General features: G+C 41.0%; 2 protein-coding genes, 3 non-coding genes and 1 pseudogene across 13 annotated transcripts; 5 read left to right on the top strand and 1 right to left on the bottom strand.

The window, feature by feature from the left end:
• Nucleotides 1-7,486: 7,486 nt before the first annotated feature.
• On the top strand, nt 7,487-37,637 carry LOC114898406 (dimethylaniline monooxygenase [N-oxide-forming] 5). Of its 8 annotated transcripts, XR_003794355.1 has the most exons (10): nt 7,487-8,586; nt 8,741-8,918; nt 18,926-19,114; nt 21,057-21,219; nt 22,778-22,920; nt 25,682-25,881; nt 29,046-29,398; nt 29,927-34,400; nt 35,198-35,270; nt 36,848-36,871. XR_003794355.1 is itself a non-coding variant. In XM_029227842.1 (9 exons), the coding sequence occupies exons 2-9, from the start codon at nt 8,784-8,786 to the stop codon at nt 37,191-37,193; spliced, it is 1,602 nt and encodes a 533-aa protein (XP_029083675.1). In that variant the 5' UTR covers nt 7,487-8,586; nt 8,741-8,783; the 3' UTR covers nt 37,194-37,637. The 8 variants fall into 8 exon arrangements, 3 of the variants coding, with proteins under 3 accessions (XP_029083675.1, XP_029083676.1, XP_029083677.1); XR_003794356.1 differs by lacking the exon at nt 36,848-36,871 and having other exon boundaries at nt 29,927-32,160; nt 35,198-35,240; XM_029227842.1 differs by lacking the exon at nt 29,927-34,400 and having other exon boundaries at nt 36,848-37,637.
• An 18,769-nt stretch (nt 37,638-56,406) lies between these two features.
• Nucleotides 56,407-73,228, top strand: PRKAB2 (protein kinase AMP-activated non-catalytic subunit beta 2). Of its 2 annotated transcripts, none has more exons than XM_029230639.1 (8): nt 56,407-56,442; nt 56,710-56,892; nt 60,536-60,702; nt 61,496-61,589; nt 61,826-61,946; nt 65,543-65,676; nt 66,346-66,414; nt 68,738-73,228. In XM_029230639.1, exons 2-8 carry the CDS (start codon nt 56,737-56,739, stop codon nt 68,813-68,815), a joined length of 819 nt encoding a protein of 272 aa, XP_029086472.1. In that variant the 5' UTR covers nt 56,407-56,442; nt 56,710-56,736; the 3' UTR covers nt 68,816-73,228. The 2 variants fall into 2 exon arrangements, with proteins under 2 accessions (XP_029086472.1, XP_029086473.1); XM_029230640.1 differs by lacking the exon at nt 56,407-56,442 and adding an exon at nt 56,464-56,483.
• Nucleotides 73,229-80,326: 7,098 nt separating this feature from the next.
• On the top strand, nt 80,327-88,966 carry LOC114897894 (annotated as a pseudogene).
• Nucleotides 88,967-95,100: 6,134 nt separating this feature from the next.
• On the top strand, nt 95,101-95,172 carry TRNAQ-CUG. Its single transcript has one exon. It is a non-coding gene; the product is annotated as a tRNA-Gln (tRNA).
• Nucleotides 95,173-97,257: 2,085 nt separating this feature from the next.
• On the top strand, nt 97,258-97,331 carry TRNAN-GUU. Its single transcript has one exon. It is a non-coding gene; the product is annotated as a tRNA-Asn (tRNA).
• Nucleotides 97,332-99,454: 2,123 nt separating this feature from the next.
• Nucleotides 99,455-99,618, bottom strand: LOC114900113. The gene has a single exon (XR_003794733.1). It is a non-coding gene; the product is annotated as a U1 spliceosomal RNA (small nuclear RNA).
• Between the last annotated feature and the right edge of the window lie 20,004 nt (nt 99,619-119,622).

Consider the following 119,622-nt stretch of genomic DNA (forward strand, 5'->3'; position numbering starts at 1 on the left):
CAAAAACAGAAAGATAGATCAATGGAACAGGATAGAAAGCCCAGAGATAAACCCACGCACACATGGTCACCTTATCTTTGATAAAGGAGGCAGGAATGTACACCGGAGAAAGGACAGCCTATTCAATACTTGGTGCTGGGAAAGCTGGACAGCTACACGTAAAAGTATGAGATTAGATCACTCCCTAACACCATACACAAAAATAAGCTCAAAATGGATTAAAGACCTAAATGTAAGGCCAGAAACTATCAAACTCTTAGAGGAAAACATAGGCAGAACACTCTATGACATAAATCACAGCAAGATCCTTTTTGACCCATCTCCTAGAGAAATGGAAATAAAAATAAATAAAACAAAAATAAACAAATGGGACCTAATGAAACTTCAAAGCTTTTGCACAGCAAAGGAAACCATAAACAACCAAAGACAACCCTCAGAATGGGAGAAAATATTTGCAAATGAAGCAACTGACACAGGATTAATCTCCAAAATGTATAAGCAGGTCATGCAGCTCAATAACAAAAAAACAAACAACCCAATCCCAAAATGGGCAGAAGACCTAAATAGACATTTCTCCAAAGAAGACCTAAATAGACATTTCTCCAAGGAAGATATACAGACTGCCAACAAACACATGAAAGAATGCTCAACATCATTAATCATTAGAGAAATGCAAATCAAAACTACAGTGAGATATCATCTCACACCGTTCAGAATGGCCATGATCAAAAAATCTAGAAACAATAAGTGCTGGAGAGGGTGTGGAGAAAAGGGAACACTCTTGCACTGCTGGTGGGAATGTGAATTGGTACAGCCACTATGGAGAACAGTATGGAGGTTCCTTAAAAACTACAAATAGAGCTACCATATGACCCAGCAATCCCACTACTGGACATATACCCTGAGAAAGCCATAATTCCAAAAGAGTCATGTACCAAAATGTTCATTGTAGCTCTATTTACAATAGCCCGGAGATGGAAACAACCTAAGTGTCCACCATTGGATGAATGGATAAAGATGTGGCACATATATACAATGGAATATTACTCAGCCATAAAAAGAAACAAAATTGAGCTATTTGTAATGAGGTGGATGGAACTAGAGTCTGTCATACAGAGTGAAGTAAGTCAGAAAGAGAAAGACAAATAGTGTATGCTAACACATATATATGGAATTTAAGAAAAAAAAGTGTCATGAAGAACCTAGGGGTAAGACAGGAAAAAAGACACAGACCTACCAGAGAATGGACTTGACGATATGGGGAGGGGGAAGGGTAAGCTGTGACAAAGCAAGAGACAGGCATGGACATACATACACTACCAAACGTAAAATAGATAGCTAGTGGGAAGCAGCCGCATAGCACAGGGAGATCAGCTCGGTGCTTTGTGACCACCTAGAGGGGTGGGATAGGGAGGGTGGGAAGGAGGGAGACGCAAGAGGGAAGAGATATGGGAACATATGTGTATATATAACTGATTCACTTTGTTATAAAGCAGAAATTAACACACCATTGTAAAGCAAATATACTCCAATAAAGATTAAAAAAAAAAAAAAAGAATCCGTCTCCCAGTGCAGGGGACACAGGTTCGATCCCATGTCCGGGAAGAACCCACATGTCACAGAGCAACTTAGCCCGTGCGCCACAACTACAGAGCCTGCGCTCTAGAGCCTGCAAGCCACAAGCACTGAGCCTGCGTGCCACAACAACTTAAGTCCACGCGCCTAGAGCCTGTGCTCCACAGCAAGAGAAGCCACCGCAATGAGAAGCCTGGTGACGGCAACGAAGAGTAACCCCCACTCGCCGCAACTAGAGAAAGCCCCCGCGCAAAGCAGTGAAGACCCAACACAACCAAAAATAAATAAATATTTTGAAATAAATGTATCTGCAAAGAATTTGTAACCAACTTGTACAAAGAACTCTTACAGGGGCTTCCCTGGTGGCGCAGTGGTTGAGAGTCCGCCTACCGATGCAGGTGACACGGGTTCTTGCCCGGCCCGGGAAGATACCACATGCCGCGGAGCGGCTGGGCCCGTGAGCCGCGTCCGGAGACTGCGCGTCCGGAGCCTGCGCGTCCGGAGCCTGTGCTCCACAATGGGAGAGGCCACAACAGTGAGAGGCCCGTGTACAGCAAAAAAAAAAAAAAAAAGAACTCTTACAACTCAATAATAAGACCACTCAGCTTTTAAAAAACAGGCTAAACGTTTTCACAAACACTTTGCAAAGAAGATATACAAATGGCCAAGAAATTAAATGGAAAGACGTTCAACATCATAAGTCATCAGGGAAATTCAAATCAAAAACACCATGAGATAATATCACACACCCACAAGAATGACTAACAGTACCAAGTGCTGAGAGGCTATGAAGCTACTGGAGCTTTTATATATTGCAGGTGAGTGTATAAAATGGCACCTCTTTTGAAAACTTTTTGGCAGTTGCAACTAAAGTTAAACATAAACCTACCCTATGACCAAGCAATTGCACTCTTAGGCACACAAGGAAAATGAGAGCAGACGTCCACAAAAAAAGACTTGTTCAAGAATAAAACACCTTCATTACACCAAAAAGTGGAAATAATCCAAATATTCATCAATAGGAGAATGCATAAACAAATTATAGATTCATACAAATAAAAAGAGCAACCTACTGATACAGGCAACTACCTGGATAAATCTTAAAAACACTACATTGTGTAACGATTCCAAGCACAGAGAGTATATACTATGTAATTCTATTTATATGAAGCTTGAGAACAAATAAAAGCATCAGATGTTAACTAGACTTATTTTGGTTATCATTTCACAATATACAAATATGCAGATGCACAAGTGTTGTACACCTGAAACTAATATGTTACATGTCAATTATACCTCAGTAATAAAAAACAAACAAAAACAAAAGGAAACAATGTTTACCTCTGGAGGTGGATATTGGCTGGGAATGTGCACAAGAAAACTCTCTGTATGACACCTCTGCTCCACATCCATCATTACAGTCATTCTACCTCTGAACCATACCTAGAATCATCTTCTTCTCATGATCTCCACTGTCCCCACCCTAGGACAAGTCTCAACTGTCTCTGATGTGCAGGCCACAAGAAGGACCCTGTGCCTGAAGACTGAATGGGAGGACAAGAGCCCCCAGAGACTCATCAGATATGAGTGCTGTTCTCAATGTGAATGAGCCATTACCACAAAACTTCCATTCCTACTGATCCAGAATTTTAACTGATTTTCTTTTGAGCTTCGTTTGGTTTTTACAATATTTCCAGTGCCTTAACCATAAAAAATGACATTGGTTCTATGGGAAAATGTATTCTGATTTTCAACAATTGTTAAAATTGATTAACTTTTTAGAACCCAGTCATTTCTTCATTGGAGATTTTCCTCTTGTTTTTATGGTATTTTTAAGTATCTCTAAATCTTTTTAATGGGTTTATATTCTGTATTTCCAATCATCTTTGAAAATCACGAGGGGCAGGCTCTTCCATTACTTGTGTTTGTGTGTTAGAGCATGGCATGCAGCACTGGATGCACAGGAAGCACAGCTGAAATGGAGCAGGACCCTATGACCATAGTCCTCCCCCCACCCCCCATGTCCTCTGCCTGCCTTTTGTCTGTAGAAAAACTTTAGTCAAAGTTGAGCCTGTATATACTCACTTGCAAATTTGCAGTTAGCCTAAACAGAGAAAATTTGAGTCAAGGTTTAAAACATTTTACAAGTAATTTAAAAACAACATAAAACATATTTGCCAAGTGTAAAAGTAATTACAAAACACAAAGTAGTAGAGCATTAAAATTACATTTTACAATATTAAGTTTTAAAAGTAATTCTTGTATTGTTCTGAAATTGTAAAACCGATTCAGTAGGGAGAGATTAATATTCAGTTTATAAAAGTATTCATCAGTTTTCCCATAACTAGGCATCTCTAGTACATTCAGAGTTATCCAAGTAAATCATTTATAAGTTAAAATTCCCATATGTAAAATGGTTGCATTAAAACAGTCTTTTCAGAATTTTATTTTTAAAGGTATTATTATAGTATAAGTTCACATTTATAACTGAAAATCTTTTTTCTTAATTTATTTATTTTTGGCTGCATTGGGTCTTTGTTGCTGCACGTGGGCTTTCACTAGGTGCAATGAGTGGGGGCTACACTTCGTTGTGGTGCGCTGGCTTCTCATTACGGTGGCTTCTCTTGTTGTGGAGCACGGGCTCTAGGTGCGTGGGCTTCAGTAGTTGTGGCACGTGGTCTCAGTAGTTGTGGATTGCGGGCTCTAGAACACAGGCTCGGTACTTGTGGCGCACGGACTTAGTTGCTCCGCAGCATGTGGGATCTTCCCGGACCAGGGCTCGAACCTGTGTCCCTTGCACTGGCAGGTGGATTCTTAACCACTGCACCACCAGGGAAGCCCTATAACTGAAAACTTTTATGAAAGATATCAGTCTTTAAAAAGTTACAAGTCCAAAGAATGTTGATACTAATATTAATTAGGGTTGTCTAAACAGCTGTAAAAAGCAAAATTAAAAACTCAATAGCACAAACAAAATAGCAATTTACTTATCTCTCATGTAAGAGTCCAAGATTAATAGAACCAGATTAGAAGGTCCAGGCATTTAGGGCCGCAATCTGATGGTGGACCTACTCCAATACATAGTTCCCAAAGGTCTCTCTGGTTATCATTATTCTAGACTACAGGAAAGAAGAGTGACCAGAAGTCCAGGGAAAACCATTGCCTTTTAAATGGGTTAGACAGAACTTAGTGAGAACTTAGTCATATGGCCACGTGCAGCTGCAACGGAAACTGGGAAATACTGTTGCTATTTGGGCAGCCCCATCCCAGCTACAGTCCTATAATGCTGTAATAGGAGGAAAACAGATTTTAATGAAGAGCTAGCATTGTCTGACACCCCTCTAGCCACTAGAATTCTGTGTTCATCCTTCTCCTGATATGCTCATCCCCACCCCAAGGGAGACAACTCCAAATTCCATCCAGGTGCTGCATCCAGCTCAAATTCTGGGATCTCTGGGTGACTTGCAATCATCTCCCTCAGACTCAGATTTGGCTTTTTGTGGTCCAGCAACTCATTAACTCAAAGGAAGTCACTAACTTCTCCAACACCCAATAAACCATGGTCTAATGGAAACAGGATGATTATATGAGAACTTCTTGTTCTTTAGTATTCGGTGGCCCTTCCACTGCCATAAATCTTGGGGAGGGATAAGACAAGAGATTAATATTTTTGAAATCTGAAGGGAGATGCGTTTAGGCAACTGGAAAAAACAAAACAAAACAAACCCCTGCTATTTCTTTCTAAGAGAAAGCAGCATTAGACAGAAGAAAAGATATTTGGTGACAAATGACATTCTATTTCATGGTATTTGATGGTGAGGACACTAGTTAAATAAGGGATTTCTGGAGCAAAGTGACAAGAGAATCCAGAACAAAAGTAAATAGTAGCTTTTTTTTTTTTTAAAGAAAAATACGAACTTTTTCATTAGCTTGTCTTAAGATGACTATTGAGAGATTAATGACATTTTGATAAGAACCATATCAAAAAGACAGAACCACATCAAAAAAAACCACTTTAATTACTGAGAAATATATATAACTCCATCCTTAAGCTTCTTTCCCTTTATTCTCCCATTAGGGTATGTTGATGTCCTGTATTCCCCACTGTGTGTGCATGTGTGTGTGTGTGTTCATATAATTCAGACCACATTTTGAGCAGGAGTCTTACTGATGGAGCCAAATGATTTCCAAAACCAAAGATCTATTTTTATTTTTATTTTTTTAATTTTTTTTTTTTGCGGTACGCTGGCCTCTCACTGTTGTGGCCTCTCCCGTTGCGGAGCACAGGCTCTGGACGCGCAGGCTCAGCAGCCATGGCTCACGGGCCCAGCCGCTCCGCGGCATCTGAGATCTTCCCGGACCGGGGCACGAACCCATGTCCCCTGCATCGGCAGGCGGACTCTCAACAACTGCGCCACCAGGGAAGCCCCCAAAGATCTATTTTTAAACATATTTTAAAGTAGTTGAAATAAGGAAAGCTATGCTCAGCTAAAAGCAGTTCAGCTACAGTGTAAACTGTAAAGGCAGGAGTTAAGCAAAGGATAAGGATGCAATAGAGAGATGAGAAATGGACAAAGGACTTGTGGATAAATAAGATGTAAATATATCCTCATAAAGGAGAAGTATATATAGTGTTTGAAGCCAAGGCCTGAAGCCAGATTGTCAGGTGTACCTCCCTGCCTTTTCACTTACTTGCAGAAGAAATGTTTGATAGTACTTTCTTCATGGGATTGCTGAGAGGAATTCCTCTGTCCCTTCCTATTCTGCCTTTCGCACCATTAAAAGGTAAACCCTTGAGAAATAACCATTGGTCTGGGAAGGATATTTCTGGGGTGAGGTCAGTAAGTCAAACCCAGGGCTGGGGACTTCCCTGGTGGCACAGTGGTTAAGAATCTGCCTGCCAATGCAGGGGACATGGGTTCAAGCCCTGGTCCAGGAGGATCCCACATGCCGCAGAGCAACTAAGCCCATGCACTACAACTACTGAGCCTGTGCTCTAGAACCCATGAGCCACAACTACTGAGCCCACGTGCCCCAACTACTGAAGCTTGCGTGCCTAGAGCCCATGCTCCGCCACAAAGAGAAGCCACCACAATGAGAAGACCACACCACAACAAAGAGTAGCCCCTGCTCACCACAACTAGAGAAAGCCCTCACACAGCAACAAAGACCCAATGCAGCCAAAAAGAAATTATTTAATTAATTAATTAAAAAAAAAACAACCCAGGGCTGGCATTATTGGCAATAAATCACCTTCAGCAAAGTTGACTCAGGCATTAGTAAAAGTGAAACTGATAGGTGGTGTTTTGGGGGGCTCCAAGGAGCTCCAGTCCTTTACGTCTCAACGCAGAAAGAATTCAGTGAGAGGTAAAGTGATCGATAAGAAGTGATTTATTAGAATAGGATGCTTATAAAGCTTATAAGCGGGCAGGCCAGAGGGGGCCATGCCCTGAGAATTTAGTAGGCTACAGTTTTATAATCAAAGGAAAAGTAGGGAGGGGGAAAAGACCACCTTGCTCCTCATTCTTTAGTAGACATCACGCTTGCATCATCAGCTCCTCCTCCAGGCTGGGCAGGGGAGTTTTCTTGTCCCTATATGGTCAAGCTCTGACTGTCGTGGCACTATGGAAAAATTATTTCAGGTCTCGGTACGATGAGTGTCTTTCATTTTGAAATGTCATCTTTCCATAAATTATTGTTTTTTAAGTGTGCAGAGAGCATGTCCTAGGGGTCATTAACTTACTGAGCTCACTGGGCAGGATGTGGGTCTCATACCACCACTGTTTTATTGTTTTGCGACATGTTTTGTCTTATGCTTCTGCTGCATGGATTTTGTTGCTAAACAGGCCTGCTTGGTTTTGTGGTTAAGCAAACCTGCTTTCTTGAATGATCATTAACTTACAGGGGTCACCCATACTTTTTTCTTTACTTACAATCCCCTAGTGGGGTTAACTATTTAATTAACTAATTTGTCCCTTTACTCTGTCCCTAACATAAGGGGCACAAAGATGCATAGCATCAGGCACAACGCGTACCTCTCCCAGAACTCCTTACACCTGTCAAAACAGATTCCTGGATTGAATGAGCCCTGATTCTGACCCAATGTGTGAAATCTTATATCCATTACATTGGTCTTTCATGCATGATTTTGTATTTGAAGAATTTGTTACATTTTAAAAGTGTAATCACACGGGTAGCTGTGTGTTTGTAATCACACAGGTAGCTTTGTGAGGAAAGCACTTTTTACAGTATTTTTATTTTTTTGAAATTATCTGTTTGTGTTTCAGTCTTCTCTACTAAACTATAAGCTCCTCTAAGTAGGAAACTTAATCCCCTCACTCCCCACTGTACCCCAGCACCCAGCTCAGCGCATGGGTATTTTAAAGTAAATTTCTTCCCATAGCACGGAACCAAAGATCCGATTTGTGGGGTTGGGGGTTGGCTTGGAGAAGTGGACGAGGGGCCGGGATGTGTTCTGACAGATCTCCTGAAAGACAGATGTTCTCCGCTTAAGCTTTTGAGCAAGACTTGCTTCGGGGTCGTTGGTGACAGTTTCCCTTCACCAGTAGGAGTCTGTCACTGTAAGACAACACCAGGAAGTTAAAAGTGAATGGGAAGGGCGGGTGATGGAGATTCCGGCCCCTAGGGTCTCCCCTGAGAGTAGCTGAGAGCGCGGGCAACTGCAGGTGAAAAACAGAGAGGGCGTAGGGTTAATTATTTCTGCCCAGAGCAGGTTTGGCCCACGTTTTCTCCCCTCTGTGGGGTAATGGGTGCTGCGGAGTGGTCGGTGTGTTGGCTGAAAGGAGGTGGAGCTGAACAGCCCCTCCACATTGGCTATTGCTGCTGTTTGTACTTTGTTGCTTTACATTTCTTTGCAAAGAGCTGAAAGTGCAGTGCCCTCCAGATCGCAGCTGAAGGATCTGCCAGTGTTGGGGCAAAGGCAGCGAGGTCGGGCACCGCAGCAGAGCTCTCAGCTCTGGGTCTTCCAGGCACAGGGCTCACCCATCCAAGGTGTAGTAGTTCCCGGTGGTCCACGAGGACACTGGAATCTGGGTTCCCCAAAGGCACCTGCTGCTGCAGAATTTATCTAAATGCCACGTTCAAGCTCTTCTTTGAAAGGTGTTAACTGATGTGTGCTTTCTGTCTTTTGTCATCCTTTCTTTAGGACAGGTTACACTGACTCAGCCCGGTGACGATCTCTGGAGACCATGACCAAGAAAAGAATCGCTGTGATTGGGGGAGGAGTGAGTGGGCTCACGTCTATCAAGTGCTGCCTGGAAGAAGGCTTGGAGCCCGTCTGCTTTGAAGGGACTGATGACATCGGAGGGCTGTGGAGGTTTCAGGTAAATCTGGTTCCTTAATACCTGGAACTCTCGCCGTAACTAGGTGCATAAGATATTTTACCTCGTGTCAGGAAGTATGATGGGCTTCACAGTGATTAGACCTGCCAGACTTCAACCTGCTGACCTCCTCTCAGCAGCCATCACCTCAGGTTCTATGCAGGTCCTCTTTCCCTACGCTGGCAGCAAAATGGGACGCAGGTATCACTCGTTTTTTCCTTCACTGATGTCTGTGAAAATGGCACAGAGATCATTTTCATTTACAGATCTTCCTTGATTTACAATGAGGTTACATCTTGATAAGCCCATCGTAAATTGAAAATATCCTGTTACAAATGTGTTTAATACACCTAATCTACCTAACACCATAGCTGAGCCTAGGCTACCTTAAACGTGCTCAAAACACTTACATTAGCCTACAGTCAGGCAAAATCATCTCACACAAAGCCTATTTTATAATGAAGTGTCGAATAGCTCATGTAATTTATTGAATGCTGTATTGAACATGAAAAACAGAATGGTTGTTTGGGCGCAGAATGGTTGTAAGTCTATCAGTTGTTTACCCTCCTGATCCTTCCAGCTGACTGGAAGCTGCCACTGCCCAGCATCACCAGAGTATGTTACAAAATATCGCTAACCCAAGAAAAGATCAAAATTCAAAATTCGAAGTGTGGTTTCTATGGAATGTGTATTGCTTTTGAACCATTGTAAAGTCAAAAAATCACAAGTTGGGCACTGTCTGTAATGAGTTTTGCCGCTATCCATAAAAGGGTAACAATCTTGGTATGGGGCTGTAGCAGAATGGCAGACATGTAAAGTGGTTGCTCTTGGTCTGCGTTCATCGGTAAGTGATCTAGAATACTGCTAAGAACTCCTTCCAGGAATCCCCCTTTTCAATCTCTTCTAACCTTACTGTTTTTTTTTTCTTTTCTTTCTTACCTTCCTTCCTTCGTTGCTTCCTTCCTTCTTTACTTTAAACAATTCTCTAATGATTCTAGTGCTTGAATAGGATATAAAACCTGGCTGCCTTCCTTGCTTTGCACTTTTCCTTCACTTGAGAAATCAAAGCAGTAGTCCTGTCTTCAGAGAAGGGCAGAGGGCACCTGCAACTGGGTTTTCTTGTCCTTGCACAGACTCAGTTTTAAAGTTGAGCTGCTTTAATATGCACACCGAGCCCTGCAACTTGTTACTAACAGTTAAGGTATCTTCTTACTTAAATGATAGTTAAGCTTATTATATGTCAAAGAATATCACCCTCCTTAACTGATCTCCAAAGCAACATCCATTGGGTTTGCTTCTCAACTCACTTTTTAAGCCAGTGAATGGTATTAAGGTGTCCAGGTTTGTTTCATATGTCGCAAAACGAACACGGTGCTGGCCAGCTACTTAAAAGTGGTTCCATTCGTTCATAGCATTCCTTAGTAGAACAGCAGTACAGTTGTTTTGCATCCGGGCTCCGTCTTGGGGACTAACTCTATTTGACAATCGTCCCTATTCGGATCTAGGGTGGATACTCCTTAGCACACCATGCATGCCTCGGTCATAGTCAGTCTTGGGCATGGCTGAAAAGACTGTTAATAAATATTTTGTAATCAATAGGAAATTTTACTTTTGAAATCCAGCCACAGCATGGTGTAGACGTTAAGAGCACGTCTGGGTTCAAATCCTACTGTGCCCTTGGGGAAAACCATTAACCCTCTCTGTACCTCTGTGTTGTCATCTTTAAGAAGGAGATACTACTGGCACCCACTTCATAGAGTTACTGTGGGGATTAAGTGAATGAATACTTACGTCATCACTAATAACAGTGGCACAATAATTGCTAAACATCAGTTATTATTCAGTAGGCCTAGAGTGTGGCCCACACATTTGGTGTGTGGTAAGCATCCTAGCCAGGTCTGGCAACTACTGACCAGGCATGAAATTAGTGAAGGGTCCACCATCCTACCTGATTATCAGGTTTTATTTCCAAAGTGGTTTAAACCTCCTCTCTGTTAAAGACCCAATTTGGAGTGTTTTCTGATTATACTCTTGGCAAAATTTCAGCACCTTATAAACTGCTTTCTTGAAAATAAATAAGCTATATTTCATCATAATGCTCTGACTGCTGTTAAGACACCACATCTGTGTCTATTACATTATATACAACATACATATATTTTACATATATTATAAATGCACACACAAACACCACTATATTTCTAGAGCCACGGGGGATGCCTGGCATATATTAGGCACCAAATATATTTACATTTTATAAATGAATCCTAGAGAAGCAAAATATCTTGGGTGACTGCTTAGAATGCTTGTGGAAATAGAGACCTTCATTCTCACATATTCCACAGTTACACAGTTGTGGAGCCTGAGGTATTATAAACATCCATTAATTGCAGATTAAACATGTTTTACATGCTGATGCTGGTTTCCTCAAGAATTGCCTCAGATCTGCTTTTCTGTGACCCCCTTGCTTGTTATTTGGAGCCTTCCTCTCCCCCATCTTACGCCCCCTAAATTTTCTGTAATGCATTGGGGGTTTCATATATAGGATCGTCCCCAGCACTTTGGAATTCCACCATTGCTACCGGGTGTCCAGTAAGCCACTGGCAACTCAGGGCTTCCATTTTCTCTTTCTTGTAACAGGTCTCAGGGACTCAATATAAATTTCTTTCTTCTTGATCTCCTCATTAAAGTTAGACCAGACTGATGGTGAAAAGTCAGTAGAAATGTGAGACATATCACTTTAATTTTCATACTACAATATTACTTTATGAACGAAATAGCTTAAAATGATAAATCCCTTATGAAATGCTGAGGTTTTAAGAAGTATGTAATGCTGGAAAATAATTTTTAATATTCTTTAGTCAATCTGAATTTTTAAAATCCTTAAAGCATACCAAAGCAGTGCTTCTCCAACTTTAATGTGCACATGAATCACTGGAGCTTTTGCTGAAGTGTACATTCCGATTCATTAATCTGGGGTGGTGCCAAGATTCTATATTTCAGGTAAAGCCCCAGGTGATGTTGATGCTGCTGATCTGATAACTACAGTTCACGTAGTGAGGTTCTAAAGTGTATATGTGATACAAAGATAGCACATGGATACAATATAATGTAAAATGAGGCATATTTAGTACATTTTAATTTAAAATATAAAATTAAGTAATAAACACCCTTAGATGAACGGGTGTTTTTAATTCTTAAATATATCAAACCGCCCCCCAAAAGACAACTGAATGGATACAAAAATACTTAAAAAGGGTAACTGTAGAGCAGTGGCTGTCAGCTTTGGCTGCAACACTGAACAATCACTTGGGGAACTTTAACAAACTTTAACAAATAATGATATCAGTCCATCCAGATTCTGGTTTTATTGGCCTGGGTGCCAATAAAGGTCTCCACAAGTTATTTCTAAAGCGCAGCCAACATAGAAACCTTTGCCCTTCAGCTTTTACCCCAGGTTTCCCAGGTGATTAATGAGGATGACATTGCATCTTTAAAACAAAATCGATAACAGTTCATTGAACAAACATTTCTGAAGCTCAGACTGTGTTAGACGGTGTGGAGATACAGAGTTATATAACCTCCTGCCACTGCCCTCAGGCATTCTGCAGTTTAGCTAAGGATGTATGGAGAAAGGACTTCTGAGGTGGATGGGATAAACTCTGGTGCCCTGAGCTTTCCGGGGCCACCACACGACCTCTTACCAGCAGATCTCAACCTTGTCTACACATTAGACAAGAAGCAATTAAAACAGGGTCTCTGGGAATAGGGACCAGGCATTAGTATTTTAGAGTTCCCCAGGCAAGTCCAGTGTGAAGACAACGCTGAGAACAGTCCTAAAACAGCTCTGTCCCTCAGGATTCTGAGAGCCTGTCAAAGGAACAGAAGATCCACACTGTTCTCACTCCTCCCACTGAAGGGGAGTCATTTTTCTCCTTTCTTCTGCCCTTACTATTGCCTCCAATCCCTTCAGTTCCAATTACACTACCCTACGTCCCTGGTTCTCTCTTTTCTCATATGAACTTCCTACTCAATGAGAATAATGTGCTTAGGCAGGAAATACAATCAAGGTACATCTCTAGAGGGCAGATTATTCACTGATGGTAGGAAATACTAAAGTGCAGGAGCAGAAGCTTCTTTTAACACTCACTGACCCAGTACTGCTCTGCCCTCACTCTCTTTTATATAGCAGTGAGTTGACAGTGATGAACCCTACGTAGGGTCCAATCAGGTGTTTAGAAGGGCTTGAAGGTTTTTGTTGACACACAATAACACTTTGTTGTCTTAGTTGCTTGAAAAAGAATACAAATATATGATTATTGTCACAGGGGTAAGATCTGTGATTCATTTAGCTCAGTCATCCCAACACACCTGCTGTGGAAAGCATGGCTCTACTCCTTGTACTAAACTTTGAACCCTTGGAAAACAGGGACAGACTTGTATTTTTTAGCATTAATATAGTGTTTTTATTACAGAGAGACTTCAGAAATATCTACTGAATGAATGAATGAAGTCGAATTTAAAAGTTAGGAATGTGTCTACCCTTGCCCCCTCAAACATTTTGGTTCCAAAAGGACCCTACCACTCATTAATTTAATTTTTTTTTAAAAAAAACGTGCTATATACAAACAACATGTTTAAATAAACTTTGAATTTTAGAACTGTGTTAGATTTACAGAATCATTAGGAAGATAGTACAGAGTTCCCATATACCCCATGCCCAGATATTATTAACATCTTACATTAGTATGATACATTTGTCCTAATTAATGAACCAGTACTGATACATTATTATAAATTGAAGTCCATGTTTTATTCAGATTTACTTAGGTTTTTCTCCTAATGGCCTTTTCCTGTTCCAGGTGCTTCCATCCAGAACACCACAATGCATGTAGTTGTCATGTCTCCTTAGGCTCCTCTTGGCTGTGACAATTTCTCAGACTTGTTTTTGATGACCCTGACAGGTTTGAGGATTACTGGTTAGGTATTTTATAGAATGTCCCTCAACTGGGATTTGCCTGATGTTTTCATCATGGTTAGACTGGAGTTATGAATTTTGGGGAGGAAGGCCTTAGAGGTAAAGTGCTATTCTTATCACATCCTATCAATGGTACATACTATCAAACTTATCACAATTGATTGATGTTAACCTTGCCGACCTGGCTTGAGATGCTGTTTATCAGGGTTTGCCACTGTAAAGTTGCTCCTTTTTTTCTCCCTTGTCATACTATACTCTTTGCAAGAAAGTCACTATGCACAGTCCACACTTAAGGTCAAAGTTGGCTATTCTAAGCCTCTTTTCTTTCCACATAAATTTTAGAATCAGTTTGTCAATATCTACAAAATAGCTAGCTGGGATGTTGATTGGGATTGCGTTGAATCTACAAATCAAGTTGGGAAAACTGACATCTTAACAATACTGAGTCTTCCAATCTATGAGCACAGCATATCTTTCCATTTATTTATATCTTTGATTTCCTTCTTCTGTGTTTTATGGTATCTGCATATAAGTCTCATACATATTTTGTTAGATTTTTCCTAAGCACTTAATTTGGGGGGTGTTATTATAAATGGTACTGTATTTCAAAGTCCAATTTTTCATTTCTGGTATATGGGAAAGTAAGTGACTCTTGTATATTAACCTTGTATCCTGCAACACTACTATAATTGCTTATTACTTTCAGGAATATTTTTTTTAATTCTTTTTAATTCTTTGGGATTTTCTACAGTCATATCATCTGTGAATAAAAATCATTTTATTTATTCCTTCCAAGGCTGTATACTTTTATTTCCATTTCTTATCTTATTATATTAGTTAGCAATTCTAGTACAGTGTTGAATAGAAGTGGTAAGAGAGGCTGTCCTTAACTTGTTCTCAATTTTATGGGGAAATTGTCCATTTTCTCGCTATAAAGTACGTTGTTAGCTGCAGGTATTTTGTAGATGTTCTTTATCAAATTGAAGATATTTCCCTCTATTCCTAGTTTGCTGAAGGTTTTTAACATGAAGGTGTAGTATAAACAACATTTCTACAAAAATAAAAGAAAAAATCATACCTCCTTAATAAATCAATTTGTTTTTCCTACTTTCAAGTTTTATTGATTTAAAATAAATAAAATATACTCGTATAACAGGGGAGACATTATACAATGTGTAATTATATAAATATGGGTAGACATAGGTATACAGTTGCCCTAGGCATACATAATATTATATACTCGGTGGTTAGAATGTGACTTGCATTTTGTCATATTACTTTTTCCACTTAAAGTTATATCATAGGCCATTTTCAATGTTTCTACACAGATTTCAAAATCATTGTTTTAAGTATCTCCAAATTCAATCTCTATAATTCACTCATTAATTCATTTCAAAGCATTTATTAAGCATCCACTATATATGAAGTACTGTTTTGATGATAGAGCTACAAAAAATAAGACACAAATCCTACTTTTGGGTACCTCATAGTCATCGAAACAAATGCAGAATATTGTGTGTTCTAAGTTGCCTTGATGGCAATATGAGCGGAGAGCTTTGGCAGCTTGGAGGTTGAATGGGGCATTTAACTCAGTGGAGAGGACAAGGAATATTTCTCCAAAGAAGTGACATTTGATGTAACTCTTGAATGATAGGAATTTTCCAAATGAAGAAGCTGTACTGTAGTGTTACAAAAGTTTAAAGTTGTGAAAGAGTCTGGAATGTTTCAACAACAATTTAATGACTCAGAAGCTTGAAGTTAACTGAGGAGAGCACTAAATGAAGATAAAAAGGTAGATTGGGATAGATTGTGAAATATGCTGAGTTTCAAAATAAGAAATTTGCTTTTCCAAATGGAATCAGTTGAAGCCATTAAGCAGTGGGGTGACAGGATCTGCTTTGAATTTAGCAGGATACTTAAGGAGTGGTGTAGAAGGTAAATTCTGCATCATATTGAGATACCATAATTTACTAAACCCTTTTCCTATTGGGGGAGGGGAGCATTTTAAGTGGTTTCTAATTAATAGATATTTTAAATACTATAAAATGAATATCTCTATGCATTTGGTTTTATATTATTTTGCAATTTTCCTTACCACAAATTTTTGTGAATACGATTAAAATATCTTATTCAACTGTTTTTAAATGAACTTTGATGTATTTCATTAGTTTGTTATGCATTATGTAAATTTACTTCCTTTTTCTATATGTACCTTTCTCAATATAATTCAACATACATCTATTAAGTATCTACTAAGGGCTATTTATAATTTTATATGCTGTGGGGAAGATCATGCATACAAGTCAAGGGGCCTACAATCTAGCTGGGGAGATAAAGAATAGACTCCAAGACATTATGGAGGTCTTTGAATCCTAAGCTGAAAAATATACACTAGAGAAAATGGGGCAGCATCCAAAATTTTAATTAGGGAAGAGATACAACCATACCCTAGAAAGAACACTTTGGTTGAAATAGGTAGGATAGATTGGAAGAGACCTGTGGAAACGTTATTAGCAGCCAAAGGGAATGAGATCTTGAAGTATGGGGCAGAGAAATGGGAATGATCTATTCAGGATTCTGAAATTGAAAAATTCTTCTCTAAAAATGGGAGGAAAATCATCTCTAATGTGGGCAAAGCCAGTGAACACTCTCCTTTGTGGCCATTTAATGTTCAATAATAGCCAGCATCCAAATATCTATTCCTGGAATAAAAAGAGAAGAGGGGGCCCAAATTGGTTAAGGTAATTTTCCATAATCAAAACAATCTTTAAAAAATATAATAGAGTTGAAAAGTCATGGTTTGTGATATCTCAGTGACAGACTAATATAACAATCTGGGTAGATACTGCTTTATTTTATGTGATCACTACAACAACCCCATGAGGTAGTTAGTAGAAGTTTTTGAGGAAGCAAAGAAGTTAACCTTGATGGGGAAAGAACAGTGAACTGGGGTTTGGTATCAGCTAGAGCAATGCTTCTCTGCTTTCAGATGCATCTGAAACACTTGAGGATCTTGTTAAAAGGCAGATTCCGATTCAGTAGGTCTGGGATGGGGCCTAAGATTCTGCATTTCTAACAATCTTCCAAGTAATGCCCCTGCTGCTAGTCCACAGATCCTACTTTAGGTAGCAAGGATCTGGAGCAGTGGTTCTCAAAATTACAGTGAATTTTCTTGGGCATTAAATGGTTCTGAGACCAATTCCAATGTGTGTGTGCGTGTGCGTGGGTGGCGGGTGGTCCCCAGACACCAGCAAACAATTCTCAAACACTAGCAGGATGTCCAAGAATTCAACTCAATTGTGATCCCTATCTACACAGAGACAGCATCAGATTCCACAGATTGAGGGCTCAGTCCTACAAGACTTCACCCTCGTCTCCACTTCAGACACCAGTCATAAGCCCTGGTTATTACCTGGGCTTCTGAACAACCACCTACAGATTGGAGGTTCCAACGACCCCCTCCTGGGATTTGGACTTCAGTTGCCATTCTCAAGTCCAGGTTGTTACCTATACTTCTGACCAACTGAGTATAAATCAGAAATTCCCATGAACCCCTCCCACATTGGGTTTGATTAATTTGCTAGAGCAGCTACAGAATACAGGAAACCCATTTACTCACTAGGCAACTGGTTTGTTATAAAAGAATATAATTTAGGAAAAGGCAAATGAAAGAGACACATAGGGAAAAGGACACTGAGCTTCCATGCCCTCTCCAGGCACACCGCTCTCCCCTAGTCTCTTCGGTTCACCATCCTGGGAGCTCCCTGAACCCCACTCTTTTGGGTTTTTATGGAGACTTTATGACATAGGCATGATTGATTAAATCATTGGGCATTGGCTATTGATTCAACTTCCAGCCCCTGTCGCCTCCCCAGAGGTCAGGGGATAGGCAACTGAAAGTTACAAACCTCTAATCACAGTGTTTGCTCCATTGGTAACCAGCCCACAACCTTAGTTGCTTTCTAAAGGTCACCATATTAACATAACAAAAGACACTTGGTATCACTCTCAACAGTTAGGAAATTAGGAGAGTATTGGGAGCTCTGAGCCAGGAACTGTGGAAAAAGACCATATATGAGAATATATTTTGACCATCAGGATAACCAAATATATATTTCTTATAAATCACAATATTGCAGCATTTAGCTTATTTCATTTTTATGTTATAAATAATGCTGTCATTCACATCCTTTAACATAAATCTTTGTCTACAATGCTGAATCTTTCTTTAAAAGGCTAAGTTGCAAGGGTTTCATATACTTGTCACATTGCTGTCCAGAAAACATTGTACTAAGATCTCATTTCACCTCATTTTTGCTAACACTGAGTGACTGTCTTTTAATTTAGTAAAAACGAGGTAAAATGGGAACACATAGTGGACAGGATGTAAGTTAGTACAGTGTTTCCTGGAGAACAATGTGGCAAGTGTATGAAACTCTTGAAACTTCCCAAGGCTTTGAAATACATATACTTTTTAAAAGACTATTACTCAGATGGGCAGTTCTCACTTGGAGTCTTATGTCATAGCAATAAGGTGACAGCTGGGACTGGACGTGTGCTATGACCTCCCTGCTCACATATTTAGAATGTCAACTGGGATAACTAGACCTTCTGGGGGCTGGCTGCACATCCCTCTATCCCAAACATGCTCTTCATGTGGCTAGCTCGGGCTTCCTCACAGGATGGTGGTCTCAGGGTAGCTGGACTTCTTACGTGGCTGCTGACTTCCACCACAGCAAGCTTTCTAAGAGACCCAGACAGAAGCTGCAAGACTACCTATCACTTAGTCTTGGAAGCCATTCAGTATCATTCCAATTGCATGCTGTTGGTCAAAAGCAAGCCATGAAGACAACTTAGATTCAAGGGGAAGAGACTGCACGAGGGCACAAATACTGGGAGATGTGAAGGGCTGTGGGGAGGGGACTTTTTTAACTGACATTTCTTTCAGAAAACTTTTTCAAATGTTTGTTGGCTGTTTATAAACCATGATGTTAATTCTCAAGTTGCTATGAATGCTTTTTATTTACTGCAGGAAGAACCTGAAGAAGGAAGGGCCAGTATTTACAAGTCAGTGGTCATCAACACTTCTAAGGAGATGATGTGCTTCAGTGACTATCCCGTCCCAGATCACTATCCTAACTTCATGCACAACTCCCAGGTCCTGGAGTATTTCAGGATGTATGCCAATGAATTTGACCTTCTAAAGTACATTCGATTTAAGGTAGGGAATTTCGTGGGTACCTCTGTGTTCTGAGTTTCAAGTAAGTGAATAACTGGTCTTATTTACCAGTGCTTATGTATAGATTGGTTTGATATGCTCATGTATCTATCCTATCCAGACAGATTCTACTCTATGTCTTCTCTATGTCTGAAAATATTCATGGAAAGGTCCCTCTTCTATGTATTTTGACTGCAGATCCAGGAAGCCCCCTTCATTTCATTGCCTTCATTCTATATCATTTGATTACAATAAAACAATGAGGGGAACTGACAGGTATGGGAACTTTAAAACCTTCTGTTTCCACAACTTGCTGCTTAGCCCTTTTATACTTTCTGAAGTACTTTCCAGTGCATTATTTATGTGACCACAACAACCCAGTGAAGTAGGTATTGAAGTTATGAGGAAGCAAATAAGCTAACTCTGGCGTAGAGGGAGGAACACTGAATTGGGAAGCAAAAACTTGAGTTCTAGTCTTTGCTCTACCACTAATCAACTTGTGACTTCAGACAAGTAAGTTCTTCAACGTTGATGTATCTTAAGTTTATTTGTAAAACAAGATTATTTTACTAGATCACTTCACGGGTTCTTTCCTGCTGTAAAGTCTTCTGTGATATTCCTATCATTCTAAACCATGACCATAAAAGAATCAATACTTCTGACAGCTGGCAAAAAGCCCAAATCTTCTACCTTCTGATCATTCTACTAAATCATGCCTTTTTCTGTTTAATGACAAAATTAAAATGGCAATATCCAGTGACGACTTCCAAAGTCAATCATTTACAGCCTAGTGGTCCTTCTCTTCACTTCTTTAAACACTTATTGAACAGGTTTGTTACCATACTAAGCAGTGAAGACAGAAAAAAAAAACAAAAAAACAGTGATTTCATGGTCTAGTTAAGGAGATAGAAAAATGAAGAGAAATTTCATTGTAAACATAATTATAAAAATAAAGAGTTAGAGTGATAAATGCCACTGAAATCTATACATTGCAGCTCAGAGGAGGGACACAGCCCATCAGGGCATGAGGCATCAGACACCAGGGAAGTTTTCTTAGAGGAGATAATACCAAGCTAAATGTTGAAGGGTGAGTTTCTCCAAATGAAGAAAGAGTAAAAGGATTATTCAGGCAGAAGCACCAGCCTGTGTAAAAGTAAGAACATGATAGAGAGGAACTATAAGTAGTATAGGATGTCTCACATATACAAGAGGGGTATCTCTATTAGTCAACCAAGACATTAGGGTCATAAACCCTAGAAGCACAGGAACACATTTTTAATGTTTCCTTAACCTGGGTAGAGTAACCTATATTTATTATTATTTTTTAAAGCTAAAAATTGTGCCACTGACTATCCCACCTCACACCTTCTTTCTTTATAGTTACTTGTAAAATGGGCATTTATGGGAGTCAGAGAGATTCATTTACATAAAATATGAGTCACTGAGATGTTTCTCTACTCTATTAGGAAAGGGAGCCCTCTAGCTCAGTCACAAGTTTAAGGCCAGACAGTGAGAACGGGACTTGAGGTAAGAAGGCATCAGAGGGTCTCAGGATGTCTCGGGGTATGGGGAGGAATAGGCATTTCGTGCATGGAGTGTCTCAGAAGCACAAGAGAAGCCCAAACTTTATTCGAGTATCACATTGCCCTAGGTATGGTCCACGAGAACTAGTAATTTGCACTTTTCTAGAAGCAGAGGAAAGTGCAACATTAGTCTGCCAACTCTGTTTTATTTAGCTTGCCTCATGGAAGTTTTCTCACTCTGACCACAGCCCCAAACAAAAAAGTTCTGATTTGTGGAGTACGAAAGTCAAATACCCCTGCATGAGGCCTGTTATGTGGTAGCAGCCCTTTGTTTACCCTCTGCAAGGAGAGTCCTGTCAAGGAAGGTGTCCACTATTTAGGCTGTGGTTATAGTGCCCTGTGGCTACCCCTTTTCTTTACAGACCACCGTGTGCAGTGTGAAGAAGCAGCCTGATTTCTCCACTTCAGGCCAATGGGAGGTGGTCACGGAATCTGAAGGGAAAAAGGAGGTGAATGTCTTCGATGGAGTTATGGTTTGCACTGGCCATCACACCAATGCTCACTTACCCTTGGAAAGCTTCCCTGGTAAGTAGCCTACAAGGAAGGAAGACACTGGAACTATGCTTGTGACCTGATCCCTAAAGAATGGGAGGATTGTTGTCTGAGTGATTCCTACCTTGGGATGAAATAAGGCTTATCCTGATTCTGCATATTCTCCTGAAAGATGTTGGGGTAACTTGTATTAATGCTATTTAGGACGTAGAGATAACAGTAATTTCGGGGACTAGAGGAAAATTAGAAGGCTCTATATTTAGTTTTACAATAATTTTAGTTTTTTTAAGGATAAAAAGTTGATCTGCATTAGATTGAATGAGGCCTTTTTTCTTTTTAAATTTTTATTGGAGAATAGTTGATTTAAAATGTTGTGTTAGTTTCTGCTGTACAGCAAAGTGAATTAGTTATACATATACATATATCCACTCTTTTTTAGATTCTTTTCTCATATAGGTCATTACAGAGTACTAAGAAGAGTTCCCTGTGCTATACAGTAGGTACTTATCAGTTACCTATTTTATATATAGTAGTGTGTGTATATGTTAATCCCAGTCTACCAGTTTAGGTGTCCCCCCCCACCTTTCCCCCCTGGTAACCATAAGTTTGTTTTCTACCTCTGTGAGTCTATTTCTGTTTTGTAAATAAGTTCATTTGTACCATTTTTTTAGATTCCACATATAAGTGATATCATATATTTGTCTTCCTCTGACTTACTTCACTCAGTATGACAATCTCTAGGTCCATCCATGTTGCTGCAAATGACATTATTTTGTTCTTTTTTATCGCTGAGTAATATTCCATTGTATATATTTACCACATCTTCTTCAACCTGAATGAGGGCTTTTTTAGCAATCGAGGAAACAGAAATATTGAGTTTCTAAGGAAGAAAATAAAGCTTAAAGAAAGAGCTTAATTACAGTCTTTGACCTGGATTTTCATTCTTTGGGGAAAAAAGCACTCTATGTATACTTTAGCGTATACAAGAACATATATACTCCAATTGGAATGGAAGTAGGTATTTACAGATGATAAAAAGAGGGGGTGGGGGATGGGCAAAATAGGTGAAGAGGATTAAGAGATACAAGCTACCAGTTATAAAATAAATCAGTCACCTGGTTGTAATATACAGCACAAGGAATATAGACAAAATACTGTAATATTATAATAACTTTGTATGTTGCATAATCTATATAAATATCAAGTTACTATGTTGTACATCAGAAACTGATATAATATTATGTCAACTATACTTCAATAAAAAAAAATAAACAGGATGAAAAGACAAAAGAGAATGGAGGTTTTCTGAAGCAGTTTGGATTTGTGAGTCCACAGGTCCAAAATACTAACATCCTGAGTTAAGATCCTGAGTTCAGCAGACTACTTATGATAAGGAAATCACAAGGTTCCACTTTTAGGCTATGGGAAAAGGAAACAGGCAAAATATTCAGAAAGGCAACAGTGCACCTGAGTAAAAGCAGAACATATAGAGAATATATGCATAAACTCTACACACTGCAAAAAAGTGAATGATTTAACAAATGGTATCAGATAAACCATCACCCAATAATTATTTTCCCTTCTCTTGTAGGAATTGAGAAGTTCAAAGGACAATACTTTCATAGTCGAGATTATAAGAATTCAGAGAGTTTCACTGGAAAGAGAGTCATTATAATTGGCATTGGAAATTCTGGAGGTGATCTGGCTGTGGAAATTAGCCACACAGCCAAGCAGGTTTGAATTAGTAAATTATTTACTTTGCTTCACCAAGGAAGCTGCAGGTGGACCCAGCAGAATGTATGGATACCTGCACACAGCCCATCAGTGCCAATGGCAAATGCAGGGCTTGGTTTCACTGCCTCAGTTGGCAACATTTTGACTGATGATGTGATGGAGACAAGGTTACAAGTTAGATTCCCATCATTCACTTGGCCTCACACTAAGGAATTTGGTCATGACCACAAACTGTGCTCATAATCTCACTCAGCTGTCTCTTCAGAGTGTGCCTCTGGCTCTGAAGAAGACCAGGTGATTGCTGGGAGAGCTTGTTAGAATGCAGCATTCAGAGTGTGGATCACCTGTTGGCCAGTAGAAGTGATAATGCTCTTATCTGAAGGAAAGTGTACTCAGTCATTGAAAGCTTTTCACTAATAGGATGTTGGAGGAATTTTCCTCTTCACTCTTCATCACTCCCCGAATGGAAAAAAGAAGTCTAATCCTTCTAGAGACAACATGGGTATCAGTATGAAAAGCATCCACATTGTAGCACATGCAAGCAGCTCTCCCCAGCCTTTGCATACCATTAGGTAACACAGAATAACATTCACACTAAAGCAATTTCTATGTCCTTGAGGTTTTTTGGTTTGTTTGTTCTGTTTTTTGTATCATAGCTTTTGAACTGTGAAAAAAGTATCTTAATTATAAATTCCTAGAAAAAGACATCATTGATATATTTTGTTATTCACGTCTTTATTGCATCGTAACTTTGTTGGCAATAAGTAAATGCCTGGTTGTTCTTCAGTAACTTTAATTAAGCTGTGCTTCTCCACAAATTGTTTTAAAATTATTTTTATTTTTTTTTAGGGTTGGCATTTATTTTTATTTATTTTTTAACATCTTTATTGGAGTATAATTGCTTTACAGTGGTGTGTTAGTTTCTGCTGTATAACAAAGTGAATCAGCTATACATATACATATATACCCATAACTCCTCCCTCTTGTGTCTCCCTCCCTCCCACCCTCCCTATCCCACCCCAAATAGAAGTTTAATGCCACAACTTTGTGAAATGAACTTTACCCACAAACTCCATTCAATAACACTTCTTCTCAGGTCTATCCCCATCTATCACCACAAAACTAATTTTATATATTACTCCATGAATTAATTCAACAAGCATTTATTAGGAAATAGGTATATAAACAATAAAGGGTAAAAATGTGTGTGGGTGCTATGATAAAAGCATGTACAAGGTATGTGGTGGGGACCGAAGGCATGAGCTTTCTTTAATACCATTGGCTTGTTAAATGGTCAGTTATAGAAGAGCTGGGCCTTACAAGAACTGAGGAATTGTAAATTGCCAAAGAACAAGGCAGGAAGAGTGGGTGGAGGTAAGGTGGTTGTGTCTGAGAAAGCTTTGTGACCTATGTATTATTGCCACTATTTTATACATAGAGAACTTTTTAAATGAAGCTCTGAGCATTTACATTACTCATAACCTATATTTAAAAAGTTATACACACTGCACACAAAACCATTTGATTTCTAAGACTACACACAGGCTCTTTCAACGGTGACACGTAAAAGTGCTTATTTATGATAGCAGTTAAGGTCACCATGGGTGAGAATATATGTATGAAGTACATGATTATCCCTCTGTAGACAGGTCACCTTTTAACATGAGGGCTCAGACAAGAGACCATAAAACAATGTACTTATATAGCTTACAACCCTGGAAAATATCTCCAGCGAGTTTTATAATATAGAGAAAGTGATGCTTTTGCCAGGTAGTTGAATACCAAACTTTTACTACGTGGACTTTAGCCAGCAGATAACACAGAAAGACAGACCAGTTCCCTGTTGTGCTACTTGCAATCTTCAGTTTTTCCCTTAAATAAATGATGAAACGTTACTTAAGCACAGGCTTCTGCGTCAGTTAGACTTAGGTTGGAAATTCAGCTCTATCATTTAGTAGCTATATGATCTCAGGCAAGTTATTCATCCTCTCCATGCTTCTCATCCATAAAATGGACATAACAATACTTACTACAAGAGGTTGTTGTATTGATCAAATAAAAATATAGATAAAGGACCTAGTACAGTGACTGACAGGTTACAATTCTCAATAAAAGGAAGTGATGCTGATGATAGGCTGGGGACTAAAGGATGTATATGCTCTACCTCCCACCTTGGAGAAAACACATTTGGAAAGATAAAAAATAAGAATATATAATATTAAATATCAATATAAATGGTACATTTTTTCTAATACTGCAAACAATGTCAAAGGCAAAAAAAAGACAGAAGATTTCAGATCAAATGATGTCCAGCTGCTTTCAGCTTTACTGTTCCATGATTTTAAATGAGTTGGACAGGTGACAAGTGCTAGAGAAGTTCAGAAGATGGAGAGAAAATGATCAGCCAGAACGGTCAGTGGTATCTTCATGGAGGAGGGAGACTTGATCTGGATCTTAAAAATGAATAGGCTTTGGAGAATGAAGGGGATAGGGGGCATTTCAGGGAAGCATAATGACATTAAACAGAAATGCACTGGTAGTTCAGAGCAAGACATAGTCTTGGTCAGTGACTACACCAATTTAATTGTAAGCTTAGTGTTTGAGAAGAAAATGGCAGGAAATTTAAAAATATATATATTGCCAGGGAATAAAAAGCCAGACTAATGAGTTTGAAGTTCATCTTGAAGAAACTGGGTTCCCATTCCTTCGGAGAAATAAGTCAGAGAATGGCAAAAACAAACATTTTTTCCCCATGCCTCAGGTTTTCCTCAGCACCAGAAGAGGGGCTTGGATCTTCAATCGTGTCGGAGACTATGGATATCCTGTTGATGTGTTATTCTCTTCTCGATTTAAATATTTTATGAAGAAGATTTGTGGTCAAACATTAGCAAATACATTTTTGGAAAAAAAGATGAACCAAAGGTTTGATCATGAAATGTTTGGCCTGAAGCCTAAACACAGGTATGTTCTCAGGCTGGGAGGTGGGCAGTAACAGCCAAGGCAAAGAATAAGGACTGTTCACATAGTCTAATAGTAGGGTTACCTCTATGTTTACATTAAGCAAGTCCACAGAATCTGAGATTAGATTTCTACCTTTCCCCCACAGAAGTCCGAGATCTACTGGTCTGTAATTTTCAGGCTATAATTCTCCTTGGCATTAACCATTTTATCATTCCCCGAGGTACCAGTTCTTTTTACATGATGCCCAATAGCAACAACAAAATGGTAGTAGCGGGCAATGCATCATTCATTCATTCATCCAACAAACAACTGAGCATCTGTTATGAGCCAAGCATTATACTGGCGTGAGAATACTGAGACTAAAGACCTAATAATAATAGTAATACTAATAATAACGCTGTACCTTTTTGAGGACTTAATATAAGACAAGCACGGTTTTAAATGAATTACACGCATTATCTCATTTAATCCTCACAACAGCCCTATAGGTTGGTACTATTTTGATCTCCATTTTGCAGATATAAAAACTGACACTTAGAGAACCTAATTTGCCCAAGATCACACAAGTAATAAATGACAGACTTGAGAAGTGGATATTTCCTTTAATACTCTAACAAGAAGATAGACAATAGAATATGATAAAGAAATGCATGGAGTACTATGAGAGTATGAAAGATAGGAGTTCTCACACAGCCTAGAAGGTAGACTGTGACAGCATTTCTAGAAGCTGATTTTAAACGCTGTTTTCCCCTCCAGCTTTTAATTTTTTTAACGTTTAGATTTACTTGCTATAAAATAGTAAGTACAATGAGCACCCATATACCCTTCACTTAGATTCACCTATTATTAACGGTTTACTATATTTGCTTTTTCCCTCTCCCTCTCTCTGGAGATAGATAGATACATACATATATAGCTTCCATATATACATACATATATTCATAATTTTTTTCTGAAACATTTGAGAGTAAGCTGCAGTCAATACAACACTTTACCCTACATTCTTTAGCATATATTGCCTAAGAAAAAGGGCATTCTTCTACATAAACATAATTATCACATTTAGTAAATTTAACATTGATAAAATACCATTATCTAATATAATGCATATTCAAATTTTCCAAATTGTTTCAATAATATTTGTAGCTTATTTATTTATTTGTTTGGCCACACTGCATTTCTTAAAGTTTGCAGTCCTAACACTGGAACGCCAGGGAATTTCCTGTAGCTTTTATGGTTTTAAATCCAGGGTCCTGTCAGGTATTACACCATTGTACTTAGTTGTCATACCTCTTTAATCTCTCTTAATCTGAAATAAATCTCCATTTTCTTGACATGGGTTTTTTTTTTTTAAGAATTCAAGCCATTTGTTTTGCAGAAAGTCTCTAAATTTGGACTTTCATACCTGTTCTTCCTTTATTATATTTAGGTTAAACAATTTTGGTGTGAATATCCATAGGTTATGTTGTGCCTTCTTGGAGGATCACATCAGGAGCCATATGATAGCAGTTTATTGCATATTAATGATGTAAAATTTGACAACTTGGATTAGGTGGTCTACCAGGTTTCTCTTTTGTAAAGATTTTTTTCCTTTGAAACTAACCAGTGGGATGATACTTTGAGACAGTGTTCCCCAAACTTTCAGCCATTTATTTCACCCAATTATAGAAACTGTAGCATCCCTAACTTTGGTGATCACAAAATAAATTGAGGCTTTATAGAATAATAAGATATAGTCAAACAAACAGGGTAAGGAAGTAGCATTCTAATTATAAATACAAGGTCTTGGAATAGCAAAAAAAACATTATGCTCTGAGACCTGAACATAGTTTGGTTTGGCTGGACTACAGGCAAAGATGGAAGAGTGACTGAGTACATCTCCTGGTTCACTGGGCAGATATATGAAAATATCTGTATGCTCTGCTAAATAAAAAGTTTAGAATGAAGACAGCCCACAGCCACTGAAAGATTTTAAGCAGGTGAGTGACACAATAATAAATACATTTTGGAACAATCACTCCAAAAATGATGTAGAAGATAGATTGAAAGGGGATGGAGCAGGAAGCCCTAGAGACAGCTGTAATGGCCCAGGTGAAACAGCATAAGTAAAACTATTCTGGGGGTGTTAAGAGGAGAAAGCGTGGCCTTGGTGACCAGATGTAAGACTCACAGTTTTGTGGCTTGGGCAACAATGTGGATGGTGGTACTGTTAGTGAACAGGAGTAAGTCTGGAGAGAAAGATGAAATGATGAGGTTGGAATGAGAACAGAATCTGTACCTAAAGGTTTGCGTCAAAGAATTACTAAATGCAGCAAACCAGTAATACTGTTTAAACATATCTTGTTCCAACAAGAGGCCAGCTCTGTCTGAACATCGTGGGCTGAGGATTCTCAGAGCTGTTAACACAGGATCCAAGGATTCGCACTGCTTTTAGAAAGGTCCAAGATTCTGCACCTTATCCTATGTTATTTCGAGGAAACACTACTTACCATGCCTAGAGTATCTCAAGGGAGTTCATAAAAAAGCATTTGATATAAATCCTAAAATCCTAGGCTGTGTGACCTTGGGCAAGCCACTTAACTTCTTCAGGCCTCAGTTTCCTCGTCTATAAGACCTGGATAATGACAACTGTCCTGCCTCCTTCGGTGAGTTTGCGTGAGACTCAAATACGTTAATGTATGTAAAAACAGTTTATAACTGTAAGTCACTATACACATGCAATTTATTATACCTTTTGGAAAATGATGGTCCAAGCCTGGCTCTTGGGCCTTTGAAGAGGAAAAGAGACTCAACAGAATGCTGATAGTCCAGTTCTGCAGATTTCTTGACATATGGGTAGAAGCTACTAGACTGTGGACTTATCATATCACTGAGAGCTTTATTAGGCCTTGAGAAACCATGCATGTACTCTTCAAATAAAACAATCCTTCCCTCACTTCTCCAACAGCTTCTCTTTCAATGCCATCCAGGGTCCAACTTGTACTCTGAGATCCTTACCTTTGTCAAGCTGGTATACATTAGACCTTTCCCAAATTTCATGAATAAAGGGAGACTATTGGCATATTGATTAACCACCTCAATCAAAACAGAATTTTACTTACATGGTAATGATCTTTCCCTCTCATGATCTCTCTCGATTTCTCCTTCTTTATCATCATTCACAGAGCTCTGAGTCAGCATCCAACGCTAAATGACTTTCTGCCAAATTGTATAATTTCTGGCTTGGTGAAGGTGAAATCAAACGTGAAGGAATTCACAGAGACAGCGGCCATATTTGAGGATGGCTCCAGGGAAGATGACATTGATGCTGTTATCTTTGCTACAGGCTATAGCTTTGCCTTTCCTTTTCTTGAAGATTCTGTCAAAGTAGTCAAAAACAAGATATCTCTGTATAAAAAGGTCTTCCCTCCTAACCTAGAAAAGCCAACTCTTGCAATCATAGGCTTGATCCAGCCCTTGGGTGCCATTATGCCCATTTCAGAGCTCCAAGGACGCTGGGTCACTCAAGTATTTAAAGGTAAGTGACCATACAAGATGACTACCGAATTACTTAGTGGTTTGTTTAATTATGTTTATGTTCTTGCTTATAAATAGCTGAGACAGCATGTATGATTGTAACAGTGCCTGGTACAAAATTAGTGCTCAAAAATTAATTTTTGAGGGAATATAAAGTAGTAACTTATAACCATGGACATATAGCAGAATCTACTAGGAAGTTTTCCAAAAATAGGCATGCTTTGCCTGGTGGTGTTTATTTAATAAGTCTCAAGTGGTGCTTACATAAAATTGTTGAGAAAATGTTCCCCAGGTGATTCACACATGCACTCCAGATTAAAATCCACTCATCTAGATTTCAGACAACTGATACATATTTGTGAAGCAAAAGAATTTAATCTTCTTTCATTATACTTAGAGAAAGTCACATATAGAAGTGCTGTGATTTCATTTTAGACAAAAATTAAGAGCTGGTTAAAGACTAGTCCAGAATGAAGAAGATTCAGCCACTCAAAGTCTTACTTTCCCCCCTTTATGTTCCCTCTTTCAGAAAGTTTTGGCTAGGAAAACGTGAGAAAAAACTTTGGGGTTTGGGATAGCAGGCTCAATATGAATCAGCAGAATGATGTGGCTTCCAAAAGACTTAACTATATCTGGCATCATTAAAAAACTATAATGTCCTGGAATTTACAACTGTTCTTCCCTGAACTGGTGAGACCACACCCACAGACATTTTAAAAGTGAAACTGGAGTACATTGAAAGGAGAGAGACAAGAATGCTTGAGGGATTTGAAAATGTGCCATTTGAAGTACAACCAAAGGAGCTGGAGAGGTTTGGCCTGGAGAGGATAAGATTTAGGGGAGATATGAAAGTTCCCTTCAGATACCTGAATAGATGCCCCATGGCAGAAGGTTTTATATATTTGCTTAGTATCACTTCAAAGGGTTGAACTAGAAACAAGGAGTGAAACTTTGAGGGTTTGTACAATATCAGCTTAACATTAAAAACAAACTTTGGCCAGGCCAATAGGAAGTAGATTCAAGCCTCAGAATAGGGAGAGATCAGATGACTTTTAAGGTTCCTTCTAACAAAGAAGTTCTTTGATTCTATGGTTACTATAATAAAATTTGCTACCATTACTAATGTTTAATTAAAACTGTTCAAAGTTCTTGTTGAGGGACTTCCCTGGTGGTCTAGTGGCTAAGACTCTGCATCCCCAATGCAGGGGGCCTGGGTTTGATCTCTGGTCAGGGAACTAGATCCCACGTGCCTCAACTAAAGATCATGCATGCCACAAAGAGGATCTTGCGTGCCACAACTAAGACCCGGCGCAGCCAAATAAATAAATAAATATTCTTAAAAAACGTTCTTATTGAAATTACAGATTCTTCTTCCCTAGTGAAGGTCCTCATGGTAGCAGAGAAAAAGGCAATGATGTTAGAGTTGATAGATAAAAAACTTTTCCAAATTTCCCCAAAGTTCTTTCATTTCTTTCTTTTTTTTCTTTTTTAATTTTTTGGCTGTGCCGTGTGGCATGTGGGAATCATAGCTCCCCAACCAGGGATCGAACCCATCCCCCCTGCAGTGGAAGCATGGAATCTTAAGCACTGGACTGCCAGGGAACTCCCAAAGTTCGCTTCTTAATTCCTTTTAATTCTATCCAGTAGATCATGTACTCCTTGAGCACTGGACCAGCAATCCAATGCAAGTAACCAGTTAAGTTGGCTTAATTCCAGTCATATAAAGTGGATCTTTTTTTTTTTTTTTTTTTTTTTGCGGTACGCGCTGTGGCCTCTCCCGTTGCGGAGCACAGGCTCCAGACGCGCAGGCCCAGCGGCCGAGGCTCACGGGCCCAGCCGCTCCGCGGCACGAACCCACATCCCCCGCATCGGCAGGCGGACTCCCAACCACTGCGCCACCAGGGAAGCCCGCTAAAGTGGATATTTTAATTGGATCAATAAAGTAAGAGGAAAAGGTTGCTTTAAAATAGGCCACAGCATCTTAGTAAACTGAACAAAAACGAGACTCTTTTCCAGGACCAAGTGAACCATTGAGAGGATTAGGGCAAATGAGTATTTGGAAGATTCTGCATTGTGACTGTGGGATTAGGGGATCTTAGGGGAAGTGCACAAAAAGCTCAGTTTCCTCTGCTAGCAAATCTTAGTTAGTGCTAATCCCTCTAGCTTTCTTCTTAACACTTGGAAGGAAGGAATCATCAGAGAATCCCTATAACTTTATCAAGTTTCCAAAAGGAACCCTGAGTTTTTTGTTCTACTGTCTGCCTACCAAATCCTTGCCTTTCTCAGCCCAGAATTCTACCTTCACTGTGCCAATTTTAAGACCATTCTTTCACACCTGCCCAACTCTGCCTGTCCTCTTCCCTGGCCTGTCCTTTCCTCAACAAGCCCCATTTCCCTACTTCCTTTGTTCTCTAGAATTACTATTCTCTTGTCAAGAAAATATTCCACCCTTTCCTAGAACACTGAACCCACTTGCTTGCCTTGACAGAAATCTAGTATTCTTTTGTCTCATTTGTAGCCCTCTCAAGAGCCCTTGCAAGTGTTCCACTTTCATTTAGTAACTTTCTTCCCTTGAAAACCGTATGAAATGATACCAATTCTCTGGATCACAAGGAAGCATTATGTCATAGCATGGCATTCAAGTTCCTCCACAAATTGGATACAGGCTGCTTTTCAGGCCCATCTTTTGCAGGTCTTTACCATCCATCCTACAATTTTCTAGATGCACTGAATGACTTACCCACTATGCAGCAAACACAGCAGGTACTCTTATACCCTGTGCCTTTGCTTCTGTTGTTCTCTCTGCCTGGTATGCCTCCCTTTAACTCGTTATTTGTGTGGAAAAAGCCTGTTTATTTCCTCCCTCTCTGTAGTATATTGAAAGCTCTTTAAATAAAAGAATCATGTTTATTTGCCTTTGTCTTCCAAGTCTAGACCAGTGCCTAGCACATGGGAGGTAGCTAATACATCTCTATTCAATGACTGCAAGTTTAGTTTTGGAGGTTTTCTAAACTCTACAGTAGAAAGTTCTTATCAGAGGATCTCAGCTTATGAACTATCTTCTCAATTTCCAGTCATGGTAAAAGGCTGGACTGGACTGAAAGAGCATAATGGCAGCCACACCTCCTTCCTCTTGTAACATTACCTTTACATTAAACATGCAGGGACTAGTCAGGACTACATAAATACAATCTGACTTAGGCCTGAGAGCCGACTGAAAGACTTAATTCCACAGAGTTACAATTCAGGCTCACCCCGTTTGAACCTTGTCTTGGAACACTTAGGAAATCTCTGAACTTCAGTTCCACACTGTTCTTCAACAACATTCGTCAGCTAACATTTACTGGCCTCTTAGTGTATGCCAGACCCTCTGCTAGGTGCTGGAGATGCAAATATGACCAAACAGAAAATTCCTATCTTTACGGAACTCAGAGTCAAGCAAGGGAGACAAGTAAACAGACATTTAATGTGTTCATTCATTCAGCAGGTATTTACTATATCCTAAACAAAGGTCCAATAACAATGTAGACGAGCTGGCTATGGGAACAGGAAGGAATAAGTACCCAATTCTCCCTACAACTGCAAATACACTGTAAAAAAGTAAGAGTTTACTAAAAGGACAATGCCATCTTGAACATAACAGAGAACAATTAGTAATATTTATGCAAAGTTAGAGAAAATGACAAAATAAACCAAGTCCTGAGAACTACAAGGAGTTCAGAATTCTGGAGAATAAAGTATTACAGGAATTAAAGAAAATGAAGCTGGAGATATTTATAGAGGCAAAACCAAGAAAATTCCTTAGGTGCCATGCAAGAAGTTTACATTCAGTGTAGGCAATAGAGAACAATTGAAGGATTAACTGGGAGAGGGGGAGTCAAATCAGATTTGCAATTCAGAAGATGTATTAGAGGGAAATGAAATGGGAAATAGGCCAGTTGCGAGCCTGTGACAAATGTCCAAGAAAGACATAATGAAGGCTTTAAACTAAGGTAAAGGAATACGAGAAATATTTGAATGAAATTTCATTGGTGAATTTGAAAGGATTTGGGTGGAATGTAGGTTGGAGATGAAAGAGAGAAAAGAATCTGCTCAGGGGCTATGGCCATTGATGTAAACTGGTAATATAAGAGGAGGTGCAAGATAGGAAGGAGGGAAATACATATGGTAAAAATGACATGTGCCTGAACGAGGAAACAGTGCAAGAACACTATCAATGAATTAAGAACTGCACCACCGGATACAGTACACATCTTTATATACTGCTATCTATCTACCTATCTAACTTATAGTGATTTTTTGTTTGGTTGTGTTTTTGGTTTTTGTTTTTTTTGGGATGAATTGGCTGAATCACAGGCAAGAAATGACCTCCTCCTCCATGTTTCTACTTAAGTAAAAATTACGGTGGTTCTATGAGAAATAATTTGGAAATCAACTCTCAAACTGTGCTTCATGAGCATCTTAAGACCTGTGATTAACTTCAAATGAAGCATTTCAGTGATTCCTCATTGACTTACGAACATACATAATAATTCCCAACGCTAAAATGAAAAGAACACATGGCAAAACACAGAAGGCTATTTCTTGAGTGTTGAATTTGGGTCTCATGTTTTAAGAGAGACACACCAGGATAGTTACTAGAGTGTGCCCAGAGAAAGGCAACCAGTGGGGCAGAGAACGTGAAAGCTGTTATATAGGGAACTGTTAAGGCTTTAAGGCTGATAATGAAAAGACTTAAAGAAGTTATGACAGTTGTTCTCAAATGGTTCAAACGCTGTCATTTGTTAATATTAGACTCCTTGGCCCCAGAAGGCAGAGCTAAGTCCACTGGTGCCAGTTGCATGGAGCCAGGTTCTGGGGTCAATGAAAAGAATAATGTTCCAGCAAGTAGAGCAGCCAAACAATTAAATCATCTCCTCAGGTGATGAGATCCCCAACACCAGAGATATTTAAGGAGGAATGAGATAACCACTTGAGAGTACTTGTAGAGAGGATTGTATCAGGTAAGATATATTCCCATTCTAAAATTACACGTTCCAGAATTTTGTGGAGTAACACTTTAGAGTTGGGTGTGGCTAAAGTTTTCTACATGGCATAGTGATTGTAAATCCGGGCATAAAGCTAATCATTTAAATTGAGAGTTGTCTATGTCAACTTAAATACTATTCTACCTTTGTCTAGCCATGTCCTTGGTGTTAAATTCCTGCTACTGGAACTGTTTGTGCATTAGTGCTTAAATTTACTTGTTAAGATTGGGTATTATGAGTTGCCTTTGACCTTCCCCCTCACTCTTGCCAAATAAAAAATTTAGAAAGTAAGGCTTATCTTCCATGGAACTTTAGGCATAAAATAGGACTGAGAGTTTACTTTTACTTCTTTCACCCTGTGGTATAAAGCCTCTTTGTTATTAAGAGTACAAGTACAGGTGTGTTTCCAATCCTCCCCCCCCTTTTACTTTGTACCTCATTTTCCGTACACATTTAAGGCTATTTATCATTTCCTTATGTCCAGATTTCATTTCCCAATTGAAAGACTATGTTAGGGAGGAGGCAGCTTTTGGTTGGAAAGCAGATTAGGAGAAATATCTTCCAAAGACAGAGCAGAAAAGAGTAAACTACTGAGGTTAATATTATTATATTCTGGTGGTGGTAGGGTAAGGTGATCAAGTGAAGGTGTAACCTCCTTGGTACAGACAACTAGCCTGTATTCCTTTGAATTTTTCATAGCATGGTAATTGTTAATAGGGTTAGTGTTCATACTGAGGTAATTTTACACTTAAAATTTTGATTTTTCTCTTTAGGGATAAAGACATTACCCTTACAAAATGAAATGATAAGAGAAATAGCTAAGGTTCAAGAGGATATGGCCAAAAGGTAAGAGTTCTCCCAGGAAGATAGGTGGTTAATTTTTCCCACTTAGTTCTTTTTCTTCTCTTTTGGCTGCATTGGGTCTTTGTTCCTGTGCATGGGCTTTCTCTAGTTCTGGAGAGCAGGGGGCTACTCTTCTTTGCGGTGCATGGACTTCTCATTGTGGTGGCTTCTCTTGTTGCGGAGCACGGGCTCTAGGCACGCGGGCTTCAGTAGTTGCAGCATGTGGGTCCTAGAGCGTGTGGGCTTCAGTAGTTGTGGTGCACGGGCTCTAGGGTGCGCGGGGTTTAGTAGTTGTGGTACACGGGCTCAGTAGTTGTGGCACACAGGCTTAGTTGCTCCACAGCATGTGGGATCTTTCTGGACCAGGGATCGAACCCATGACCCCTGCATTGGCAGGCGGATTCTTAACCACTGCACGACCAGGAAAGTCCCCCCACTTACTTCTTAATAAGAGCAATGTTGTACTGTATTTATTGTCCTCGTGTTTGTTTAAGAATTTAGATTATATTTTGAAGGAAAAGGAAATCATAGTTTGTGACAATAGAATAGAGAATTACCACCAAGCGGTTTGAATATGGATGGGAAAGGAGAGAAAAGCTTAAGAAAATTCTATGTTTAGGGCCTAAAAGAAAAGTCAAGTAGGAAAAAGCACATGGAGAGAAAACCTGGTACATTATTTTAGCAAGGATTACATGAAGATATTAGAGCTGCCAGAGGAAGGAAGGGCAGCGATGAATTAATGAGAGGTAGATATGGTTAAATTACAAATCTGTAGGTAGATTTACAAATCTGCAGAGGCCACTTTGCTGGCTGTCATGTGACAGCATACTTAGGTCACAGTGGCTCTTAGTATGAGTAATCTATAAGATCTGGGAAGGTGGTACCACCAGCCCGTATTTTAGTGCTTGGGTGGACACATTTAGCAGTCTGAATTTCAGAACTTGAGCTTATTCACTGCTGACTTTTATTTGAACAAAGTTGATGTTAATAAAGCTCCTAGATTTTTGTGGAGAAGTCAGAGGCACAATCATCCCATGCCCAGAGACGTGGTTTTCTTCAACTGATTATACCAGCATAACCCTCCCTTCTGCAAGGAGGAGAAAGACAGTTTTTACTTAACCCTGATGCCCTTTCTAGGTGCTCTCCTATCTTCCTCCTTCCTTTCACTGCCAAACTTCTACAATATATATTCTACATTATATATATTGACTTGTAATACTTCCCTCTTTGTTCTCAGCTTATCTATTTCTTCCACATCCTTCAACGACTTATCATAGTTCGATTTTAACTACCCTATTCTACATTTGTATTTAGCAGTCTAAAACCACATGATTTACCAGAAGTCTTATATTCTTGTCTGTTTCATGTGAAGTCTTACATTCTTCTGTGTTTCATGTGTATCTATCTTATCTAGTTCAGTAGATTATAAGGCCCTTAAGAATAGAGACATGTCTTTTCTTTCTTCTCTATTTTCTACAGCTCCTAGCTCAATATTGAGCCAAGAGCAGATAGAAAGCATTGATTAATTGATGGAGTGACTGAATTGTTAATAGGCATGGCTTTTGTCTTCTCTGATTCAGGTATGTGGACAGCCAACGCCATACCATTCAGGGAGACTATATAGATACCATGGATGAGCTTGCTGATCTGGTGGGCGTCAGGCCCAATCTGCTGTCCCTGGCCTTCACTGACCCCAAATTGGCATTACAGTTATTTTGGGGACCCTGTACTCCAATCCAGTATCGGCTACAGGGCCCTGGAAAGTGGAATGGAGCTCGAAAAGCTATCCTCACCACAGAAGATCGTATCAGGAAGCCGCTAATGACAAGAGTAATTGAAAGCAACAATTCCACAACTTCAACAATAACAATGGCCAGGTTTATGCTGGCTGTGGCTTTCTTTGCTATAATGATTACCTATTTTTAGCTGTTCCATTGTCACTGTCCCAGTTTTCTTTGAAAGCTGGATCTGGAGATGCTTTCAGAACCTGACAAGATTGAACAACTCTCAGTTTCACATTGCTCAGAGAGCTACTTTTATTTCTCTTTCCAAAGCATTAATCCTTTTTCCTCTTTTCCCTATAGTGAAATCCCACCTTTTCATTTGTACTGACTTACCTCCCTTACTCTTATGACCCATCACTTTTTCCTTTCAGTCATTCCTGGACTGTGAGCTCAGGTACTCTGTTAGTCATCTTTGTTTTGTCCTTAGCAGAGTTCCTGAAATGTGGTAGGTGCTTTCTTTTCTTTTTTTTTTACATCTTTATTGGAGTATAAAGGCTTTCCAATATTGTGTTCGTTTCTCCTGTACAACAAAGTGAGTCAGCTATATGTATACATATATCCCCATATCCCCTCCCTCTTGAGCCTCCCTCCCACCCTCCCTATCCCATCCCTCTAGGTCATCACAAAGCTCTGAGCTGACCTCCCTATGCTATGCAGCAGCTTCCCACTAGCCATCCATTTTACATTTGGTAGTGTATATACATCAATGCTACTCTCTCACTTCATGCCAGCTTCCCCTTCCCCACTGTGTCCTCAAGTCAGTTCTCTATGTCTGCATCTTTATTCCTGCTCTGCCACTAGGTTCATCAGTACTGCTTCTTTAAATCCCATATATATGCGTTAGCATATGGTATTTGTTTTCCTCTTTCTAACTTACTTCACGCTGTATGACAGATTCTAGGTCCATGCACCTCAGCACAAATAACTCAATTTCGTTCCTTGTTATGGCTGAGTAATATTCCATTGTATATATGTGCCACATCTTCTTTATCCATTCATCTGTTGATGGACACTTAGGTTGGTTCCATGTCCTGGCTATTGTAAACAGTGCTAAAATGAACATTGTGCTACGTGACTCTATTTGAATTACAGTTTTCTCAGGGTATATGCCCAGTAGTGGGATTGCTGGGTCATATGGTAGTTCTATTTTTAGTTTTTAAAGGAACCTCCATACTGTTCTCCATAGTGGCTGTACCAATTCACATTCCCACCAACAGTGCAAGAGTGTTCCCTTTTATCCACACCCTCTCCAGCATTTATTGTTTGTAGATTTTCTGATGATGCCCATTCTAATAGGTGTGAGGTAATACCTCATTGTAGTTTTGATTTGCATGTCTCTAATAATTAGTGATGTTGAGCATCTCTTCATGTGCCTCTTGGCCATCTGTATGTCTTCTTTGGAGAAATATTTAGGTCTTCTCCCCATTTTGGGATTGGGTTGTTTGTTTTTGTGTTACTGAGCTGCATAAGCTGATTGTATATTTTGGAGATTAATCCTTTGTCAGTTGTTGTTTGCAAATATTTTCTCCCATTCTGAGGTTGTCTTTTCGTCTTGTTTACGGTTTCCTTCGCTGTGCAAAAGCTTTTACATTCCATTACGTCTCAGTTGTTTATTCCTGTTTTTAATTCCCTTATTCCAGGAGGTGGGTCAAAAAGGATCTTGCTGTGATTTATGTCATAGAGTGCTCTGCCTATGTTTTCCTCTAAGAGTTTTATAGTGTCTGGCCTTACATTTAGGTCTTTAATCCATTGAGGTTATTTTTGTGTCTGTAGTTAGTGTGTGTTCTAATTTCATTCTTTCACATGTAGCTGTCCGGTTTTCCCAGCATCACTTATTGAAGAGGCTGTCTTTTCTCCACTGTATATTCTTGCCTCCTTTGTCAAAGATAAGGTGACCCTATGTGCATGGGTTTATCTCTGGGCTTTCTATCCTGTTCCATTGATCTATATTTCTGTTTTTGTGCCAGTATCATACTGTCTTGATTACTGTAGCCTTGGAGTATAGTCTGCAGTCAGGGAAACTGATTCCTCCAGCACCATTTTTTGTTCTCAAGATTGCTTTGGCTATTTGGGGTCTTTTGTGTTTCCATACAAATTGTAAGATTTCTTGTTCCAGTTCTGTGAAAAATGCCACTGGTAATTTGATAGGGATTGCATTGAATCTGTAGATTGCTTTGGGTAATATAGTCATTTTCACAGTATTGATTCTTCCAATCCAGGACCAAGGTATACCTGCCCAACTGTTTATGTTATCTTTGATTTCTTTCATCAGTGTTTTATAGTTTTCTGAGTACAGGTCTTTTGCCTCTTTAGGTAGGTTTACTCCTAGGTATTTTTTATTGTTATTGTTGTGATGGTAAATGGGATTGTTTCCTTAATTTCTCTTTCTGATCTTTCGTTGTTACTGTATAGGAATGCAAGAGATTTCTGCGCATTAATTTTGTATCCTGCAACCTTACCAAATTCACTGACTAGTTCTGGTAGTTTTCTGGTGGCATCTTTAGGATTTTCTATGTATAGTACCATATCATTGGGAAAGTCAGTTTTAGGTCTTTTCCAAGTTGTATCACTTTTATTTCTTTTTCTTCTCTGATTGCTGCACCTAAGACTTCCAATACTGTGTTGATTAATAGTGGCAAGAGTGGACAGCCTTCTCTTGTTCCTGATCTTAGAGGAAATGTTTTCAGTTTTTCACCATTGAGAATGATGTTGGCAGTGGGTTTGTCATATATGGCTTTTATTATGTTGAGGTAGGTTTCCTCTATGCCCACTTTCTGTAATTTTTATCATAAATGGGTGTTGAATTCTGCCAAAAGCTTTTTCTGCATCTATTGAGATGATCATACGATTTTTATTCTTTAATTTGTTAATATGGTGTATCACATTGATTGTTTTATGTATATTGAAGAATCCTTGCATCCCTGGGATAAATCCCATTTGATCATGGTGTATTATTCTTTTAGGGTGTTGTTGGATTCTGTTTGCTAGTATTTTCTTGAGGATTTTTGTGTCTATGTTCTTCAGTGATACTGGTCTATAATTTTCTTTTTTTGTAATATCTTTGTTTGGTTTTGGTAACAGGGTGATGGTGGCCCTCGCAGAACAAGTTTGGGAGTGTTCCTCCCTCCACAACTTTTTGGAAGAGTTTGAGAAAGATAGGTGTTAACTCTTCTCTAAATGTTTGATAGAATTTGCCTGTGAAGCCATCTGGTCCTAGACTTTTGTATGTTGGAAGATTTTAAATTACAGTTTCAATTTCATTACCTGTGATTGGTCTGTTTATATTTCCTAATTCTTCCTGGTTCAATCTTGTAAAGTTGTACTTTTCTAGGAGTTTGTCCATTTCTTCCAGGTTGCCCATTTTATTGGTATAGAGTTGCTTGTAGTAGTCTATTATAATCTTTTGAATTTCTGCAGTGTCACTTGTAATCTCTTCTTTTCATTTCTAATTTTATTGATTTCAGTCCTCTCCCTTCTTTTCTTGGTGAGTCTGGCTAAAGGTTTATCAATTCTGTTTATCTTCTCAAGGAACCAGCTTTTAGTTTTATTGATCTTTGCCATTTGTTTCTATTTCATTTATTTCTTCTCTGATTATGATTTCTTTCCTTCTACTACCTTTGGGCTTTCTTTGTCCTTTTTCTAGTTGCTTTAGGTGTAAGGTTATATTGTTTATTTGAGATTTTTCTTGTTTCTTGAGGTGAGCTTGAATTGCCATGAACTTCCCTCTTACAGCTGCTTTAGCTGCATCCCATAGGTTTTGGATCATTGTGTTTTTGTTGTCATTTGTTCCTAGGTATTTTTTGATTTCTTCTTTGATTTCTTCAGTGATCTCTTGGTTATTTAGCAGTGCACTGTCTAGCCTCCATGTGTTTGTGTCTTTTACTGTTTTTTTTCCTGTAATTGATTTCTAATCTCATAGCGTTGTGGTTGGAAAAGATGCTTGATACGATTTCAGTTTTCTTAAATTTTCCAAGGCTTGATTTGTGACCCAGGATGTGATCTATTCTGGAGAGTGTTCCATATGCACTTCAGAAGAAAGTGTGTTTTCCCACTTTCAGGTGGAATGTCCTAAATATCAATTAGGTCTATCTGGTCTATTGTGTCTTTTAAAGCTTGTGTTTCCTTATTTATTTACTCTCTGGATGATCTGTCTATTGGTGTAAGTGGGGTGTTAAAGTCCCCCACTACCATTGTGTTACTGTTGATTTCTCCTTTTATGGCTGTTAGCATTTGCCTTATGTATTGAGGTGTTCCTATGTTGGGTGCATAAATATTTATAGTTGTTCCGTTTTCTTCTTGGATTGATCCCTTGATCATTATGTAGTGTCCCTTCTTATCTCTTGTAACAGTCTTTATTTTAAAGACTATTTCATCTGATATGAGTATTGCTAATCCAGCTTTCTTGTGATTTCCACTGGTGTGGAATATCTTCTTCCATCCCCTCACTTGCACTCTATGTGTCCCTAGGTCTGAAGTGGGTTTCTTGTAGACAGCATATATAAGGGTCTTGTTTTTGTATCCATTCAGCCAGTCTGTGTCTTTTGGTTGGAGCATTTAATCCATTTACATTCAAGGTTATTATCAATATGGATGTTCCTATTACCATTTTCTTAATTGATTTGGATATGTTTTTGTGGGTCTTTTTCTTCTCTAGTGTTTCCCGCTTAGAGAAGTTCCTTTAGCATTTTGTTGTAAAGCTGGTTTGGTGGTGCTGAATTCCCTTAGCTTTTGTCTGTGAAGTTTTTGATTTCTCCGTCAAATCTGAATGAGATCCTTTCCAGGTAATCTTGGTTGTTGGTGTTCCCCTTTCATCACTCTAAATATGTCCTGCCACTCCCCTGTGGCTTGCAGAGTTTCTGCTGAAAGATCAACTGTTAACCTTATGGGGATTCCCTTGTATGTTATTTGTTGCTTTTCCCTTGCTGCTTTTAAATTTTTTATTTTTATTTAATTTTTGATAGTTTGATTAATGTGTGTTTCAGCATGTTTCTCTTTGGGTTTATCCTGTATGGGACTCTCTGCGCTTCCTGGACTTGATTGACTATTTCCTTTCCCATGTTAAGGACGTTTTCAACTATGATCTCTTCAAATATTTTCTCAGACCCTTTCTTTTTCTCTTCTTCTATAATTTGAATGTTTGAATATAATTTGAATGTTGGTGCGTTTAATGCTGTCCCAGAGGTCTCTGAGACTGTCCTCAATTCTTTTCATTCTTTTTTCTGTATTCTGCTCCCTGGCAGTTATTTCCACTATTTTATCTTCCAGCTCACTTATCCATTCTTCTGCCTCAGTTATTCAGCTACTGATTCCTTCTAGAGGATTTTTAGTTTCAGTTACTGTGTTGTTCATCACTGTTTGTTTGCTGTTTAGTTCTTCTAGATACTTGTTAAATGTTTCTTGTATTTTCTCCATTCTGTTTCCAAGATTCTGGATCATCTTTACTATCATTACTCTGAATTCTTTTTCAGGTAGGTTGCCTATTTCATCACTTATTTGGTCTTGTCAGTTTTCACCTTGCTCCTTCATCTGTAACACATTTTTTTGTCATTTTTTTTTTTTAATTTGATGGGTAGGGCTGTATTCCTGTGTTACTGGTTGTTTGGCCTGAGGCATCCAGCACTGGAGCTTGCAGGCAGGTGGATAGAGCCAGGTCTTGGTGCCGAGATGAGGACTCCCGGGAGGCCTCACTCCAATTAATATTCTCTAGGGTCTGAGGTTCTCTCTTAGTCCAGTGGTTTGGACTCAGAACTCCCACCACAGGAGGTCAGGCCTGACTTCCAGCCTGGGAACCAAGATCCCGCAAGACAGGTGGCGCAGCAAAAAAAAAAAAAAGAAAAAAAAAAGGAGCAGTAAAAAGAACAAAGAATAAAAAACAAAATAAAATTAGAAAGATAAAAAATATATTAGGAAAAAATATATAATTGAAACTGCAACAAGATAAAACAAAACCACAACAGATAAAAGAAAGGGAAAAAAAGGGGGAGAACAAGCCAAAAGGAGCAGAACAATGACAAAGTATAAAGAATAAAATTAAACTAAAAGATTAGAAAAAATAAAAATATACATGAATCAACAAGAATGAATCAAGGTAAAACAGAACCTCAATCTAAAAGAGGAAAAAGAGAAAAGAAAAGAAAAAAGCCTTGGCTATGGGGCACAGAGTTTCAGCGTGGGTGGAAATTAGGCAGTGGTGGGCTTTAGCGTGGGTGCAGGAACCTAGGCAGGAGATGGGTGACTTTTGGGAGTGGGGCATGGCCTAGGCTCAGGACCCATGCAGCCGGAAAAGGCCTTGGGGGCGGGGCCTAGGCAGGCTCCGTTCAAACGTGGGGCAGGGGCTCTGCTTAGGGTCTGCGCAGAAGGGGAGAGGCAGCACATCCAAAGGGGGGCCTCTGGAGTGTGGAGTTCCGGAGTTTGGAGGTAAGGGTGAGGGTGTGTGGGTGGAGTTTAGGCCCAGTGTGGCTGTAGGGGCTCTCAGAGGGGGTCTCCGAGTGTAGAGGTAGAGCCCTGGGTGGGGTGTAGGGGCTGGGCTTGGGCTCTGCATGGCAGGAAGGAAGCTCCAAAGTAAGAGGATTAGGCCTAGGAGCCCAACAGGCTCCCTGGTGCCTAAGTGGAAAGGGAAAGCGCTGGCCACATTCCCTTCCATTCCTCTGCGCCACCCTCTAGGGTGTCCCCGCAACTGCCGTCCCCCCTAACTGTGGGTCGGTCCCACTGGGTGTAGGAACTCGTCGCATCCCCCAGCCACCCCTCAGGGATGCCGGTCCTGTATGTCAGCCTTTACTTTTGCTCCCCCTTACCTCCCTCCCACTCCCTCAGGACCCGCGTGGCTGGAGGGGGCCTCGGTGGGCAGAGGATCAGGCCTGGGATCTCAGCAGGCTCCCAGGGGCCCAAGAGGGCAGGGAAAACCTGGGCATGCTCCCTTTTGATCCTCTGCCCTCCCAATGGTACCCCAATTTCCCCCTTCGTGCATGGGATCCCTTCCCTTCCCACAGCCGCCCCTCAGGGGCACCAGTCCTGTCCCACCTCCACTTCTCCTCCTCCCTCACTCCCCCCAACAAGCCCCACATCCTATCCTGTCACTGGGGGTTCCTCCCATTCCCCTTAGTTGTCTGTGGTCCCCCACCAGTGTATGGTGGGTGCCCTAGTTATGCGGAGACGCAAATTCCGCGTCCTCCTAGTCCATCATCTTGACTCCGCCCTTGTGGTAGGTGCTTAATAAATGTTTGCTGTCATTTATCAAATAATATGGTGGGAAGAATGAGCCAATATCTACATAAGAAATGGGAGATTCCATGTAATTGTGCTTCTGACAGGATTTGGTTTTCTACTAGACTTTTAATCTTTTATTTGTTTTTAATATTGTAACTAAATGTATTTTTCCTCAGAGATAAGAGAAATAATGGTCTTATAACAGTTGTATATACCTAAGATAAGATATATAGATACTTAAACACTTTGTTTCACTAGCTGTTCACTAGTCTGTCTGATACCTGGTCATTTTTCACTCTTTTCCTCTAAGCAACACATCTCTATTTTCTCAATGAAGAAACTACCTCCAACTTTCTAGGCTCATGGATCATTTTAACAATCTAGCAGCTACCAGCAGGTTCAACTTGGCTGGAAAAATTGGGATTTTAAATGAGCTGTCCAGTCTTTTTTGATCTCTTAGTTCCCATATTAGGATACAAGACTTTAACTTAGGAACTATGATAAGTAGCCATCAACTGCTGTGGTGTGGCCTACAAATGTGATTGGATTTATCTCCCCCCAACTCCTACTATCTCCCCTCCACACCCTCTCACACAGGGAGTCTAAGTAGTAAGTATTCGAAGAGGTCAGTTATGTAATAAATTAGGATTAATAACTAAATATAGGGGTATTCTGCTTATAACAGTTCTTATGTCACACATTGTAGTTATGAAAAACAAAGCAAATGAAATGAAACCAGGGCCTCCAGTTTATGTCCAAGTGCTGCTGTTGATTCTGTTTTCTCATCCGTAGAAGTTTTGCTCTGTTCTTGTCTGTCAGAGTAGTTAACTAAGTGTTAGATGTCTGGCACACCTAATTTCATGAAGAAAGGAACTGATGTACCAGCCAAGTGTGTTAATAAATAAGCTGTGGTGTAATACATTTGGGATTGCTACCTATTGCTTAACCAAAAAATAAATTTGAACAACTGGAAGAACAACATTAGAAATCATTATCTTTCCCAATGTACAATAAATAAAAGAACCAGAAACGTGAGACTACAACTTCCTCCTAATCATATAACTATTTGTACAATTCCCTGCTATTTCGTCTAATTTTCCCTGTGGAAAATGCTTTTTGAGAATTGGATGGTCTTTTTTCTTCCAGAATCTTTGTGGTACTGGGGATTTATCCTCTATTAAAATGGACCTAGTATCTTTTAATCTGCACACTATTCTTGTTCAAAATTAAATCGAAAGCCGCTTCTTTTCCATTTCGTTCTTTCAACATATAAATTTGCCTCTTTCAGCATGTAAGTCTGTTGAATTAAAGTCCTTTGATAATGTAATTCCTAGTTATCAGCAATAAGTACCCCAGTTTCCTCTTTAAATAAAAAGCATTTAATTCTAAGCTCACTGACTCTCTCAGTTTCCTTATAATATGAAAGTTTACCCCCCCCAAAAAAATCATTGGTTAAATTATAAACCAAGCTAAAAGTAAGATGTGAATAGGAAAGTGAACTCAAAACAACTCAAGATACAAAGCCCTAGTTACTGATGAATGTGTATTAATCATCAATTTACCATATCTTGCTTTTGTAATTATATTAAAAGGTTGTATCATTTTCCCAATTATATTATACAGAAAAATGCTTTCTTGTAGTGCCAGAAAGTAAGGAAGTGCTCAAAAAGCAAATCGATGGGGGAATGTCACAGGGACACAGGAACCAACTGAAAGTGGTCCCAATGGCCAAAGCTGGAACAATTTGAACAATATAAATAACCTAGTATTGGTTTATAATATAAAGTATAAAAAATACCCATCAGTCCATAATGGTATAAATAAGTGATTGAATAATAAGTGGGGTAGAATAGAGAAAACTCCCATATGGAAGAATTTCAAACAATTTACCTAAATATTCTGCCCTCCAGGAGTTGGAGCATAACTCCCCATTCCTTAAGTGTAGGCTGCATAGAGTGACTTCCTTCCAAAGAGCAGTAAAGGGAGAAAAATAACTTTACAGTGGAGAAATCTGACAAACACTACCTCAGATGGGTGATCAAGATTAACATCAACAGTAAAGTCATGTGGATAGTATGTACTCTTGATATGATGTGATGAGAAGGGTACTTTGCCTCTGTGGTCTTCCTCCCTAAAACCATAACCCAGTCTAACCATGAGGAAAACATCAGACAAACCCAGGTTCAGGAATATCTTACAAAATACCTGACCATCTCAAAACTGAAGCTCATCAAAAAAAAAGGAAGGTCTGAGAAATTGTCATAGTATAGAGGAGCCTAAGACCTGATGTCTAAATGTAATGTACCTTGGATGGGATCTTGGAACATAAAAAGACATTAAGTAAAAATTGAAGAAATATTAATAAAGTATGGATTATGGTTAATAACAAGGTACTGATTGGTTTATTGGTTGTGACAAATGTAGCACTGTAACGTAAGATGTTACCAATAAAATAAATTGTGTGTGGGATACACAGGAACTCTGTACTAACTTCCCAAGTTTTTCTTAAATCTAAAACTATTCTAAAATTTTAAAATTATTTTTTAAAAAAAGAAATGTATTCTTTTGGTTCATGATTTGACCCAGAGGCATAGTCTAGTGGAATTTTCTCAGAGGAGGAAGAATATTGGATAGTACCATTCATTTAAATTGCTATCTTTTCCCTTGATTACTCTACAAATTAAGTTCTTCTAATAAAGCATACTATTACTTACTATGGCAATTTTGTTCCTTTGTTGAATAAGTATAGACTACAGTTGTAGAGAGGAGAAAATGGTAATATGAGGTCAAAAGACACATTTTCTTAAAATACTTAGGTAAGTTCTTATAGCTGAGCACATTAAGCCAATAGTCTCCACTAGCAAAATGTACGGTATATTAATAACAAGTATATTCATGAATGAGATAATTTTACTCAGTACTGGATCTGTGCATGGTTACTTTTGTCAGTAGTAATATAACGTATAATACTATACCAACATCCTCCAAGCTGCCTACTTGGAATTTCCCAAAGTGCTGTGTTTTTCCATGTTTCTATATACATTCTTATGTTTCCCCTTGCCCAACCTATTTCACCTTCAAGATTCACGTAATCTGTTATCTGTTCTAGAAACCTCCAGGATTAAATAGGTGACCTATCTTTATGCTTCACACCACACCTGGTATATTGCTCAATTATATGTGGTGACTATCATTTGTCACACTATATAATGTCAATTGTTTCTGTCACCTAGTTCCTCCTTGAACTAGTAAATTCCTTTGAGAAAGATACTTTGTAATTAATCTGTATGTTCCTAGTGCCTAATATAGTACCTGAAACACAGTAAGACCTCAGTAAATCAATGATTAATTAAATGATTAATTAATTAAGCTCAGTGTGGGAGATAAAAATATGGATGAGTTTTTAAAGGAGTAAATAAAATAGTGAATAATACTTCACTATTTTATTAAAAAGTTATTGAGGAGATTATGGGGTGCTTAACATTTTGAAATGTCTGTGGGGCAAGCATGTTCTTCCAGAAAATATTCTGGGATAGATCATTGTTCTGAGTCAGTATGTCATCTCTAATATTGTTTGGTTTGAAACACAAGTGACATGTCCTATCCATATCTTATTTCCTCAATCAAACACAGGATGTTAAAAGGCAATATCTTAGCGCGGGAACAAAGGTGGGGTGCATGTCTTCCTTGATCCTCCTTGCTGCCTTGGTCCTCACTGCTGTTTCTCCCTGCTTTCTCAAATTCCCCAGCTTCTTTAAATCACCCACTACCTCTCCTGTTTGAAATTACTTATGGACCTCCCATTTACTCCTCTTCATTCAGTGAAGATTTTAGCACCAAGCTTTCCCCCTCTCTCTCTATATAACTACTCCTGTAGTTAATTTTTTCAGCAGTTTTTTTAACCTCAATTTTTTTATTGATATATAATTGACATATAACATTATATTAGTTTCGGGTGTACCATATAGTAATTTTTATATATACAAAATGAAGTGATCACCAAAGTCTAGTTTACATCTATGGCCACAAATAGTTAACAAATTTTTTTCTTATGATGAGAACTTGAAAGATCTACTCTCTTAGCAACTTTCAAATATACAGTACAGTATTGTTAACTGTAGTCACCATGCTGTACATTATATCCCCAGGACTTGTTTATCTTATAACTGGAAGTATTTACCTTTTGACCCATTTTGCCCACCCACCGCCTCTGCCGACCACCAATCTGTTCTGTGCATCTATGAGTTCAGGTACTTTGTTCTGTTTTTTAGATTCCACATAGAAGTGAGATCATACAATACTTCTCTTTCTCTGTCTTATTTACTTCACCTAGCATAATGCCTTCAAGGTCCATCCATGTTGCTGCAAAGGCAGGATTTCCTTCATTTCTTTGCTGAATAATATACCATTTTGTATATACACCACATATTCTTTATTTATTTCTCTACTGACAGACACTTAGGTTGTTTCCATGTTTTGGCTATTGTGAATAATGCTGCCATGAACATGGATGTGCAGCATTATTCTGTAGTTCACATCTGTGTAGGTAATACTTTCACCAATCCAATGTATTAGTTAGGATTAGATTCCACTGCATATAATAGAAAAACCCAAAGTAACAATGGATTAAAAAAGGTTTAAGTTTATTTCCCTCTCATATGAAAAACTCTAGAGGAAGATAGTCCTGAAATGGTGTAACAGCTCCACAGCATCTCTTTCTGCTCCACTATCAGCATACGGCTTCTACCTTATGGTCCAAGATGGCTGCTGGAGCTCCAGCCAATATATGGACATTCTACACAGGAGGAAAAAGAAATATAGAAGAAGGCCACACCCCTTTTAAGGAAAATTACTAGAAGTTCCATATAACATTTCCACTTAGATCTCATTGGAAGTATTTTGTCACATATATCTAGCATATATCCAGGGAGGCTAGGAAATGTGTCTTTATACAGAGAGGCAATGTGTCCAGGTAAAATCAAGGTTCTGTTATTAAGGAGGAGGGAAGAATGAGTATGAGTGTTGAGGTAGACCTTTACCACCTGGCCTCTCACTTCAATGACCTTCTTATTCCAATGATTTTATAATCTTTGTCATTACCACCAAAATCTCGATTTCAAGCAACCCACTCTCCAAAACCATCTCTTATCTTTTCAGCACATTCACTCCAGTACTCTAACTCCACAGTTTTTTGACTCCATTTCATGCCCTCCATCAACCTGCTCTATCTTCACTTCCTAGCCTACCTGGTCTATAAGCCATGGTCCAACATTATAATCATATCCTACCATGCATTCTCAATTCCTTAGCCCTTTCCTCCATATCTGCTTGGCTAAACATTACCTTTAGTTATGTGCCTGCACTAAAACACTTAAATATGGCAAGAGAAAAATATCACTGTGCTCATTTGACATCTTAAATTCATGACCACTAAACCTTGTTTCTTTTTTCTCTAAGAAAATAGAAGCAATCAGAAGACTTTCACATCTTTCCACTCTGTGCCCAAGGTCGGTAATAGGGCTAGTCCACAGGCACCCTCTGCCTGCCCATATCAAAATTCCAGACTCCCAGAAGGAGAGCAGGTGTTCAGTATAAACCACACGGTTACACAGTATAGGCACAGAGAGCCACTCTTATCAGTTGGGGTGGTAAGAACCCTCCCAAAATCCAAATTCCCAGACACCAGCCATCGGCCAAAGATGCAAGGTGGCCTTCCGAGGGATAAGCAATCTCAGGCCTGGAGTTATGCTCCACCTCCTTGAGAAGGCAATATATACATAAATGTGGAATGTTTCTGTATAGGAGATTTGTTCCCCATATTCTGGTTGGTTTTAATTCTTTATTTTTGGAGATATGGGAAGCACTATTATGGTTCCAAGAGTCAGCTACCTCTTTCCCCACACTGCCTTTTATTAGGGATCTCCAGTACTGGTCTCCAGACTGTTGCCTGCCCCAGTGTTTCTCAGAATTTAGTTCTTGATCCAGAAACACCAGCATCATCTGGAACTTGATAGAAATTCTCAGACCCCATCCCAGACTTACTGAATCAGAAGTTCCAGTCACCAGTCATCTGTGTTTTAGTAAGCCCTCCTGATGCATGGTAAAGTTTGAGAACCACCGATTTAGCCAAAAGGCGAGGAAGACCTGTAATTGCTCTTTCTGTCAGGACTTGAACAGATTCTAAGGTCTCTACTATCTACCAGAACCAACAGATGCTGAGTTATGAAAATTGGGTTGGGATGAGAGTGGTGTGGAGCTGGGGTGTATTCAAACTAGTATCTTCCCTTCCTTGAGGATTTTAAATAAACTTATTTTAAAGCTCTCTTCAGAGTATTCTTTTTCTCTATTTCTTTGGGTGAAAATGTCATTTGAAGAGTCTGCTGGGACTTCCCTGGCAGTCCAGAGATTAAGACTCTGCACTTCCAATGCAGGGGCTGCGGGTTTGATCCCTGCTTGGGGAACTAAGATCCCACATGCTGCGCAGCACAGCCAAAAATTAAAAAAAAAAAAAAAGTCTTCTGACTCAAGATCATGTCACTGGGCTTCCTCATGTGTTTTACTATTTGGATTACTTTAGTAATTTTTTAAACTTTTTATTTTGAATTGATTTCATTCTTTCAGAAAAGTTGCAAAAAAAATACAAAGACTTCTTGTATAAGCTTTACCCAGGTTCCCTAAAGATAAGACTTCACATAACATTACAACAATTATCAAAACAAGAAAATTAACATTGATATAAAACTGTTAACTAAATCACTTATTCAATTTTCACCACTTTTCCCTCTAATTTCCCTTTTTGGTTCCAGGATCTTATATTGCATTTAGTTGTTATGTATCATTAATCTCCTCTAATCTTCATCAGTTCTTCAGTGTTTTGTTTCTTTCAGGAACTTGACAATTTGAAAAGAACTAAGTTCCATACTTTATTCTTATTTATTTACTTTATACCTAATGTTTTTTCTATCACAGGCTCCCACTTAGGGTATCACATTACTCCTTATCATTAGGCTGCTTTAGACTGTGACAGTTTCTTACACTTTCCTTGTTTTTGATGATCTTGACAGTTTTGAGGAGTACTAGTTAAGTATTTTGTAGACTATCCCTTAATTTGTGATTGTCTGATATTTTTTCCTCATGATTAGTCTAGGGGTTTGGGCTGTCAGGAGGAAAACTACAGAGGTAAAGTGCTATTCTCATCACCTTATATCAAAGGTACTGCTACTGACTTCCCACTAATGATGTTAAGCTGGCTGAGGTTGTGTTTATTAAGTTTCTCCACTGTAAAGTTATCCTTTTTTCCCCTTTTCTATATTGTATTCTTTGGAAGGAAGTTAATATGCTCCACCCATACTTAAGGGGTAGACAGTTTTGATCCATCTCCTTGAGGGCAGAGTATGGGGAAAGGGCTCAGAGTTTCCATGCCCTCTCCAAGCGAGCCACTCTCCGTGAATCTCCACATGTTCACCCACCTGGAAGCTCTCCAAATTCCTGTCCTTTTTGGGGGTTTGTGGAGGCTTCAGTACACAGGCATGACTGATTAACTCATTGTCCATTGGCAATTGTTTCAACCTCCAGCTCCTCTCCCTTCCCCAGAGGTCAGGGTGTGGGGCTGAAAGTTCCAACCCTCTAATCACGTGTTTGGTTTTCCTGACAACAGCTCCCATCCTTAGGTTCAGTCCAAAAGGCATTTCGTTAACCTAACAAGAAACACCTTTAATGCTCTCATCACTTAGGAAATGCCAAGGGTTTTGGGATTTCATAAAGAGGGACAGACCAAATATATGTTTCCTATTATAAACCACGATATCACAGACCTGAATAGGTATTTCTCCAAAGAAGGTATACAAATGGCCAACAGGTACAGGAAAAGGCACTCAACATTGCTAATCATCAGAGAAATGTAAATCAGAACTACAATGAGATATCATCACCTCATCTGTTCGAATGGTTATTACCAAAAAGACAAGAGATAAGAGTCGGCAAGGACTTGAAGAAAAGGGAAACCTTGCATGCTTTTGTGGGAATGTAAACTGGTATAGCCACTGTGGAAAACAGTATGGAGATTCCTCAAAAATTAAAAAATAGAACTACCATATGATCCAGTAATCCCACTTATGGGTATATATCCAAAGGAAATGAAATCAGGATCTTGAAGATATATCTGCACTCCCATGTTCACTGCAGTATTATTCACAGTAGCCAAGATATGGAGACAACCTAAGTATCTGTTTAAAGATGAATGGATAAAGAAGATGTAGCATATACATACACAATGGAATACTATTTAGCCATAAGAAGAAAATCCTGCCATGTGCAACATCATGGATGGGCCTTGAGGGCATTATGCTAAGTGAAATAAGTCAGAGAAAGCCAAATACTATATTGTATCACTTATACCTAGAATCTAAAAAAGAAGTCGAACTCAGAGAAACAGAGGGTAGAATGATAGTTGCCAGGGGTCAGGAGTTAGGGGAAATGGGAAGATGTTGGTCAAAGGGTATAAACTTTAAGTTATAAGATGAATAAGCACAGCATGGTGACTATAGTTAATAATACTGTGCTATATACCTGAAATTTGCTAAGAGAGTAAATCTTAAGCATTTTCCCACACAAACACACAGAGGTGTGAAGTGATAGATGTGAATTACCTTGATTGTGGGAATCATTTCACAGTGTTCACATACATCAAGTCATCATGCTGCATACTTTAAATATATATAATTTTATCATTATACCTCAATAAAGGTGGAAAAAATTAATATCAATGGTATTTGTTTTTAAAAATAATTACTTTCCACAATGGTTGAGTAGTCTCTTTTGTGTATAAACTTGTATCATTCCTGTTCCTAAAGCTGATATTTTAAATAGTATTAAATTGTTTTTATTTTTTATTGAGGTATAATGTTCATACAATAAAATAACCCTTTTTAGTGTACAGTTCTGTAAATTTTGACAGATGCATAACACCATTACAATCAAGATACAGAAGTATTCTATAACTCCCTCAAATTTCCTAAGGCCCCTTTGTAGTCAACGCCTCTTCCCACCTTCAACTCCTGGAAAGCACTGATCTGTTTTCTGACCCTAAGTCTTGCTTTTTCCAGAATGTCATGTAAATAGACTCTGGCTTCTTTCACTTCCCATAATGCATTTGATATTCATCCATGCTGTGTGTATCAAGAGTTTAATCCTTTTCATTGCTGAGCTATGAACTCTGAGCCATTTATGGCTGTACCACATTTTGTTTATAGATTTACCAGGCAAAAGACACTTGTGTTGTTTACCTTTTGGGGTGAAAATGAGTGAAGCCACATATGTTTTGTACAAATAAATATTTATGTACAGGTTTTTGTGTGAACCTGTCTTTATATCACTTGAATAAATACCTAAGAGTGGGATTACTAAACTGCATGTTAGATGTATGTTTAACTTTATAAAAAAGATCAGATTGTTTTTGAAATGGAAATCACCAAGATGAGACGTCACACTCATCCCTGATCACAAGTGGGGATGCAAACTGGGGAGCAGAGACAGGAAAGTAAAGCTCCAGATGCCGAATCTAACCTGTCATCCAGTTCTGTAAAATCGATATATTCTTCCCCCATTCCCCCATCCTCACCTCTCAGAGGAAGTAGGACACCTTTAGCAGCATGCATAAAAGTATACTGTGTTGTGAAGCCTCCCATGCTCTCCATTATTCTCCTCAGTTTATCAGGCAGAATGGCTTATGAGTGGCAATGGCATCTGAGATACAGTAACATCAAGAGAACCCCCACCAATTATTTTGCCTATTACCTTCTTTTCCTTCCTTCTAGAAGGAAGGATAGGACACTGGGGCAACAGCATTAAGTCTGAAGAGAGAAATTATACTGGTGTTGGTTAAGAGATCATGTTTCTTTACCTAGTCTTTCCTGAGTATAAGGAAAAAACAAACAAACATGGGACTAGGGAGAAGCAATTAATCCTTCCTACAGTGTCACATTACTTTTGTCTTATGTCTAAAATACACAAATATGCAAAGTTGACTTTTATTATTAACTACTGACCGATTTATAAATGTTATTAGAGCAGAACAGTGTCATGAATAATCCCCAAAGCAGATTTGCTTCTCCTATGCTGATTTGACGCTTGTAAGGAAATACATACTAGGAACATATTACTTGGCATATGGAGAAACCACCCTGGGGCTAGAAAGCTGAACAGCACACAAGTTAATGTTTATTGTATTAGTCCTTCAAGGGCCTTGCTTCAGAGTCCTGTGGAAAGATTGAAAGGAACTCGGGGAATAAGCGGGGGTAGGATTATCCAAGAAGGAGGTAACTAGACAGTAATGATTTTGGAGGGGTGAGCAAAAGGTTGCAGTAAAAAAAATGTACCTTTTTTTCTGCAAACTGTCTTTGGTTAAGAGCTACAGAATAACTGAGTTTATTAGGGGCAGAGCAAAAACAAAAGGGGGAGCAGAGGATTTGTTGGACTTAAGTGGATGGGTTTTCAACTTAATATAAAACGAACTTTTCAACAAATAGAGCTGCTCATTCAGAAAAGGTGGCCTTGTGTGACTTGGGGTTCCCCATTACTGGCTGTGTTTAAGACTAAGTGCAATTATCCTGTTATAAATGTAGTAAACAGTATTCATGTACCCTTCATTCTGCAAATGTTTACTCTGTTCAAGGTGCATGCAAGAACATGAAGAATCAAACCTAGATTTGCTCTCTGCCAGTTGTCAATGCAGTGGTTCTTACACTTTAATGTGTATACACATTCCCTTGGGGATCTTGTTAAAATGCAGAATCTGATTCTGTAGGATGGGGCCTCAGACTCACCATTTCTAACAAGCCCCCAGGTGATGCCAATGCTGCTGGTCACTATAACACATGCTGACTGACAAGGGTTTCTAGTAGGTAATGAGACATGCATATAATCATAATACAAAGTAAGAATTAGTAAATACCACATAAGTCCCATTAATTATCAGTAGAAACCTGAATCTGCTCCAACAAGACTGTCGTTGCCCTTTTCTACCTAAGTATTCCTTCTGATGGTTCTGTTGCTCTCTTTCTTGAATTTCATTTCTTCTGGGGTTGCTCACTGCAAGTGCTGTTTCTTAGCCTAGAATAGCTTTCTCCTTCTCCTTACACTAAATTATAACAATTTGTCAAGATTTATCTCCTGGGACTTCTCTGGTGGCGCAGTGGTTAAAAATCTGCCTGCCAATTCAGGGGACATGGGTTCGATCCCTGGTCTGGGAAGATCCCACATGCCGCGGAGCAACTAAGCCCGTGCACCAACAACTACTAAGCCTGCGCTCTAGAGCCGAAGAGCCACAGCTACTGAAGCCCGTGCGCCTACAGCCCGTGCTCCGCAACAAGAGAAGCCACCACAATGAGAAGCCCGAGCACCACAACAGAGTAGCCCCCGCTCGCCGCAACTAGAGAAAGCCCGTGAGCAGCAACGAAGACCCAATGCAGTCAAAAATAAATAAATAAAAATAATTTTTTAAAAAAAGATTTATCTCCTACTTATTCCCTCTTCCCTGGGGACCCAGTCAGGCTGTCTGCTCCCCATAGCACTTAGTTTTAACCTCGAGCAATTACCACTACTCACTACTACTTCCTTAGCTTTCAGTTGCAAGTCCGTTTTCTTATTCCCTATAGGAACTCACCTCTCCGGGATGCCTGTCGAAAAGACGCTACAAAATGAAAACGTTTGGCGAACCTGAGGCCAGGTGAGGGAGCGGGGAAAAAAGCAATGCCGCTCCACCGGGTGCGCACCAGAGCCCGTGAGGGGACCCCGTGTCCTTCGGTGACCGTCCCCACCCGATGGCAATCCCTGAGGCTCAAGCAACCAAAGATCTCGGTGCAGCCTCGCCAGCGAAGCAGCCCTGGCCCCGCACGCGGTGGATTGCGGAACCGGCGCCCCCGCCTGGCGCTGAAGGCTGCGCGCGGCTGCCCACCATCGAGGCGACGGTGGCTAGAGAGGCCGGCGGGCCCCGGGCGCTGCCGCGGCGCGGCCGCAGGGAACGCGCGCGGGGCGACCCCGCGTCTCTGGCCTTGTAGCCATTTTAGGAGGAAACCCGGGTCGCTAGCCCGGGGCGTGGCTTCAATTTCAATAACTTTATTGGTGGCCTTATCCGCAGAACAGCCATCGCACCATTGGTCCCGGGAGGAGGCAGAGCATCGCGGGAGGTGATTGGGGTGGGAGCGCCCCTGGGCAGTGAGCGCGGAGGGTGCGGGGGAGTTTCCGAAAGCGGGTTTCTTGAGCAGCGGACAACTAAGGGGATTGGGGGTTCCGGGGGTTCCTGGCGGCCAGGGAGGGAGGGCGGGCTCCCCTGCGCGCGGCTTTCCTGGGGCGGGGATTCCCTTGCCCGGGTCCCCAGACGCAGGGGCGGGGCCAGGGGCTCCCCAGACGCGACCGCCGGGGTGTCCCTAGCCCCGTGTTGTTCCGCACGGCAGGTGGCCCCCGACTCGAGCTGCACCGCCATGGGAAACACCACCAGCGACCGGGTGGCCGGGGAACGCCACGGCGCCAAGGCTGCGCGCGCCGAGGGCGCCGGCAGCCATGCCCCGGGCAAGGAACATAAGATCATGGTGGGGAGCACCGATGACCCCAGCGTCTTCAGCCTGCCGGATTCCAAGGTGAGTGTCCCCACGCCCCCAGTTGGTGGCGATGCTGCAGTAGTCTGGGTGTCAGGGCACCTCCTCCCTATTTTGATTTTTTCTTATCACACTGACCTGGGTTACGGTTTTTAGAATTAAAGGCGTTTTTCGGGGACGGAGATATTGAGTGGTAGTTCCTTTCGCGGTGCTGTCTCAAAGTAGGATAGAGGCGGAGTTCTTGTTACCCGACTACTCTTTTGGCCACATTTTTAGAATGAGGCCAACAAACCTCCGCCCGGTCGCCCTTGGTTCTCCTAACAGGCACCCTCTTCTAGAGTACTGATGAATTTGTAGGTTGTGAGCCCTGGTGAAAAACTTCAGAGGGTAGGTTTCCCGAGTTGCTGACCATAGGCGGCATTTCCTCACATTTGCCTTGAGGTAGGTAAATGAATTTCTTTTTCCTGATAACTGTTGTGTATCAGTATCATTTTTGCCCTTCTGAGAGCTCATCACTTCAGATCCTCTTCCCCTTTGGCATGGCTGTGAGCAGCAACCACTTGCTAATATGAATACTTTCTTCTAGTCTTGGGGATCAATAAAGGACATTATTTGGTTGACTGCTTAGTTTTCATCTCATACTTTACAGTAGTTTTGGCTGAGCTGCTTCTTTCACGTCCAGCTGCTTCTCAAGTGGGAGAGCAAATAATTCCAGGATTTCTCTAATTTCCGGTAGTACTTCATAATGTTACCGCGGCTGAAAATGGACAACCCACAGTTGCCCTGAAGACCTTGCTCTCAATCAAGGACTTTCAGGAAAGTGGCAACTTGTATTCACCCTACAGAAAGGATAGATGGAGCTGACAGCAATGTAATTACTATTCGAATGTTTCTAATCACTTTCAGAGTTGTAGGCATTAAATACATTAATTCCTCCTGGTAGTCTGACTAGAATGAAGTAGAAAAATGGAGGGGTTGGGGAGATTGGGGTAGGTTTGATGTTATCACTCATCCTGTCCCACCCATCTGGGGTTTTATTTTATCTACTCTTGTAAATAGAGAATAATTTGCCGGGTTGATAACATATGAAATGTGGATTCTACTGTTTATTTTCTTGGATCACAATTGAGAACATAATCACAAAGAGATTATGCTCCTCAGCCGTTTACGTCTTCAGAGCTTTCTCAAGGTGATTGTATTTTTACCAGTTTCCTACATTGGTGACTCAGGATTTAAGTACAGTCTATTTGTCGAACTGTGACTGCAGTAATTGGCGTCCTGAATAAAAGCCAGGTTGCTCTGTCTGAAATGGAGCCTATTTTGGATCATTCTTTCCCTTACCTCAATCTTGACATTTGTGAAATAAGAAAATTGGTTCAAATAATTCCCAAGGTCACTTCCAAATCTAAGATTTTATAGTTCTCAATCTACTCTATTTCTTCCCTCAATGTTTCACTTAAACATTTTTCAATTATAATTCTAATTGTTTTGCCTCTTTTCCTGATGATTTTGCTGACTATTTAACTTGGAGTAAACAATCTTTTTGCTAGTCAGCTGCACTCATGCCTACCACAGAAATGTCATATCATACGTGGAAGGGCTTTCTTCCAAAGCTAGGCATATTAATAGTTTGTAGCTTTCAAATTCTAAACTGAAACTATTAAATCATACAAGTAAGTAATAGAAACAGTGGCAGGCGGGCCTACATTGCTTCAAATGCCAGCCTTCTTTGGTTTACTAGTTCAATGGTTTTCAGTCCTATTTGCACATTAGACTCACCTGAGATTTGTTTGAACACTGCATAGAAAATTTGAAACATTTTCCATGTTTCAAAGTCAGGAGAACAGTGTAATGAACTCCTGTGTTAACTGTCATCCAGTTTAAACAATGATCAAATCATGAATGAATTTATGTCACCTATACCCCAATCCACTCTTCCTCCACCAATTATTTTGAAGCAAATCCCAGACCATCATATCAAATATTACTTTATTTGTAAATATTTTAGGATGTATCTCTAAAGATGAGGTTTCTTTCTTTAGTTTTAATATAATTTCAGTATTATTGTCTGGGAAGCTTTTTAAAAGTAGATTCCCGGACCTTATATCTGAATCAGAATCTGAGGCATATGTAATTGTTAGGCATATGTAAACATTTCTGTAATTCTAATGCAGCCTGTCAAATAAGAGTTCATTGCTTTGAGAAAATGGAGATCAAACTTCTCTTAAGCCACTTATATAATGTGAAAGTTCCTTCAATTCTCTTTCTCTGCTTGCTTTGGATTATGCTGCTACTGGTATAGTGTAGTTTTGAGGAATATTGAGAGAGAGTATGGAAGGTAGTCTGCCTCAGCCATTTTGAAAGTAAAGCCCAAATGAATAAACTAGTCCTTTTTTTTTTTTTAACCCACATTATTTTATTTGGTAATATTTTGGCTTGGTACCATATAGTCTTACTTACCAAAGTTATTTAAGCCAATCTGAAGTGGGGGTGAGCAAACTTTTTCTATAAAGGGCCAGGTAGGTAATATTTTAGACTTTGCGGACCATACAGTCTCTGTCACAACTACTCACTTCTGCCATTGTAGCATGAAAGCAGCTGTAGAAAATGAGTAAGTGAATGAGTGTGGCTATTTTCTGATAAAACCTTATTTGTAAAAGCATCTGGCTCACTGGCCATAGTTTGCCAATTCCTGTTCTGAAGGATGGTAATGAAAAGAAACTAAGTAAGGAGTCAGTTGTTTTTCCGGAATCCTACATACTTCATTTGATATTGGAACCACTTTTTTAAAGGAAACTGTGTTTTTGATCTGATGCTTCTTGGGGCTCCAGAATTTTCATCCCTACTCCTGAAATAACTAGTACAAACCTGGCATAGGTGAGCAAGTAAGATTTCATAACCATTTCTCAAAATTTATGAAACCAATGATCTGATTTATATATATATATATTTTTTTTTTTTTTTTTTTTTTTGCGGTACGCGGGCCTCTCACTGCTGTGGCCTCTCCCACTGCGGAGCACAGGCTCCGGTCGCGCAGGCTCAGCCGCTCCGCGGCATGTGGAATCCTCCCGGACCGGGGCACAAACCCGCGTCCCCTGCATCGGCAGGCGGACTCTCAACCACTGCGCCACCAGGGAAGCCCTGATTTTTATACTTTTAATGTCCTTTTGTAACCTATTAACTAAAGTAGAGATTGTGAATTACTTATGGATTTTAGCATCTCTAATTTCTATTACAACTGATAAATTGGGAGCTGCTCATATTTGCATGTGGTTAACTTAATTATTTTTTGTAGAACCATACTTTATTTTCATATTTTTTCTCTTAAGAGACACTCAGAAGCATATCATAATTGTCTGCCTATGAGTTAATCTGGTAAGAGGAAGTAAGGTTTTTTGTTTGTTTGTTTCTTAAGGGAAATCCTAAGGCTCTGAAAGAATGAGTGATACATGCAGACTCAGAAGTTAGGCTGTGATTTGGGTAGCCTTTGAGCATAAGCCATTTGACCATTTTGGTCCTAGATGAGTTCTTTTTCTATAGTTTGTTTAAAATCTGATTTAGTTGCTAATTTCAAGGCTTATTAACCCTTAGCAGAAACGTAGCACCCCTCTCTGCCCTAGGGAGGAGAGTGACCTTTTCAGAATTCCTGGGTCACAATTTAGGGATGACCTAATCCTTCTTACAGCTCCCTGGGGACAAAGAGTTTGTATCATGGCAGCAGGATTTGGAGGACTCCGTAAAGCCCACACAGCAGGCCCGGCCCACTGTTATCCGCTGGTCTGAAGGAGGCAAGGAGGTCTTCATCTCTGGGTCCTTCAACAATTGGAGCACCAAGATTCCACTGATTAAGAGGTGAAGACAAGTGTCTTGGTTGAGTCTACAGGGTCCAGGAGTAGAGACTTGATTTCCTTTCTTAGGAGAGAGACCTGGCTGGACTACTCCTCTCCACCTGCTAGGGACTCTCTCTAGAATATTTTCTGTGACCAATAAGTATATCTGTGACATTTTTTTCTAACCTCATAGTGAGTCAGAGATGTTTTACCACTTAGAATGTCATTTTCTTTAAGACTGTGTTAACACAAGTCCTTTTCTATGCTTGTGGGAAGTCTTCCATAACTGCCTGAGTCCAGTTGCTCTGACTTCTGCACTAAAACAAAACACACTGTAAAGTTCTAGGTAGTAATGTTTGTTGCTTTCAGAGCAACAGTGAATTATGTAACTGGTTATGGCCCTTTGTATATAGGTAATTTTCTAGAATCTGCTCACCAAAATATGGGAAGGGTACCTTGAGGCACTTCTTATCCTGAACCTACTTGCTATCTTATTTACATTCATGAGGGATCCGTTTTGCTGAAGCAAAATAGTTGTACTAAGGTGGAACATTCGGGAGGATTAACATCTTTATTGTTCTTTTCCAGATATTAGTTAAGAACTAAAGTTACTGGGAGGGGCTAGCAAATACATGCTCAAGGTGATATAAAAAAGGAGAATGGGTTTATAAATTATTTTTTACTACAGGGGTTGCAATCACTTAAGAATGCGGGAGATCATTGGTATGATATTGTGATTGCCTCGTGGTTTTTACATTTATATTCTGTCTTCTAATAGAAATTTGGCCTATTTAACTTTCTGTTTTCTTCTATAGCCATAATGACTTTGTTGCCATCCTGGACCTCCCTGAGGGAGAGCACCAGTACAAATTCTTTGTGGATGGACAATGGGTTCATGATCCATCAGAGGTAAGGCCTTGATCTCCGAGGGTAACCACTGACTTAACAGTCTCCTTTAAACTATCATTCCCCTTGGTGTCAAACATCATTGCAGTCAGGACTGATAGGCTCCTATACTGTTGGATCTCTTTCTTGATAAAAGATGGTGGTGCCAAATATGATCCCTTTTAAAAAGAGGAGAGTTGAATAGAAGAGATGTATTTGAAATGGGGTTTCATGAATTTTTTTTCCATTCATTGTTTCAGCCTGTGGTTACCAGTCAGCTTGGCACAATTAACAATTTGATCCATGTCAAGAAATCTGATTTTGAGGTGTTTGATGCTTTAAAGCTAGATTCAATGGAAAGCTCAGAGACATCTTGTCGAGGTAATTTTGTAGTATTTGCTCTTTCTTGATCTGTTTTTCTTATAATGCGTGTTTCTTCCCAAGAGTGGTTTTTGTTTGTTTTTTCATTTTCTCCTTAGGAATCTTATGAATTGTATGTATATGTTTCTCCTATAAACATTAGGTACCCGTCTTCAAGAAAAAAATCTGCCTAGTGTATTTGATTTCAAACTTTTTAACCAGTAGGTTTACACTGTAACCCAGTACACACTCACACACACACACACACACAAAACAGTAACACAAGTCTTACAGTATAATATTTGCCTTAATTTCATGTAAAGTACTCTATTTTCTATTTTATCCTTCTTTTTATAAACCACTAATAGGCTATGGTCTATAGTTTAAAAAGCTATTTCTAGTAATATTTCAAGTTTTTCATTGACCTTTGAGAGTATCAACTAGCAGGGGCTAGCTGTGTCTCATATGCCTTGTTTAGCTGCCTCAGCTTAATCCTGCCAGTTTGATAGCTCAGTTGGCTGTTCTATAATTTTATAGGGCCCTACATATATGGCAGTTTTTGGGGGGAAGAGGGTTATAAAAACCTCACATTTCCTTTTTTTAAAAAATTTCTTTAAATAATTAATTAATTTTGGCTGTGCTGTGTCCTAGTTGCGGCACACAGCCTCTTTGTTGCGGCATGCAGGATCTTTTAGTTACAGCAGGTGGACTTAGTTGCGGCATGCATGCAGGATCTAGTTCCCAACCAGGGATCAAACCCGGGCCCCCTGCAGTGGGAGCATGGAGTCTTACCCATTGGACCACCAGGGAAGTTCCCAAACCTCACATTTCTTTTGTGTATATGTTAACTGAAGTTTTGTAAGTTTTGGGTTAAAAAAAAAAAAATCCCTTCGTAGAGGAAAAGACTTGTATCCTTTTGTTTCTCCCAGTGCTTTTTCCAAGGCCTTCATCTCTCCTTACTTTAGCTATAAAACCAGAAAAGTGATTTGCTATCCATACTCACAGTTACCAATTTTGTTGTTTTACAATAAAGGCTATGACTGTATAAAGAACTGTATTTCCAGTAAGCACACTTCTCCCTTGTGAGTTCAAAGCCTGCCTCTGCTACTAACTAGCTTTGCATCATGGACAACTCCATCAACCTTTTTGGTTCTTGGTTCCTTATCAGTAAAATCAGAGGCTTAGACTCTCAGCGATTCACAGCTGAGGAGACACAGTACCTGAAGTGAGACATATTAGAATCTCAGGACACAAGAGTGGCTTATACAGTTTCTAAAAGAATAAGCAATAGTATAATAATTGTTTAGGAAAATTACAAAGATATTGTTTTCATTATATAAGCTCAGAAAGTAAGGCTGGACATTGTTCTTAACTGGTGGTGCAGAGATTTAGAAGAGTTTAAAAATACTGAATTGAATGATGAGGCCACTAGTTACTCTAAATTTTTGCATTATATGATTCTAGCAAAGCAACCAATGAATAGTAGACATATAATCATAATTATAGAGAAAGAGGACTAGCATACTTTTGATATTTCTCTCTTCCCACTTTCACCCAATTTCCTGATCCACTGAGGTAGGGTTTAGAATACATTTTATTAGGAATCTTCAGATAATGGGTTTTAATCTGCACTCAGTGACCATCTTTGCCGTGTATGTGACTTTGGGTAAATGACTTAACCATTTTTTTTTCTGATGGAAAGGGAAAAAAAAAAACAAAACTGTTCTATGTACTTGCAAAGAGTGTTTTTGTGGATCTATGATAAAATACCTGAGAGTACTTTGAAAAGTTTCAAGTTCTATACATTTTTAAGATATTGTTTAATATAACAGTATTTTTGCTACTCTTTTCTTTTGTCCCACGGTATATTTAATTGAAATCTGAGTTCTTATGCTGAACTGGTTATTAAAATCCTTTTTACTAGAAACTGTAAAAAACATTAAAAATTTTTAAGCAAAAAATTATAGTTCTCTGCATTTTTGTGTATTTCTATTCTGTCTGCATACACTTTTTCCATTTTTTAAAGATATAATTTCACATGCCATAAAATTCACTCTGTTAAGGTGTGCAATCCAGTAAGTTTTAGTATATTCACAGAGTTGTGCAACCATCATCACTATATAATTCCAGAGTTTTGTTTTGTTTTTTTTGGCTGCGCTGGGTCTTCACTGCTGCATGCAGGCTTTCTCTAGTTGCAGCGAGTGGGGGCTACTCTTCATTGCAGTGTGTGGGCTTCTCATTGAAGTGGCTTCTCTAGTTGCAGAGCACGGGTTCTAGGCACATGGGCTCAGTAGTTGTGGCTTGTGGGCTCTAGAGCGCAGGCTCAGTAGTTGTGGCACATGGGCTTAGTTGCTCTGCAGCATGTGGCATCTTCCCGGACCAGGGATCAAACCCGTGTCCCCTGCATTGGCAGGCGGATTCTTAACCACTAGACCACCAAGGAAGTCCAAATTCCAGAGTATTTTAATCACGCCCAAAAGAAGCCCCATCCCCATTAGCAGTCACTTCCCATTGCCTCCTTCCCTCCGCCTCTGGCAACCACAAATCTACTTTGTGTCTCTATGGATTTGCCTATTTTGGACATTTCATATAAATGGGATCATACACTACGTGGTCTTTTGTGTCTGGCTTCTTTCACCTAGCATAATGTTTTCAGGGTTCATCCATGTTGTAATATATATAATTCATTCCATGGATATACCATTTTATTTATCCATTCATTAGCTGACGGACATTTGGATTGTTTCCACTTTTTGTCTGTTACAAATAATGGTGTTATGAACATTTGTGTTCAAGTTTTTGTGTGGGCATATGTTTTCATTTCTCCTGGGCATGTACCCAGGAGTATAATTGCTGGGTCATATGGTAACTTTGTGCTTAACTTTCGGAGGAACTGCCAAACCGTTCTCCAAAGTGGTGCACCATTTTACATTCCAACCAGCAATGGGAATAATACAAAGGTTCCAACTTCTCCACATCATTGCCAATAATTATTATTGTCTGTCTTTTTTTATTCTAGCCATCTTAATGAGTGTGAAGTGGTATCTCATTGTGGTTTTGATTTGCATTCCCCTAATGACTACTACATTGTTATTAATTTTTCCTTTTTGTTGCAGTCATCGTAGTATCAGTAGTCTTAGAGTTTATAACCTTGCTGCTTGACTGGAAAAAAGAACAAATCTAATATTTTCATATTGTTTGATAGTTTATAAGGCATTGTCACATCTGTTGTCTCATTTGATTCCTATAAAAGCGCTGTGAAATAGGGCAGAGATTGTTATTTTCATTTTATGAATGAGGAAACTGACTATAGAAGAGGGATTTGTCCCAAGTCATACAATTGATAAATGGAGTAGCTCTTCCCTGAACCTACCTTTTACCCCTCATCTCCTCCCCTATCCTTCACGTCATGTTACCATGTTGAGGAACTTCATGGTTTATGTTCAGGTTGACGCAGACTTTTTCTTTGTTTGCGTTACAGTTGTAGACCCAACAAGTCACAAGTTTGATTCTTGACTTCTACCATATTTAATATTAGCTGCCATTTACTGACAGTTTTTTCATGCATCTTTAATAGCTCTCCAACTTTCCCTTATATTTGAATAAATATCTTCCAGACCTTTCCAGCTCACCCCCAGGGCCTTATGGTCAAGAAATGTATGTGTTTCGATCAGAGGAGAGATTCAAATCCCCACCCATCCTGCCTCCTCACCTTCTCCAAGTTATTCTTAACAAGGACACTAATATATCTGTGAGTATCCTAAGAGTATTGCTGGGGCATCTGGGGGTTACTAGACCATTTGAGCTACAGTGTAGTAATCCTAGAGGTTGGGATTATTACAAAGGTGTGTTGAGTATAAATCATATACGTATCAGTAGTTTTACAAGTTCCTTTTTCCAGGGCTGAGTTGCGACTTTTCCAAATACTGTTACCTAAATTCATAGTTGTCTTCTGGTCCTAATATATCAGGCTCAGAGCTATGGATTGCTAGAACCAGTTTCTAAGACTTCTATTCCAACATAAGATAAGGAGTATTTATCATTTGGGGATATCCAAAAGAAGTATATTTTGCATATAATTTACATTTCTAGTCAATTCACTTGATTCCCACTAAGATTATTTTTGCCTCTTACACAAATCTTCTATATGTGTTGTGGGCAAGGTCTGTTAAAGAGGATGAATAGGTAGTGAGGCTAAGGGTTTCTGCCCTGGACTCAGAATTTTCCTAATTTTCTGTAATGAGAATGTATTATTTATATATACTAGGATGAGTGCATTATTTATAGGAAATAATACATTCTAGTTTTGAGTCTCTCAACAGTCCCAAAGATCTCTGAGGAAGAATAAACTGGTTTAGGATTGTGCGTTTAACCGCATTTAGTGGTGTTTTTTGGGTTTGTTTTTCTTTACCCCTCTTAGTGTGATCCAGCCTTGCTCCCCGAGCCCAATCATGTTATGCTGAACCATCTCTATGCATTGTCCATTAAGGTAAGTGGTGGGCCTGGTTCTTCACATAGTTCCCCAAAATGGGAGGGGAAGAGTTGAACACGTGTTCCCTAGTGGCTACTTGCTCTGCCACTTCACTGAAGCTGAAGCTGGCAGTAATGGTCAATTTATAGGAGAAGAAGTTTCTTTCTTTAACTAGTGGGTTTGTTTGTTTTAAATTTTAGTCTCGATATCTGAGTTCTGGCTAGCTGAATTGCGCTGTGATTGAATGGACTTTTTTGCTTCCTGGTTTCTTTCTGGGTAGCTATAACCTTTGCACCACCTACTTAATTAAGTTTGAGTTCATAGTACTAGGATTTCATTTACAGAAAAAGCAAGTTTACCTTCCAGTTCAAAGAATGCTTGAATGTGATATTAAGGCTTCCACTTTTTTAGAGGTGGACGTGAGCTGCTTTCAGCTGCCTGAGTCATATATACTCAAGTGCTTGCATCTTTCCTATCCACTACTTAAAGGAGAAATGTGACCAGACTTGCCCTGTCCCCCCACATCCCAGTTCCAGCTCTTAGAATGCTTCTTGGTTTCTCTGCTGCTTTAGATTCTGGATTGAAAATAGCTGTTCAGTCTTGTCATGTCTTTGTGGTCTGGCTATTGGAATAATATTTTATATAGTTCTGTAGTTACCAAACTAAGCTGAACATCATCAGAATCACTTGGGGGAAGTTTGGGAAAATATAGATTCAGAGGCTCCATCCCCAGGGATTCTGAATAAGTGCATCTAGGATGGGCCTCAGTAATATTTTTAAGCTGCTTATATTTCTTAGATGTGCAGCCAGATTAGGGAAGTCACTGATACAGCTGTCTTTAACAGATTACCTGGTATTTACTAAATGTGTATTATTGAATTTAATTTTTATAATAACCTTGTGGGCTAAGTATTATTTTTTAACCCTGTTTTATAGATAAGGAAACTAAGGCTCATAGAAGGTCATATTGCCAATAAGTACAAGAGAGAGGACTGAGGTCCAGTCCTCCCATCCTTATTCCATGTCCTTTCCTAGAGACCATTGTGCTGCTTCTTCCAAGTAGATCTTTCTCTCACCCACTTCTCATTTCCACCAAACTCTTTCTGGAGTTGAATTTTTTACCTGCCTTGCTTCTATCATTTTTAGGCTGTGATCTGCATACTACGGTGACAGAATGTCAATCTGAGAAGTATTCATTGTAGATGATACAATATAGAGGAAAATAGGAAGAGGCACTGGTTTCTTAATTGGATTTGCTTGGGTTCTTTGTGATCTAACTGAATTTTGCCTCCTGTATCTGCTCTTTGGCTATCAGGTGATGTCCACAGGTCTGCCATCTCTTTCTATGGTACACCCAGGGTCTGTAACACTGCTTGGGAAATGGTACCTCTTACTCTTCACACTGGTTCTGACCCAGGTCAAGGTCTTGATTGTTGTGGTTCAGCTTGGCCATGACCTATCCCTGGTTCTCTCAGATTGTTTAAGCTGTTTGGAATTGATCCATTGGATTGAGTGTCTTTCCAAGGAGGATTTTAGGGTCCACTTTGTTCAAGGATAGAAGATGATTCCTGAGTCCCCTCTTGATCAGAGATGACTTTTTTTAAAGTTCATCCCTGGTATTAAATGGGGCTTGGAAATGGTTTTTCAAAAGGATCACTGCCCTTTTTTCTCATTGCTTTTAGGACTTCCTTCTAGAGATAGATATCAGGATATTTCTTTTTTTCCATCATAGTTGTTTTTTTTGTTTTTGTTTTTTGTTTTTTTTGCGGTGCACGGGCCCCTCACTGTTGTGGCCTCTCCCATTGTGGAGCCCAGGCTCTGGATGCGCAGGCTCAGCGGCCATGGCTCATGGGCCCAGCGGCTCCACGGCATGTGGGATCTTCCCGGACCAGGGCACGAACCCGTGTCCCCTGCATCGGCAGGCGGACGCTTAACCACTGCGCCACCAGGGAAGCCCTTTTCTTCCATCATAGTTTTAAGCCCAATATTTGAATGTGAGGTGGGGAAGGAAGTGAGGTAGGAGACTAATATTTTTTCAGCGCGTACTTTCTCTGTCAGCTATTTTCATGTAATCATCAGAGCCGTATTAATGGTAGGTGTTGTCCTTTGTAATGATGAGAAAAAACTTAGAGACATTAAGTAGATTACTCAAGGTCACAAATAGAGTAACAGTAGGAGTCAGGATCAAAACTTAAATTGATTTGAATCCAAAACCAACCTTTTTTTTATAATATCAAACTAACTCTGTTAAAAGTGAGCGGTTGTGAAGGATTAATAGCTGGGAACAGCTGCCTACGTCCTGAACTAGTGAATTAATTACATATGTTTATTTCCCTTGCAGGACAGTGTGATGGTCCTTAGCGCAACGCATCGCTACAAGAAGAAGTATGTCACTACTCTGCTGTACAAGCCCATCTGAAGGGATTCCTTCCTGCCCCCCAGGATTCAGGAGAAGCATCTCCCTTGCCTTTCTGGACTAGACCAGTCTTACCTGGGCCTGGAAGGCTGATTTGCTTTGAGGCTAATATGTGTGTTTCAGAGCCTCTGAGTAGGATGCTCTGCTTTTGCATTTGATTGCAAATGAGAGCTTTAGGAGTTCATGGAATTTATTTTAAGAAAAAATCATATACACACACACACACACACACACACACACACACACGAGAGGAAAGTTAATGGAAGCCTCCTAGCTAGATGTATTCTCTCTGCCTGTGGGAACTCACCAAGATCTGTTGGGGAGAGCTGCAGGAAGAACCATTACAGGAAGCTTTTTTCCTAAAGTGAATGAAGAGCAAACTCTCAGGATCCTTGTTGGGTGGAGATTCTATCACTGCTACCTTGGCTTTCCAAGGGATGGACTTGTGCCAGAGTGCTGCCCTACTTACAGCTGCCTCCTTGCAGGAGCAGCTTTTCTTGCATGGGTTCTCTGTATTCCCAGAGTATGTGCACAATCTGTGTTTTTTTTATGATACCAGGTACCCCACAAGAACCCTTTTTCCTCTCATTTCACATTCTTGCTTTGTTAACCTCCTTCAGATCCTATATCTGACTCTTGCCTAACACAAAACTCAGTGGGTAAGTGACCCCTTTCAAAGGCTGTGTGAGGGCTTCCCTGGTGGCGCAGTGGCTGAGAGTCCGCCAGCCGATGCAGGGGACATGGGTTCGTGCCCTGGTCCGGGAAGATCCCACATGCCACGGAGCGGCTGGGCCCGTGAGCCATGGCCGCTGAGCCTGCGCGTCCGGAGCCTGTGCTCCACAACGGGAGAGGCCACAACAGTGAGAGGCCCGCATAACCACAAACAAACAAACAAACAAAAGGCTGTGTGAGACCTGACCCACCTTACAGACTAGGGTGGCCAGAAAGTCTCCTTTTTAAGCTCAGCACAGGCCCATGACACTTTGTCACCACTTATTTTAACTTCTACTGAAGAAAATATGTCTCAGCCTTATATGAAAGGCAGAATGCAAGTCTACTTTTTTGTTTTGGTTTGGTGCCACAGTTTAGGCTGTATTGGCACATTCCCATACTTTTTCCCACCTGGTTTGGCCCTGCTTCCATGTTTTCTTTCACAGAGCAGATAGCTTTGAAGGTGGGAGTGAAGCCAGGGAAAACTTTCACGTCTTTCATCCTTGGAAGATTTTTATGTGCCTACATTTTTCTTTTATCAGAAAATGGCTTTTCGGGCTTCCCTGGTGGCGCAGCGGTTGAGAGTCTGCCTGCCGATTCAGGGGACACGGGTTCGTGCCCTGGTCTGGGAAGATCCCACATGCCGCGGAGCGGCTGGGCCCGTGAGCCATGGCCGCTGAGCCTGCGTGTCCGGAGCCTGTGCTCCGCAACGGGAGAGGCCACAGCAGTGAGAGGCCCGCGTACCGCAAAAAAAAAAAATGCCTTTTCATTGGTCTTAAGAGACTGCATTTGGAGAACTTCAGGCTTATGATAAATTGCTCCCAATATTTTCTTCTCTAGTCTGGTCCCCTACAGTCTTAGATTAATAAGGCTGACTCTGTGTACATCATTACAGTAAACATTGCTCTAGATACAGACCCATTCAGGCTCATTTTATGCACCTAAAAGTGTCCCTCAACTTAAGGATTCAAGAGGCAAGAAATTACCCTTGGTGTTCCCAGCCATGAAAAGTATCCCTTTCATGCACTAAATGCTAACAGAGTTATCTTGTTCTTTATCTTCCAGAAAGTGTTTGTTGATGAAGTGGGGTCAGTGATTTCCATTTGTGGAGTAAAAAGTATCTATTCACTCCACTCTTGAGATTCAGAGATAAGATATTTTTCCCCAAGTTTCTGTGGCTCTTCCATTACAGATAAATGCAAGCCAAACATTCAATACTGAAGGAGGCTAAACTTGTTGCTGGAGAGGCTCCTTGACTGCTAAGATGAGCCCAGCCCCACTGAAAGGGCACCCACAGGTAAATTAGCTACCTCCTGTCTTTCCCACGTAAAGCTGATGATACAGTTGTCTTCCAGTATGTAGAACTCTTAGATCCTGTGTGTGAGGCAGTAGGGTATGGGATTGTTGTCTTGCTGGGAATGTAAATTGCTAAGTGCTTTGGTGGTTAATTGCTGAGAGTAAATACTGCTTTAGCCACTCAGGGCCACTATCCGCCTCAAAAGGCTTTTGTGGAGAACGTTTTATGGTTCCAATCACTTTTAGAATGGTGTGCCATTTTAAAAATCCAGGCCAAATTCTGTTACTACCAACCCTCAGGATCTACATTGTCTTCAGTTATACTAGAATTTTGTTTTTTCCATTACCCATTAAACAAGTGGGCCACTTAGGAGGATTTAAAATCTTGGTTGTCACCTAGAGGATTTTGTTGTACTCATATGTCTTGTCAGCAGTATTGACGTGTAATTGTCTCTGTGTTCCTGTATTAAAATCTCTATTCTGCACGGATAATTAGAGTGTGGCAGGAAAAGAGATTCCTTCAGTTTCTCTCAGGCCAGAGGCTTCTGTGAAATGGGTCTGTCTCCAGTGACAGTAGGTTTTGGTGCTGGTGACCTTCAGATCCTTCTAATCTGGAAATGTGTAGAAAGTGTCAGTTTTCAAAATTCTGAGGTAATCTTTCAGCCAGATGTGAAACTGGAGCCTACCAGCTGGTATGGAAAGGGATCAGTAAGAGGAATTGGATGATGACTCATTCAGCCCTGTCCCTTCTCTGTACTGCTGACTAACATACCACGGCCTTGAGAATTCCTATCACACTCTCAGTCTGTCCCCTAGAAACTGTTCTAGAAGGTTGCGAGGGAGGGAGGAAGGTACCCAAGAGTACAGTTCACTCATTCTTTTATATTGGTTAAAGGGATAGTTTATTTTCTGCAGAAGAATTTGACAGATTTTGAAAACGAATAAAGGAAAAAGATTTTTTTAGGGTTTTTAAAATGTGTTTTGCCTATAAGAGTTTCACAGTCAAAGAGTAAGAATGTAATTCTTAGGGAGGGCTGACTCTTGAACTGTATCATGGTTTAGGAGTTATGGGAAAAAGAAAGAGTAACTGAGCTGAGGAGTGGTACTAGGAAAGTTAAGGCTTAAGTAACTCGGAACTAAAAATATCCTTTTTTAAATTAAATCAAACATATACTGGTGTCTTTGGATCTCATTGTACAGAATTTACAGTATAAAAAATCTTTTTCTTGTTTCTATTTTCTACACTTTCTCCTATGTTGTGCTTTAACTTCATGTGTCAGGCAGACTTTACCAGGGTCTAAAGTCAAACATTACCTAAAACAAATATTAGTCATCTTGCTGGTAAGGAGAACTTCTGTGGTATGGTTATTAGCCTGTTTTAAGCTTAAAGTTGAATGAGATTTAATCACTGTAGGCAAAACCCCTGAAGGTCATACCTGGCCTCAACAGTGTTGGCTTTTTTTTAAAACAGTGCTTATATATGGTAAAGAAGCTCTGTAAAAGAAGAATCCAAGAGAGGTTTCTGACAGGATCCTACAAACCCAGGCCCACTCACTTCACCCCAATTATTTCTAGTCTCGTAGACCTAATGGATCTGAGATAAAATCTTTGAAAAGTGTTGGTACTCCACATATGCTGCTAAAATGAAGGTAAATTCAGAAAGAAGTGTTACCTCTAGACTGGTCTTACATTTATCTGGGTATAAATGAAGGAGACACATTAATGATATAGAATCCCCTGCTTTTAATTGGGGAAGTAGAGCTTTTAAATTTTTGACCTCAACTAAAAATGATATGCAGTAGTCTATGTTTGCGTATGTTTGAAATACATTCTATTCTCAGAGATTTCTAAATCCTCACGTTCTAGTGATTTGGGGCCTAGGCTTAAGAGCAGATACACAGTTGGTTCCTGCATTATTGTGACTCCTCCTTAAAGCCAAGTTGTTGCTGTCTTCTAGGAACTGCTGACTCTAGTTACCCATGGGATGGAGGACCTGGGAGGGATAGGAGTTAGGGTCTTTTAAAACTCTGGATCTAGGCATTTGTCTCTCCTTAAGCACCAGTCACAACTGGAGGTTGAAGGGCTGTGATTTCTGAAATGAACTGAAACTTTTGGAGTAAAAAGGCCAAATCTTTAAAAATTATAAGAAAACAGAAAAGGAAAGAATTCCAAGAGTCTGTTACTTACGAAATCCAATTCTTCGCAGTGGAATCCCTCTAGGATTCAAATTTGGGCTTTGTCTTGATTTGCTTTACTCAGTTGTGCTTTTTCTTTCTTTTTTTTTTTTGCGGTACGCGGGCCTCTCACTGTTGTGGCCTCTCCCGCTGCGGAGCACAGGCTCCGGACGCGCAGGCTCAGCGGCCATGGCTCACGGGCCCAGCCGCTCCGCGGCATGTGGGATCTTCCCGGACCGGGGCACAAACCCGTGTCCCCTGCATCGGCAAGCAGACTCTCAATCACTGCGCCACCAGGGAAGCCCCTCAGTTGTGCTTTGAATGAATACGTTTTGTCAAAAATTAAATTTTGTTTTAGTTCCAACATTAGCTGGAGTCGAATTTTGTGTAGCACAGTGCTTTTGCAGTAAGATTGATATGAAAAACTAAATGCTATGTGGATTTTATAGTCAGGTTAAAATGGTCGAGGAGGTACCTACTATAAGTATTACATTATGTGTTCATCATCCTATTTCTTTTCTATTCCCATCTACAGAACACCTACCCAGGTTGTGGTTTTAGAACAGCCAAAGCCCACTAATGTTGATTAGTCCTAATCCCCACACTGGGCCCCATATGTGAAACTTGTTTAAATTTTGGTAAATTGGAGAATGTTGGTTGTTACTACACTGAAGCATTATGAGTGAGTACAGCTCTGTTACAAAGGGGGAATAAGACTATAAAGGGAATTAAACATGTGAGTCCTCCTTTAAATGGTGCTTTTTGTAACCTTTAGTGCTGCGATACAGAGCTGCTTTTCGGTATTTCACAAAGGAGTGGCATACAAGAATGAATTTTAAAGCTTTTCTCCAAATGTAATTTTTCACTGGACTCTGACATGTCTGAAAATTATGTGATATAACACATACAGAAATGTGAGGGGTTTTTTTTCCCGTAAAACTGTTGAATAAAAGTATTATACAGCAATAATATTTGAGTTCTTCATTGATTACTGATTATATTATCAAGACCTATCCACTCAGTTAGCCTCAGGATCTAAAGAATGTAAATTGCCACACAGATACTTTTGAATAAAGAGAAAAGTAATAGGTATAAGGGACACATGGTGTCATCCCTCCATCTGCCACCTTTCCTCTTCTTTTTGTTCCAGGCTATGCCAACATTAACTAGAGGAATGCAAACTCTGATTTGATTTTTAGCACTTTCTGTAAACTGCACACTTAGCCATAATCCTGTGCTGGATTAGCTGAGATCCTAGTCTAATGATTTTCAACCCTGGCTGACATTAATACTACCTATACAGATTCTATAAAAATACTGATGCCCACTCTACTACCTCCACCCCAATTAAATGAAAATCTCTGCTATGGGATCCAGGTATCTATATTTTTTTAAGCTCCCCAGGTGATTCTAACATATATCCAGAGATATATATATCCATTATCCTGGAACTTCCCTACTCCTTCTTTCTCTGTCAGATATGTACTTGAAAGCAGGTTATATACTTCATTCTGACAGCAATCACTTCCCTCAGATGTCTTTGTTCAGGGCCATGATTATAGTATCCTTTTTATTTTCCATCCCTTTATTTCATGGGGTTTTTACATAGCTGGTCTCTGGACTTTTCGTCAGATAACACAACAAGGCTACCCTGTATTTGCTGCTGTAAAGATTCAACTGAGCTAAATTTCCTCAAGGGAGAGAAGGGAATGGTACTGTGGGAGTGACTAGAGGGTGAGAAGAATAGAGGGAGTTGAAGAGAGAAGTGGAGATGTAAAGTAGAAGGACAGGTAATGAAGACATGTGATAGTAGAAATGGACCAAAACAGTTAGCCTCAAAGCTCAACAGCAGGTCAAATCTGCCTGCAGACCAGAGGTAGACAGTGGTAGGTGTAACGTGGACTCAGGCACTAACAGAATGGTCTCCTGAACATCATGTACCCTGGTCACTGAAACAATAAAATGGCACCAGAATTCTGTCAAGACCCACACTTGCACTGACATATGCTTCCCAAAGTGCTTCCTTCTGGCCCAGTTGATCTGGGGTCTTTTGTTGTATCCCTTACAAACTCCTCCCCTGCATCGACAATTACCCATGACACAGGTGGTTGGGAGACGTTGTGAGTCTCTCCGCTGCCCTATTTGGTCCCTATTCATCCAGCAGCACATATGCAGATCTGGAGTACCACCTCCCTTTCCCTAACCCGTTCCCTGGCTCCAGGGTACTTACAGATGAACTTCTCTGTGCTCTTTTACCAGTAAGAATTCTTCAGGCACTCAGTCATATGCTGAAGGAGACTCCTGTCTTGAGAGTATTCTCTTCATTGACTTTCTAGGGAGGAGGGCAAGGTTCTTTGTCAGAAGGCCATATGCTATATGATATTTTAAAACCCGAAGTAGTTTTTCACCAAATTCTCAACTACTCCAAAACTAATTTCCCTTCACTACAACTTCCAAAGCCCTCCTGCTAGTGATAGTTTAGGATCAGAACATCAGGTGAGAAGTCTAAACACCTGAAAGAGCCACAGAGATTACTGCAGACCTGTATACCTGGATCTTAGGGGTAAAAGTCTTAACTCCAGGCCAACTGATCCTCAAAACTATGACGACAGACCTAACTTAGTTCTTGTTTTCAGGGATCTTTGTCATCGATTACAATAGTCTGGGTCACAGTTACAAGTTACATTTTGGGATTGGGTAGTGGAATGGGTGTTACATTCAACAGGATCTCAGAAAATATTTCTGAGGGTCAGGGGACAGACTGGAGATATTTTGAATGTTCGGGGTCTTTTGTTGTATCCACAAATGGAAACATTTGTGGCAACCTGAAGATGGTGTTTCTTTTTCTCCCCCAATTAGCAGAGCTGGTTCCTGTAGGTTGTCTGGGAGAATGACCTAGAGTTAGGATATCTGAGGAGAGTAAAGGAATTTGACAATCCAGGGATCTACCTGATCAAGAGCCAGTCTGAGCACAGAATGGATTCTGAGAGTGGCATCTTATTTTTAGATGTAACAAAGAACTGTGGCTGCAGCCAGGACTAAATGATCTAATGTTCAGGAGGGAAAGCAGAACTGCCCAAGGTGAACTGAGATCACTAGCCATCTTATTCCCTGTAGCTATTTGCTGATTCTGGGCATGGGCTGAGGACTGAGCTTTGCCCAGGCAGAGGGTATCTGATGGGGGTAAAGTGAAACCAACAAAGCTCTTAGTGGGTATGTGGTGATAGAGGGATGAGTTGAAAACTTGAAGGGCATCAGATGCACAGCTAGTTTTCCCTAAAGGACACTTACTGAAGTCTGGACTGCATGGAAGGCTTAAGAGCTAGCATGAGAGCTTATAAAAAGCAGAGTGAAATGTCCCAAAGTCTCCTGGTTCTGAGGTAGTAAAGACTAACTAGAGAAAAGGGGCTTGATTGAAGCACATGGTCCCAAGACATTGTCAAGTATTGGACTAATGCGGGATGGGACACAAAAGAACTATACTAAAAATTCTTGAAAGGTCAAATGGTTCCCAAATAATTGCATGCCAAGACAAAACTCAAGAATACCTATAGGAGTACAAAAATATCCAGCACTCAACAATGTAAAGAGTCACAATATTTGACATCCAATCAAAAATTACCAGGAGACTTCTATTTCTGGTCAAAATAGAATAACAGGGACTAGATTTATCCTCACATCTAAAACAACCAAAAATCCAGACAAAATATATTAAATAATGGTTTTTAGACATTCAAAAACAAGCAGTGAAGGACAGTAATCCCTGAAATACAGGAAACAAATGAAGTGAGCCCTTTAATTGCCCAGGCTGAATACCTTGAGAATTTCCAGCCTGGTAAGTCTGCAAAGAGCAACAATGCAGAATGCACGGGGTAGAGTACCAAGGAGGAGAAAGCTGCACAGAGATAGAGCTTAATAGACCAAATGCTAATCTCTTCCAGAAACACCCTCACAGACACACAGAAATAATGTTTTGCCACCTGTCTGAGCATCCTATTTGGGCAAGTCAAGTTGACACATAAAATAAACCATCACAACATAATAACATGGTTAAATCTCTAAAACATTAGGCTGAGCAAAAGAAGCCAACAGAAAAGAACATATACCATATGATCCAGAAATCAGATCAGTGATTATCTAGGGATGGAGGTATCAATGGTAGGGATAGGAAAGAGGGAGAGATTACGAAAGAGCAGGAGGAAACTCTGGGGGATGATGGTTATATTCATTATCATGAGTGTGGTGATGCGTCACAGATCAAGTGTGCACTTTAAATATGTGTAGTTAATTATACCTCAATAAATCAAAAAATGTTAAGAATTTTAAAATGACGGTGAAATAACTATGTTTTTAGACAAACAAAAACTGAGAAGACTCACCAGCAAAGGATATTACAAACATACTAAAACTACTTTTTTTTTGTGGTACGCGGGCCTCTCACTGCTGTGACCTCTCCCGTTGCGGAGCACAGGCTCCAGACGCACAGGTTCAGCGGCCATTGCTCACGGGACTAGCCGCTCCGCGGCATGTGGGATCTTCCCGGACCAGGGCACGAACCCACGTCCCCTGCATCGGCAGGCGGACTCTCAACCACTGCGCCACCAGTGAAGCTCTAAAACTACTTTTTATGAAAGAATGAAAATAATCCTAGTTGGAATTCTAGCAGTATTGTGAAAGTAATCATTTGTATAAAAATATACTAAATAAAAAATGTTGCATGTTGATATTTCTAAGGTAAACTCTTAAAGAATGGTAAGGTAAGTTAAGAGGAGAAAATGTAATAACATAAAATATTTGTCTAATCAAAAAGAAAGCAAAGAAGGAGGGGAAAGTGGAACATAAAACATATGGTAAATATAGAAACCAAGTAATAAAGTGGTAGACATATACCCGGCTATAATAGTAATTATATTAAATTTCAATGAACTAAAAGATTAAGATTGCCAGACTAGGTAAGAGAAAACACTGTCCTTGAGAACATAAAGAATTTTGTTTAATTTGAAGGCTATTCTGTAAGAAAGTAACTTCATATATGTGCTCAGGAAGAGATAGAGGGGGTATCATAGAGTACATAATTTTCCTGGAAACATTCTCAACCTCTGTAGTAGAAATTGTTTTGTTTTGTTTTCTTGTTTAGAGACCTTTAAAATTGTTATAATAGCCATCCTAATGAGTGTGAAGTGAAACCTCATTGTGGTTTTAATTTGCATTGCCCTGATGATCAGTCATGTTGACATCTTTTCACATGCTTATTGGCCATTTGTGTATCTTCTTTGAAGAAATGTCCATTCAAGTCCTTTGCCCATTTTTAAATTGGGTTGTATGCTTTTTGTTGTTGAGTTTTAAGAGTTGTCTATATTTCCTGGATATTAATCCCATATCAGATATATGATTTGCAAATATTTTCTTCTTTTCTGTGGGTTGCCTTTTTACTCTGATGATAGAAGTCCTTTGATGCACAAAACTTTTTCATTTTGGTAAAGTCCAATTTACCTATTTTTTTCTTTTGTTGCCTGTGCCTTTGATGTTATAGCCAAGAAATCATTGCCAAACCCAATGTCATGAAGCTTTCCCCCTGTTTTGTTCTAAGAGTTTTATGGTTTTAGCTCTTACATTTAGGTCTTTGATCAATTTTGAGTTAATTTTTGGATATGGTGTTAAATAAGAGTTCAGCTTTATTCTAGTGCTGGTGGATATCCATTTCCCCCAGCACTCTTTGTTGAAAAGACTGTCCTTTCATCCATTGAATGCTCTTGGCACCCTTGTCAAAAATCATTTGACCATATATGTAAGAGTTTATTTCTCGTCTCTATTCTATTCCATTGGTCTATATGTCTGTCTTTATGCCAATACCACACTTTTTGATTACTGTAACTTTGTAGTACGTTTTGAAATCAGGAAATATGAGTTTTCCAACTTTGTTCTTCATTTTCAAAATTGTTTTGGATATTCAGGATCTCTTGAAATTCCATATGAATTTTAAGGTGGATTTTTCTATTTTTGTGAAAAAAGTTGGGATTTTGATAGGGAATGCATTGGATCTGCAGATCATTTAGGGCAATATGGACATCTTAGCAATATTAAATCTTCTAATCCATGAACATTGGCCAACTTTCCATTTATTTTTGTCTTTTTTAAATTCTTTCAGCAATGTTTTGTAATTTCATTGTACAAGTCTTTCATCTCCTTGGTTAATTTCCAAGTATTTAATTCTTTTTGAGGCAAATGGAATTGTTTTATTAATTTCTTTTTTTAGTAGTTCATTGTTAGGGTATAGAAACAACTGATTTTTGTGTGTTGATTTTGTATCCCGCTATTTTGCTGAATTCATTTATTTTTTCTAACTTTTTTTTGGTGTGGAATCTTTAGCATTTCTTACATATGAGATCATGTCATCTGTGAACAGAGATAATTTACTTCTCCTTTTAAAATTTAGATGGCTTTTAGCTCCTGCATTTTTATCCCAAGAATCCTCTGAGGGATTCTTTTCACTCTTCAAAGATTCAGCAAAGACCCTTCCTTAGAAAGACCCTGCCTTATACCATCCATTCTTGAGGACATTCGCCTGTGGTGAACTATGATGAGAATAGGATTGTCCTTGAAAATTCTCACTGTTTCACCTTCCCATTAGCAAGACATGTTCTTGTCTCGTACTACATGCCCCTCCTCTGTGCTGCTATAATATCCAAAGGTTAGGACAGTTGCCACATTCTGATAAAAGTATCTGTTTTTGAGCCTTATTTCCTACCAATTTGAGGTTCTCAAGGAGAACTTGACTGACTCTGTGACTCCAGTGCCTAGCATGGAGTCAGGAAATTAATTACTCAATAAATATTCATGAAACAATGTGTATAAAAACCTTTGTTGGGCTTCCCTGGTGGCGCAGTGGTTGAGAGTCTGCCTGCTGATGCAGGGGACACGGGTTCGTGCCCCGGTCCGGGAGGATCCCACATGCCGCGGAGCGGCTGGGCCCGTGAGCCACGGCCGCTGAGCCTGCGCGTCCGGAGCCTGTGCTCCGCAACGGGAGAGGCCACAGCAGTGAGAGGCCCGCGTACCGCAAAAAAAAAAAAAAAACACCTTTGTAAACTGAAAGTACAGAAGAAAATGATTATTACTATATTTCTTTACATGCAATGATCCTTTATTCCTTAGCCCCTTCTGATCCTATGAAGAAGATCCATTAAGGTAAAATTCATTATACATCTTCAAGCATCTTTCATTCCTGCTAATCCAAAAGTTATTTGGTAGGCATCTACTGTAAGGACAGCCCCAAGGTTGAATCCTGAGGTGTGCAGCAGAGCCTCATGATTACATCCTCCTCCCCCTGGAGGTGATGCTCCCCAGCAGTATAGATGAGCCCTGGGTCCATTCTGTGGACCTCCTTGGCCAGGTGCACAATTCACTGTGGGGTAAGCTATTCTCTCAGACCACACCACTCAGCTTGGGCTGCCCCTTAAGGAGTTGGATATTGTTGTAGGCATTTCTTATTTTCCCCTCAAGCTTTCCTAACCTAGCCTGAATACTGTCCTTATTTTCATCCCCTTTGGCTACCAAAAGACTACCATCAGCTCATCCTTCAACATGCTTTTATAATTCTCTAAACATGTAGACACTCTTCCAGCTAGTTCCTCAGTTATATGTTCTCAGGGCATAGGCTAAGCATAATGTTTTTTCAGCAAATACATACACCAAGGACTATGGCCTGGTCTTGGTTGCAGTTCCTAATGACCGTTTAACACACACTGAGTTCATCACAGCTCAAAGAGAACACTGGAGCAGGAATAAACTGTCAAGCACACAAGATAAGACCAAGGCCTGACTGACTCAGCTGGCAAAAATACAATGAGCCACTTTTAGATGCAGTTTATTACTTACATAGACAGTGAAAAAAGAGTAGTCAAACGTACAAGCTCCCTGGGCTGTTGTCTTACATATCAAAAAGTACAACACCAAAACAAAAGGGGCTGATGACTGCAATGTGAGTTGTAGGACACCCACTGCTGAGGAGCCAATTCTATACTGGAACTAATTGGTTTTGTAGTCTCAGCTGTACCTGGAGAAAAGCAGGCAGAAAGCATCATATCTCATCAAAACCTGGTAGGTGTTGATAATCTACCTCATGAGAGATTAGCAGGGGAACAGGGAGACTAGTGGGATCTTCAAGGCAACTTCTCACAAGCCTCCCATCCTCTTGCATTCCAGAGGATAAAAACGCATTCTGCCAAAACTCAGATTAGCTGCAATTTAAGCCTGCGTGAACTATGTGAATACAAAGGTTTCCAGGGCACCATGGCAGGGCTGTTCCTCTATAGGGAACTTGCAAAACTGGAAAAATGAAGGACAATAACCTAATTTTATAGATGAAGAAACTGAGACTTACAAAGATTAAGAAACTTGCTAGAGCTCCCACAGCTTGTTGGTGGCAGAAGTACCTTTATAAATCTGGGAACCTCAAGACTTCCAGGTTAGTGCTCTTTGCACTGTGCCATACAGCTTCATATTAGAATGTCAGAGTGGAATAAACAGTGATTTTCTCACTTTTAAGATGAAAAAATCAGAAGATTCCTGCCCAGGAAAAATATATTCTCATGGATTCCATGGGTCTATTTTTTATGCTCAGTCAGCTTTCAATCCCTAGTTGATGAAACTAGATGAAGGAACACGTAAATAATAATGAACACTCATTACAATTACAATATATTTAGTAATTATCTATATAATGTTTGGCTGTTAGAAGACAATCTTTGTGTGTGTAGGACCTGTCTTGTTCCCCCCCATGTCCTTACAAGTCCCTGCCACATAGAATAGTCAATAAATACTTGTTGAATGAATGAATAAAAGTCATTATAAACTTTTATTTTATTAACAGCTAATTTTTACCAATATTCCTTAGTTCCAAGTGTATTCCTCACAAAATCCTTTACTGGGGCTGGACTGAAGAAATAAAACCATGGATTTGGAAAAGATATTATTGGATTTGAATACCAGATCTACCACTAACTAAATATGCAATAGTAGACAATTTATTTAATCTCTTTGAGCCTCATTATCCCATTTTACAAAATAGAGAATATAACATTATGTATAGATCTTTTGGATGATTCTAAATATGTGTGTGTGTTTGTGTATGTATGGGTGTGTGTGTGTGTGTGTGGCTAGACAGACAGACAAACAGACAAACTACTAAGTTCAGTGTCTGAGAAGTCACTCAATTAATATGAATTCCTTTTTCTCCAATCCTTGGTGCACGGGCTGCAGACCTAAGGATCATTTACACCAAAATCACATGAGGAACTTGTTAATATTCTCTGGGCATAGGGATAGGGCACAGGACGCTTCTTTCTTCCACAAATTTCCTAGGTCATTCTTATACCACCACTGAAGAAGCAAAGTAAATACGTAGTTCAAAATCTGAAGAATTATCTCCTGGATGACCAGTGATTAGCTCAGCCCCTAAATTAGGTTTCTCAGGATTCTACAGTCTCAGAACAGGAAGCTTAGTGACTGGTGTGACATCAAGGAAAAATGCTTTGAAACATGGGAATGGGGAACAGAATAACTAGGACAGAGTTTCTCAATAAGAAGGAAGAAATGACAGGTGTTGAAACAACATCAGGGTGAAGGAGGGAGAGAAAGAGGCACATGTATTGTTTGAGAAAAGATATTCGAAAAAAGCCCACTATTTTTAAGACATAGACTATAAAAAGCAAAGCTCAATGATAACTCCTTGACAGGTAAGGCTGTGCATTAGGGAGATTCTATATTTTGTATTATCAGATATCCTCAAGACTGTGGGAAAAATTAAACAAATTGGTGTTTTAAGTCAGTAATTGTGAGAAATAAAATAATCCATCATAATATATTCATATGGTTCAATTGTAGTTTTAATGTGGGAACAAAGCTGCATTTTACTTGTCCAAAATATCACACACCTAAATTTTTTTAGAACTTAAGCCAGGCAAGCAATTTTGCGACGATTCAGGATAAAAGGACTGGCATTAAGAATGATGACATGGGAGATTGGTTCAATAGGGCGGAGTAGAAGGATGTGTGCTCACTCCCTCCTGCGAGAGCACACAGGAATCACAACTAACTCCTGAACAATCATCGACAGGAAGACACTGGAACTCACCAAAATAGATACCCACATTGAAAGACAAAGGAGAAGCCACAATGAGACAGTACGAGGGGCAAAATCACAATAAAATCATATTTCATAACTGCTGGGTGGGTGACTCACAAACCGGAGAACACTTATATCACAGAAGTCCACCCACTGGAGTGAAGGTTCTGAGCCCCACATCAGGCTTTCCAACCTGGGGGTCCGTCAGCAGGAGGAGGAATTCCTAGAGAATCAGACTTTGAAGGCTAGTGGGATTTGATTGCAGGACTTTGACAGGACTGGGGGAAACAGAGACTCCACCCTTGGAAGGAACACACAAAGTAGTGTGTGCATCGGGACCCAGGGGAAGGAGCAGTGACCCCGTAGGAGACTGAACCAGACTTACTTGCTAGTGTTGGAGGGTCTCCTGCAAAGGCAGGGGTTGGCTGTGTCTCACCATGAGGACAAGGACACTGGCATCAGAAGTTCTGGGAAGAACTCCTTGGCGTGAGCCCTCCCAGAGTCTGCCATTAGGCCCACCAAAGAGCCGGGTAGGCTCCAGTATTGGGTCACCTCAGGCCAAACAACCAACAGGGAGGGAACACAGCCCCATCCATCAGCAGACAAGCAGATTAAAGTTGTACTGAGCTCTCCCCACCAGAGCAACACCCAATTCTATCAACCACCAGTCCCTCCCATTAGGAAACTTGTACAAGCCTCTTAGATAGCCTCATCCACCAGAGGGCAGACCGCAGAAGCAAGAAGAACTACAGTCCTGCAGCCTGTGGAACAAAAACCACATTCACAGAAAGATAAACAAGATGAAAAGGCAGAGGGCTATGTACTAGATGAAGGAACAAGATAAAACCCCAGAAAAACAATTAAATGAATTGGAGATAGGCAACCTTCCAGAAGAAGAATTGGGAATAATGAAGATGATCCAGGACCTTGGGAAAAAACTGGAGGCAAAGATCAAGAATATGCAAGAAATGTTTAACAAAGACCTAGAAGAATTAAAGAACAAATAAAGATGAACAATAAATAACTGAAATGAAAAATACACTAGGAGGAATCAATAGCAGAATAACTGAGGCAGAAGAATGGGTAAGTGACCAGGAAGACAGAATGGTGGAATTCACTGCCACGGAACAGAATAAAGAAAAAAGAATGAAAAGAAATGAGGACAGCCTAAGAGACCTCTGGGACAACATTAAATGCAACAACATTCACATTATAGGAGTCCCAGAAGGAGAAGAGAGAGAGAAAGGACCTGAGAAAATATTTGAAGAGATTACAGTCAAAAACTTCCCTAACATGGGAAGGGAAATAGCCCCCCAAGTCCAGGAAGGACAGAGAGTCCCCAGCAGGATAAACCCAAGGAGAAACACACCAAGACACATAGTAATCAAATTGACAAAAATTAAAGACAAAGAAAAATTGTTGAAAGCAACAAGGGAAAAAAGACAAATAACATACAAGGGAAATCCCATAAGGTTAACAGCTGATTTCTCAGCAGAAACTCTACAAGCCAGAAGGGAGTGGCATGATATATTTAAAGTGATGAAAGGGAAGAACCTACAACCAAGATTACTCTACCTGGCAAGGATCACATTCAGATTTGATGGAGAAATCAAAAGCTTTACAGACAAGCAAAAGCTAAGAGAATTCAGCACCACCAAACAAGCTCTACAACAAATGCTAAAGGAACTTCTCTGAGTGGGAACCACAAGAGAAGAAAAGGAACTATAAAAATAAGCCCATAACAATTAAGAACATGGTAATAGGAACATACATATCGATAATTACCTTAAATGTGAATGGATTAAATGCTCCAACCAAAAGATACAGGCTCGCTGAATGGATACAAAAACAAGACCCATATATATGCTGCCTACAAGAGACCCACTTCAGACCTAGGGACACATACAGACTGAAAGTGAGGGGATGGAAATGATATTCCATGCAAATGGAAATCAGAAGAAAGCTGGAGTAGCAATACTTATGTCAGATAAAATAGACTTCAAAATAAAGAATGTTACCAGAGACAAGGAAGAACACTACAAAATGATCACGGGATCAATCCAAGAAGAAGATATAACAATTGTAAATATATATGCACCCAACATAGGAGCACCTCAATACATATGGCAACTGCTAACAGCTATAAAAGAGGAAATCAACAGTAACACCATAATAGTGGGGGACTTTAACACCTCACTTACACCAATGGACAGATCATACAAACAGAAAATTAATAAGAAAACACAAGCTTTAAATGACACAATAGACCAGCTAGATTTAATTTATATTTATAGGACATTCCATCCAAAAACAGCAGATTGCACTTTCTTCTCAAGTGCGCATGGAACATTCTCCAGGATAGATCACGTCTTGGGTCACAGATCAAACCTCAGTAAATTTAAGAAAATTGAAATCATATTAAGCATCTTTTCTGACCACAGCGCTATGAGATTAGAAATCAATTACAGGGAAAAAAATGTAAAAAGGTAAACACATGGAGGTTAAACTATACGTTACTAAATAACAAAGAGATCACTGGAAAAATCGAAGAGGAAATCAAAAAATACCTAGAGACAAATTACAACGAAAACACAACAATCCAAAACCTATGGGATGCAGCAAAAGCAGTTCTAAGAGGGAAATTTATAGCAATACAAGCCTACTTCAAGAAACAAGAAAAGTCTCAAATAAACAACCTAAACTTACACCTAAAGGAACTAGAGAAAGAAGAACAAATTGACAAGATTCGACACCCATTTATGATAAAAACTCTCCAGAAAGTGGGCATAGAGGGAAACTACCTCAACATAATAAAGGCCATATATTACAAACCCACAGCAAACATCATTCTCAATGGTGAAAAACTGAAAGCATTTCCTCTAAGAGCAGGAACAAGACAAGGATGTCCACTCTCACCACTATTAATCAACATAGTTTTGAAAGTCCTAGCCATGGCAATTAGAGAAGAAAAAGAAATAAAAGCAGTACAAATTGGAAAAGAAGAAGTAAAACTGTCACTATTTGCAGATGACATGACACTATACATAGAGAATCCTAAAGATGCTACCAGAAAACTACTAGAGTTAATCAATGAATCTGGTAAAGTTGCAGGATACAAAATTAATGCACAGAAATCTCTTGCATTCCTATACGCTAATGATGAAAAATCTGGAAGAGAAATTAAGGAAACACTCCCATTTACCATTGCAGCAAAAAGAATAAAATACCTAAGAATAAACCTACCTAGGGAGACAAAAGACCTGTATGCGGAAAACTATAAGACACTGATGAAAGAAATTAAAGATGATACCAACAGATGGAGAGATATACCATATTCTTGGATTGGAAGAATCAATATTGTGAAAATGACTATACTACCCAAAGCAATCTACAGTTTCAGTGCAATCCGTATCAAATTACCAATGGCATTTTTTACAGAACTAGAACAAAATAATCTTAAAATTTGTATGGAGTCACAAAAGACCCCAAATAGCCAAAGCAGTCTTGAGGGAAAAAAACGGAGCTGGAGGAATCAGACTCCCTGACTTCAGATAATGCTATAAAGCTACAGTAATCTAATCAATATGGTACTGGCACAAAAACAGAAATATAGATCAATGGAACAAGATAGAAAGCCCAGAGATAAACCCATGCACCTATGGTCAACTAATCTATGACAAAGGAGGCAAGGATATACAATGGAGAAAAGACAGTCTCTTCAATAAGTGGTGCTGGGAAAATTGGACAGCTACATGTAAAAGAATGAAATTAGAACACTCCCTAACACCAAACACACAAAAAAACTCAAAATGGATTAGAGACCTAAATGTAAGACTGGACACTATAAAACTCTTAGAAGAAAACATAGGAAGAACACTCTTTGACATAAATCACAGCAAGGATCTTTTTTGATCCACCTCCTAGAGTAATGGAAATAAAAACAAAAATAAACAAATGGGACCTAATGATACTTAAAAGCTTTTGCACAGCAAAGGAAACCATAAACAAGATGAAAAGACAACCCTCAGAATGGGAGAAAATATTTGCAAATGAATCAATGGACAAAGGATTAATCTCTCAAATATATAAACAGCTCATGCAGCTCAATATTAAAAAAAGAAAGAACCCAATCCAAAAATGGGCAGAAGACCTAAATAGACATTTCTCCAAAGAAGACATACAGATGGCCAAGATGCACATGAAAATCTGCTCAAAATCACTAATTATTAGAGAAACGCAAATCAAAACTACAATGAGGTATCACCTCACACCAGTTAGAATGGGCAGTATCAGAATATCTACCAACAACAAATGCTGGAGAGGGTGTGGAGAAAAGGGAACCCTCTTGCACTGCTGGTGGGAATGTAAATTGATACAGCCACTATGGAGAACAGTATGGAGGTTCCTTAAAAAAATAAAAATAGAATTACCATATGACCCAGCAATCCCACTACTGGGCATATACCCAGAGAAAACCATAACTCAAAAAGACACATGAACCCCAATGTTCATTGCAGCACTATTTACAATAGCCAGGTCGTGGAAGCAACCTAAATGCCCATTGACAGACGAAAGGATAAAGAAGATGTGGTACATATATACAATGGAATATTGCTCAGCCATAAAAATGAACGCAATTGGGTCATTTGTAGAGACGTGGATGGATCTAGAGACTGTCATACAGAGTGAAGTAAGTCAGAAAGAGAATAAAAATATTGTATATTAATGCATATATGTGGAAGCTAGAAAAATGGTACAGATGAACCGGTTTGCAGGGCAGAAAGAGAAACACGGATGTAGAGAACAAACCTATGGACACCAATGGGGGAAAGTGGCGGGGGGGTAGTGGTGGTGTGGTGTGATTAATTGGGAGATTGTGATTGACATGTATACACTAATATGTATAAAATGGATAACTAATAAGAGTCTGCTGTATAAAAAAAATAAAATTCAAAAAAAAAAGAATGATGACATGAAAAACAAAATGATCACAAGATTATAATTTTAAAAATTCTCCAGGGAAAGTGCACAGCTGCCTTTAGATCCTGGAAAGATGACAAAGGTCTTATCTTTTAGAAGATTTGAGCTTTAGGAAGAAGATGTGAGATAAAATGAGAAAAAGGAGAGAACAAATTTCCTGAAATAGTGGTCAAATGGTAAAAGTTTAAGAGTTAATTAGTGAATATGCTTCTATGGTTGGAGATGGTAGTTGGATAATATGTGAATAGGTAATGATTGCAGCCCTAGGCTATGGTCAGTATGCCTTGGCATTGTTTTGCCTTCAGGAGTTGAAGTTTCCTGGCAGTCACAGAGTCAAGTGAAATCTGACGCCATGGAAGGATATAATGATGTTATATAGCTATGTGACCCAATTTTACAAAAGATCCAGCTGATACTTTTATAAGAAAACATAAAATTGAAATTCAAACACCCTGGGGAAATGTGAAAGCTGTTCAGAATTAACATGAATGAGTATTTAGAAGAATCTGGGTTGGGGACAAAAAAGCATAGTGTAAACTTGTAGAACTATACATCAATGAACACAATTATGCAAAGAAGCCTTTAGTTTAGAGGAGCTTATGGTGACAAATCCACACAGCACACCCTGTCAGATCTAGGGATGCTGTCAGCAGGAAGCTGAAATTAAATATAACCAAGGTAGACTTGAAAATCTTGACTTTTCAGCAAAATATGTTGACAGGCATTGAAACTGTTCAACAGAAATATAAGAGCTTTATTTGGGCTTAAGTGTATGCAAGTCATATTGCTTCTGATCCAAAAGCAAAAACAAGAATGGTAAAGAAGAACATGAAATATGTTCATTGGGAAGATAGTCAAATAACAGGTTGAAAATAAGAAGGAAACCAAATATTCTCTTTCACCAGTTGAAGACATGTCAGAAATACCGTGAATCACTGTCTAAGTTTAAGTCAAGCTCTTGCATGTTAGACTTCACAACTGCTTAGTTGAATTTATTGGCTTGTAACTTACTAAATGCATAAAGCTATTTATAGTAAATCTGTGCAAATAAGGCAGTTGTATGTGGGTGGAGGGGGGGAGGGGGAGGGAGAGGGAGAGAGAGAGAGATTGAACACCATTTTACCTGCATACCCCCAATCATGAATGCTGTCAAACTCCCTATGTTAGCAAGGAAGACATAACTTAATGGCTTAATTGGTACAAGTCTCAGGTTAATCAATGATTAAATTCTAATTAATTCGTTTTGTGTATATTTCTATAGACAACTGCACTCTTAGCCATACTGAGATTTTTGGTTATAATATAGAATTATCCAGAGCCATTCAGTCTTTTCATACAGAGTGATTTTTGCTTTTCCCTTATGCAATGTCCCTCCTACAAACTACAGATTAGAAAGAAATTGAGGCTTCTGAAAGAAACATCAAAAGAGCCTCAGTAAAAGACTGTATCTAGTCTTAACTGTTAATGGTACAGGAAATAGACTCATGGGTACAGCTTCCAGTGTAAGCTAACATCATCACCTCAGACAGACATTTGTCAGACTGTGCAAGTAACTCCAACTTGTACAAGGATTCCTGCAAGGATTTCCAGGACTCTTTTACCCAGAAGCAGATGACTTTGTAAGGAAGTAGATTATTTACCCAAGATCAACAAAACATGAATTAATTACTGGGTCTAAATGTACCAAAAGAACTAATCAAATTGTGGTTAATATTCTCTTTAGTGTGCATATGAGAAAACTCCTTTTCTTTTTAATATACCTTGACTCTTCAGTTTAACAGGGTCTATTTGTACAAACTGAAATGAAACATTGTTTAAAAGGTATTTCATGATACCTGAGTCTTTGGAATACTGAAAAGACATCCTGGGGAAGTCTTACTATAGACTGTAAGCCAATTAAACATCAAGAAAATCTAAGAATAATGACTCTATAGAAAATAATATGGTAAATTCCCTGGTGGTCCAGTGGTTGGGACTCCATGCTTCCACTGCAGCGGGGCACAGGTTCGATCCCTGGTCTGGGAACTAGGATCCCACATGTCATGTGGCACGGCCAAGAAAAAAAAAACATATGTGTTGATTGGCTTACAAAACTATTCAGCATAATGTAACAATGGTTAAACATAATGGAAAATGCTTTTATTAAATTCCTTTATTTTTCATGATCTTGTAGTTACTTACAAATATTCAGTAAGAATCCTTATTCTTCCTACCAGAACATAATAATATATTATATTGTAATTACATTGTAATATATGACCATGCAACAGATCTTGTTAAATTTGGTGTGCAAACTCACTTTAAGGCATAAGAGCCATACTTCACTTATAGAAATGATGCCTACAAAGTCCTTTCAGAAAAATGGTCTCTTACCTGGTATACGGCTTATGGAATCCCAGGCTTACAGATACTAAAAGATGTCCCTTTCTATAGGCCACAACATTGACAAGTATGGGGATCTTAGGGAAAGAGGACCCATACAGTTTTAGGTGCAGCAGATAAACCCTGGTAGAGGTAGTCTGGATAATTATTAGTTCTTGATCTCAGTAAAACTGGTAAGAGAATAAAATAGTTCTTGCATTCCCTCCAAAATAAATTACAACCCCAGAGGCTTTACAAGGCTTCCAGAAAGAAGTTAACTCATAGCCTTAGTATCTAATTATATTAACTATATGTTAACAAGGATGTTTATGGGCATTAATCAACATTTCTTTTTACATCTATGCAAATAAAACTTGTCAAATAAAATAAAAATTCAAAATAATTGTATTGAACCAGAAAATTGCCAAGCACTTAGGTGAATGGAACCATGCCTTACAGGTAGAAATTTGACTACAGAGAGGAACTAGGGTAGTAAAACTGTCATTTTGCCCTTTCACCATTATGAATAAACATGTACACCATCTGCAGTCAAGAAAATAAACACATCTAAAACCTGAGATAAACAAAAAACCTGTGGTCACCCAGTTTAGCTTTGGTCACCCCTGCAAAAATGAAAACTTAATCATTTCTTGTAAACATGGACTCTAACAAACAACCTTATTTTTCCTTCCACACTTATTAACTGCTATTCTTCTATAAAATACAGCTTTCCCTCCTCCATCTTTTCTTTAAGAATAGCACATGGATTATACTATGTGTATACTACATATATATTATATGGATTTCTCTCTCACTCGGTATGTAATAATATAATCATTATTCTTTTTGATGCTCCATTGGTCTCCAGTTTAAACAGGGGAACTTTTCAGGCTGGCTTCTGTGATCTTTTGACATGTCTCTACTAGTCTTTGGACACAACAAAATGTTGCAGGCTCACTTATACTTTTCTCTCCCAACACAAAATCAGGCATTTCTACAAGGGATCCCAGACAAATGGTATTTAGAAACTGACCACTAGATGAGCTCATTGCTGTGCGGTATCACTGCTTCTAGACCTTATCAGTGGGTATCATTTTGTAATAGGGAAGAACAAATTTGACTCCAGATTGGATCTGGTTCTTTTACTTTAAACTTTGTATTCTATTGCTTTTGCTACAAGTTAATAACTAAAATAATGTTGCCTATAGCCTGAAATATAAAGACAGCCCATTCTCAAGGCTCTGAACTTTAAAAGGCATAATGTCTTGTTGGAGGTTTATAGGAACACTGTGATCAGACCTACTCAGACAGCTGCAAGAACAAATGATTCTGGCACCAAGAAATTTTCAATAACCAATCACTTTCCCTCCCCTTTCAGTATAAAAGAAGCCTGAATTCTAACTCCACAGGATGGTTCTTTGGGACATTAGTCTGCTATCTTCTCTGTCTGCTGGCTTTCTGAATCAAGTCACTTTTTCTTGTCCTAACAACTCATCTCTCAATTTACTGGCCTGTTGTGCAGCACATGGTAGGAGAGCTCGGACTCAGTAACAATTAGTTGATATGGCTATCTCCAATTCCAATCCAACACTATAAGGTTCTTCCTCAGCTCCTCCCATTTCATAATTTTGTCCTCCATCTCCCAAGTTGATAACCTTGATTCCTGACAATATCAACATTTTTACTTATTTGCTCTATCCTACTATACACACAAGACAGCTTCAGAATTATTATACCAATTCTACGACCAACCTTAAACCTATTAAGTAAAGTTCAAGATGTCCTTAGGATATATCCCACTATGGGTGTACAGACAAGCACTGCTTTCAAAATTTACTTGAATTAATTATATTCTATGTGGTTATACTATCATTTGATATATAATTAAATTCTTTTGTTTTGCTTTTATTTTTAAATTTTAAGATTAGCTTTTTCATCCTCTTTTGGAATATGTAAAACAGTGACATCGTTTAAAAAATGAAAACTGTAAGATACACTTAGAAAAAATCCCCTCTCATCTCCATATCTTAGACTCCATTCCTGTGCAACCCTAGATAAAAACATTTTCATTAGCTTCTGGCCTATCCTTCCTGCAAGATAAGCATATCTATTTCCCCTTTTCCTTACATAAAAGATAGCATCCTGTTGAGATAGGCTGGGACCTAGGACCCTTTACTGGAGGGCTTGCACCTGGACAAACATCTCCTAGAGCAACAGAATACAAAGAAGCTATAATTGACTAAAAATAACTGCACACCTTCACTGTTGGGACAATTACGAACAATACGCTACAAAAAGGCCACAAACCAACTGCCATTTCTGAGGTGCCTGGAGCAAAAGCAGGGTACTGCACCTGATCCCTGCACACAACACCACCAAGGGGGTGGGCAGACCACCTAAACTAGGTCCCCTGACCAATCCATGGACTGCCCCTGTTGTTACTCCTTTTAACGACCCAAGCAGCTTCTCTCTGGGAGCAAGCAAGGGCACCTGTTTCTAGGTTTCACTCCCTTGTGCTGCAGCACAAGCCCCAGTAAAGCCTTGCCTGAAATTCTCATCTGGCCTCATCAATTTCTATTGACTGAAAAGTCCAAAGACCGGGATTGGTAACACTGTGTACCTGCTCTTTTGTACCTTGCCTTTTGCTTTCCACATAAAAACACATTCTGGAAATAAATCCATATTGATTCATAGAGATATTCCTCACATTTATGGCTGCAAAGTACTCTAGGTATGTTATGTATTAACTGGTCATTCTTAAATATGGGAAATGGGGTCCACTCATTATGAAATCATCAACCTTTGTGATCACACTCATTTCACAAGCACAGACAGCGTTAGGAGGGGGAGCGTGGTTTTGAGAGCCATCTGATTTAGAGGAGAGTATGAGGGCAGGGATAGATCCCAGAAGAACCCAGCTGTAGGCGAATGCTGCTCAGCCCAGCAGCCAAACCTCCTTCCTCTGCCCCAGTTGGTCCTAGTGCAGCTCCAGCTTTATCCCCAGGGATCTTCTCAGAATTCTGGCACCCTCTCCAAGTTCTCTCCCCCAAGAGGCTCTCCTTCCCCCTCCCCAATTAAATTGCCTCTGCGCTGGCATCTGAAGCATCTTTCTTTCATTTTTTCTTTTCCTTTCTTTCTTAGACCCAAGCTACACCTGTATATATTCTTTGTAAGTTACATGATAAAAGAATGTACAAGGAAAAATTTCAATTCTTCTCCTCCACACTAACTTCCCTAAGAGTAACCGCTGTTAACAGGACATAAACCACAGCTCTGGCTCATTTATAATTCCCCACTGAATCTGACTAATATACTTCAGTCTAAGGGGCAAGACCTTTTCTCTTCTTCTCTCCCTTTCCACACAATGAGTGTAAGATCCCACTCTCTACTCAAGAGTTATGAGTGTCCAGACGCTCAGATGTTGGGTTGTGCACAGATGGTGGTGGGAGACCTGCAGCAGAGTCTCTGGGCCACTGGAAATTTTAAAATGAGAAGGCTGGCTGCAGAAGGTGGGACATTCTATGACCCATTCATCTTTCTTCTGCCTGAATCCTAAAACATTAGAAAGTTGCTTTTTCAAGCCCTTTTTTGGCTTGTAGCCAAAAGGGAGGAGCATGCTTTTTTCCCTCCATGAATGTATTTTAGTCGGTAGTTTGTCGGACTTTTAATTTCAAGGTCCTGAGTATCGCCCAGCGTTCTTTGAATTTTCCGGTATCTACTGCACCCCATCATTGTGCGCGGTACTGGATGTAGCCACGAGGGGGCGATATGAGCCACTGATTATTCCCAATTGAAGGTCTAAAGGAGCAGAGTGCTGACGGTTCACTTTCGTGGCATTTGACCAATCTCCCAGGAGCTGCGCCGAACCCAAAGTTCTTCATCTTGGAGTCACCCCGGCTCCAGGGTGGTCCCGGGCGGGCAAAAGGCCTGCGCTGCCCAGGCCTCGAGCACTGGCTATAGACGCTCAGCCACTCCCTCGAGCAAAGTCCCCTAAAGGGTCCTGACCCGAGAAGCAGTCGGGCTTCTCTCGTTGATGGAAAATGTTCCTCACCTTCCTGTCACACTGTGGCCGCTCTTCCCCATGTTCTTATAGCCTAAGCTGTGTACTGGGGCGGGCGCAGGGAAAGTGAGGACGAGTGATAGCAAAGCAGATGCAGGAAGCGGGAAAGATGAGGAGGAAGACAGCAAGGAGCGCAGGAAGGAGAGAGGGCTCTCGAGAGTAGAATCGGAGGCGGAGGAGGAGGCAATCCCACGAAGTCCCAAGGGCTGTCCTGAGGGTCTTCAGAGCTCCCAGGGCAGCGGGAAGAGGACACTTGGAAAGAAGAGGAAAGGAACTTTTTTTTTTTCCTCGCGGGAATTTTACCTCAGGGCAGAAAACTCTAGAAATGGCGGCAGAGCAGGTGGATTTAGGGGAGTCCTAAAAGTTATTCCCTGTCGCTCACCCCGAATGGATTTCATCTCATTCTATGACCAGCATACCTGAAGAGACGGCCGAGGGCAGGCGAGTCAGGCGCCTCCTGGCGTCGCGGAGGAAGTGGGCTCGGGGCGGAGTGACGAGAGCGCCCGGCGGGAGGCCGCTCCTGGGCCCGCGGGGCTGTGCGCGGCCTGGCTCAGTGGAGGGAGCAGCGGAGCGGCCGTTAGAGGGTTCCATGGTGTAATGGTGAGCACTCTGGACTCTGAATCCAGCGATCCGAGTTCAAATCTCGGTGGGACCTTTCTGTTTAGTTAAAAGAAGGATTTTTTACTCCTCAGATGGGACGTGCTTTCCCGCTCCCGCGTCCCGGAGAGGCGCGGTCCGCGCGGTCCACGCGGACGTGGAGGGCAGGTGAGGGGACGAGCCCGCGGCGTCCCCGCTGGACCCTGGCGACTCTGCCTGTCGCTGGCCATCGGAGGCCCCGGCCCCGCCGCCCAGGGGCGCAGCGACCGAGCCGGTGGCACCCCCTCGTCGGGTCACCCTGGGTCTCGGGGGCAAAAGGCAGAGGCTGCGCCCACTGACTCCTGCCCCGCGAGGGGGCTTCGCACCGCACGTCTTGTAACTAGCTGCGCGCTTGTCTCTGTGAGTAATTGGTCGCGGTGCGGGGCTGTGACGTCGCTGAGCAGCCAGGGTGACAGCGTCTTAGCTTTCGGGTCGAGGGTTCCAGACCTGGATGGGAAGTACTGTATTGTATTCAGGTGCCCTATTTATTATTCCGAATATTAATGGATCCTATCCCAGTTTATACCCATTTTATTCAGAACTGCTCGCTCCTAAGTCTCCGTTGGACACGAAAAGCCGCTGTTAGGCTGAGATTTGAACCTTCACTCCAGGAAACCTCGTCCTTTCATCCCAAGCTCAGCCAGAAAGGGGAGCCCGGGCTGCGGATTCCGGCGTCTGAGGAGAGCAGGGATCCCTGACCCACCTCCCTCCAGGCCTTTGAGACACGTGCAGATCTTATAGTCAAGGCTAGACTGTAGTGAATATGCCGTGTTTGGTTTGATTTGAGTTGGGAACCACATTCATTTTTTTAAATCATTATAAGATTAATTTTTAAAATGTCGCCTCTAGACATCGAAAACACAATGTAACAAATGAACCCAGCCAAATGCCCCCAGTTAGACAGAGGAGAAGTTTGTTCTTGGAGCCGCAGGCGCTCTCCTCAGAGTGGGCGGCACCGGGAGCGTCAGCGAGGGCGCAGCTGAAGGGAATGCTGACTCCAGGCCGTGGGGGTCTCGGGCGGAGTCTGGGCGTCCTCAGAACGTGGAGTCCTCCGATGAGGTGTGCGCCTCGCCACCTCTCCCGCCTGCTCTGTGGCCAGTAGGGGGCAAGGCACCAAGTCCAAAAGGTAGAACCATACGGTGTTGCCGGGGGTGATCAGGCACGGGAAACCCGTTTTCTGTTAGGATTCGAGTTCAGACCCAAGCAGGCAGGCTCCCATCACCGCACCAATCACACCACGACCACTGTGGTCCACCAGGGACCTACGGAGCTGTGGTCGGATCCACGTTAGCCCAGCCGTCTTTCTGGTTTGCAGCTTTCCTCCTTCACGGCTCTCAGACCCGACACCTGCGCCCGCAGGCTGAGGCCGCAGCACCGCCTTGGGTGGGGAGTTCAGAGCAGGTCGGGGTGGTGCCCTCCTGGCCTTTCTAGGACTTATATCTGGTTCTAAATCAGCTGCTAGAAGAAAGGTTTTGAAGAACAGCTGATCTGAAAAATCTAGGTTCATCGAGGACTAAAACCTTACAGGTGGCATAAGAATTCTTGGTCTACCCACCACGCCGGGCCCCGGCGGCGGAATGCATCCTCCGCGAGGTATTTATTGGGCGACTGCTGAATGCCAGGCCCTGCTCCGGGCGAGGGGCTGCCTGGTGAACAAACTCCCGGTTGTGCCTCGTGGAGCCCTTCTCTGGAGGCGCCCAGAGGGGGCAGAACGGTGGGGGCACAGCCGGTTGCTGTCCTTCCCCCGTACGACCACCCGGGCCTGGAGGGGAACTTGCGGTGAGCGCGACGGGTGAGGCCGATCACGAGTGGGAAATGGAAGACTTGAGCCCGAGAGAGGCGGCAGTCGTCTCGTGTAGAGGGGCCGCTTTCGAGGCAGCCAGGAGCAGGCGAGGATGGTCGTGGGCCCGGTGTGGCTTCGTCGGAGCCCCCAGCTCACTCGGGCTCGGTGTCCACGGCCGGACGTGCCCGACGACGAGACTCAGTGTCTATGGCGCCAGCGAGGTTGGACAAGATACATTTGAATCTCTTTTCCGCTGGGGTTGGAAGGGACGAGGAATACATTCTGATTCCAGGATATTACAAGAAAACCTCGTAGCCGCTCGTCTCTGTGGCGCAATCGGTTAGCGCGTTCGGCTGTTAACCGAAAGGTTGGTGGTTCGAGCCCACCCAGGGACGAAGATTGGTCTTAGATATGCGATGAGCGAGGTCTCAGCTGTCGCTTTTATGCGTCTGCCCTTTCAGTTCCTCCCCAGAGACCCTTTCCCGGAATCTCCACTCAGCTGATCTCCGCCTGCTCCCGGTTTTTACCTGGTACCCCCTGGTCTCTTTGCACCACCTGAGGGCTGCCCTCACTAAGTCATCTGCCTTGTACGTTCCAGGACAACTGCTAGAGGATGAAGGCACACGCACACGGGTGGCGGCCATCCCTTACTCAAGCTGCGACGTCATAAATCAAGCTCCATGGCACCACCTGCGCGGAGTATTCACCGCCCCATCTCAGGACGCCTCCGCCCTTTCGTTTGGAACTGTCGCTTTCTACGCCAAGTGTTCTGCAAAGTCAAGACAATTCCTATTCAAAATTTTTTCTTCTGTGTTTTCGAATTGCTCATTGTTAATCTCTTGTAGTACGTACGTTTCCTTTCAGACAGTGTAGTTTTCATCTCTTTACGTTAGAGCGGGTCTTTTGTTTTTAATGTTTTTCCGTGTGTACATTTAACTGTTTTAAGTTACGGAATACAGGTGGAATAAATGTTTTAATGTCCTCCTCTGGTGATTCTAACATCTGTATCAGCTCTGGGTCATTTGCAAATGACCGATGTGTCTCTGCATTATGGGTCATTCCTCCTGCCTCTTTGGCTACCTCAAAATCTCTGATAGACCAGGCATTGTGAATGGTGCCTTGTTGGAAGCTGGACAGTTGTGTTCCTGTAAACGCTAAACTTTGCTGAGGGATGCAGTTAAGTTACTTGCAAACAGCTTGATTTGCGAAGTGGTTCCGAGCAGCGCTCCGTCTGGGGCTAACCAGCTTCCGCTACTCAGGCAAGATGGTACCGCGTACGAATTACGATTTTTTGTTGTTGTTGTTTTTCCCTTTAGTCTACCTGCTTGTAAAAAGCACGACCTGTGTGAGTCTGATCTTATCAAAGATTTCTCCCGACCTTAGGGAGTTTCCTCCTACGGCCGCACTGCTCAGTACTGTGCTGCACGATGAACAGATCTCCTTTGCAGTTCTGATTTACTTTTAGTATCTTTCTCATCTCTGTGAGTCTGTCTGCTGAAAGATAACTCCTGCGGTTTTCCTGCTGTCTGCTCCGTGCTCTCAACTCAACAAGGTCCACTGGGCTCCATTTCAGTTTGCCCTCGTGCGTATTGCTTGCAAACTCTCCAAGCAATAAATTGGACCCATAGTTTCCCATCCCTCAGGATAACTCACTACCATTTTTCATCAGACTCTTAGTCTCTTACTTTTTAAAAAATTAATTTCACTGATTTCCGGCTGCGTTGGGCCGCCGTTGCTACGCGCGGGCTTTTTTCCTATTGCGGCAAGCGGTAGCGGTGGCTACTACTCATCGCCGTACTTTCTGACGGAGTGACTTGTGTTGATGCGGAGCAAAGCCTTCAAGTGCGCAGAGTACAATAATTCCAGCACGGGGACTCCTGGTAGGCTCGCACCCGTACTCCGCGCCGCGCGGGAAACCCTTAACCACTGCACTGCCAGGAAAACCCGCATACTACTCGCCTTTTAAAAAACCTGTGTTTCACATCTTCTGGGAGATTTTCATTGCGAAAGCCTAACTTCTAAAAAAAAAAAGCTGCGGAAACGCTAATTACTGCAGAGTAAGGAGCAGCCAGAGTAAGAAACTAAAGCACTAAAATAATTTTTCAAAAACGGTTTCTGTAAAACACCTCACCACTTGAATGGAAAGTTCGTACGCGATTCCCCACAAAGAAGAAATAGAACCAGCGCCTACTCTTCCCATACAATACCTACTTTTTTTTTTTTTAAAGTATGGGGGCCTCTTACCGCCGTGGCTCCTTTTGCCGCGCAGCACAGGCTCCACAGGCGCGGGTCTAGCGGCCACGGCCCACACCGCTCCGCGACACGCGGGATTCTCCCGGACCGGGACACAAACCTGCGCCCCCCCCCATCGGCAGGTGGACCCCCAAACACTATGCCATCAGGAACACCCATTATCTACTTCTTAAAGCGCTTTAAAACCCCGACATAAGAACAGAAAAACCCAAGCCTTGTGTTACACGGGTTGCAGAAATTACTTCTACTATTGGACACCAACTGCAGGGGAAAAGCGCGCACGCAGTCCCCCACTACCACAAATTATGCAGTCGAGTTTCCCGCACTTGGGGAAATCGCAAGCGTCAGCACACCCGAAGTGCAATGAGTGAGCCTCCTCTTGGGAGAACCACTTTAATGATCATGATATCTCCCCTACCAGGTAAGTATGAACTAGTTTCCCCGCCTCCCCGTACAGCCTTAGACGCCTACACTGTACACACACGCTCCCCACCCACCCTCCGCACCCCCTCCCCTTCCACGCCTCTCAGCCCCTCCAAACGACTCTGCTAATAAAATCCAAGCAACTTCTCCCGAAAACTTCCACAGCCCGGGAAGTGGCTCGCGGGGAATTGTACCCATAAGCTGCAAGATTTACATAAGCCGAGCCCCATTCCTGACCTCTAAGGCGGCTCCTCTCCTCCAACCCCCGCCCTGTCCCCGCCCTGCCGAGATGACCAATGGGCGGGCCGGCTGCTGAAGGGGAAGTGACGTCACAATGTCCGCCCACTTCGGGAGCCCACCAAGCCGAGGTAACACGCCTCTTATCCTTTATCTGAGATACAGCCGGATTTTGCCAGTCTCCTCGAATTCTTACCTTTTGTCCTGCGTTACACGCCGGGGAAAGGAATTCTGGGATCGTGTGTTATGCTGATCCAAAAATTTTTTAAGTATTAAAGAAGTTGTAAAACAATGGATACAAGTATATATGTATGTATCTTGTGTATAGACATACAGATTCAGGGTTTCATCTCAGAGTGCTACTCGGTGCATTTTCTGTGCACGTCCTTCTATACTTCAATCTCGTGGTATCCCAGGTACCATGTTTTTCCTTTCCCCCCCCATACAGAATACAAGGAATGAAGATTCTGAAAAAGAAGCTGATGACCAAGATAAGGGATAGAAAGATGACTTGTTTGCTTGAAGAGAGGTTGGTTGGTTGGTTGGTTGGTTGGTTTTCTCTTACTGGGTAAGACTGGGTTAGACCTGAGGGCGGGGAGGGGGAAGACTGCAGAAAGCAGCCAACTTGTGTTTTCAGACCAGAGAGCGAGGAGTGGTGTAACTTGATCCTTGAGGGTGCCTTTGGCTTAAGGGGGAAGTTGACTCTTCTGGAGAATCTTGGAGTCAACAACAAAGGAACTCAGCACCCAGCTAACTTCCAGGAAGAAGCTTCCTTTCCTCCCCTGCTTTCCCCCTTTCCCCCCCTTTCTCTGTCTGCAACCATCAGAAATAAATTCTGGCTCATTTCATCTGAAATATGCTTTATTCCAGGGATAGTAATAGCTCAGAGAATCTCCAGCAAACTGGAGAACGAGACTGTACAAACAGGGAAGAATAAGAAAGGCCAATGGAAGGGAGCACACAGACCAAATGGGAAGGACACTAGTGCCCCCTGCTGAGTGACAGACCCTGTAGCTTTGCACAGGTGACACTACTGGCCCTGGACACTAGACACCTCCAATGGTTCCATGACTTCTGCTGCACCTGGTCGGTGTTAAACTAAGGATCTTGAGGTAGGGAGATTCTTCTGTTGCAGGGGACAGAAAAAATTTCCCCGGGGCCTACTCCTTGTGTCTCTCAACTCCTGTCAAATGCTGGAGTAGTTGTTGCTGATGGGGATTGGCCAGCTCTTGGTAATAGACCCACATCTTAGCCCCTAGGAAAACTAAGAAAGCAAGTATGTGATCCTTAAAAGTTGCAGAATGTGGGAAGTTCCTCATACAAAGGGGGCTCAGATACTAGATGGCTTAGATATGGCAAAAGACCCCCCCTGTACCCAGCACCCTGCAGCCAGCCCTGTGGATAACATTATAAATCCAGTGCCCAAGCCACTGCAACCCTGCCTCAAATATACACGTGTGCACGACCCAACCTCGGAGCATACTAGATGTTTATCCCTGAGCACAGGATGAGGGTTTCAACCTCTTCTACAGGGATGGTGGGTACATCATCCAGTATTATTTACATTATCTCCACTGAGAATTGAAAAGTTTGAAAGTTCATATTTCTGGGGGTAGAGTAATTGATCTAAAGCCATGGTAAGAAATAGCCACCAGAACTGGTTCTAAATCCTCTCTATCCACCAATGTCCAATGTAGGAGTTTCCTGTTGCTACTGTAACATTACCACACAGTTAGTGGCTTATAAAAACACGCATTTATTATCTTATGGTTCTGGAGGTCAGAAGTCCAAGATGCACCTCACTGGGCTAAAATTAATGTGACAGTGGAGTTGAGGTTCTTTCTGGAGGCTCTAAGGGAGGACCTCTTTCTTTGCCTTTTCCAGCCTCTAGAAGATGCTCACATTCTACTCACACAGCCCCCTTCCATCTTCATAGCCAGTCACGGCTGATCAAGTTGTTCTCAAAACACATTATTCTGACACCAACTCTCCTTCCTCCCTCTTTCACTTATATGGACCCTTGTCATTGGACCCACCAGGATAACCCACCCCCCTGCCGATGTCAAGGTCCTTAATTTAATCACACCTGCAAAGTCTCTTTTGCCATGTCAAGTAACATGTTCACAAATTCCAGGGACCAGGATGTGGACATCTTTGGGGAAGCATTATTCTGCCACCACAGCCAGTCTCCTCAGTGAACACATTTCTGCAAACATATCAGTCAGTGGTGGCCCCTCTCTTCTGAAAGTCAGCCAGGTGAAAGCAACTGAGTCCACTGCCTTTGAGTGTCAGCCAGTCAACAGCTGTGCCCCGTGTTGAGGCATTTGAGTCAGAGAGAGAGAAGGAGAAAGTCTGTGGGGAGAGGAATCTGAGGCCCCAGTGCCTGGGAAGTTCCCAGGGACCAGAGCTGAGAGCTGCAAACGCCTTCATGGGAGGAGGAGGCTGGAGAAGGTGTTAGGAACTGAATGTATGTGTTCCACCACCCGCCCCCCAAATTCATATCTTGAACCCTAATCCCTGTAGGGCTGTATTTGGAGAAGGGGCCTTTAAGGAAGTAATTAAGATTAAATGAGGTCATAGCCTTGGGACCCTGATCTGATAGGATTAGTGTCCTTACAAGAGGCGATACCAGAGAGCTTGGGCTCCTGCCCTACCCCAGCTCAAGCAAGGAGAAAAGGCTATGTGAAGACGCAGTGAGGCATCTGCTATCTGCATGCCATGAAGACAGCTTGCATTGGAAACTGAATTGGCAAGAACATCAATCTTGATTTTGGACTTCCAGCCTCCAGAATGTGTGAAAACAGATTTCTGGTTAAGCCACCCAGTCTATGGTAATTTTTTATGGCAGCCCAAGCTGACTAATACAGGAGGTTACTTAGCCATTGGCCCAAGAAGCTTCTCCTACCTGGCCTTTGTGGGATCTGCCCCAGTTTTGTTCATTCCCTGTAATTAGTACTCACAACCTGTTTTGCCCTTGTTAGGCCTGATCGGTGACTTTAGAATGAAGTTTGATCACCTGGTTTAGGATTTCATAGTGCAATTTACTCCATGTAACAATGACCTGCACCAAGGATCTTCTTAGAATTTCTTTTGAACGAGTTTGACATCTTCCCAAATATCAACCTAGTGTGACTTGGACAGCTGGATTGAGATTCTGCAGAGTGACCCCATGACTCCATGTGGCCTTCATTTCCTTTTCTCATGAGAGATTTCCATGCTTTGGACTCTCCAGAACCACAGACCAGGGTTTGGCTGCTGGTGAGGAATCTGTGCCTAGCTCTGGGGAAACCTAGGGAGAAAGGAAAGAATCCCCAGAATCAAGGCATGGGAGGCTGCTCTTGTGGGAATAAAGGAGTCTGGAGGATGAGAGAGGAGGCTGGGGTGTGAGTGTGTCCAGCATGAGGTCAGGGGAAGTTCAAGAGAGGGCAGCTGCCATTCTGGGACCAGAGGCTAGAACCTCCATGGCATTCACACTCTGGTCATCGTCCTCCTTATTCTTCTTCAGCTTCCGCCTTCCCCTTCCTCGCCATCCTCCCCTACCTTCTCCCCAAGCGTTTTTGTTCCCACTCCTCCTCCTTGTCCCTGCCCCTCTTGCTCCCATCCTCCCATCCCTTCCCCCCCAGAGCAGGCCAACATGGGGAGGGGCTGCCCCAGTCTGAGAGGACGATGAGGGAGTATCTTCCACCAGCCTGAGAAACACGAACACATTGCTCTCTGGTCAGAACCTGGTTTGGAGGAGACAGAGCAAGATGGCTCTGCCTGAAGAGCTCATCCTCCACAGCCAACCCAGGCAGCACGGGCCTTAGGCCGACCCTGGGGATGTGTGACCAAAAGTCAGGAAGCTCTCTACTGGAACCTGGAACATCTGGTTCAGGAGGCCCCAGACAGGTTAACCTTTTGATGCCTGCTTCTTTACAAGGCCAAGTTCCAAGGAAAGGGGCATGGAGTCCCCCCCGTCCACCTGGTGTTTATGCAAGGGTGGGTCTGAGAAAACCCATCTGTTCCACGGAGACCAGCTGAAAGTTCATATTCAGAAGTTAGTGGGGTCCCAGGTGCACCGACTCCACCACCACCTTCACTTCCTCTACCACAGGCTCTTAGTCTTGGATGAGATTTCCACCATCAAAGTCAACCTGGGGGTGGGGGGAGGGTGGGGAAGCAACATCTGGGAAAAGAAAAACCTAACTAACCTAAACTGACTAGTTCTTTTTTGTTTGTTTGTTCTTGCGGTACGCGGGTCTCTCACTGTTGTGGTCTCTCCCGTTGCAAAGCACAGGCTCCGGACGCGCAGGCTCAGAAGCCATGACTCATGGGCCTAGCCGCTCCGCGGCAAGTGGGATCTTGCCTGACCGGGGAACGAACCCGTGTCCCCTGCCTCGACAGGCGGACTCTCAACCACTGCGCCACCAAGGAAGCCCTAAGCTGACTCCTTCTTGTGCAATAGTATGGTCATCAATGGAGCGTTTCTAGGGTCCCGATTTGACTTTGTCTTGCTTTGCTGTTCTACATTGCACTTTCACATACTGTCTTAATTTTACTAAGCTTTGTTGAAAGTAGACAAGTTTTTTTTTCTTTATTCCAATATCAGTTGGCACCTTGGTTAGTAGTGTCCTCAGCAGCAGAATAATGCCCCCTCTAGGTTGTCCCTGTTGTAATTCCCCAAACATGTGAGTACATTACATCACATAGAAAAGGAAACTTTGCAGCTGTGATTAGGATAAAGACCTTGAGATGAGGCAATTATCCTGGACTATTCAGATGGGCCCCCTGTAATTACATGGCACCTTAAAATTGGGAAGCAGAAAAGAAGGTCAGGATGATGCAAAGTGAGAAGGACTCTACCTGCTGTTGCTGGTTATGAAGATGGATAAAGAGGGCACAAGCCAAGGAATGTGGGTGACCTCTAAAACCTTTTCAGAAAAGACAAGGAAACAAATTATCCCCTAGAGTCTCCAGAAGGTAAGGCAGCCCTATTGACCCCTTGATTTTAGTCCAGTGAGACCTTTGTTGGACTCCTAACCTACAGAACTGTAATATAGTAAATGTGTGTTCATTTAAGCCGCTAAACTCATGGTCACTTATTACAGCAGACATAGAACACCAATTTAATAAGTGTCTAGCACATTCACCTTAGCAATAATAAGATGGGGGACATATGAACACTGTATAAATCTGCAGGTTGTCTGTCTGTCTTTGGCTGACAAGTCAGGACATATTGGTACATGTTTGAAACATTACATTAGGTATGTTTTTTCCTTTCCATTTTTTTTCCATAAAGAACTCTCACCCTGTTTCCTGCTCAGGTGTACCCAAGATGGTTCTCATTGCAATTACAGCAAATTGAAGACATTGGTGGCGACACATTTGCTTTTAAGAACAGGTTCTAACGTGTAGAGGGAAACAATATAACTTATGGAAAGTTAAATACTGTAGAATCCTCCATTCCAAAGATACATTTTTTGCAACTTCTTTTTTTTTTTAGGGTGAAGAACTACTTTTCAAATGTGAAACACAAGAATGCCTTTTAGGGATTTTTACTAAAAGTAATTGATCCTGACCAGGTCTGAGATTTACTGCATTCATATGCTGTTGTTTTCATAAATGTTACATCCATAAAATGAAGTTCTTAGAAGTAATATTGAGTTCTCCACTGACTACTGATTATACCATCAATACCTTCCAGCCCTGGCAGACAGGGATGAAGGAAGAATTGGTGGGATGCTTGAATAACCACAGGGCAAGAGGTCCTCAAATTTTAATACTTTATCTTTAAGTAATACTTCATAGATTGGCTGACTTTTCATCCATTCTGCTAACTCTGCCAGTGAGTTCCTCTGTAGTGACAGCTAAAGGCGCTCATGGAAAATACTTAAATAACCAAGTGTAAAAGCAGAAGTCGAGGTCACTTCATCTACTACGAAAGGAGAGCATGTGTCTACCTCAGGTCTGAGTCTTTTGATGGATCTTTTTGTGATTGATGGTGGTGGTGGTGACAATGGTTGAGTTTTTTGTTCATGTTGTTGCTTAATTTTTCAACCATTACTAGGAAATAATTGTGCAGTGAGTGCTTGATTTTAATTCTGGCAGGCAAAAGAACATAACTAAGGACTTTTCCCAAGGAATGCTTTGAGATCTTTATGTCAATTTGTGGTATGACTTATACACCTTTCAATTAAAGATTCTTAAAGGAAAACAAGCTTATTTATAGGTTTGAATCAGTCTTATAGAACAATAGGTTTTCAACTGGGATCTGCAGCCCACCCGCATCAGAAACATGTGGTTTGTGTTTACGTGAAAAACACAGACTCTAGGGCCTCACACCAATGAAACCTCTGGGGATTGGAGCCCAGGAAGGAGTTTCTGTAATCTCCGCAGCTGATTCTGAGGCACTCTAAATGTAAGAACTGCCCTTTAGTACTTTTAGATAGGGGATTGTTACAAAATGACAAGAGGGTAAATCATTCTTTTAAACTTAGACTTCAAGCATTAGACAGTGAGGTGAGCTCTTCGTGACAGTTTGTCTTTCCTATTCTTCCCCACTCAGCCTAGGGACTCGTGCAGAAATTAGAAACAAAGTAGGGGGGAAAAGTCTTATTTCTTTGTACACATATTTTTTGAATTTTATTTTATTTATTTTTTATACAGCAGGTTCTTATTAGTCATCAATTTTACACACATCAGTGTATACATGTCAATCCGAATCTCCCAATTCATCACACCTCCACCCCCACCCCCACCCCCCGCCACTATCCCCGCTTGGTGTCCATAAGTTTGTTCTCTACACCTGTGTCTCAATTTCTGCTCTGCAAACCAGTTCATCTGTACCATTTTTCTAGGTTCCACATATATGCGTTAATATACAATATTTGTTTTTCTCTTTCTGACTTACTTCACTCTGTATGACAGTCTCTAGATCCATCCACGTCTCTACAAATGACCCAATTTCATTCCTTTTTATGGCTGAGCAATATTCCATTGTATATATGTACCACATCTTCTTTATCCTTTCATCTGTCAATGGGCATTTAGGTAGCTTCCATGACCTGGCTATTGTAAATAGTGCAGCAATGAACATTGGGGTTCATGTGTTTTTTTGAGTTATGCTTTTCTCAGGGTATATGCCCAGTAGTGGGATTGCTGGGTCATATGGTAATTCTATTTTTAGTTTTCTAAGGAACCTCCATACTGTTCTCCATAGTGGCTGTATCAATTTACATTCCCACAAACAGTGCAAGAGGGTTCCCTTTTCTCCACACCCTCTCCAGCATTTGTTGTTTGTAGATATTCTGATGCTGCCCATTCTAACTGGTGTGAGGTGATACCTCATTGTAGTTTTGATTTGTATTTCTGTAATAATTAGTGATGTTGAGCAGATTTTCATGTGCATCTTGGCCATCTGTATGACTTCTTTGGAGAAATGTCTGTTTAGGTCTTCTGCCTATTTTTGGATTGGGTTGTTTGTTATTTTAATATTGAGCTGCATGAGCTGTTTATATATTTTGGAGATTAATCTTTTGTCAGTTGATTTCTTTGCAAATACTTTCTCCCATTCTGAGGGCTGTCTTTTCGTCTTGTTTATGGTTTCCTGTGCTGTGCAAAAGCTTTTAAGTATCATTAGGTCCCATTTGTTTATTTTTGTTTTTATTTCCATTACTCTAGGAGGTGGATCTAAAAAGATCTTGCTGTGATTTATGTCAAAGAGTGTTCTTCCTATGTTTTCTTCTAAGAGTTTTATAGTGTCCAGTCTTACATTTAGGTCTCTAATCCATTTTGAGTTTTTTTTTTGTGTTTGGTGTTAGGGAGTGTTCTAATTTCATTCTTTTACATGTAGCTGTCCAATTTTCCCAGCACCACTTATTGAAGAGACTGTCTTTTCTCCATTGTATATCCTTGCCTCCTTTGTCATAGATTAGTTGACCATAGGTGCATGGGTTTATCTCTGGGCTTTCTATCTTGTTCCATTGATCTATATTTCTGTTTTTGTGCCAGTACCATATTGATTAGATTACTGTAGCTTTATAGCATTATCTGAAGTCAGGGAGTCTGATTCCTCCAGCTCCGTTTTTTTTCCCTCAAGACTGCTTTGGCTATTTGGGGTCTTTTGTGACTCCATACAAATTTTAAGATTATTTTGTTCTAGTTCTGTAAAAAATGCCATTGGTAATTTGATACGGATTGCACTGAAACTGTAGATTGCTTTGGGTAGTATAGTCATTTTCACAATATTGATTCTTCCAATCCAAGAATATGGTATATCTCTCCATCTGTTGGTATCATCTTTAATTTCTTTCATCAGTGTCTTATAGTTTTCTGCATACAGGTCTTTTGTCTCCCTAGGTAGGTTTATTCCTAGGCATTTTATTCTTTTTGTTGCAATGGTAAATGGGAGTGTTTCCTTAATTTCTCTTTCAGATTTTTCATCATTAGTGTATAGGAATGCAACAGATTTCTGTGCATTAATTTTGTATCCTGAAACGTTACCAAATTCATTGATGAGCTCTAGTAGTTTTCTGGTGGCATCTTTAGGATTCTTTATGTATAGTATCATGTCATCTGCAAATAGGGACAGTTCTATTCTTCTTTTCCAAATTATATTCCTTTTATTTCTTTTACTTCTCTGATTGCCATGGCTAGGACTTCCAAAACTATGTTGAATAATAGAGGTGAGAGCGGACATCCTTGTCTTTTTCCTGATCTCAGAGGAAATGCTTTCAGTTTTTCACCATTGAGAATGATGTTTGCTGTGTGTTTGTCATATATGGCCTTTATTATGTTGAGGTGGGTTCCCTCTATGCCCACTTTCTGGAGAGTTTTTATCATAAATTGGTGTTGAATTTTCTCAAACGCTTTTTCTGCATCTATTGAGATGATCATATGCTTTTTCTTCTTCAATTGTTAATATGGTGTATCACATTGTTTGATTTGCATATATTGAAGAATCCTTTCATCCCTGGGGTAAATCCCATTTGATCCTGGTGTATGATCCTTTTAATGTGTTGCAGGATTCTGCTTGCTAGTATTTTGTTGAGGATTTTTGCATCTATGTTCATCAGTGATATTGGTCTGTAATTTTCTATTTTGTAGTATCTTTGTTTGGTTTTGGTATCAGGGTGATGGTGGCCTCATACAATGAGTTTGGGAGTGTTCCTTCCTCTGCTATATTTTGGAAGAGTTTGAGAAGGATAGGTGTTAGCTCTTCTCTAAATCTTTGATAGAATTCACCTGTGAAGCCATCTGGTCTTGGGCTTTTGTTTGTTGGAAGATTTTTAATCACAGTTTCAATATCAGTGCTTCTGATTGGTCTCTTCATATTTTCTATTTCTTCCTGATTCAGTCTTGGCAGGTTGTGCATTTCTAAAAATTTGTCCATTTCTTCCAGGTTGTCCATTTTATTGGCACAGAGTTGCTTATAGTAATCTCTCATGATCCTTTGTATTTCTGCAGAGTCAGTTGTTACTTCTCCTTTTTCATTTCTAATTATATTGATTTGAGTCTTCTCCCTTTTTTTCTTGATGAGTCTGGCTAATGGTTTATGATTTTGTTTATCTTCTCAAAGAACCAGCTTTTAGTTTTATTGATCTTTGCTATCGTTTCCTTCATTTCTTTTTATTTCTGATCTGATTTTTATGATTTCTTTCCTTCTGCTAACTTTGGGGTGTTTTTGTTCTTCTTTCTCTAATTGCTTTAGGTGCAAGGTTAGGTTGTTTATTCGAGATGTTTCCTGTTTCTTAAGGTAGGATTGTATTGCTATAAACTTCTCTCTTAGAACTGCTTTTGGTGCATCCCATAGGTTTTTTTTTTTTTTTTTTTTTTTTTTTGCGGTACGCAGGCCTCTCACTGCTGTGGCCCCTCCCACTGTGGAGCAAGGGCTCTGGACGCGCAGGCCCAGCAGCCATGGCTCACGGGCCCAGCCACTCCGCGGCACGTGGGATCCTCCCGGACCGGGGCACGAACCCGCACCCCCTGCGTCGGCAGGTGGACTCCCAACCACCGCGCCACCAAGGAAGCCCATCCCATAGGTTTTGGGTCATCGTGTCTCCATTGTCATTTGTTTCTAGGTATTTTTTGATTTCCTCTTTGATTTCTTCAGTGATCACTTCGTTATTAAGTAGTGTATCGTTTAGCCTCCATGTGTTTGCATTTTTTACAGATCTTTTCCTGTAATTGATATCTAGTCTCATAGCGTTGTGGTCGGAAAAGATACTTGATACAATTTCAATTTTCTTAAATTTACCAAGGCTTGATTTGTGACCCAAGATATGATCTATCCTGGAGAATGTTCCATGAGCAGTTGAGGAAAATGTGTATTCTGTTGTTTTTGGATGGAATGTCCTATAAATATCAATTAAGTCCATCTTGTTTAACGTATCATTTAAAGCTTGTGTTTCCTTATTTATTTTCATTTTGGATGATCTGTCCATTGGTGAAAGTGGGGTGTTAAAGTCCCCTACTATGAATGTGTTACTGTCGATTTCCCCTTTTATGGCTGTTAGTATTTGCCTTATGTATTTAGGTGCTCCTATGTTGGGTGCATAAATATTCACAATTGTTATATCCTCTTCTTGGATCGATCCATTGATCATTATGTAGTGTCCTTCTTTGTCTCTTTTTATAGTCTTTATTTTAAAGTCTATTTTGTCTGATATGAGAATTGCTACTCCAGCTTTCTTTTGGTTTCCATTTGCATGGAATGTCTTTTTCCATCCCCTCACTTTCAGTCTGTATGTGTCCCTAGGTCTGAAGTGGGTCTCTTGTAGACAGCATATATATGGGTCTTGTTTTTGTATCCATTCAGCCAATCTGTGTCTTTTGGTGGGAGCATTTAGTCCATTTACATTTAAGGTAATTATCAATATGTATGTTCCTATTCCCATTTTCTTAACTGTTTTGTGTTTGTTATTGTAGGTCTTTTCCTTCTCTTGTGTTTCTTGCCTAGAGAAGTTCATTTAGCATTTGTTGTAAAGCTGGTTTGGTAGTGCTGAACTCTCTCAGCTTTTGCTTGTCTGTAAAGGTTTTAATTTCTCCATCAAATCTGAATGAGATCATTGCTGGGTAGAGTAATCTTGGTTGCAGGTTTTTCTCCTTCATCACTTTAAATATGTCCTGCCAGTCCCTTCTGGCTTGCAGAGTTTCTACTGAAAGATCAGCTGTTAACCTTATGGGGATTCCCTTGTGTGTTATTTGTTGTTTTTCCCTTGCTGCTTTTAATATATTTTCTTATTTAATTTTTGACAATTTGATTAATATGTGTCTTGGTGTGTTTCTCCTTGGATTTATCCTGTAAGGGACTCTCTGTGCTTCCTGGACTTGATTAACTATTTCCTTTCCCATATTAGGGAAGTTTTCAACTATAATCTCTTCAAATATTTTCTCAGTACCTTTCTTTTTCTGTTCTTCTTCTGGGACCCCTATAATTCGAATGTTGGTGCATTTAATGTTGTCCCAGAGGTCTCTGAGACTGTCCTCAGCTCTTTTCATTCTTTTTTCTTTATTCTGCTCTGCAGTAGTTATTTCCACTATTTTATCTTCCAGGTCACTTATCCGTTCTTCTGCATCAGTTATTCTGCTATTGATCCCATCTAGAGTATTTTTAATTTCATTTATTGTGTTGTTCATAGCTGCTTGTTTCCTCTTTAGTTCTTCTAGATCCTTGTTAAATGTTTCTTGCACTTTGTCTATTCTATTTCCAAGATTTGGATCATCTTTACTCTCATTATTCTGAATTCTTTTTCAGGTAGACTGCCGATTTCCTCTTCATTTGTTAGGTCTGGTGGGTTTTTATCTTGCTCCTTCATCTGCTGTGTGTTCTTCTGTCTTCTCATTTTGCTTACCTTACTGTGTTTGGGGTCTCCTTTTTGCAGGCTGCAGGTTTGTAGTTCCCGTTGTTTTTGGTGTCTGTCCTCAGTGGCTAAAGTTGGTTCAGTGGGTTGTGTAGGCTTCCTGGTGGAGGGGACTAGTGCCTGTGTTCTGGTGGATGAGGCTGGATCTCTTGTTTCTGGTGGGCAGGTCCACGTCTGGTGGTGTGTTTTGGGGTGTCTGTGGCCTTATTATGATTTTAGGCAGCCTGTGTGCTAATGGGTGGGGTTGTGTTCCTGTCTTGCTAGTTGTTTGGCCTAGGGTGTCCAGCACTGTACCTTGCTGGTCGTTGAGTGAAGCTGGGCGTTGGTGTTGAGATGGAGATCTCTGGGAGATTTTCACCATTTGATGTTACGTGGAGCTGGGAGGTCTCTTGTGGACCAATGTCCTGAAGTTGGCTCTCCCACCTCAGAGGCACAGCACTGACTCCTGGCTGCAGCACCAAGGCCTTTCGTCCACACGGCTCAGAATAAGAGGGAGAAAAGGTAGAAAGAAAGAAAGAGGAGAAAATAAAATGAAGTAAGATAAAATAAAATAGTTATTAAAATAAAAATAATTATTAAGAAAAAAAAATTTTAAAGTAAAAAATAAATAAATGAATAAAAAATAAACAGATGGACAGAACCCTAGGACAAATGGTGAAAGCAAAGCTATACAGACGAAGTCTCACACAGAAGCATACACAGTCACAAAAAGAGGAAAAGTGGAAAAAATAATAAATCTTGCTCTCAAAGTCCGCCTCCTCAATTTGGGATGATTCGTTGTCTATTCAGGTATTCCACAGATGCAGGGTACATCAAGTTGATTGTGGAGATTTAATCCGCTGCTCCTGAGGCTGCTGGGAGAAATTTCCCTTTCTTTTGTTTGTTCGCACAGCTCCCGGTGCTCAGCTTTGGATTTGGCCCCGCCTCTGCGTGTAGGTCGCCGGAGGGCGTCTGTTCTTCGCTCAGACGGGACGGGGTTAAAGGAGCAGCTGATTCGGGGGCTCTGGCTCACTCAGGCCGGGGGGAGGGAGGGGGAGGGATGCGGGGAAAGCCTGCGGCGGCAGAGGCTGGTTGGACGTTCCAGAGAGGCTGGCTGTGCGTTCTCCAGGGGGAGTTGTCCCTGGATCCCGGGACCCTGGCAGTGGCTGGCTGCACAGGCTCCCAGGTGGGGCGGTGTGGATAGTGACCTGTACTCACACACAGGCTTCTTGGTGGCGGCGGCAGTGGCCTTAGTGTCTCACACCCGTCTCTGGGGTCCGCGCTGTTAGCCGCGGCTCGCGCCCGTCTCTAGAGCTCCTTTAAGCAGCGCTCTTAATCCCTCTCCTCACACACCAGGAAACAAAGAGGGAAGAAAAAGTCTCCTGCCTCTTTGGCAGGTCCAGAGATTTCCCAGGACTCCCTCCCGGCTATCCGTGGTGCACTAACCCCTTCAGGCTGTGTTCATGCTGCCAGTCCTCTCCCTGGGATCCTACCTCCGAAGCCGGAGCCTCAGTTCCCAGCCCCACCCGCCCCGGCGGGTGAGCAGACAAGCCTCTCGGCCTGGTGAGTGCCGGTCGGCACCGATCCTCTGTGTGGGAATCTCTCTGCTTTGCCCTCGGCACCGCTGTTGCTGCGCTCTCCTCCGCGGCTCTGAAGCTTTCCCCCTCCGCCACCCGCAGTCTCCGCCCGCGAAGGGGCTTCCTAGCGTGTGGAAACCTTTCCTCCTTCACAGCTCCCTCCCACTGGTGCAGATCCCGTCCCTATTCTTCTGTCTCTGTTTATTCTTTTTTCTTTTGCCCTACCCAGGTACGTGGGAAGTTTCTTGCCTTTTGGGAGGTCTGAGGTCTTCTGCCAGCGTTGAGTAGGTGTTCTGTAGGAGTTGTTCCACGTGTAGATGTATTTCTTATGTATCTGTGGGGAGGAAGGTGATCTCCACGTCTTACTCTTTCACCATCATCCCTGAGACCTATAAAGCTTTTGATTTCTCCATCGAATCTGAATGTGATCCTAGCCGGGTACAGTAATCTTGGTTGTAGGTTCTTCCCTTTCATCACTTTAAATATATCATGCCACTCCCTTCTGCTTTGAAGAGTTTCTGCTGAGAAATCAGCTGTTAACCTTATGGGAGTTCCCTTGTATGTTATTTGTTGTTTTTCCCTTGTTGCTTTCAATAATTTTTCTTTGTCTTTAATTTTTGCCAATTTGATTACTATGTGTCTCAGTGTGTTTCTCCTTGGGTTTATACTGTATGGGACTCTCCGCACTTCCTGGACTTGGGTGGCTATTTCCCTTCCCATGTTAGGGAAGTTTTCGACTATAATCTCTTCAAATATTTTCTCGGGTCCTTCCTCCCTCTCATCCTTCTGGGACCCCTATAATGCAAATGTTGTTGCATTTAATGTTGTCCCAGAGGTCTCCTAGGCTGGTTCATTTCTTTTCCTTCTTTTTTCTTTATTCTGTTTCGCAGCAGTGAATTCCACCATTCTGTCTTCCAGGTTACTTATGCGTTCTTCTGCCTCAGTTATTCTGCTATTGATTCCTTCTAGTTTAATGTTCATTTCAGTTATTGTATTGTTTATCTCTGTTTGTTTGTTCTTTAATTCTTCTAGATCTTTGTTAAGCATTTCTTGCATCTTCTTGATCTTTTCCTCCATTCTTTTTCTGAGGTCCTGGATCATTTTCACTATCATTATTCTGAATTCTTTTTCTGGAAGCTTACCTCATTCCAGTTCATTTAGTTGTTTTTCTGGGGTTTTATCTTGTTCCTTCATCTGGTACATAGCCCTCTGCCTTTTCATCTTGTCTATCTCTTTCTGTGAATGTGGTTTTTGTTCCACAGGCAGCAGGATTGTAGTTCTTCTTGCTTCTGCTGTCTGCCCTCTGGTGGATTAGGCTATCTCCACATTTTGTTTTAATAGCCACCAAAAAGGTGGTTTCATTTCCTCTCGCTGACACTGTCCACGATTTATGTAACCCTTCAACATATCATTAGAGCAACATATATAAATATATATCACACATTTATTCAAACATATGCATATTCTAAAGCACTGTGAAGACACAGACTAGGCTTTAGCACAACTGCGGTCTGCTCACATATCACTTAAAAATGATCTCTGGTTCGTTTACAGAAGACTTTCAATGGGCTTGGATTTTTGGATTTGTTTTTTCCCTGGTGTCCCTGCTGTCATCCCCAGTGTCTGTCTCCTCTAAGTTGGCTGTCTTAGTGAAGCAGTCAACTGAGCACCAGGAAACGAAGACCTCCACCATCACCTTGTTTGTATGTTTCCATGAACCAAGGCAGAGCCCTGGCATTTCCCTACCCCACGAATGGCCAAAGATTCAGTGTAGCAACAAACGTTCATTTTGATTCAAGGTTTTGTAGATTCCATCCATCATTCTGCTAAACCAGCCAGCATATTATGAGAAAAGCCTGAATATTACAGTATTCTGTTAGAATGCAGGTGAGCTATTCCCCAGAATCTGTGGGGGAAAGATGTGTTTAACTTTTTATTCAGACTTGGAAGAGGATACTGTGGTGAGGATCTACCAGGTCAGGGAGATCTTGGCTGATGGCTCCGGAAAGCAAACAAAGGCAGGTACACAAGACACAACCTGAGGCCTCCTGGAATATTCTCCTTAAAATATCCTATCGTTCCACTGGTGATGTTTTTGTCCCCATGGTAGTATTGGATACTGGATTATTATCGTACACAGGATGATCTGCTTAATGTTTCCGGCCCTGTCTGAATTTATCCATAGGAAATCGTACTGTTCTTGAGGAAGAGGAAGACCAAGACCTTATCTGTTCTAGGTAACTATGAAGAAACATGGGTCTTAATTCAGTGGTGACATCTGGTCATCTCAGATGCAGGGAAATCTGAAAGTGCTGAATATGCCTATTTCTTCCATTCTGACAACCACAAGGTGTCCCTTTTAATAATGTTGTCTGTTTTCACTGTGGTACTTGTATAGGCCCCTTTATGAATCCCTCTCAATTATAGCAACCTACAGTCAGTTGATGCAGGGGTAATAATCAGCCACCCGATTTCTTGCAGTCTCCTGTTCTCTCCTTTTTATTAAAACCAGCATGAGATGCATATCTGCCTCTGCCTGTTTGGCCTTACCACACTGGCAGGTATTTGATGGCAAGGAAAGGAAGGAGAAAAAAATTGGTGTCACATTTCAGTATTAGAGAAATTGGCCTTGAAGACACAGGACTTCTAGGAGCCCATTATGCTGCTAGAGCCTGTTCACTTGGCTGCTACATGTAAATTTCACCAAAAACTTATGCTATAGTTGAAGCTGCCTTTACGGTTTCTGAAGGCGTGTGTGATGTGACTGCTGTGTACTGGGGTAGTTCAGTCTCCTTCCTCCTGGGCTTGTTTCTGATCAGTGCTCAGAGCACGTCATGCTCACTTTCTCCCCCTCCCTCTCTCTCCCTTTCCCTTTGCAAGCACCCGCCGGCCCCAGATAGGAGAGGATTGTTATACCTCCCTTTATGGGGACTTCCCATTTCTTTTCTGTGACTGTTAGGCAGCTAGCTACAGATGAGCAGCAGGGGAAGGCGGAGGTGGAGACTCAGGATATGTGAGCCAAACAAAGAGGGGCTGAGGCACAGGCTGCGGTCAGCACGTCCTGAAGCAGCAGGAAGCACCTGGCCGAAGGGGAATTCCCCGAGGCACGCAGGCGCAGTTTGAGCCAAGCGATAACCGTAGATAACCCCAACCTCATTATGTCATCATTATAATAGAATTTACATGTGGTTTCAATCCCCCCCTCCCCACCATGGGCTTTTCTTAGCGAACTTGGGTGAAAACATGGAATTCTGGGTAAAAGCATGCTCACTCAGTATAACCCGTCACTCACGTGACGGGACCTTGTCACTGGATCTTAACCCAACTCCTACCCTTAGGTTCAAAGCGCTTATAAACACCCCACGCCCCTATAGCTGGGCTGGTTTCACTTCGCAGAAGCCAGTCCTCTCTCTCTCTCTCTCCCAGAGTGTGTCTATGCTTTAAGTAAACTTTGCTTTGAACTTGTACCCGAAGTGTTCATCTGCAATTCTTGGCTTAATATTACAAGGACCGAGATGGCTGGTCCAGATTCGTCTATTGACCTCCTCGGTTAAAATTCTCCAACACAACGCACACCAAACCCATAACATAACTGGTCCCTTAACCCTCCCATCAAAATCCTCCAGGACTCCGTGTTCCTGAATATTTGCTGTTTAATCATCAGTCCTCCCGAACCCACAAAGCTCAGTCTGGAGCTGCTGGCGGTAGAAGAGAATGAAGTCCAGCAGGACTCACTGGATGAATGTGATTTGGCTGGTTCTATTGGCCATCATCTGTCAGACTCCTGTATGTCTTACACAAGTGCCTCATTCCAATCGGATAAAAGGGAGGTCTCCACAGTTCTAGACGTAAATGGTGAGTACTCCCATTATAAAGAACATTAAGATTCTAGTAGGTCACGAGGTAGCATCTGTATTCTTTGTATCCAACAACCAGTACAGGCTATGAGTGGCATCCCTGTAAACAGGTCCTCAGACTCATGTTGATTTGAATTACGTTCTTGGATTTAATGTGTTTTTTTGTTTTTTTTGTTTTTTTTTTTGCAGTATGTGGGCCTCTCACTGCCGTGGCCTCTCCCGTCGCGGAGTACAGGCTCCGGACGCGCTGGCCCAGCGGCCATGGTTCATGTGCCCAGCTGCTCCGCGGCACGCGGGATCCTCCCGGACCGGGGCATGAACCCGCGCCCCCTGCATCGGCAGGCGGACCCCAACCACTGCGCCACCAGGGAAGCCTTCTTGGATTTAATTTTTAAAAGGCATCCATCATGTGCCTTTTCATTCTTCTTGTCCCAGGCTGACCTCTGTCACCTGGACCCCCCTCACCAGTGCAGGCATTCGGTATCAAGTCAGGCTAGAGAGGGGAAGTGGAGGGGTAAGGGCAGGATCTCGGCTGCCACTGTCTCACCTGCAGGAATTTGTGTAACAGACCTCTTTTTTTCAAGATAAGGATACTCATACTCATGAAATTGTGTTGATACTTTTATTTCTTGAAGTTTCTTACAAAGTCTCTGGCTTTCCACACGTTTTCAGTCTGCTCCATATTTGCAGTGTCTGTTATATTATTCACCAGCTCCAGGCTTTTTCCCTGGGCTGCCTACCTCCCTCGGAAGCATTTGCATACCAGATCCTGAATATAAAATCCTGTCCATGCCCTGTGATTTCCAGGAAGCCAAAGATCTGTCTCTGGTGTCCCATCCTTCAGAAATAGCCATGGTTCTCCTCCTTTGTGTAGCAACAATGAGCCTTCCATGTGTGGGTTATAGTTTCAATCGTGTGTGTAGTCTCAGTGGTATAATCTCATGGAAACTATCCACAACCTGTACACCTGATGGGGTTATTGGCCTAATTTATGAGCAAGTTCCCCTTGGGCAGCAGTTCATAGGGCGTGTAGATTAAAACCTGGTTTGCGTTACTTCTTTTTGACTTTTCTTCTATGAGAAGCATTTGGATTGTTAGAAGCTTTACTCATAAAATCATCTTGAAAAAGTAGAAGAAACCCCATTGTGTATCGGACTATATCTGTCTTCTTTTATAATTAAATTGGCCATGAAAATCATTTTTGTTCAGTGTGTGCCTTTTCACATTGGGACCATCCTCTTTCCTGTTTCCCGTTCCTCCCTGAGGTACAGAGAAGCAAAGGCTTTCTCAGGATTATAGTAGTTCACAAACCAGAAATGGAACACATGGTTATTGTGCACCTGTTGTGTACCATGCACCTTACTAAGCAAGCTCCATGTGAGCCATAACCCATTCAGTCCTCGGGGGACACTCTCAGGTAGGTGTGTCTCTCAGGTAGGTGTGTTATCTCAGCCGAGGGCACTGAGGCTCAGCAAGGTCCCTTCACTTGCCCAAGACTCCCGGCCACTGGGCTGTGGGACACTGGTCTCTCCTTGGCCTGACTCCCTGGCTCAGGCTCTGTTCGCTCCTCTCAGCAGTTGGACCCGTCAGCGACTAAGAGAGGATGTTGCTCACGTTTTCCTTTTTGCCCTGAACCAAATGATTTGAAACTATCTGAATCTTAAACACAAAGTTGCCAGACTGGCGCAGAGCACTCCTGTGGTCCCTCGCTCAGATCTGCCAGCTCCTTATCCATCAGTGCACTTTGTCCCGTGAGCAGAGCCGGCTGCTCATCCAGCCCCTCCAGGCGAAGCCACAGCTCCACGAGGCTCTCTGTGGAAAATCAGCAAGGGGTGAGAGGTCCATGTCTCTCAGCGCCTCCTGCCCCCAGAATTATCTGCTCTCACTCAGGGTCCAGGGAGGCCTTGAATTTGGCTGTGCTGGTGCCCTTAAAAAGGTGCAGAGCTCTATCTCAGAAACACCAACAGCTGGGTCTGAGTTTCCATGAGGAGGAGAAGAAATTCTCAGACACACGTCTCAGAAGTGAGATGTGTGTGATATGGCACGGCCCTGCCAGGCCATCATTCACAATGGGCCAGGAAAGGCCAAATTCCCCAACACAGATGGGCTGAGAGGAATGAATGGAACATGTAACTGATACACAGATCCACCTGTGTCTGGGTTCTGATGATAACCTGAGGACAGTGTGGCTAGCTGTGATGCAGCAGCATGGGCACAGGTTGTTGGGTCTGCCCCCATCCTCTCTGTACAAGGAGAAACCCTGTAGAAACCATACAAACACTAGATTTTTCAATTACAACTTGACCTTCTATTGGAGGCTTCCCCACACAGTAATAATATTGGTCAGTACTGTCGATGTTTGATGAAATGTTTTGTCCTTTTCCCATGCAAATGCAAAGAATATTCCAAGCATAGGTAGACAAATAAAGTTACATGATGAAATTACGCAGTGAGAATTAAAAACAATCCTAGACATTGATTCAAAATCACATTGGAGAATGGGGACACCAGGTTTTGACA

The sequence above is a fragment of the Monodon monoceros genome, unplaced genomic scaffold (assembly GCF_005190385.1).
Source record: "Monodon monoceros isolate NGI ecotype Baffin Bay Population unplaced genomic scaffold, NGI_Narwhal_1 Super_Scaffold_18, whole genome shotgun sequence".
Taxonomy (NCBI): domain Eukaryota; kingdom Metazoa; phylum Chordata; class Mammalia; order Artiodactyla; family Monodontidae; genus Monodon; species Monodon monoceros.

Bases quoted from the DNA above. Each gene is read 5' to 3' on its own strand.
- PRKAB2 (XM_029230639.1), top strand. From the start codon at position 56,737: ATGGGAAACACCACCAGCGACCGGGTGGCCGGGGAACGCCACGGCGCC. The intron at 61,947-65,542 runs GTAATTTTGTAG...AATATCTTCCAG, and splicing joins CTCAGAGACATCTTGTCGAG to ACCTTTCCAGCTCACCCCCA. The intron at 66,415-68,737 runs GTAAGTGGTGGG...TTTCCCTTGCAG, and splicing joins TCTATGCATTGTCCATTAAG to GACAGTGTGATGGTCCTTAG.
- LOC114898406 (XM_029227842.1), top strand. From the start codon at position 8,784: ATGACCAAGAAAAGAATCGCTGTGATTGGGGGAGGAGTGAGTGGGCTC. The intron at 8,919-18,925 runs GTAAATCTGGTT...TATTTACTGCAG, and splicing joins GAGGGCTGTGGAGGTTTCAG to GAAGAACCTGAAGAAGGAAG. The intron at 25,882-29,045 runs GTATGTTCTCAG...CATCATTCACAG, and splicing joins GGCCTGAAGCCTAAACACAG to AGCTCTGAGTCAGCATCCAA.